This window comes from Pituophis catenifer, unplaced genomic scaffold, assembly GCF_029215685.1.
Source record: "Pituophis catenifer annectens isolate HBS135680 unplaced genomic scaffold, rPitCat1.0.hap2 SCAF_3, whole genome shotgun sequence".
Classification (NCBI taxonomy): domain Eukaryota; kingdom Metazoa; phylum Chordata; class Lepidosauria; order Squamata; family Colubridae; genus Pituophis; species Pituophis catenifer.
Genome location: NW_027256883.1, coordinates 41361683 through 41505861, shown reverse-complemented (window position 1 = coordinate 41505861; position 144179 = coordinate 41361683). Strand labels below are relative to the sequence as shown.

The 144179-nt window shown below is 39.4% G+C and overlaps 5 protein-coding genes across 5 annotated transcripts in view; all 5 read left to right on the top strand.

The window, feature by feature from the left end:
- Window positions 1-39548: 39548 nt before the first annotated feature.
- Window positions 39549-54743, top strand: LOC139315815 (DGAT1/2-independent enzyme synthesizing storage lipids-like). Its single transcript, XM_070942288.1, has 6 exons — window positions 39549-39840; window positions 45685-45849; window positions 48470-48663; window positions 52496-52556; window positions 53415-53554; window positions 54639-54743. The coding sequence occupies exons 1-6, from the start codon at window positions 39549-39551 to the stop codon at window positions 54741-54743; spliced, it is 957 nt and encodes a 318-aa protein (XP_070798389.1).
- Window positions 54744-67227: 12484 nt separating this feature from the next.
- LOC139315812 (DGAT1/2-independent enzyme synthesizing storage lipids-like) lies at window positions 67228-77160 on the top strand. The gene is made up of 6 exons (XM_070942287.1): window positions 67228-67519; window positions 72459-72623; window positions 73379-73572; window positions 75384-75444; window positions 76298-76437; window positions 77056-77160. The coding sequence occupies exons 1-6, from the start codon at window positions 67228-67230 to the stop codon at window positions 77158-77160; spliced, it is 957 nt and encodes a 318-aa protein (XP_070798388.1).
- Window positions 77161-83113: 5953 nt separating this feature from the next.
- LOC139315811 (DGAT1/2-independent enzyme synthesizing storage lipids-like) lies at window positions 83114-98582 on the top strand. The gene is made up of 8 exons (XM_070942286.1): window positions 83114-83125; window positions 84874-85012; window positions 88466-88795; window positions 93742-93906; window positions 94662-94855; window positions 96691-96751; window positions 97605-97744; window positions 98478-98582. Exons 1-8 carry the CDS (start codon window positions 83114-83116, stop codon window positions 98580-98582), a joined length of 1146 nt encoding a protein of 381 aa, XP_070798387.1.
- Window positions 98583-104503: 5921 nt separating this feature from the next.
- On the top strand, window positions 104504-128121 carry LOC139315810 (DGAT1/2-independent enzyme synthesizing storage lipids-like). Its single transcript, XM_070942285.1, has 8 exons — window positions 104504-104515; window positions 106266-106404; window positions 110442-110771; window positions 119117-119281; window positions 119964-120157; window positions 125889-125949; window positions 126794-126933; window positions 128017-128121. Exons 1-8 carry the CDS (start codon window positions 104504-104506, stop codon window positions 128119-128121), a joined length of 1146 nt encoding a protein of 381 aa, XP_070798386.1.
- Window positions 128122-134030: 5909 nt separating this feature from the next.
- LOC139315809 (DGAT1/2-independent enzyme synthesizing storage lipids-like) overlaps window positions 134031-144179 on the top strand; it is a 17812-nt gene continuing 7663 nt past the window's right edge. The window contains exons 1-5 of the mRNA XM_070942284.1: window positions 134031-134042; window positions 135793-135931; window positions 139385-139714; window positions 142930-143094; window positions 143777-143970. Coding sequence (XP_070798385.1) covers window positions 134031-134042; window positions 135793-135931; window positions 139385-139714; window positions 142930-143094; window positions 143777-143970 — 840 coding nt within the window. The remainder of the gene's footprint in view (window positions 134043-135792; window positions 135932-139384; window positions 139715-142929; window positions 143095-143776; window positions 143971-144179) is intronic.

The window sequence follows — 144179 nt, the reverse complement described above, 5'->3', positions numbered from 1 at the left end:
ATGACTTTTGTGCATTTGAAAAGAAGGTATATTGCCTATCTTTTGGGTACAGAGTACGCCAAATATCAACATTATGATCCACATAATTACAGCCGCTAGATTGGCATACGCACAGTACTGGAAAGAGAAAACCCAACCACCAGAAGAGCTTACAACTAAGAAAATACTCGAGTGCGCAGAGATGACTAAATTAACTTATGAATTAAATGATGAGAAGTCAGTTTACTATATGGTGTGGAAAGGTGGTACAAGTGGTTGCATGATAAAATGAAAGAAAGATCTAAAGGTGTGTTAAATATTGGTTGAAAGTGAGCTGAAATGTCATCAAGTATTATTTATGTAAATAGTTAAAACACTGCACATCCGATACAAATTGAAAATGTTTCTTATACTCATATGTTTTATGTTTTTGTTTAAATGTTTGTTTATCCTTTTTCTCTTTTCTTTTTTACTTCTTTTTTGTTTTGTAAAAAATCTCAATAAAGTATATTTAAAAAAAAAATATTCAGTTTCCTGCAAAATGATTCTACAGCACTTCATCTGATGCCCCAAGTCACTTAGAAGTGTTGATGAAAATGGGCAATTCAACTGAATTTCCTTCAGAACGAGGTGCAAGTTATATATTAATAACTCCTCATCAGCGCACATTTCCGCAATAAAAATATTACTCTCAAAATATTACTCTGAATTCAGTATCAAAACATTAATGGAGAAGCCCCAAGCTTATAAACAATCAGAACATTATTGATTAAAAATAGAAAAATAGAAAGCCCCCTACAGCCCCCCAAATTCAAGAAGATGAATTTCACCTGCATACCACAATCATTACCTCTTTCAAACAGCTTGCTTGGAAAATCAGTTTTACTCTGATGTTTTTAAATGAACAAATGTTATGTTCTCCTCCCTCAGAGGGTGGAGTTAGAACAAACAATTCAAATAAACCATGACCTAAAATTAATCATCCTTTTAGCCAATGCCAACGAACATTCATCTTTAACTGAAGAACAAGTATCTTAAGAAATGAGAATTAAGTCTTCTCTAATTGTTTTCATGGTGCCTGTATTTAACCAACCTCAGGTGTCTCCTGGTTTGGTATTCTGCTGAGCTGACATGCTGACATGCCACTTTGTTCAGCAGAGGCAGATTTTTCTGAGTCCTGGCCCATGAGACCCTTTGGGGCCTATCATCTGATCTATCTAATCTGATGCAGGGAGGGCATGTTGTGCATCCTATCCACAAGGGAATATCATCTGATGGAACCCCGGAGAAGAGTATTTTGTGTTGTGGCATCTGCCCTTTGAAATTTCACTCTGCCTGAAGGCTGGAGGAGATTTCACCAGTGCTGGAAAATATGTGTCTGTTGTTCAGTTGTGGTTACATAGGTGTTCTTTGTCAGCAAATTTTAACGTTTTCAACTTGTAGGTGCCCAGCTTTGTCCCACTTCCCAGCAGGAAGTTAGAAGCAATCAGCATGCATGGTGGGCTTCTGTTGTGTCCCAGGCCCACGTAGTTGATATTAAATGCAAAACAGTTCCAAAAAACAAACAGATTTTATTAAAACAGCTGAGAATTAACTCATTCTCAGCGTATTCTAAATTAAATGAAAGCAAAGTCTTCAAAACACCAGACTTTAGTTTATCTCTGACCTTGGGATAATTAGGCAAACTGCCAAAGGCTTTTCTTAGCAACAGTTCAGGAACAGAAGAAATAACTACAGCCAAACAAGAAGCATGTCTAGCTTCCTGCTGCGTGTCTGGAGACGCCGGAAAGGAAAAATGCTGCAAAGGCTTGGTTGCTGTAAGCGGTTTATTCCAAACGGTCGCCAGCACCGTCAGCGACGATCCAGCAAAGCAGAGGAAGGGCGGTCAAACGAAACCCTGGCTCCGACTGCATCGTGACCGACCGCCTATCACTTATACTAATCACCTACCACCACCTGTGCAAACGACAACCCTGCCCAACGCCCCTTCCGCTGATCCAGGTTTGTATAGCGCCGGGAGCCAACTTCATATTTATGGCACCAGGATCCACGGCTGCTGCCATTGCACTGAGTGTCGAGGGGATCTCGACAGGCGGCTCCCCCTACCAGGTGTCCTCCTGGAATACATAACAATATTGACATTAACATCATATTAGGGTTTTATATCAGTAGCCCAGGGCCCGGGTTTATGTGGATATTTTTTATGAAACCGCTCAAGTAGTCGACTAGCCTTCAAATTCGTAGCTGTAACCCATAAGGATTCCTCAAAGGGATACCCCTTCCACTTGATTAAATACTTTAGTGCTCCCCTACTAAGTTTTGAGTCTAATACGTTTTCGACTTCATAGTGGTCCCCTTCCATCGGGCCTGGTCTTATTGTTTGTTCCCGAATGACATCTAGTGGTTTTAGCAGACTACTATGAAACACGGGATGGACCTTCCCCAACAGTGGTGGTAGTTTTAATTCCACTGTAACGGGGTTAATCACTTTTACAACAGGAAAGGGACCTAAGTATTTGGGCTCCAGTTTACGACTGGGTATTCGTAGTTTTAGATTTTTTTTTTTAATTTGATTTATATGCCGCCCTTCTCCGGAGATTCAGGGCGGCTTACAATGCGTTAAGCAATAGCCTTCATACTTTTGTATATTTATATTTATACAAAGTCAGCTTATTGCCCCCACAAACTGGGTCCTCATATTTAGTAGACAAATAGACTAGATCCCCAACTACAAATGGTTTGTGGTCTGCTCTTCTCTTGTTGGCTTGGTATTTATAGGTTTCAGTTGCTTTGTCCAACGCCTCTTTTATTTGGGGCCATAGACCTTTAATACGAGCAGCCCAACTACCCGGTGACACACCATCCTGGTCCTGGAGAGCTAATTCGGGGATCGCAGGAAGGTCCTTACCCGAAACAACCTGGAACGGTGTGACCCCCGTACTCCCGTGAACAGTATTATTATACACCATTTCCGCAAAAGGGAGTAACTCAGACCAATCTGATTGTTGGTACGATACGTAACAGCGTAAATACCTTTCTACCATGGCGTTTGTTCTTTCTGCTGCTCCATTGGTACTAGGATGGAACCCAGAACTTAGACCTTGTGATGAGCCTAACATTTTCACGAAATTGCGCCAGAACATTGAGGTAAACTGTACACCCCTGTCGGAAATAATGCGTCGGGGTGCACCATGTAGCCGGTATATGTGCCATATAAACAGTTTAGCCAATTTCCAAGCTGACGGTAAGCCATGACACGGGATAAAATGAGCCTGCTTGGAAAAGAGATCAACTACAGTCCATATCACCATATTGCCATTGCTCTCCGGGAGGTCTACAATAAAATCCATACCGATCTCTTCCCAGGGACTATTTGGTTCTGCTACAGACTGTAAAAGGCCGAGAGGCTTTCCCGGTCGAGATTAAGTTATTGCACACACTTTACACCCTTTTACATATTGTTCGACTTCTTTCCTTATACGTGGCCACCAAAATTGGCGTCTTACTAGGTGTAATGTTTTCAGAAACCCAAAATGTCCTGCCGTTTTCGCATCGTGACACCTCTGTAATACTGACTGCCTTAATGATTCAGGGATATACAACTTGGTTCCTACCCAAGCAAAACCATTTCGGTGGGTCACTTTAGCTCCATGTTCTTTCAGCCAGGCATCCGTAGTCACTTCTCGACGTAGATCGAAGGTGAGGACCTGGTATGTGCCGTTCGAGCCCACTGTTGATGGTCGGGGATCATTGCTTGTACGACCTCTTCCCTTTTACTGTCAAACTGTGGGAGTCATGATAGAGCATCTGCTAGGAAGTTTTTACCCCTTGGCACATATTTTAACTCAAAATCGAACCTTTGGAAATACTGTGCCCAATGTACTTGTTTAGGTGACAGGCGTCTGGGGTTTTGGAGTGCTTCTAGATTTTTATGATCCGTCCATACTTCGAATCTGGTACCACTGCCCTCCAACAAATGCCTCCAGGTAAGCAGCGCCCATCGCACAGCAAATGCCTCCTTCTCCCAAATAGCCCACCGTCGTTCTGTGTTTGTCAGTTTGCGGGATGTATAAGCGCATGGGTGCAACACCCCATCACTAGTTCTTTGTAACAACACAGCTCCCACGGCAACGTCGCTAGTGTCTGCTTGTACAATAAATGGTAAGGCCAAATCAGGATGTCGTAATATTGGTGCCTGGGAAAACAGGGTCTTTAAGCTGTCAAAGGCTTTTTGACAGGCCGGGGTCCACATTAATATTTGTCCTGGTCTTACTTTCAGACCCAGTTATTTTGTACAGAGTAAGTCGGTCAAAGGAAGAGCTATCTGAGCAAATGCGGGGATGAATTGTCTATAGAAATTTGCAAAGCCAAGGAAGCTTTGCAATTGTTTTCGTGTCGTAGGCGCCTGCCATTCTAGTACTGTATTCACTTTCTTGGGATCCATCTCCAACCCGTTCTCTGAGATACGATAGCCCAAGTAGTCTAGTAGTCACTCACGCCCTTGTCACCTCCCGGTTGGACTATTGTAATGCTCTCTACATGGGGCTCCCCTTGAAGAGCACTCGGAGGCTCCAACTGGTCCAGAATGCGGCCGCGCGGGTGGTTATGGGTGCAACCCGTTGTGCCCATGTGACACCCCTCCTGCGCGAGCTGCACTGGCTCCCAGTGGTCTTCCGGGTGCGATTCAAGGTGTTGGTTACCACCTTTAAAGCGCTCCATGGCATAGGACCCGGGTACCTTCGAGACCGACTTCTGCCACCAATAGCCTCCCACCGACCAGTTCGCTCCCACAGAGAGGGTCTCCTCCGGGTGCCATCAGCCAAGTTATGTCGGCTGGCGACACCCAGGGGGAGGGCCTTCTCTGTGGGAGCTCCAGCCCTGTGGAATGAATTGCCCCCCGAAATACGAAAGATTTCCGACCTCCGGGTGTTTCGCTGCGCTCTGAAGACCCTGTTGTTCCGCCAGGCAGGGCTATTAACATAATGTTTTAAATTGGGGTATTTTAAATTTCTGGGATTTTAATTGGAGCCTAATTATTTAATGATTTTAAATTTTAATTGTTGTCGTGTTTTTTGTGTTTTTAAATAGGCTGTACACCGCCCTGAGTCCTTCGGGAGAAGGGCGGTATAGAAATAAAATTATTATTATTATTATTATTATTATTCGTGCAGTGGAATTCGCATTTGGATAGTTTGACGAAAAGTTTTGCTGTAACAATTTTCTCAATACTTGTCTCACCAACGTCGTATATTCTTCCATCATCCTGGTATAAATTAGAATATCGTCCAGATAGACAAGGGCACCTCGATATAAGTGCTCATGCAATACTTCGTTTATAACTTGCATGAAAACAGCGGGAGCACCTTGCAGACCAAACGGCATCACCTTAAATTTATAGCTACCTAAAGGGCAGTTGAACGTGGTCTTCCACTCATCACCTGGCTTTATACATACTCTGTAATATGCCTCCCGTAGGTCTAACTTTGTGAACACTCGCCCGGTTGATAGGGTAGCCAGTAGATCTTTCAGTAATGGAAGAGGATACAGGTGTTCGACACATACAGCATTCCATCCCCGAAAATCCACACACAAACGTAAACCGCCGTCCTTTTCGTGAAATAAAACAGGACCGGCCATGTGTGACTGACTGGGTTGGATGAAACCCCTGGCTAAGTTTTTATCAATATACCGTCTGAGTTCCTCCAACTCTGGTTTTGTCATAGCATACATTCTTGGCTTTGGTAACCTAACACCCGGCTTTAGTTCTATAGCGCAATCAGTCGCTCTGTGAGGGGGTAGGACCTCACACTCTTCTTCGTTAAACACCTCTGCTAGGTCCTTATATATGGCAGGATATCCTGGTTGTGATGAGTCAGCTGACGTATCCCTCTGCAACCCCGCGCGCACGACCCTGGCCTCCGGTTCCGGTTCAGGGCCGACACTTAATCTTAGGTGTCAGTAACCACCTTCCCACCATATGTTGGGCCTCCATTTGTCTAACCATGCTAGACCTAAGATAATAGGTTCCACTATTGTGTCCACGATGACAAAACGAATATTCTCCCAATGTTCCCCAATTTCCAAGCGCACTAACTCTGTAACCCGGGTTGCAGCCGTGCCACCCAGTAAAGAGCCATCCATCTGCTCAAAACGAATGGGGCTTTGTAGTTTCGCTGACTGCAAACCCAACTCTCTGGCTACACTCTTCCAGATGAGACACCGGGTACACCCCAAATCTATCAGGGCATCTCGTTGAATTGCCCTTGTAGTCTGAAGGTGTCTCAGAGTAACTGGGATGACAAACGGATGTACAGGGTCACTTACCATAGGATCAACTGGCGCCTCATCATCGCTGCTATCCGGGACCAGCGGGACACTGTTCTGGGGGAGAGGGCCATCTGACTCTCCATTCGTCCCTCGGGTACCCCATGACGCCATGGGTGTAACCACTCTGGACCTCTCTGACGACGAACATGCCCGTTCACGGCCTTTCCCAGTTGACTGTGGTGGACCTCGGGTAGTAGTGAGCGGAACAGGGGGTATGGGACAGTCGGCTACACGATGGCCCAACTGGTTACACCTGAAACAGCGAATCGACCCCCTCCCCACAGGGACTAGAGAACGAGGTGGGGAGGTGTTCACCCCTTTGGGGCTCACTGGTCGTTCCATGGGCCGACGAGGGGGAAAAGGAAGGCTACTCACTCCCCGGGTGCGGAATTCTCGTAGGCCGACATCTAAATCCACCGCTGCGCTGAACCACTCTGACAGCTTAGGCGGCAGTCCTCGATAAACACATGCTTGCCGTAATTCTCTATCCAATCCTAGACGGAATTGGTGCACTAGGAGACTTTCACGCCATGTACGGAGTCGACCAGCCACAGTGCAGAATTCTTTAACATACTGTCTCGCCGGTCGGCCCCCCCCGTTTAATGGCTACTAAGTCATTTTCAAGCAACTGTGTTCTGGACTGGTCCTCAAACCGGCAGCGTAATGCCTCTAGGAAAAGTCCCACATTGGCCAGCTCTTTTGCGTGGTCGCTATGCAGATCAGCGACCCAGTCTGCTGCCTCACCTGTCAAGACAGTGGTGATAGCAACCACCATGGCCCACTGGGAGGATAGAGATGGCCGTAAAGATCCATGTAACTTAGTATCTGACTCAAAAATAAAGAGACCCTGTCTGCACTACCATCAAATGTGGCCTGTATGGGGGGAGGGCCCCAGCATTGTTGTTGAGGGGCGCCTACCCCCGGCATCCAAAGCGGGGCTGGGGGCCCTGGCCGGGCATCCTGGAAAACCCCTCTTTGCTGAAGGGTAGGGCCACAGGGTCCCCCTTGGCCCACCTGTTGAGACCCAGACCGTCGCAAGGCGTCTTGGTCCTGATCCACCCCTCGTAAGGACCCCCCCACGGAGGGTGCAGGACCAGAGGCTGGGGGGGGTCTCTCCTGCCAGGTCTGTACACCCCCTTTTCAATGCGGAGCTTCAGACTTGCCAACTGGAAACGGGTTCCAGAACTGCTTCGGGTCTCCCCATGACTCTGCCATGAATCTTGAGTTGGCACCCACGGTTGCCAGGAGGGAGCATCTCTGAAGCTCCTCTCTCCAAACTTTTTGCGTAACACATCCAGGGTGGAGGCTCCCAGTCCCGTGGAATGACTCCAATCACATTCCTCATCGTCCAGCCATCTTCGTTCCCTCCACCCCTGAAAAGATGTTTTCCCCGACTGGGGAGAGAGGGGCTTCGGACCGGTGAGAGCAGAGCTCTGCCACCATTCCCCCATATCAGGTTTCGTTCCACTAGAGCCGAAAGCCTTGTCCTCTACAGAGGCGGCATCCCCCTGCACCAGTCTCTCCTTAGGGCGGACCACCGGCAGCTCCCCCTCCTCAGCTACCTGAACACCCGGAGCAGCCTCCACCATGGTGTCATCCGCCGTTTCTTCCTCTGTCGCCGGTGACCCAACCGTCGTGCCTTCCGCCATCCCAGGCGCAGCGCCGACGGGATAGACCAGCGAAAAAGGATGCCAAACGCCGACTTTCTGTCTAGCTTCCTGCTGTGTGTCTGGAGACACCGGAAAGGAAAAACGCTGCAAAGCTTGGTTGCTGTAAGCGGTTTATTCCAAACGGTCGCCAGCACCATCAGAGACGAAGAAAACAATCAATGCAAAGGCATACAAAGTCGGCGTTGGGAGCGGTCGCCTCCCAACGCCTTTAAATAACGCGCCCAATAATTACAGCAGCTCACATGCCCTTCCGGATAGCGTAGCCCAGCCCCTGCGTGAGTCAGTGAATCCAGCAAAGCAGAGGAAGGGCGGTCAAACGAAACCCTGGCTCCGACCGCATCGTGACCAACCGCCTATCACTTATACTAATCACCTACCACCACCTGTGCAAACGACAACCCTGCCCACCGCCCCTTCTGCTGATCCAGGTTTGTATAGCGCCGGGAGCCAACTTCATGTTTACGGCGCCAGGATCTGCGGCTGCTGCCATTGCGCTGAGTGTCGAGGGGATCTCGACAAAGCAATTCTCTCAAAGGTTGTTTTCCAGCAAAGAGGCCAAGAGCCATTTCTGGTCTTTTAAGCCTTATGGGAGGGGCCAATCATCTCTTGACCCTACTCCCGAGTTGTCCTCTCTGCTTTAGCTCCTCCTGCCTTCTGGCAGCTCTTCTCATACGTGCACTAGGAACAGGCTCTTCCTGTTCCTCTGTCTTTCTACTGTCAGCCTCTGGAGACTCTGAAGTCCGCACATCATTCCCCGATGGCTCTGGCCCCATCTCTGCCTCTGACGCAGAGCCCTCATCCGGGCCTTCCCCAGCCTCCAGGACTGGCCCATGTTCTTTCTCAGCCTCATCGCTGTCCAACTCCTCTGCCAGCTCCACAGGCTGCTGGCTGACCACAACAGCAGCTCCACACAATGTGCAATTGGGATTTGGGAAGTATTTGCAGTAGTCTATCTGCAGCTCTTTGGAACCTCCGCTTATCCATCAGGACCTGTCAGGTCTGTGGCAATGGCTACTGGCAGTTGCGCTAAATCATCCTAGAGTCAGATTGGCTACAATTTTGTGACCTACCGGAATATCCTGAAGTCATGGGTTTTCTACTTGGCCTGGAATGTGTATATGGAAGCTTCAAAATGGCTGCATTGGTAGGGAAATTGAGTGCACCATTGGCTGTTTTCCCAATATAATCAGTGACTGGCTAGGGTAATGTTTAGAATGCTAATTACTAGCCCAGGAGGGATGCAGCTGGAGCCCTCCATCGGAGGCAGGGTTTGGGGGTGGAGTAGTGGGGTGGGGCACGATGGGTTTAAAACGGTGGTGGGAGCATGAAGAGGCTAGAACTGACAATATTTCACTGAAACTGCACTAGGTGATTGTTGGAACATGCCGGATCGCGGAAGGTAAAGCTTTACAACAACCTCCACCCTGTGGTCTGGTGTTTCCTTTCCTGTCCTGATCCAGAACCTGACGGTAGCTATATAAATTGAATGAATGAGTAAATAAATGTTAATATCTAATTAATAATATTGTAGGAATCTCTTCTTTCCTTCCTGCATACAATACTCAAATGAGTAGTTGGCCAGTTTCTGGAGCTTTAGGATCAGAGATAGGCAGTGGTGTGCTCTGATAATAGAACAGAACAGAAGAATGGAATGGAATAGATTGGAATAGACTGGGGTAGAGTAGAGTAGAGTAGAGTAGAGTAGAGTAGAGTAGAGTAGAGTAGAGTAGAGTAGAGTAGAGTAGAGTAGAGTAGAGTAGAGTAGAATCTTTGATTTAATCATTTGACCATATCAAAAATATAATACTAATACAAATATAGGAAAAGATATTTAAAAAATAAACAATAGGACATGTTCATAATAGGTTTTTAGCCCAACAATTAACCCCAATCTGAGCCAAATACTTTGTTCTGTTTCAAATGTCTTTTGAAATAAAGAGTGCGATCTTATTAGCCATATGAGGGTTGCTTCTCTGCAAAAAGTAAGACAGTTTCCCCTGGCTGCCCCAGTATTTTTTTAATTTTTAAGTAAAAATCTAAGGAAGCAGCCCTTTCTGCAGAGTACAGTTTGCAGTAAAAAAGAATGTATCCAATGTCTTCAATGGCTCGTGCCCCACAAATGCACAGTCTTTGTTCAAATGGAACTCCAGTTATATACCTTTATCACTGGTGAGCTGTGTTATAATATTGGCATAAGCTGTAGCCCTTAAATAAATCCTCTTAAAATGTGGGAGCCAAGAACCTGTTTCTGTGAAAACAAGTCCTAAGGCTAGACGTGACTTGACATGATCATAATGATTTCTATCCTAAGGTCCAATTTCCATATTTTTCGGAGTATAAGACGCACCTACCTTTTTTGGTGAGGAAAAGAAGAAAAAGAAATTTCCCTCTGCCTCTGAGCAATTTTGCCTCGTTGCAGCAAACAGCCTGCTTTACTTTCATTTTCATTTTCAGCATAGCTTGATTATTTATTTATTTATTTATTTATTATATTTCTATACCGCCTTTCTCCCGTAGGACTCAAGGCGGTGTACAGTCAAGAAAAATATAGACACACAAACATCATAAAATTGCTAATTAAAATTGTTACTTAGTTTGGTCAATTAAATAAAACCCAGAATTAGATAACATTTAAAAAATCATTTGCATGTTTGTATGTTTAGCCCTGCCTGTTGGAACATCAGGGTCTTGAGGGCACGGCGGAAAGCACGGAGATCAGGGATATTCCGTATCTCCGGGGGCAGTTCATTCCAAAGGGTTGGAGCCCCCACAGAGAAGGCCCTCCCCCTGGGAGTCGCCAGTCGACATAATTTGACTGACGGTACCCTGAGTAGTCCCTCCCTGTGAGAACGAACTGGTCGGTGGGAGGCTATTGGTGGCAAAAGACAGTCTCGTAGGTACCCAGGTCCTAAGCCATGGAGCGCTTTAAAGGTGATAACTAACACCTTGAATCGCACCCGGAAGACCACCGGGAGCCAGTGCAGCTCGCGTAGGAGAGGTGTTACATGGGCGTAATGAGCTGCGCCCATAATCACCCGCGCGGCTACGTTCTGGACCAGTTGGAGCCTCCGGGTGCTTTTCAAGGGGAGCCCCATGTAGAGAGCATTACAGTAGTCCATACGGGAGGTAACTAGGGCATGAGTGACCGTGCGCAAGGCGTCCCGATCCAGAAAGGGACGCAACTGGCGGATCAGGCGAACCTGATAAAAGGCACCCCTGGCCACGGCCGTCAAATGATCTTCTAAAGATAACCGTGAATCCAGGAGGACACCCAAGTTGCGGGCCCTCTCTGTGGGGAGCAAGATCTCATCCCCTATTGTCAGTGATGGTACCAGCTGACTATACCGGGACGCCGGAAGCCACAGCCACTCGGTCTTGGAGGGGTTGAGTCTGAGCTTGTTTCTCCCCATCCAGATCCGCACGGCCTCCAGGCAACGGGACATCACAGCAAGGGCATCATTGGGGTGGTCTGGGGTGGAGATGTATAGCTGTGTGTCATCAGCATACTGATGAACACTCACCCCAAAACCACGGATGATCTCACCTAGCGGTTTTACATAAATGTTGAAGAGAAGGGGTGAGAGGACTGACCCTTGCGGCACCCCACAAATAAGGTGCCTCGAGGTCGACCTCTGCCCCCCTGCCAACACAAACTGCGAACGGTCAGAGAGGAAGGAGGAGAACCACCGAAGAACAGTGCCCCCTATTCCTAACCCCTCCAGCCGGTGCAGTAAGATACCATGGTCGATGGTATCAAAAGCCGCTGAGAGATCTAATAGGACCAGGATAGAGGAGCAACCTCTGTCCCGAGCCCTCCAGAGATCATCCACCAATGCGACCAATGCCGTTTCTGTGCTGTATCGTGACCTGAAGCCCGACTGGAACGGATCCAGATAGACAACTTCATCCAGGTATCGGGGTAGTTGTCGCGCCACCACACTCTCAACAACCTTCGCAACAAAGCGAAGATTGGAGACTGGACGATAATTTGATAATATAGCCGGGTCCAGGGAAGGCTTCTTGAGGAGGGGCTTCACAACCGCCTCTTTCAAGGCGGCGGGAAAGACACCCTCACTCAGGGAAGCATTTATAATCCCCTGGAGCCAGCCTCGTGTAACCTCCCGGGAGGCCAGTACCAACCAGGAGGGACACGGGTCCAATAAACATGTGGAAGCGTTAAGCTTGCCCAGAATCCTGTCCACGTCCTCAGGAGCCACAGAGTCAAACTCTTCCCAGATAACGCTCTCAAGACCTGCCCCCGTCTCCTCCCCTGGATCTACCCAATCGGAGTCCAGGCCTTCCCGAATCTGAGCGACTTTATCATGCAGGAATTGTACAAAATCCTCAGCTCGACCCTTTAAGGGATCTTCCCGTACCCCCACCTGAAGTAGGGAGCGGGTCACCCTAAACAGCGCAGCTGGGCGGTTCTCTGCAGATGCAATAAGAGCGGAGAAGTAGCTAGACTTCGCCGCTCTTATCGCCACTAGGTAGATCTTAATATAAGATCTCACCTGTGTTCGGTCAGATTCAGATCGGCTTGTCCTCCAATCACTCTCCAGGCGTCTTTTCCGACGCTTCATCTCTCTCAGCTCCTCGGAAAACCAAGGAGCTAGACGAGATCGGCATCGGGTCAGAGGCCGCAAAGGCACGACGCGGTCCAAGGCCCCAGTAGCCGCCCTGTCCCAGGCGACCACCAGGTCCTCAGTCGAGTCGTGAGCCAGAGTCTCAGGAAATGGCCCAAGCTCCATCAGGAACCTTTCGGGGTCCATCAGGCGCCTGGGACGGAACCATTTGGTTGGTTCCGTCTCCCTGCGGTGGGTGGAAGTGACTTGAAAGTCCATGTGAAGGAGAGAATGATCAGACCATGACAAGGGCTTGATGTCTATATCCCCTATTCTTAGATCATTCAGCCACTGATCAGAGATAAAAATCAAGTCCAGAGTGTGATTCCCCAAGTGGGTGGGGCCTTGAACTACCTGGGTCAGGCCCATGGCCGTCATGGAAGCCATGAACTCCCGAGCCGTCTCCGACATCTCACCAGCAGATGGCAGGTTAAAATCCCCCATAACAATAAGTCTGGGGGTTTCCACCGCCACCCCGGCTATAATGTCGAGCAGCTCAGGCAGGACCGCTGTTACGTGGCAGGGAGCCAGGTACGCAATCAGTAGGCCCATCTGAATCCCCTGACCCCACTTCACAAGGAGGGACTCACATCCGGCTATCTGAGGAACAGTGGCCTCCCTCGGGCAAAGACTTTCTCTAAAGATTGCTGCCACTCCCCCACCCCTTCCCTGAGCCCTTGGCTGATGGAATGCACGGAAACCTGGCGGGCACATTTCCACAAGGGGAACTCCTCCCTCCTGGCCTAACCAGGTCTCTGTAATCCCTGCCAGGTCAGCAGATTAGTCTGATAATAATAATAATCATTCAGATTAGCAGAAGGGGAGAAAAAAATCTGCTCCAGCAATTTATCTCTTTGCAGCAAGCAGCAGAACCCTGAACAAAACAGCTGAGAGCAAATCAGCTGAGAGTCGGGAGGCGGATTCAATCAACTTGTGCTAATTAGGCTGTGCTGAAGTTGAAAGGAGTTGCTTTTTCTTGCTGTTTGCTTGCAAGGAGGTAACTGCTGTGAGGCAGAGGCCAAAGGGGGGGCTAGTGGGTGGGCGGGGCTACATTCAGTGTGTAAGATGCACCTAAATTTTCAGCCCCTTTTAGGGGAAAAAAGGTGCATCTTATACTCCGAAAAATATAGTATGCTTAGCCTACTGCTTCCTGAAAACAGCTAACTTACTTTTGGACTTATTGAGTCTAGGTAGTTGAATCTACAGTATGAACCAGACCTGGATAGCAGTCTTCTCATTCCTACTTGGGTGTATGACATCAATAACATGTTATCTGCATAAAACAGAATTTTTACAGGTTTATTTTTAACTTTAGGCATAGTCATATCTGTAGAATGAAGGGACTTTGGGATATCACTAATATTCAGATTAAAGAAAACAAGAGCCAGTTTATATCCTTGTCTGATTTCTTTATTGATACTAATTTTCCCTGTCAGGGAACTATGCATTTCTGTGTAACTATGCATTCCTTTTAAGCATGAGTTTGAATGTAATGCCTTGATTAAAAGGCGTGTCTGTGGACTCTACTCAAGTCTATCAATTTTTTCCAAAGCAGGATCCAGTTTATTGAAATAAATGCTGCACTGAGGTCTATAAATGTTGTAAACAGTTGACTCCCTTTAACAAGGGGTGAAATGCTCCTGGTTTGGACCGGATCACCCGATCCGGTAGCAATGGCGGCGGGTGGTTCGGAGAACCGGTAGCAAAAATCCCTGCCCCCCCCCCATGCCCAGCTGAGCCGCACAATCATCAGAGGCTTTTTTTTTTTAACTTTTTAAAGCATTTTTTCTACAACCACTTTGGCCAAAGAAGTTGTAGAAAAAAATGCTTTTAAAAGGTAAAAAAAAAAAAAAGCCTCTGACAATTGCAGCTGAGCAGCGTGATCGTTAGAGGCTCTTTTTTTTACTTTTAAAAGCAATGCTTTTAAAAGTAAAAAAAAAAGATTGCGCGCCACAGCTGATCACCCCCCCGCACGCTGTTTTACTTACCACATGCCTCCTTTTGGCGTGCACTGCGCCCGTGCACCTCACATTTGGTTCAGATTTCACCACTGTCTTTAACTATATATTGTTCTATTGAATGACACAAAATGATGCCCATAGAAATTTCTTTGGTATTCACTTGATTTTATGCACCAACTAAATACATTTTAAAAACTCTGTTAATTATCAAGTAATCAATGGGATGCTCTCATATGGCAAAGCCAGATTCAAATTCCCTGTAATCTTTATTTTTTCTCATGACCAATGTGGTGGCTCATATAGTTAGGATGCTGAGTTGGAGGTTAACATGGTTTCATTCAAGACTGAGTGCTACTGCATGGTGGGGTGAGCTCTCATAATTCACTCCAGCTCCTTGACAGGGACATGAAAGGAGTCTCTATAGGTTCCCCCCACCCCCGGGTGATGATGATCCTTTCAACCCAGAAGTGAGCAGGGCAGGATTTTCTCATGCATATAAAACTGCATTCATTATTATTTTTGGGGGGGAAACAGAATAACAGAGTTGGAAGGGACCTTGGAGGTCTTCTAGTCCAACCCCCTGCTTAGGCAGGAAACTCTAAACAAATGGTTATCCAATATCTTCTTAAAAACTTCCAATGTTGGAGCATTCACAACTTCAGGAGGCAAGTTGTTCCACTGATTAATTGTTCTAACTATTAGGAAATTTCCCCTTAGTTCTAGGTTGCTTCTCTCCTTGATTAGTTTCCACCCATTGCTTCAGGTGTTTTGGAGAATAGCTCGACTACCCTTCTTTGTGGCAGCCCCTGAGATATTGGAACACTGCTATCTTGTCACCCCTAGTCCTCATTAAAGTAGACATACCCAGTTCCTGCAGCCATTCTTCATATGTTGTAGCCTCCAGTCCCATAATCATCTTTGTTGCTCTTCTCTGCACTCTTTCTAGAGTCTCCACATCTTTTTTACATTGTGGCAACCAAAACTGGATGCAGTATTTGTCACAAGTAAATGCCTTATTCTCCAATATGGAAACTGTATATACTCAGGGGTATTAGGGGTTAATTTATTCTTCCTCCCTTAATATATTCATATGTAACCACTCCCATACTTTACTCCGCCTTGTGAATATAAAAAGGAGCTGTATGCACCTCCTCCTTGCTTCTATCTGTGATTACTCAGTGAATATAGAATGCCTACTGTAAATAAACAGTGTTATGTTTGAATACTTTATTCAAGAATCAATTATTGAGTCTGATCCTTAAAATTACGCAACAATCTGGTAGCAGAGGATGGTTGAATTGACTCAATAAAACTTTAGATATGCCTAAGAGAGAAAACTCCAGAAACAAAAGAGAAAGACCCAACACCAGGGCACACAGTAAAGAAATGGAAGCTGATCAAGAAATGATCGATGAATCCACAACTGCAATATCGAGAGAATCTGAAGACTGCACTACAGATAACGAGGAGATAATGGATGAAACTGATGACCAAGAAGAGAACGAAATAGAAAACAATGAACTCAGGTCAGAGATACTGAAACTCTTGAAAAGTAAAAAAGATGATGAAAATCTCATCGCGAACCTCCAAGACATAATAAAAAACAACGGAGCAGCGAGAGAGAAATACATCCCAACAGATAAACTTAAAGAATCAAAAATGGTGAGCGAATTACCTGTAGATAAGAATATAACAAAAAAGAAGACTAACAGTCCCGCACAAAATTTTGAATGGCAACCATCTTGGTTTCAACAGACCACTAAGATGAGCGAAGCAGAGCCAATCAGAAAGCAGAATTCAAAATATCTGGTGCGAAAAGCCTTGCATGATGCAAAAAACAATAAAGAAAAAATTTACTCTCAGAAGAATCAGACACAGACATTGAAGAAACTTCAATAGAAATGCAAATAGAATCAGCAATGAAAATGCTTTTTGCAACATTCGATCCAAAACTAAGAATTACAAAAGAATCAACAAAAGCTAGCAATCGAGAAATAAAGAAAAGACAAGCAAGCAAGCAAACGTCTCAGAATCTACCCGCTTCTATCCAAACGACGAGAGCACCGACGCCTGAACCCAGAGAGCCCTGCAAATACCACCCCATGCCACAGACGATCCCAGGAACCAGCGATCTCAACAAGAATCATCTCAACAGAAAGAAACGAGCGCCTGTCGTCACCTGGACGCCCAAGATCGAACCGGAGACCAATTCATCGGAAGAAGAATGCTACGAGGGAGCTGCAGCAGCGAGAACCTCTCCCGACAGCTCCAGAAGCGAAATGAACAACGCGCATGTGCAGAACTACGCAGACAACTACAGAGGACATGAAGAGCAGAGAGAGACATTCAGACTCGTTGCAAGCATACCCACACCATTCTGCAACTTTCGACACTTGCAAGATCACGGATCCAGTTGTAAGTAATGGGTCTAACAGTATTGGGAATTTGCCCAATGATTTCCCAAAACTGAGAATAGATGGTATTAATTTGCAATAATGGTGTCAACAACTTCAGGTTGTTTTTCTAAAAGAAAACTTATTATTCTTTATTACTAACCCCCCCCAAAAGACCTTGGACTCTAAAATTGGACTGCCTACACCATAGAGCATTTTACTTATTAATATCCAGTATATCTCCTGCTATGTACCATAGTATTAAGCACAATTTGACTGTATCAGAAATTATTCAATGCATGTTTAAATTATTTCATAGTGAAAGTGTAGCGACTACTACAAGGATGTCTAAAGATTTCTTCTCAGCTAGGATAAAGCCAGGGGTTACTATAAGTGAGCATTTAATATCTTTAAACAAAATCAGAGCAGAGCTGCATTTAAGGGGAGAGGTAATTTCAGATCAAACAATGAAGAGTGTTATCATTAACTCATTAGACCCATCATGGGATAACTATATATCACATTTGGACACAATTAATTTAGGATACTTATCCATAGAGAATTTATCAAATAAGCTAATAGCTGAAGATAATTCAAGAAGGAGTCGCTGTAATAACCATATAGAACAGAGACAGTATAAGAGAGTAACTCTTGGCGAGCTCCGGCAGGACTCGACAGTAACATTTCAAGAAAAATATCGTGAATCAATTGAATGCCACAACTGTGGATCTAAAGAACATTGTAGAAGAGATTGCCCTAAATTCCTTAGAGAAAGACAAAAAACTGACTATAGAAGTAGATACCATAACAGACAATCATACATTGATAGACATAGAGATAGAAGATCACCCAACTATAGAGAACATAGAGGGGGCAGGGATAACTCAAAAGATAGAAGATCTGGTTCACTAAATGGATTAGACAAACATAATACATCTAACATACAACAATCAGGGGATAATGATTGGCTCATTGATTCTGGGGCAACTAATCATACTACACATAACAAAAGTATATTATCTTCATTCATAGAAGATAAATTCGTAATCAAAGTAGCTAATCAAGAAAAAGTCCAAGTTATTGGTAGAGGAAATGTAAACTTACCCGGTCTAGGAAAAATAGAGGGGGTATTACTAATACCGGAAATACCTCATAACATACTTAGTGCAATAAAACTAAGTAGAGATTCTGATATAAATATAGTATTCTCAAAAGGAAAAGCAACACTAGAGAAAAACAAAACAAGCTTAGGTAGTGTGATTATCAAAGGAGGTCTACCATATTTAATCATAAAAGAAAGATGGTTACACAACATTGACTCCAACTTGGATGATAACAATGACATAGATAATGGAGACAATAGTAATAGTGATAATGAGGAACATGAAACAATTCATAGTCACAAAGACACATCTATTAATGACACATACAATAACAAAAAACCTACAATTGGAAAACCAATCCACGATGAATGTGCACATATTTTACACAGGAAATTGGGGCATGCTAGTTTTCCTGTAGTACAAAAAAATGATTGAACATGCTGAAGGTGTTAAAATAAAAAATTGTAAAAACTATTTGGAATGTTCGGTATGTAAGTCCACAAAACTCAAAACTAGCCCCAAACCAAAAAAGATCAACTAATCAAATTTTTGATTTGGTACATATGGATTTGGTTGGTCCATTAACACCATCAATCACATATAGGAAACGATATTTTCTGACTATTGTAGATGACTATAGTCGTTACGGATTTGTTTACACTTTAAAACACAAAGATGAAACCTTTCAGAAATTTAAAGAGTTTTACAAACGTGTAGAAACACAACATAATATTAAAATAAAACAAATCATGACAGATAGGGGATCTGAATTCATGTCAAAAGAATTCTCCCAATGGCTAAAAGACAAAGGGATGCTATATTTCACGTCCAGCCCTTTCTCTGCATTTCAAAATGGAGTAGCAGAGAGAAAGAACTCAACATTACAAACCATGATTAGATGCACATTAGAGGATGCTGGCTTAGGAAAACAATTCTGGTCAGAAGCATTACAATACTCCAATTATACACAAAATAGAACTTGGTCCAGCATTATAAACAAGACACCATATGAATTAATGTACAGCAGAAAACCCAAAAAACACACATGCACATATTTGGAGTCACAGCGGATGTACACATACCAAAACAATTGAGACGTAAAGGAGAGAACGTGTCCAGAAGACTTAGATTCATGGGATACGAAACAGGCACAAAAGGGTACAGATTTATTGATAACAATAACAAATTTATAATTTCTAGGACAGCTATATTTCATGAACAGGCCAACTGTTCTAAAATACATCTTAATGAAATATTTCCAATCACAAATTCAAACTCTGAGCATCAAGATAGAGAAGAATGCAATCATAACACACATAGATACAAAAACAAAACATGGACAAACAGTCAACACAGAATAAAGACAGATTCGTTAACAAAAAAGGAGGCAAGATACTTACATGATAACGATAGTAAACCAGAAAAAACAATTAGATGTAATAGAAATCAAGTGCCAAGCAAATACAAAGATTACGTAATGTATATGGATAGTGAAATATCAACACCAAACACATACGAGGAAGTATTAAAGCTTCCCACCGAAGAAAGAAAAAAATGGGAATTAGCCATGACCAAGGAAATGGATAGTTTACGAGAGTTAAATGTATTCACACCTACACCTACACCTAAGGATAAAACTATTATAGGCACCAGGTGGATATAGAAAATTAAAAATCTAGAAGGAGGCAACTCATTATACAAAGCTAGGTTAGTTGCACAAGGTTATGCTCAAAAATATCCTGAGGATTACACAGACACATACTCTCCCACAGTAAGAACTGAGAGTGTCAAAACAGCTTTGGTTATAGCATCAGCACTTAACCTTGATGTATTCCAATATGACATACAAACTGCGTATCTACACGCAAAACTTGATAAAGAGATATATGTAAGAGCACCTCATAGTCAATACACAACAAGAATGAAACGTGGTTATTAAATAAAAGTTTGTACGGATTAAAACAATCTGGCAAACGCTGGTATGAATGTTTAGTCAAAGTGCTCAGAACTGTGAATTTCAATGCTACTACTGCTGATAACTGTTTCTTCGTCAAAAAGGAAGGTGACTCATTAGAATTTGTGTTAATTTATGTGGATGATATTTTGTATATAGGTAAACATAAAGAAAAAAGAGACACATTTGTAACAAAACTAAATGAACATTTTTCTTTAAAATCATTAGGGAAGATAAATAAATATCTTGGAGTTCAAATCAGCAAAACCAAAAAAGGTTTCAAACTTTCTCAGAAAGATAAGATTATAGAACTCCTAAACAAGTGTAATTTAAATAATGCTAAGCCTTGTGATACTCCTATGCAAACTGATTTCTTAAGGAACATAGATGAATCATCCCCTGAATTTAAGGATAATACTCTCTACAGATCAGTTATTGGTTCACTTTTATATATTTCTAATTGGACTAGACCTGATATTGCTTTGCCCCTCAATTTGTTGTCCAGGTATGTCAGCAAAACCTTAATGTATCATTGGGAAGCTGTTAAAAGAATACTAAGGTACTTGAAGCACAGTTTGGACTTCTGTTTATTATTGGAACCCAATAACGTCAAAGAGCCCATCCTCACCTGTTACGCTGATGCGGATTGGGCAGGTGATACCATATGTAGAAAAAGCACATCAGGTTATATATTTTTTCTTAATGATTGTCCAGTTTACTGGTACACTGGAAAACAGGATTTAGTAGCCACTTCAACAACTGAGGCAGAATATGTTTGTTTATCCAAAGCCTCCAACAATCTTGTATGGTTTAATGATTTATTGTCAAGTACTTGGAAGAAACCTTCATTACCATTTATCATACACGAAGACAATAAAGCTGCTATTGAGATATCTAGATCTGATGCTATTGGTCAGAGATCCAGACATATAGATATAAAATTCAAGCACGTGAGGCAATTATCTCAAGATGGATTTATCAAAGCAGTTCACTGCGAAACATCAGAGCAAATAGCTGACATATTAACAAAGCCTTTGCCTTCTAAACAACACAAATATTTAACTTCCAAATTGCAAGTTTTGTATTGTTCTGAATCTGAATGTAATTATTGTTGTATATCGAATCGGCATTTAGAGGGGGATTTGTCACAAGTAAATGCCTTATTCTCCAATATGGAAACTGTATATACTCAGGGGTATTAGGGGTTAATTTATTCTTCCTCCCTTAATATATTCATATGTAACCACTCCCATACTTTACTCCGCCTTGTGAATATAAAAAGGAGCTGTATGCACCTCCTCCTTGCTTCTATCTGTGATTACTCAGTGAATATAGAATGCCTACTGTAAATAAACAGTGTTATGTTTGAATACTTTATTCAAGAATCAATTATTGAGTCTGATCCTTAAAATTACGCAACAGTATTCCAAATGTGGCCTTACCAAGCCATTATAAAGTGGTATTAACACTTCATGTGATCTATTCTATTCCTCTGATCTGATTCTATTCCTCTGTTTAGTAGCTTAGAATTAGAATTTTATACTGGTTTATCTTTCCTTATTTTATTCCTTTCTGCCAGCTTAAAAAATTAGAACATTTCTGAAAGATTGCTGGTGAGCTCTGTTTAAATACCTATTTTTATTTTATTTTTATTTTTATTTTCCTTTTAATTTATTAAACAAAATCTATTCCTGGTGACTATTTGTAGGATATTGGAAATGACATGGAAGTTATTTGCTGCTGCTACTTTTTTTTTTCCAGAAAAACTGACTTTTCATTGTAGACCACAGCAACAGGGTTTCCGTGCACTAGCATTATAAGAAGTTATAAGAAGTTTAATTAAACTATAACCACCTCCATGTGTCTTATTAAGACCAAGCGCAAGGATAAATTTGTATATGTATTTATTTATTTATTTTAATTTTATTTATTTTGTCAAGCATGTATTAGATAACAGATATAAATATAAACATGATTATGAATATATGAAATGGATACAAATAAAAGGGGACATTAGGACAAGGACGGTAGGCACACTGGTGTGTTTTCTACATCCAATGTGGGGGTTGCAATCAAGGCTTCTGGTCTACTCAATTTGATCATCTAGAAACCTTTCTCCTAAATACCTCTTAAAAATGAACCAAGAAAACCAACTTCATAACTTCTTTCTGCAGGCCTACTTAGAAATGTAAGAAACTTACATTCGATGCCCATAATATTGTCTAAGATTACAATCTTACTAGAAAGACTAACACAGCAGCAGATTCATCAAATCTACCTCTCACTTTTTTCCTGTCTTAGACAAAATTATCCATACAAAACTTGTTTTCCTTTAGAAGGATATGACAAATCACTAGACCTTTCTTAGAGAAAAGATATATTTCAGGCAGATGGAGTTATTTTGCATATTGGAGTCCCATCTGTGTATGCTCATATATTAGTCCAAGTGGATTTATTTCCAGGTGAAATATTAGTACAAATGTGACCTTTTTAAAGATAATTAAGCAACAGACAAAATCAAACTTTCATCTAATAGAGGAAAAAAACCGTTCACAAAAAACTCTAAACTTATTGTTACCAATATGGATATCAAATGCTTCAGGTAGTACACAAATGGGATTTTTTTTCCTGCAGGCACACTTCCACCAAGGAACAACTTTTCTTTTTGCATGAATGCCTACAACAACATGCCCTACCTACCAGTATCAGATGCAAATCTCCAATCAGCTGCATAGCTGGTTGGAAACAGCTCAAGAAAGTGGGCAAAAAATGCTCGTGATCACAGATGCAAAGTTCAGTTTAAACAAATATCTCCACATCACAGCAGACCTCAAGGAACAGTCGGAACTGACCATCATATCAGAGCACATGAAGAGACTAGCCACCACCATCATGAGTACTTGCCAGAGATACGCTGTATAAAGAAAAAACACACTGCAAAACAAACTCCTTAAACTCAATTCCCAAACCAAAGAACCACGAGAGCCTGAATGGGTGGTCACATGTCCAACTGCCCACTCTCCACTGCAGAATACAGGATTCTACAGAAAAGACTCAACTATAATACAGGTGATGCAAATCACCTGGAATTCTTTGCAGCCCTAGAAGGAGCATTTAAGACTACTGGACTTCCCAAAGAGATCCAAGAAAACATCAGACAAACCATCATTCCACAGACCAGAAGAATACAAGAACAGAATCAACTCACAATAGAAGACAAAGCAACCCTCAAAAACCTAAAAAAGGACCAGTCCACTTTGTCCACTACCTGCAGACAAAGACCAAACCAGGTCATTATGGATGGAGCACAATATTTACAAAAATCAAAAGAAATACTAGAAGACAAATAAACTTACATCCCAGTGAATACTAACAGAATTACAAAAATTAGGCAACCAGATTAAGACAACACTTAGTGACTTCGCTAAAAAAGGCCAAATTACCAGAGGAATAGTGGTGGATGAGCAGCAGCAGACCCATTCCCCTATGCTTCTAAGAAGATTCCAAAATAAACAAGCCTGATATACCCTGTGTACAATTGTATCATTACCACTATATACAACATCATAAAAGAATTAACAAAAAAGCTTAGGCACCTCACAAGAGGAAGCAAATATTCCATCAGGGATGTCAAACTGGATTTCTTCAAGGGCCGGATCAACATTGTAGTTCTCCACAGGCCGGGGGGGATGGGATGGCCACCTCCTGCAGCATCCTCCAGCCAAAACAGGGCATGGAGGGTGCATGCACCCCCTCCCATGCCCTGTTTTCGGCCTGGACAGCTTCCTACAGCACTTTGCCAGCCAAAATGGGGCAGGGGGGTATGCGCAATCCCCCGTGCCCAATTTTGGCCAGCAGACTGCTGCAGGAGGCCGTCCAGGCTGAAAACAAGGTGCAGGGGAGGCACATACGGCCCCCCTATGCCTCATTTTGCCTGCCAGCGGCACTACGGAGTGGTCCTTTGCTATTTCCAGGCTGGTCCTGTAGGCCAGATTTAAGGCCTTCAGTTTGACACTCCTGTATTCCATCAACTGTCTGCTACAATGCCTTCAAACAATCAGAGATGTCACTATAAGTGAGAATGAAATCATAGTTTCATTTGGTATCACATCCAGTTCACATCCATAGATCCAGAATTAGCCAAAGAATCTGTGACTTAATTGCACATCTAACTTAACCAAATACATAAAGATTGAAACACCCAGGATCATGTATCTCATAAATCTCTGTCTAACCACATACTTCCAATTTGATGGCCAAACTTGCCATCAAAATAAAGATACACCTATGGGAAACCTGCTTTCAGGACCTATAGTGGAGGTTGTCATGCAATATCTAGAAGCCATAGCACTTCCACAAATACAATCCAAAATATGGATCAAATATGGAGATGACACCATAATAAAAAAGGATTAATTAGAGAACACCCACAGAACCATCAATAACATTTTCAAAGAATTCTAGTTTACCAGAGAAGAAGAAAAGAACAACTCACTATCTTTCAAGGACATCCTGATCAAAGATGTCACAATGGCAAACTAGAAACACAAGTGTACAGAAAAACCTCTACCAATCAAGTGCTCCACTACCAAAACAACAACCCACCCTCTCACAAGAGAAGCTGCACCAAGGCTTTATTTAGAGAAGCTCAAAGTCACTATGCTTAACGCATTGTAAGCCGCCCTGAGTCTCCGGAGAAGGGCGGCATATAAATCAAATTAAAAAAAAAAAAAAAACAATCCTGAACAGCAGAAAAAGGAAATAGAGCATCTATACAACATATTCCAGCAAAATGGATATCCACGCAACTTTATCAAAAAGTGCCTGTCCACACAACCCAATATAGTACAACCAATACAAACCCCAAAAAGAATTACACTGCCATACATCAATAATATCTCAGAATCCACCAACAGATTACTACAACCAGTGGTGGGACTCAGCCAGCTCGCACCACTTTGGGAGAACTGGTTGTTAATTTTCTGAGCATTTTGGCAAACTGGTTGTTGGAAGAAATCATTGGGGCAGAGAACCAGTTGTAAAATTACTTGAATCCCACCACTGACTACAACCACATGTAATCAGTATAGCACATAAGCCATCTAAAGCCCTTCAAAACATACTATAGACTATTCAAAGAGACAATCAAATGTTAGCCTAAAAAAAAACAAAAAGACCTAAGCACCTCTCCATCAGCAATCAGCACTCAGCTGAGCATAGATTAACTCCAAGAATAACATCAGACACATAATCAAATAAACAATATCCCAATCAAGGAACTGCCAAAGAAGCCAATAGTAAACAGCTTGACCAAAGAACCTCTAAGACCATCCCCACCGACACTGACAGGGCAAGACACAGAGCAGTGGTGAAATATAAAATTTGTTACTACTAGTTCTGTGGGTGTGGCTTGGTGGGGGGTAATGTCCCTGGGTGGGCATGGCCAACTTTTTTTTTTTTTTTACTTTTAAAAGCATTTTTTCTACAACCTCTTCAGCCAAAGAGGTTTTAGAAAAAATGCTTTTAAAAGTAAAAAAAAAAAAAAAGCCTCTGATGATCGCACGGCTCAGCTGGGCATGTTGGGGGGGGGCAGGGATTTTTGCTACCAGTTCTCCGAACCACCCGCTGCCATCGCTACTGGATCAGGCGATCTGGTTCGAACCTGGAGCATTTCACCCCTGAAACAGAGGTCTTCAAACTTGGCAGCTTTAAGACTTGTGGACTTCAACTTCCAGAATTCTCCAGCCAGCTATGCTTCTGGGAGTTGAAGTCCACAAGTCTTAAAGCTGCCAAGATTTGAAGACCTCTGCACTAGTATATAAACGGAGAGCAAACCGCACTTCTTACCAGTACTGATGATTACCTAGTTATCTAGTTTGTGTAATGAAATGTCTGCAAGAAAACAAGCAAGTACCCCTTACTCTAAACTTCTTTAGCTGTGATGTACAGATTGGCCATCTCCATAGTCCTAAAAATCTCCTGACATAAGTGGTTAAAAAAGCAATCTCAAAAGTTGGGTTATGATAAAAGTTTCAAGGCTTTCCTACCTTTAACCTTCATATTTCTATTATAAAGAGCACAGCTTAGGCCATATTGGCCCAAGTGATATGAAAAGTGGCTCTGCCTACTCATATGACATGGTGATCCCTTTCATTTCCCAGGAGTATCCAGTGCCATTTACTTTTGTTTTCCTGTTGGGGAAAGATGGGAAATGAGAAGAAAAGGAGACTGCTAATGAAACACCTTCAGAAAGTACCATGTGGGTGAGTGGGTGTCACAAACCAATCATACAGCTCCAGAGAAAAATCAACAAAAAGATTCAACTAATACTAGCAGGAATGAAAATTTATCCTGCAGGGTCCAACCCAAAATTCAGAGTTCCAGATGGTGTCAAACTCCTATAGCAACTCATAAGGAATAAGGCAATATCTTCACTAATTCAGAGTTTGCGGCCATATTTCAATGAGTATGGAGTTAGATAACAGAAAGGAAGCAATGTTGGACTCCAGGTTTTAATGACTATGGTCTAGATAGCAAATGTCCTGCCATTTCTGTGACTGCCATATTCAGAAGTTAGAGATGGCTGTGGTTGGCATCTTCAGAGGCAAGTTGATCTGCTCCTATCAATCTAACTTATCTGCCTATGATCAATTGCTCAACACTTACCTATTGCCTACCAAATGCTGAATTTGAAAGCATATGCCAACACAGGTTACACAAAGTTGGAAAAGGATTATGCATAACTTAGTCCTGATTTCTCAGTGAATATATTAAGGTGTGCCCTTCCTATTGCTTTGATCTTCCTTCTGATAGAGTCTTTATTTGTTTTGTCCAATCTTTTCAGAATTATTTTAGTTAATCAGTGCTGAAACTTTGTGAACAAGATTTAATAATTTTATACATTTTAGTTACTCAAACCAGTTTTTGGCATCAAGACCATATAGTTGTAGTACAAATTTTAAATTATCTTAAATTTAAAGAACAAGCCAACTGATGCATATCAAACAACAGAAAATACATCAAAGCCAGTTTAATTGAAAGCAGAAAGAACAAGTGATGAGAACAACAACTCTCATCTCAAGCAATTCCATCTTCCAAGAACACCAACCCTGTTTCACATGCCATTGTGGGTATGTACCTTTCCCACATATTCCAAGGTAGGAATAACAATTGGTTTCCTCCAGGAGTGGGTTCTGCTTATCTTTACTACCGGTTCACAATGGGGCCGCGCGCGTTTCTGCGCAGAAGCTTCCTGATGACGTCGGGGTCGGTGAGCAGAACCTCCTGCCGGTTTTACTACCGGTTCTTGTGAACCGGTCCGAACCAGGGGCAGCCCACTACTGGTCTCCTCCAGTCATCATGCCAACTCACTGGATTTTCTCAAACATAATGGTGAAGAAAGGTTATCAGCTAATGCTTTCACCACTTTAGAATCCAATTTAATCTGGTGTTGGAGATTTAAGCACATTGAACTAAATAGATATTCTTGCCACATCTCAATCTTGCCTCTTCATTTTATTTAACTCATGGAACACCTGTGCTACATATACATATATATTACCTACACATACACATATATTATCTACAGAGATTATGGTTGTTATATCAGTTTATCTTTCTTATGTGTCTCAAAGCATTGCCTAAGAATCTGCAATATCCTTTCTGGAATTTTCTTGTGTTTGTTCCCTAAAGCCTCTATTGCCCTTTGTCTTTTGGAGATGTGGAGGTGGGGTAGGAGGGGAAAAAGAAAGAAAGACAAAATATATAATTTAGATTTATGTTTCAGGAACTATGGAGAGAACATTCTGGAATGAAAGATTATATAGAATCTTCTATAGAACAGATGACATATTTAAACATATATACCGGTACATAAAATTCTAATTTATGATTTTTGTTTTCTTACTAGTGTCATCCCATACATAATCAAAAAAATCACATTTTTCTTTTGGGTTTAACTACATGTTATGTTAAAATACTGTACATGGTGTAGAACCAGTGGTGGTATTTTACCGGTTTGCACCGGTTCGGTAGAACTGGTTGTTAAGTAGTTAAGCAATTCGGAGAACCGGTTGTTAGAAGAAATTTCCTTTTGTTTTTTTTCCACTTTACAGGGTGAATCCTGTAAGGAATTACAACTTTCTGGTGTTGTTTCCTAGGCTAATCTTTATTGCCCTGCTTACAGAAACTGCCTCTCTGTTAACCCTTATTACATTCTTGGCAGTACGCCTAGACTTACTGTCGCTACCGATTCTAGAGCTTCTCAGAGGTTTTTTTCTATTTTGCTTGACTTTCTTAAAGGGGAAGGGTTGTTTTAAGCTTTTTACACTGCTGTTGAGAGGAAACACTCTCCTGTTGGAGTTCTTCCAGCCAGGGTCAATGATCAGCACTTTGAAGAAATAATTGAATAATGAAGCAGAAGCTTTTAATAACACGAACCAAGATGAATGACATTCAGCAAGGCTTCTTGGCTAGCTAGAAAGATTGACATTCAAACGTGAGTTTACATATCCTTTCTGACTTTTGGTCTAAAACTGGTTTTTGGTGAAGTTTAATTCTGTGCTTGGTAATGTTTAATCCTGTGTTTAGTGATGAGATAATTTTCCCTATTCAGCTTTGTTTGGAAGGAAAAATGTTAATCTCTGTTCCTGAAAAGACGCAGCTTCTTTTCTGACTAGTTCCTGTGTCTATTTGTTCTGGTAATTGGTTTAACAAGCAACAGATATTCTGTTTGCTCCTTTGCTTCATTCTGGTGAGCTTAAATGACCTCTCTGATAAAGGGTTTCATTTTATGAGCAAGAGTTGGCTGCTGATAGTTATCATTGCATTTTAACTATTTTAATTCCTCAAGGTGCTCTGCCACCCTGCCTGATTTGTAACTCCAGTTTGCAGGTATTTCTAATCTAATGATTTGTATTTAGGGCAGCTTTTTGCAAGCAAAGAAGCTTTTTGTATTTTTGTACAGGTAATCCTTGATTTACAACAGTTACAATGTCACTGAAAAAAGTGACTTATGACCGTTTTTCACACTTACGACCATTGCAGCAAACTGTCATTAGGGCAAAGAAGTGATGCCACATGACCACCTGGCCATGCCCACCCACCATGATCACATGAAGCACTGCAGTTGTGAAATGAGTGATAAGGTTGTTAAGAATGCTGCAACGGGCAAAAATGATGAGCAGTCCTAAGTGCGAGGACCGGTCAAAAGTGCAAGGACCTGTCAGAAATCACTTTTTTCAGCCGTCTGGGTAGTCCCTATGTGCAATGATTTCTGACAGGTCCTCACACTTTTGACCGGTGCTCGCACTTACAACTGTCCTCACATTTTATGTTTTGTGCCCTATCTTGTCACCGTGGCGAAGAAAAATAATTGTGAAATGAGTAACATGGTTGTTAAGAATGCTGCAACGGGCATAAATGTGAGGATGGTCATAAGTGTGAGGACTGGTCAAAAGTGCAAGGACTGGTCAGAAATGACTTTTTTCAGCCCTCTGAGTAGTCCCTATGTACATAGCCACGGCCACCCAGTCACATGACCACCAAGCCATGTCCACCTGGACACATGACCATCAAGCCACGTCCCCAAATAAGCCACGCCCACAGAACTAGTTATTAAAAAAATTGAATCCCAAAAACTTCCAGTTTGGCATCGCGGCAAGAAATAGCGGGCTCTGATGAGCCCCGCGAAAACCCCGGCTGCCGAACCGCCGCCGATGGGTCTTTGGACCGGAACCATCCTGCAGGGACGGGGGAAAAAGAGGGGTATCTCAGACGACCGAGAGGAACAGGCAAGTTCCTCGGAGGTCAGAGGGAACCCTCTGTGAGTCAATGGCGGGGAGGGCGGCAGCCATGGCGGCTGCCACAAAGCCGGGACAACCGGGCAAGAGATGTGCTGGAGGAAAGTGGATTGAAACGGAGCTTTTTGAAGCCGGGTGAGTGACAACCAACCCAGGCTTGAACAATGCCTAGAGCAAGATTAACATCTATAAGACCCTTAGCCATAAAATAGCAGCTGAACAACAAAGGGGCTGAAAGTTTAAAATGCTACTTTAAAGAAACAAAGACCCGATAAACAACTAAGTTTTGAACAGAACTAAAGGAATTAAATATCGAGATATGATATAAAGACTGGATATTTTAAAATTTGAATTGGATTTTAAAAAAGAAGATTTGATACTTTTTAAACTAAAAGAAGAAGAAATAAATTTGATTGTTACATAATTGCACAAAATGGATATTTGCATGACTAATGGAAAATGTGGATTGTAGAGGGACATCATCTGGTTTAAAAAGGAACCTTGTAACTCTTTTTCGTTATGGAAACTTTGAGGTTTACAGATAAAATCCGTAGGACTTTGCGGAGGACAAGTTCTTTTTCCCTGTCTGCAGGCAGCTTGACTTTTGTGAAAAGAAAAGGAAATTGTAACGGAACTCCTATAGTTGAAACAATAATAATTTAAAAAATTGGCGCAGGAATAAAAGAAGGATTAAGTGCAGGCTCAAGAGAAGATTTGATACATTATATCTGAAATAAAAATAAGAAAAAGATATAATATGATTTATGGAGGACAAAATTTAAAACTTTGAAAATGATAGGAAATATATGTTTGCAAATGAAGAAACGAAGAAATAAGATACACACGACTGGAAAAAGAAAAAGGAAGATCAAAATAATGTGACTGAAAATAAAATAATGTATAGGTGTATTGTAATAATAAAAAGGAGATTTTTATAGAAATTAAGAATGTTAAAAGAAATTTATAAATATATTTAAAGGTATGTTTTAAGCAAGAACCATGTCTCAATGTTAAATTGTTATGAAAAAGAATAAGGATCAATATGATTAACTGAAATTAAGCAATGTATAGATGGATGGAAACAACAAAGAAAGGATTAAGTAGGGATTAATATTAAACCAACTATGATTATGCTGCGTTTAACAGCCAAAAAATAAAAATAGATATGCTGTGTAACAGCCAGAAAATAAAAATGATTATGCTATGTTTAACAACCAAACAAAAATGGTGATGCTGTGTAACAGCCAAAACATAAAAGGATATGCTGTGTAACGGCTAAAAACAAAATGAATATGCTGTGTCTTAACAGCCAAACAAAAATGGTTATGCTGTGTAACAGCCAAAATAAAAATGGATATGCTGTGTAACAGCCAAAAAACAAAAATGAGTATGCTGTGTTTAACAGCCAAAAATAAAATTGTTATGCTGTGTTTAACAGCCAAGAAATAAAAAAGATTGGTTTAACAACAAAGATAAAGATAAAGATGTTGGGTTTTATAGTAAAAATAAAATGAGGTGGGTTAGCCAAATAAGGAGGAGTATGTTTAAAAACAGAAACAAAGACTATAAATGTTGAGTTCAACAGTAAAAATAAAATGATTATGTTGGATTTAATTATTTTATGAATATGTATAATATTGTGATGATTTATATTGTTAAAATATATCCATCTAAGCAAATGAAAGAGAAAAATGGAATTATAATTGGTTAGGATTCAAGATTTAAGTAAAGGGTTTTTAGGGATAATGGCATAGTTAAATAGACAGATTAGAGGGAAATAATTGAGTAAAGTATTAAGTTGTGTTAATTGAAAATTAAGATTTGTTAGTTATTTGTATTAATTTGTGACCAGATCAAAAGCTTTGTTTTGAAAAAATATGTTTTATGTTTATGTTTTAAAAAATAATAAAAAACTTTTTTAAAAAAAAATGGAATCCCACCATTGGTTTAAACTGATGTTTTGTTTTCTAATAAAGTCACACACTTTTACATGAGAACTGTAACAAATTAAAAGAACCATAATAACCTATTAGAGACCATTTGATGTTGTGGTAAAGGTGCTGATCTAGGAAGCAAAAGACTGAGTTCTAATCTCATTTTAGCATGAAAATGACACACACACGCACCATAAATCAAGGACATCATTTTTAAAGGTGTCTTTAGTCCTATAATAAAGAACAAATGAGAATTTTAATATATATTCTGTTTTATATATAAATCATATATGTATCTTGAGGTTTTAAATTTTCCCATCTATGGATTCTGAAGCACCCTCATCTTCCCAGTCTTTCTTTATTCCACCATGCCAATAGGCTAAATTGATAGACGGAAACTTTATGAGACAGGTAGACAAAATACAGCTAAACAGCATAGATCTGGTACAACTATTGAGTTACATCATAAAAATTATATAGCTTGAACAATCACTGTATAGATATTAGTTTTTTTAATCAATTCTTATACTTTGTTTTCAATGTGCAGGAAGAGTTCTAGTTGGTTCTCAATGTATTGTTTCTTTTTTTAAAATACATTTGTTATTTTATTCAGAAAGTTTAAATACAAATTCCCAAAAAAATGTCCAAGCACAAAAAAGCAAAGTAGCCAAAACATTAAAAATATGCATTTAAAACAATATTAGTTACTCCTCCTTCCAAAGCAGGCCCATAGTTTATAGACTTCTACATCTATTTATAACCAATTTGGCCTGTCATTTATCTACCATATGTAAAAACAAAGTAATTAACAGGTAAATCAAAAATGATTTAACAGGCTCCAAACCTTAATCAGATTCTGAGATCTATTAATACAACCATGTCTTTAGAGCAGGGTTTCCCAAACTGTGAGGTGTGGCAGAACAGACAGAATCCGGGGGCGGGTTAAAGAACTCTTTAGTAACATGGTTACAATACATGCATGTTTTTCTAGATTTTGTCCTATTGTTTATATTGTTCATGTGTGTGCATTTGGGTGTTTGAATTTTTAGAGGAGATGTCTACATTAAGATTACACTAAAGGGAGAGGTGATGGGAAAACTTTAAGGAACCTCTGCATTAGAGCCTTTCAAAAGGCAAATAGGGTTGAGCTAATCTAATTTCTAAGGATGTTAGGGAATGATAATCCAATGGGTACAAGTGACAGAAAACCCTCCATAGGATGGCTAGCTGTAACCAGGGAGATATAGCCCCTCAAATAATTCATGTCATAAAGAGGTTTATAGATCAGGGACAGGGGTGAAATTCAGCAGGTTCTGGAGAACCGGTAGCAGAAATTTTGAGTAGTTTGGAGAACCAGCAAACACCACCTCTGGCTGGCCCCAGAGTGGGATGGGAATGGAGATTTTGCAGTATCCTTCCCCTGGAGTGGGGTGGGAATGGAGATTTTGCAGTATCTTTCCCCTGCCATGCCCACTAAGCCACGCCCACCAAGCCATACCACGTCCACCAAGCCACGCCCACAGAACTGGTAGTAAAAACAATTGAATTTCACCACTGATCAGGGCTGTCAAACTCAAGGCCCACAACATGAGGAACTGTATTAAAGGGTCACAGCATTAGGAAGGTTGAGAACCACTGATTTAGAGTATGGGATTAACGGTAATGTTAATCAAATTAACATTTCATGCTAATCGAATTAACATCACAAATTAATGTGATTTTATTGTTTATTAAGGTGACCAGATTTTAACATTGGTAAAGAGGGACATTGTGGGCATGGCTTATTTTGTGGGCGTGGCTAGCTGGTCATGTGACTGGGTGGGCGTGGCTAGCTGGTCATGTGACCGGGTGGCCATGGCTATGTGTATAGGGTAAGGTGAACAGATTTTAACATTGGTAAGAGGGACACCATTGTGGGCGTGGCTTATTGTGTGGGCGTGGCTTGGAGGCCATGTGACTGGGTGGGCGTGGCTAGCTGGTCATGTGACCGGGTGGCCATGGCTATGTGTATAGGGACTACTCAGAGGGCTGGAAAGTCATTTCTGACAGGTCCTCGCACTTTTGACTGGTCCTCACACTTATGACCATCCTCACATTTATGCCGTGCAGCATTCTTAACAACCATGTCACTCATTTCACAACTGCTTCTCTTCACCATGATGACAAGATAGGGCAAAAATGTAAAATGTGAGGACAGTTGTAAGTTCGAGGACTGGTCAAAAGTGTGAGGACCAGTCAAAAATAACTTTTTCAGCCCTCTGAGTAGTCCATATGCATAAAAGGATACAGTAATAGAGAGGGATGAAGGAAGGGAAGGGAAATTAGAGTAGGAGTGACGGTAAGAGAGGGAGGAAGAGAGGAGGAGAAGGAGAAAGGAAGAGGAAATAGGGAGGAGAAGAAGAGGGTGGGGGGAAGAGAAAGTAAGAAGGAAAGAAAAGAGAGGTGGTAGGTTAGAGGAGAAAGATTGCTGTAGAATAAAAAAGATGAAAGGGAAGAAAGCCAACCCCAAACAAATATAAAGATATTAAGATAAAGAATGAATTGTTAAACTTTAAAGAATAAAAGAGAACAAATATGAATAAATAGCAATAATTAGAAACACACATACAAACATACAATGTATTTTCTTTGAACAGAATATTTGGCTGGTTCACAAATTTAAACAGTGTTTAGTCATTTCAATTAAATTTACAATTTCTATATTTCCTTTTTGCCATATTTATTCCTCATCTATTTTTTAAAAAAAACAATATTACCCTTCATCCTCATCTCTAATCTTAATCAAATTCAATTTTTCCCTTCTATTCTATATTATACCCCTTCCCATTGTCATCTATTTTTATATCCATCCTCACATTGGTTAATTATGTAATTATGTAATACAGTTGTTTAATACACATTCAACATTTTAATATAAATCAATTAGTTATATAACTATCTTTTTTGTATATTAATCGATATGAACATGAATATTCCAATTATTTCCATGCAATCCAATTTCTTACAAATCAATTAATTATACTTACTTAATAATAAACCATATAATTTCCCCCATATATTCCTCCAAACCACAACTTAACCATTTCTGCTTTCAACACAGTATACAATTAATAGTATCTCAATTATTACAATTCCCTAGTTAAAAAGAGCTTTTTTTTCTTTTGTGTTTTAAAATCTTGAACTCTCCTCTTTTGCCCTAAATAATTTCCCATTGTTTGCACCTACCTTTTTTGGTGAGGAAAAGGAAAATAAATCTGCTGCCTAATTTTCCAACGTTGCAAGCAAACAGCAAAGCCAACAGCCTGTTTTACTTTCAGTTTCGTTTTGAGCTTGGTTTGCACAAAGAGAAAAAAAAACTGCTGAGCAATTTAGCAAGAGCAGAGCCCTGCGCAAATCAGCTGAGAGGGGGAAGCCGATCTAATCAACGTAGGGCGGCCCTTTGAAGCCCCGCGGCAAGAGTTTAAACAGGTTTTTTCCCTCTAGCCATCAGCGGGGACTCAGGAGGCAGCCGGGACTCAGGAGGCAGAATGAAAAATCAGGACTTTTTTAAAACACCGCGGGACGCGGGACAAATTGCTCAAAAGCGGGACTGTCCCGCCAAAAGCGGGACGTCTGGTCACCTTATTGTTTATACAAGTAGTTTATACAAATTTAGACCAGTCATTTAGCAGCTGTTTGAAGTTACAATGGCTCTGAGCAAATGCAACTTAAGCTAGGTTCCTGAAGTTATAGCCACTGCAACACCTCCACGGTCACAAGCAAATTTTGGTGCTTGGCAACATGTTTTTGTTGTGGTTGTTGTTGTTGTTGTTCTGGTTTTAATACCTAAAGCAGTGATCAGCAAACTATGGCTTCAGGGACAAATCTCAGCTTCTGTTTGTTTCTATTTGACCAGAAGCAGACAGTAGGTGGGCAGCAGTTGCCATTATCACTCCATTCTGCTATGTCTTTCTCTTTCTCCCACATAATTAATTAATCATTAAATATTAAGTAGCTGTTGGAGTTTTAAAGTTTCCTCATTATGCCCTATGATTGGACCTGTGATGAAATCAAATTCTGAATTAGTTTAAAATTTGAGTAACATCTGAATAGAACCTTACATATGAATTTTGAATTAAATCTTGTATGATTTGCACATCTCTATGATATTAAAAATAACAACAACTGAGTACCACTGAATATACTTTTTTAAACAAGAGAAGTTCAAGCAATTCTTTTCTAATTTTAAGTAGCATGACTGTATTAAATGAAGCAAATGCCTCAAAATGATTGGCCATCATTAAAGAGATTTTTTTTAAATATTAAAAAAACATATAACCACAAGCATTACAACAAAATCATTTTAAAACAGAACATTTTTTAAATCCACATAATCTTTGGGATGATGCATTCAATTTCCCTACCAATGCAGCCACTTTGCAGGGGCCATATACACATTCCCAAATCCCAGGCTAAATGAAAAAAGCATGTCTTCAGGACCTTCTGGTAGGCCACAAAATTGGAGCCAATCTGACTCTAGGCTTCTTGAGAGTTGTGCAACTACCAGGAGCCATCTCCACAAACCTATGCCCAAAAGGGGTTAATAGATAAGCCTAAATTGGAAAGAGCTGCAGCCAGACCAATGCAAATAAATACCTCCCAAATCTGAATCGCATGTTGTGCAGAAGAGCACATCCCTATGCTGATTGGTTCTGACTTCCTGCTGAGAGACAGGGGAAGGTAAGGCACATTCAAATGGAGAAAGTTAAAATTTGCAGATGTATAAAAAGAACACTGATGAAGAGTGAGTCAAACTATTCTCCAAAGCACCTGAGAGTAGAACAAGACGCAACAGGTGGAAACTAATCAAGGAGAGAAGCAATTTAGAACTAAGGAGAAATTTCCTGACAGTTAGAACAATTAATCAGTGGAACAATTTGCCTGCAGAAGTTGTAAATGCTCCAACATGGGAAGTTTTTAAGAAGATGTTGGATAACCATATGTCTGAAGTGGTGTAGGGTTTCCTGCCTATGCAGGGGGTTGGACTAGAAGGTCTCCAAGGTCCCTTCCAACTCTGGTATTCTATTCTATCCAACCATTCTTGAATGACAGACACTGCTTATGTTTTCTCATGTGCATTGCTGGAGAAGTCTGCTCCAGCCTTCAAGGAGAGTGAAATTCCAAAGGATGGATGTCACAACAGAAAATAATCACCCCATCCATTGTGGAATATCGAAAACTGATATTCCCAGAAAATGCCTTCCTGCATCAGATTAGATTAGATCAGGGGTCAGCAACCTGCAGCTCTGGAGCCACATATGCCTCTTTCATCCCTCTGCTGCGGCTCCCTGTCACTCAAAATATGTGTCACAACCGCCAATGTGCGACACCTTCCAGCATGCGATTTATTGAGGTTTTCAACCCCCATAGGCCAACCATGGATAAATCCCAAGAAAAGAAAAGTTTCAGAAGGAAGCAGAATGTTTAATTCAACTACATATGCTAGTTTTGTGGCCTTTCAAGAAATAGTCAGGCACGGGAAGGGTTTTGTGGCTCCCGGAGTTTTCTTTTCTGTGGGAAACAGGTCCAAATGGCTCTTTGAGTGTTTAAGGTTGCAGACGCCTGGATTAGATCATAGGGCCCAAATGGTATCATGGCCCAGGACTCAGACTCAGGTGAATCTGTTCATACTGATCCAAGTAGAATGTCAGCCTCAGCAGAATAACAAATCAGGAGTCATCTGAGGTTGATTAAACACAGGCGCCATAAGAACACAGGCAGATTTAGTTCTCATTTCTTAAGCTGCTTGTTCTTTACTTAAAGATGAATGTTAGTTGGCATTGGCTAAAAGAATAGTTAATTCTAGGTATTTGAATTCAGTTTGTTCTCACTCCACCCTCTGAGGGAGGAGAGTGTAACATTTGTTCATTTAAAACCATATTTCATCAGAGTAAAATTGATCTTCCAAGCAAGCTGTTTGAAAGAGGTAATGATTGTGTATGCGGGTGAAATTCATCACCTTTCGTTCAATATCGGGAGGGGTGCATGGGTCCCTTCTATTTTTAATCAATAATGTTCAGATTGTTTATAAATGTACAACTTTTCTTTTAATGTTTTGATACTGACCTCAGTGTAATATTTTCATTGCAGAAAAGTTGGGGTTGTTAATATATAAACTACTGTTTCATTCTGAAGGAAATTCAGCTGAATCGCCTATTTTCATCACCTCTTTTAAGTGACTAAATGGCGTCAGATGAAGAGTCTTAGAATCATTTTTCAGAAAGCTGAATATTATTCCAAGACTTTGTGGTCATTCTGAGGTCGCTTCTCAAACATCTGTAGAATCTGAAATATTACTGCTATATCGTTCCATCAATGAACAAAGCCAAGAAGAGAGGCTAATAGTGATACCAGCTATCAGAGTGTGCATGGAACAGTGTAATGCTATTGCTTCTATCTCTCTTGTTCTGCTAGAAGTCCTTTGAGCAGGTTAGGTTACAGAAAACAAAGACAGGAAATATTTATTATTATTATTATTATTATTATTATTATTATTATTATTATTATTATTATTATTTGGAAAATTTATATTTATTATTCTGAATAATGAATTTATTATTCATTCTGTCAGTCATTCTGTCAGTAAATCAGAGAGTTTCCTTATTAATAGATTGCGAAAGAGTGATAGATTGCGAGACAATATATTTCTTTATCTTGTTCTGCATTACTGTATAGTGGTATAAGGAAATCCTTTAGTGAAGCATGCATGAAGCATTTCTTACTGAACAGTTAAGGGAGTGATGCCTTTTTCCACACTTATACGGCTGTTTTGGCATCTGTGCTGGCTGATTCCAGACACATTACTTTTTTCCCTCGAACTCCAATACTAAGAAGCTATAGAACATTTAGATGTATAACCAGTTTCTTTTTAAAACAGATGTATTAAGTGGGAGTGAAACACTTGCTAAGTTAGAGTAGCACAATGTTTTTATACGCTCTGGGAGACTGGTTTGCTGTGCAACATCCCTGATATTTTAGCTGCAGGAGAACTACAAGAGGAGTATTTTGGAATTTATGATGATGAAAGTCTTGAAGCGCACTTGCCAACTGAAGATTAATGTCCTCAGATACAAACCTGTTTTACTATTTGTTTTCTATTAATTGAAGCTAACTTGCCAAATGAAAATTAGTGTCCTCAAACAAAACTACCATCCCAGCTCTCATCCCATTCTGCCTTGGAGATGCCTATCATAATGAAACAAGTTCTAACAGAAAAGAACAGAAGGCGGGTTTTTTGCAAGCAGTCTACAATTGATCCCTTTCTAATAAAAATAAAGGAGAGGGGTAGAAGCTCAGTGAGAGAATGGACATTAGCCAGGAAGAAAAAGTTTTCATGACAGATTTTTAACAGATTTCCAGATTTGTCTTGTGTGCACAAAAAACCACAAGTTTTTTTTTTCAAAAATCAAGAACTGCCTTCTGAATAGACACCTTTGGCTGGCCATTCAAACCTTTTTTTTCTTCATTGGTTTAAAAAAAACAAAACAAGTTTAGCCTGAGCCTCTAACTATACCAGTAATATTTCATTAAAAGTATCAAGAGTTTGATTGATTGTATGAAGATTTGATTTGTTTTACCATCTCACAGCCCAATCTTCTCCATAAGGCTATTTGAAAGTGTCATTACAAGGTATTCAGTGCCATTCTGATATTCTGCTGTCGAAAGCTCAATATTGCAAATAGTAATTATATTAAAGCATGTTTGTACTTTTTTTTTTCAGGAAGAAAGCATTTTTGGACTTTTATTCATATAGTCTGAGTTTAAACATGACTGCAGAAAATATATTCCATATCCCTGGAAAAGAATATTCCATATGGTCATCTTACATTTTGGAAGAATGTGCAGGCTTTATGGTATATCCCATAACAGTGTTAGTGATATTGATACTATTATATTATCCACTTATTTTTGCATTTTCCTGCTTCTATGCCACTAGTCTAGTACTTCATGTGTGGAAAAAAATTGGTAATTTGCCAGAAGATACCAGTAGCAAACAATGGGATATGCCAAGGAAAATGTACGCACTGGTGTCAGATTTGTTTGGAAAGATACTGCACAGTAAGTAGGATGTTTTTAATTAATTCTTTAAGGCAGAGTTAAGGAATATATTTTCCCTCATAGACATAATTCCTGGGGCAAATCCTTATCTGCAGTCATTTGTATCTTGGAACCTCATCAGAATGTAGTAGAAAATAAAGGGAAAACTGAGGCTGCGTACTGCCAATTTATATCAAATTCACTTTTTAGAAAATGCTTCTGCAATTAGTCAAGAAACTCCCTTAATCTCTGAGGTTGCAGAACTGAATGAAGGAGCTGCCTTAACCTCAATTTAAGAGAATAATTGTACTATTACACACAATATCAAGTTTGCTTATGGTCATTCACACACATACTCACAGCCCAGGTCAATAGCCAAACTCAAATCATTTTTAACTGAACACTGAGTTATAATTTTTCACTTTCTCACATGCACGCAGACATTTGCCACATCCTTCTCAGCTAGCCTGCCAAGTATTAGTCAGAGGGATGGAAGCTACCAATTATAGATAGAAAGTTAACTCAAAGAGTGCATAGGCCTTATGACCCCTTTTATCCCCCAAAGTGTTCAGTTTGTTGCTTCTCAGGACTGGCAGCTATTCTTGCCATGTTCATTTTGAAGTCTAATAGCTGTTGGTGGGTGTAATGTATATAGTTTTGGCGGGAAGTTTAAAAGAACAATAGCATGTTGGTGATCTGTCCCCGTCCACACACACACACAAACACAGCCAGCCGAGGGTTAAGGAAGCACTTGGAACACACCCAGGTCTTTATCTCCAACTTGGCAGCGATATACACACCGTCTGCCAAGTGCTTTTATTTCCACAGAAAACAGAAAGATAATATACTCAGCGTACAAGAGTCCAACAGAATTAATATTCCTCTCAGCAGTTTCGGACGAGGCTTTAGTGACTATCCAAGGTTTATTTTTGTTCGTCACAGGGATCACTGGCCACCACCCTCTATTATATAGTCTCTGGGGTGTGGTCCAGTGACTCAGTTCTAATCCCTAGCACGCCTCCTGAGCTGCTGCAATCGTTTATCACGCCTTCGGAGGCGTGCGTACAGGAATGATGTCTCTCCTTCACTCTCATCCGAGACACCTGTCTCTCTGCTAATCTCCTCTCCCTCGGCCGGCACCTGAGACAGTGCCAAAGGGGAGGGGCCTGGAGAGGGAGGCCTGGCTGACTCCTCTTCCTCATGCTCGGAGCTTTCTTCCTCCGATGGGATAGGCTCAGAGGGCGGGGCCACAACAGTTGGTGATTGGCTAACTCCCTGGCCGGAGTAGTACATAAAGGGAGCTGTTTTATTGTATGCTTTGCTGGATTCACACTGTGAATTAAAGAGCTGTTATTATTGAAGACCTTGCTTCTGCCTCCTCATTCACCCAACTTAACAGTGGGATTTGGAGAAGGGTTTTCCACGTGCTCAGGCCCAACTTCTTTTGACTGGTTCTGGTGACATTTTTGCACTTGTTTCCTTAAAGACTTAGCTCCTTCTTATCTACTTCCTGGAGATTTTCAAAAATAAACAGGTCAACCATTTGACTGAGATGTTATAAGTTTCCTACTTTGGCAAAGGGGTTGGAGTAGAGGACTACCAAGGTCTCTTCTAGCTCTATGATTCTATGGTTCCATAATCTAGAAGACCTGATTCCTGGCTTTTTGTGCACACTGCTTATGTGCCTGTTTCATCTTTAGTCTCATACGTGCATAATTTTAAAATAATAATAAGATAAACTTTGTGTATTATAAAACTAACCATAAATACCAGAAATATTTGGGTATATACATCTTCATATCATTATATTCCTAAAAATTCAGAATTAGAAAAATAAAAAAACAATATATCTTAGGAAAATATTAGGAAAAGTAAAAAAGAAATCAGAGAGGAAATTGCTCAGTACACTGGAGGAACAAGATTTCGTATCTAGCAAAAACACTAGCCAAGGTTTTCCCTGATGGGACAGAGAATAGGCCCTTATCTCCCTTGTGTAGGGGAAGGCATGTGCCTCTCATCACCGGCGTAGCAATCCCAAAAATCCCTGGCCTTCTCCCCAGTGCTCTGTTTAATGACTGCAACTTGGAGAGCAGTCATTGAGTGAATCTGTCATATGGCTGCTCCTATTATAGTCAAAAGAATACGACTACCTGTAATATCTTTTGTTCTAAGGTTTCAGTTACTTAGAAGCATATCGGCTTTACATTTTATGCTAAGACATAATTTGTTCTGGTTTTGGCCTGACACAAAATAGACATCCAACCTAGCAATCTGTAGTTCTAGCCTTATTGACCATTAAAATAATTTGAATTTGGGCAAAGCCCAATAACTAGAAGTCTGGCAGTAAACAAATTAAGATCAGCAATATTTCTGCTAATCCTTATTTATTTATTTATTTATTTATTTATTTATTTATTTATTTATTGCGATTTATATGCCGCCTTTCTCCCTAGGGACTCAAGGCGGCTTACAAAATGACAACTTCAATACAAATCACAATACAATATCAAATTAAAATCAGTAACCCAATTAAAAATGATTTAAAATTATACCAGTGTACCCCCAAACAGATCAGTTTAATTGGCGGAAGAGCCACGTCTTCAGCTCGCGACGGAAGGAAAGAAGGTCGGGGGCTGTCCTGAGCTCAGTGGGCAATCCATTCCAGAGGGTCGGGGCTCCCACAGAGAACGCCCTCCCCCTGGGGGTCGTCAGCCGACATTGTTTGGCCGACAGCACCCTGAGGAGGCTGACTCTGTGAGAGCGCACAGGACGATGGGAGAACAGCTGGAGATGGTCCTGCAAGTACCCCGGGCCTAAGCCATGAAGGGCTTTATAGGTGAGCACCAGCACCTTGAAACGTATCCGGAGTGCCACCGGTAGCCAGTGCAGCTCACTCAGGAGAGGTGTTACACGGGAGTATCTAGACGCCCCCGTAACTACCCGCGCGGCTGCATTTTGGACTAGCTGAAGCCTCCAGACACATCCCAAGGGCAGCCCCATGTAGAGGGTGTTACAGTAGTCCAACCTAGAGGTAACAAGGGCGTGAGTGACCGTGGCGAGGGCATCCCGGTCTAGGAATGGGTGCAACTGGCGCACAAGATGGACCTGTGCGAAGGCCCCCCTGGTTACGGCCGTCAGATGGTCATCTAAAGACAGCCGAGAATCCAGGAGGACACCCAAGTTGCGGACCCTGCGGGGGGAGGAAGGGTTTCACCTCCGATCATTAAGAATGGAACCTCCAGATCCCGGGATGCCGGCATCCACAGCCACTCAGTCTTGGAAGGGTCGAGTCTAAGCCTGTTCCTCCCCATCCAAACCCGCACCGCTTCCAGGCAGTGGGACATCACGGAAAGGGCATCCCTAGGGTGGTCAAGGGTGGAGATGTAAAGCTGGGTATCATCAGCATATTGATGATACCTCACCCCAAAACCACGGATGATCTCACCCAGCGGTTTCATATAGATATTAAAGAGCAGAGGAGAGAGAACCGAGCCCTGAGGCACCCCACAAGTGAGAGGCCTCTGGGAGGATCCCTGACCCCCCGCCCAAACAGACTGCAGATGGCCCGAGAGATAGGAGGAGAACCACTGTAAAACAGTGCCTCCTAACCCTATCCCCCTGAGCCGCTGCAGCAGGATACCATGGTCGATGGTATCGAATGCCGCTGAGAGGTCAAGAAGGACCAGGATGGAGGAGCAACCCCCATCCCTGGCCCTCCAGAGATCATTTACTAGGGCGACCAATGCCGTTTCCGTGCTGTGGCCACGCCTGAAACCAGATTGGTAAGGATCCAGGTAGTCAGTTTCCTCCAGGAATTGAGGGAATTGCTGTGCCACCACGGACTCAACAACCTTCGCTAAAAAGCGAAGGTTGGAGACTGGACGGTAGTTGTTAAGTACATCAGGATCCAGGTTAGGCTTCTTAAGGAGGGGTCGAACCACCACCTCTTTAAGCACAGCGGGAAAGACCCCTTCCTTTAGTGAAGCATTGACAATAGCCTGGATCCAGTCTCCAGTCACCTCCCTGGCTGCCAAAACAAGCCAGGAGGGACAAGGGTCCAGTAAACATGTGGAAGACCCCAGCCTACCCATAATCCTGTCCACGTCATCCAATGAAACAGGCTCAGACTCAACCCAGATGTCTCCACCGAGACTAGGCCCTGTCACCTCAATGGACTCTGTCCAGTCGGAGTCCAACCCGGTCCGAATCTGAGTGATTTTATCTTGCAGAAACTGTGCAAAGTCCTCAGCACGGCCCTGTAAGGGGCCCTCCCTCGCTCCCTGATTAAGGAGGGAGTGGGTCACTCTAAACAGGGCTGCTGGGCGATTTTCTGCAGATGCAATGAGAGTGGCGAAATAGTTACGTTTCGCTACTTCCATCGCCACAAGATAAGACCTAATATGGGTTCTTAGTTGTGTTCGGTCGGACTCGGATCGGGAGGATCTCCAACCACCCTCCAGGCGTCTTTTCCGACGCTTCATTTCCCTGAGCTCTGCGGTAAACCAAGGAGCCGCCCGGGATCTGCGTCGGATCAGAGGCTGCAAAGGCGCGATTCGATCCAGGGCCCCCACCGCAGCCTGTTCCCAGGCCACGACAAGGGTCTCAGATGAATCGTGGGCTAAGGAGGCAGGAAATGACCCAAGCTCCATCAGGAAACTTTCGGGTTCCATCAGGCGCCTGGGGCGGAACCATCTTACTGGTTCCACACCCCTGCGATGGGGGATGGCGGAGGAAAAGTCGAGTCTAAGGAGGGAATGATCGGTCCATGACAGAGGGTCAATAGATAGAGTCCCCTCCCCACGATCATTTATCCACTGTCCAGAGAGAAAAATAAGGTCGAGTGTGTGTCCTCCAATATGAGTTGGGCCCTGTACAATCTGAGTCAGGTCCATGGCCGTCATGGAGGTCATGAACTCCCGCACCAACTCAGATGACTCACCGGCCGATGGCAGATTGAAATCTCCCACAACCAAAAGGTTGGGGAGTTCCACCGTCAATTCGGCTAAGACATCTAGTAGTGCGGGCAGGGCTGAGGTCACGCAGCTGGGGGAGAGGTACGTGATCAACAGCCCAGACTGAACTCCAGGGTCCCATTTCAAAAGGAGGGATTCACACCCGCCAACCTGAGGAACAGTGACCTCCCTAGGCCTAAGACTTTCCTTAATAACTACCACCACTCCTCCGCCCCTCCCCTGGAGTCGTGGCTGGTGTAGTATCCGGAAACCTGGGGGACTCAAATCCACGAGAGGTACACCGCCCTCCGGCCCCAACCAGGTCTCAGTGATACAAGCCAGGTCCGCGTCCTCCTCGTCTTGCCTCTACCATGTGCAATTTTTTCTGTGCCTTAATATTAAACTCCAAATGTGCTGTTTTAATTTAAACTTTTTTTTTCCAGATTGTACTTAGGCTGTTAATCATTACCATTAACTAGACCTTTGGATAAAGCTGGAAGAAGCTATCTGAAGCCCATACATTCTATATGTTTGTAAGAATTTTGGAAAGTGTCAACAAAATGCCAAAACTGTCTTTTTAAAAATGAGATTATAAAATGGACAAAATCTCTGAAGACAGAGATATTTGTGGGAAAGGTTTGATGTCACTAAGTAACATGAATCTAAGTAACTTATAGAAAACTAGACTGAATGTGTGGGATCACAAAAGCAGTAACACTGATTTCTCAGAAGATTCTAATTTTTTTCATTTTTCATTTTTTTATTTTGAGGATCAATATGATAGTTCCAAAAAGCACATTTGATTTAAAATGTTTAGCTTGATAAGAAAAATATGCCATTTTTCTATGTGATCTTCTATAGGAAACTCTTCTGGAAAAAAACTGAAGCCATTTCATTGTTCTCCCATTAACAGGTTATGAGATTTCTGGACTAGAAAATTTACCCAAAGGACCAGCGATTCTTGTATATTATCATGGAGCCTTTCCAATTGACTATCACTGTTTTGTAATAAGGTTGTATAGACTCACTGGGAGATTCTGCTATTCCGTGATAGACCATGTTATCTCGCTTTTACCAGGTAAAAAATTACTATGTTTAGGGTTTTTTTAGGGGAAAGGTTAATAAAATTGATTCATTAACCTGTGAAATCCAATTTTTCTTCTTCAAACTCTTGTTTTGAGTTTTTTATTTTTTATTTATTTATTTGTCAAGCATGTATAAGATAACCGGCCAATACGCTCTCACAGAGAGGGCCTCCTCGGGGTGCCGTCGGTCAGGCAATGTCGGCTGGCGGCCCCCAGGGGGCGAGCCTTCTCTGTGGGGGCACCCGCCCTGTGGAATGAGCTGCCTCCTGGAATACGATTGATCCCGGACCTCCGGACCTTCCGTAAAGCCCTGAAGACGTTTTTATTTCATCAAGCCGGCCTAGCCTAAATGGTTTTTTAATTGGGATTTTAAATTTTATGGATTTGGGGTTTTAAATTTGGGTAGCCAATGATTTAATTCTTTTAATTATCTTAACTTTTGCATTTGTATGTTTTTTAATTTTGGCTGTTCACCGCCCTGAGTCCCTTCTGGGAGAAGGGCGGTATACAAATTAAATTAATAAATAAATAAATAAATAACAGATATAACAGATATACCTGGAGGAAACGTCTTATCTAGATCCGTACCAGTTGGGTTTCACGCCCGGGCACAGCACGGAAACGGCATTGGTCGCATTGGTCGATGATCTCTGGAGGGCTCGGGACAGGGGTCACTCCTCTGTTCTGGCCCTGTTAGACCTCTCAGCAGCTTTTGATACTATCGAGCATGGTATCATGCTGCACCAGTTGGAGGAGTTGGGGATAGAGGGCACTGTGCTACGGTGGTTCTCCTCCTTTCTCTCAGACCGGTTGCAGTTCGTGTTGGCAGGGGGGCAGAGATCGACCTCAAGGCCTCTTATATGTGGAGTGCCTCAGGGGTCGGTCCTCTCGCCCCTTCTGTTCAACATTTATGTGAAGCCACTGGGTGAGATCATCCGTGGCTTTGGGATGAAGTACCATCAGTACGCTGATGACACCCAGCTGTACATCTCCATCCCAGGCCACCCCAACGATGCCCTTGAAGTGATGCCCCGATGCCTGGAGGCTGTGCGGATCTGGATGGGGAGGAACAGGCTCAAGCTCAACCCTTCCAAGACTGAGTGGTTGTGGTTCCCGGCATCCCGATATAGTCAGTTGACTCCATCACTGACTATTGGGGGCGAGTCTTTGGCCCCTTTGGAGAGGGCTTGCAATCTGGGAGTCCTCCTGGATACGCAGCTGTCCTTGGAGGAACATCTGACGGCTGTTGCCAGGGGGACTTTTTGTCAGGTTTGCCTGATCCGCCAGTTGCAGCCCTTTCTTGATTGGGATGCCCTGTGCACAGTCACTCATGCCCTTGTCACCTCTCGCCTTGACTACTGCAACGCTCTCTACATGGGGCTCCCCTTGAAGGGCACCCGGAGGCTCCAACTGGTCCAGAATGCAGCCGCGCGGGTAGTCACGGGTGCTACCTGGCGCTCCCATATAACACCTCTCCTGCGTGAGCTGCACTGGCTCCCAGTGGTCTTCCGGGTGCGCTTCAAGGTGTTGGTTATCACCTTTAAAGCGCTCCATGCCATAGGACCTAGTTATCTTCGAGACCGCCTGCTGCCACCGACGGCCTCCCATCGACCTGTGCGCTCCCATAGAGAGGGCCTCCTTGGGGTGCCATCAGCCAAACAATGCAGGCTGGTGACCCCCAGGGGGAGGGCCTTCTCTTTGGGGGCACCTACCCTCTGGAATTAGCTGCCCACAGAGATAAGGAGAATCCAAGACCTCGGTGCCTTCTGCCGTGCCCTTAAAACTTTCTTTTTCCAGCAAGCCGGGCTGGCCTAACACTTTTTAAATGTTTTAATTGGTTTGTTACTGTTTTTAATTATGGGGCCAAATTTATATATATCTTTTAATGATATTTTAATATTTGTACTCTATGTTTTTATGTGGCTGTACACCACCCTGAGTCCTTAGGGAGAAGGGCGGTATACAAATTCAAAAATAAAATAAATAAATAAAATAAATAAGTATAAACATGATTATGAATACGGGAAATGGATACGAATAAATGGGGACATTAGGACAGGTACCGTAGGCATGTTGGTGCACTTATGCATGCCCTTTACAGACCTCTTAGGAATGGGTTGAGGTCAACAGTAGACAGTCTAAGGTTAAAATTATGGGGGTTTGGGGATGTAACAACAGAGTCAGGTAGTGCATTCCAGGCACTGATCACTCTGTTGCTGAAGTTGTATTTTCTGCAATTGAGTTTGGAGCGCTTTACCTTAAGTTTGTATCTATTGTGTGCTTGTGTATTATTGTGGTTGAAGATGAAGTAGTCATTGACAAGTAGGACATTGCAGCAGATAATTTTGTGTACTACACTTAGGTCAGACCGAAGGCGATGTAGTTCTAAGTTGTCTAAGCCCAAAATTTCAAGCCTGGTGGCATAAGATATTCTGTTGTGAGCAGAAGAGTGGAGGACTCTTCTCATGAAATATCTCTGCTCGCTCAATTGTATTAATGTCTGATATGCAGTGCAGGTTCCAGACAGATGATGTTATGTCATGATGGAAATACATGTATTCTGTTTTCTTTTACAAGCAAGAACAGAATGATTTCTTAGGTCTGCTTTTGCAGGACTAAAACTATTCCTTTCCGTTTATCACTGTGATTGTTCTACAAGAGAAAGGTGTATAAACGTTCTGAAACAAGGGCACTTACTTGGAGTTGCACCAGGAGGCGTACGAGAGCAAAACTATGGAAATCACCAGTATAAAGTAATATGGAGAAAACGTAAAGGATTTGCTCAGATAGCTCTAGATGCCAAAGTGGTGAGCCATTTGTCTTCACATCTTTTTCCTAGTGGTCTTTTAAAGTGGAATACGCATTTATAAATATCATCTATTTATTTTTAAGCTATTTGCTAATGCACAGGAGGATGCATACAACCACAAATCAGATTGGCCAGGCCAAGAAAAGGAAAATCTTGTTTTTTTCAGTTCATATAATTCAAATCACTTTTTTATTTTCATCATTTTATTATGCTAAACTATTTAAGACAATGAAAGTATAAATGCATACATTATACATTATGTAGTCATGCATACAAATAGCATAGCTACAAAAGTAGTGAAAATTAAAATTAAAATAGGAAGGAAGAGTTTTCTTTCCTTTTGTTCTAGTAAAAATTTGTCTATCCAACCCTTAGCAATCCATACAATGGCATCAACTATTAGATATGAAAGGCAGTGCACAGGAAAATAAAGCGTATGACTTACCCATCCGTGCCAAATTTGATTGTAATAAAAAGTATGCTGCTCTTACCACCTCTCCTGAAAAACAAGTGAAGAAAATAAAATGATAAATAATACAAGTGTCATAAAATCAGAACTAAAATCATTACCCTATAAAACTTAAAAATGATGCTGTTCTCCTCCACTCCCCAACATAAAACATAAAATATATCTCTTTCAAGAGCGAAGTCTCGATCCGGTCATAGATACGTACAATCACTTAATTTTTTTTTTAAAAAAAGCTCCATTCACAATTTTCCATTACATCTTTTAAATTTAAAAATCAAAACATAAGAATTTTTTAACATAAATTCTAGTATCTTGTTCAGAACCATTCTATTATATCACCACCAATTTAATTTCCAAGTACAAGCTTAATTCATTGTTATGCCCATTTATAAATTCAATTATTTCTGGTTCTTTTCCAAGCTCCCTTCATTACGCCGTTTAACATCAATATCAAAACATAAACAAAAAATATTCTAACTTCTTGGTCTGATTATTTACCTTACAATTTTCACCACACATCTTAATTTCAGATTAAGTACAGCTCTATTTTTTATTTCAATTTATAAATCAAAGTTCTATCCATATTTCTTAATCTCTAGACTCCTTCATCAAATCTTTAAATCTTAAACTTTATCAGTTTACCTTTAGTTTTACATATTACATATATTACACAAATTTATCTCAAAATCTATATCCTCCTCCATATCTCCTCTTGTTGTTTAGCTGATTTACAGCATATTATTGTTTTGGTTGATTAACAGCATATTCTCCATACCTCCAGCTTTTGTTTGGCTGATTTCCAGCATGCTTTATTTTGGCTGATTTCCAGTATAATCACCTCCATACCTCCACCCGTTGTTGGCTGATTTCCAGCATATTGTGTTTTGGCTGATTTCCAGCATAATCTCCTCCAAACCTCCCACTATTATTTGGCTGATTTCCAGCATGTTTTTTTTTTGGCTGATTTCCAGCATCTTCTCCTCCAAATCTCCTTTTCTTATTTGGCTGGTATTACCAGCATGCTTTCCTCCACGCCTACATCTATTATTTTGGCTGTTTTATTTTAATTAATTCACAACATATTGCGTAAATTGCTTTTTCAACACATTCTCCCACAATTTTTAACTCAATATAAATTTTAACAGATATCTTCTCACATATTTTCTCCTGGATTATAAATTTCCTTTAAAATCATCTCTCTTCATATTTATTTTAAAACCCAAAAATTCATTTAAGCATTCAAACATTTAAAAAATCATATTCTCATTCAATCATTTGTAATCTAATTTCATGACCAAATATGTGTATTTGTAAAGTCAAATTTATGACTTTAATTGCATGAGCTGCACTGGCTCCCGGTGGTCTTCTGGGTGCGCTTCAAGATGTTGGTTCTCACCTTTAAAGCACTCCATGGCTTAGGGCCAGGGTATTTACAAGACCACCTTCTGCTACCAATAACGTCCCATTGGCCAATACGCTTTCACAGAGAGGGCCTTCTCAGGGTGCCGTCGGTCAAGCAATGTCGGCTGGCGGCCCCCAGGGGGAGGGCCTTCTCTGTGGGAGCACCCGCCCGCTGGAACGAGCTACGTCCCGGAATATGACTGATCCCGGATCTCCGCACTTTCTGTAAGGCCCTGAAGACGTTTTTATTTCAGCAAGCCGGCCTGGCCTGAATAGGTTTTATGAGTTAGTTTTTTTTAATTGTATAGCTTGGGGTTTTAAATTGGGAGACCGATTAATTTAATTTATTTTTAGTCATCTTAACTTTTATATTGTATGTTTTTTAATTTTCGGTTGTTCACCACCCTGAGTCCCTTCGGGGAGAAGGGCGGTATATAAATTAAATAAATAATAATAATAATAATAAAATTTAAAGGGAATGGAAGTAAAAAAGGAAGAAAGGAAGAAAGAAAACAAAAGTGAGGAAAGAAAGAAAATAAAAATAAAGAGCAAAGGAAATAGCAAAAGAAAGAAAAGAAAAAAAAACAAAGCGAAAAAAATACCTCATATCAATCCAACTATTAAATCTATGGATAACTCTTGTTGAAATTCAAAATTTCATTTAAGCATTAAAACATTTAAGAAATCAAATTTTCATTCAATCATTTGTAGTCTTATTTCATAACCAAATTAATTTATGTATATTTATATAGTCAAATTTAAAAGGAATGAAAATAAAAAGACTCCTATCAGTATTCAAATTTCAAATAGGCATTAAACATTGCATTTCCATTTTAATCAGAGTGTATTATTTTTATTATCTTGCTACCCATTATATTCCATTTCTTCTTTTTCCAATCTGTCCAAAGAAAAGCTCCTTTTCAATTTTCCTATTATCAGAGTTAAAAATTCTATAAAGTTTATTTCTTTTGTAGTATCATTGTCTCTTCTTTTGTTGCTACGCCCTTGTTTTGTTGCTGCGCCTATTAATACAGTTTTAAATTGTTCCATTTTATTTCTTCTTTCTTTTCATCAATAAAGTCTCCAATATGCAGATTGGATATCTCCAAAATCAAGGCTCCTTGGCTGTTTCCAAAAGAATCCAATTTAAATAGCAAGACACATAGTTTCTCTTTCAGCCGCTTGCAATCCACAATTTGCACTTTCACTTCGTCTCACCTATCCTCCATTTTGTCCATTATAAAGTTCCTCTTGTCTTTTCTCCTTGCTTTAAAAAATTCCTGTTTATCGCCTCTTCCCTCTTTCTCTTTTCAGAAATAATCCATTCCCATTTAGAAAAAAGGGATTTTCAAATTTTTATAACTTTCCAAGAATGATCATTCGTAGTGAGTTAGTAATCACAATGATTCATTAAAGGGTCCTTTCCTCCTGTAAATTATTTTGCTAGGTCTTCTTGCCCCAATAGCCTGTAGCTGCTAATTAATGCTAGGGACTCACTTGTAAGTATCCAAAATTTTAAACGCTGTTCCTGCTTGGGTTGAATCTCACTTACCTGGCTTCTGAACTCTTTGCTCTTTCTCATTTTTTTTTCCACCTTCTTTCTCCAGCACAATGCTTTCCCGGTTGGCCCCAGCTTTGAGGCAGCCGCCATGGCTGCCGCTTCCCCGCCACTGGCTTCATAGGGCTTCCTCCGGCCCCAAGGAACCCGTCCGTTCCTCTCCGCCATCCAAGGGGTCCCTCTCTCTCCCCCTGTCCCTACAGGACAGGGTAGGTCCACAGGCCTGTTGGCTCATCAGAGCCCTGCTATTCCCCCAACTGGATCACGCTGCACCAACCGGAAGTCCCAGTTTATCAATATAACCCTTTAATTGACGTATTTTATGTCCAAACAATACATTTCATTCCTTTCATGTACTGTAACTAAAAGAATTTTATTATTTGTTTCTTTTATTTCTTCTAGCCAATCATTCCTTTGTTTACACAAAATATTAGAGAAGGATATATGACATATGTAAATATAAGTAAGTAAAACTTTATCTATTCTTGGGAATGTTATTTATTTAAGATTATAAATTTATACATCTGCATCTTTGCTTACCATGTTTAATTTGAATGATTCAAGCAAGAATAGCTAAATCTGAGTTCTAAGTAAAGTAAAAATCTAATTGGGGTACGTTAATTTGGGATTATTTTCATTTTATTGCTAGGAAAACTGTTTAAGAGGTGGTACGTATGAGTTTTATCCTAGAATGAGAAAAGACTGTATATGCTCTCTCTTCAGATGACGTCGGGGTAGGTGGGAGGAGCCTCCCACCAGTTTTATTACCGGTTCTATAGAACCAATGTGAACTGGGGGCAACCCACCACTGACACATGTATAGATATTCCAGTATGACAGAGCTTTGGTGGAAAAACTGATTTAATACATTTCCCATAACTGATGTCATGTCATGGGATTACAAGGCACAGGGATGACCCTGAAATTATGGAAATTCAGCAAAGTTATGCATATTCTGTAAATGAATTGGTATTTATCCTGGAAAGTGAGCCTGCCTTGTCTGTTTATCTGTCTACTTATCTATCAGTCTGCGGTCTGTCAGGCTAATTGTATTTGTGTGTCTATTTATGTGTCAGGATTAGCTTGCTTCTCCTAATTCTATTTTTTTCATAAATTTTTAATCTAAATCGTATTTTGCAAACTGTAAGGCTCCAAACATGATGGCTTATTTTCTTGTTTCTTTATACTGCAAACATTTTCCATTAGTTGATTCCAGTCCTGGTATTAATTATTTAAATATAAGCTGCTAACAAAGTCAAATATGAAACTCTTGGCGATCTGCTAATATGCATATCTGAGATTTTCTAAAACTTGTACCCAGGAGCAATGAGATGGTTTTATGAGCGAAACCGATGGTTACCCTTTCCAATGTGTGGAATGTTTCCAGTTAAACTTATAACCCATATTGGAAAACCAATTCCATATGATCCAGATATAACTCCTGAAAAATTAGCTGAAAAGGTAAGTGTATTTCTATTGTAAGGAGAAAATATTCATTCAAATTAAAACTTCATTCTTTATGAAATTATAAGATCTATAATAACTATTTGCAAACAGTTATTGAAATACATTAATTAGATGTGCATAAATATTGTTGAGTGTGTGGTACATAAGTGTCAAAGTAAGATTATCATCCACCCATCCCTTACTGGTTAAATAGCACTTATTCAAGCTACAGAATATGATTAACAGCATGCATAAATGAAAATATCCATCAAATATATATCACACTAAAGCTTCACCATGGAGGGCTCAACCTCTTCTTACCCAATAAGTTTATATTTTCAAGTAAAAGGTGAATTTATCCAATTATGGTTTATTCAACAAACCACAGTTAGGAGCAAATTAAATAAGAGGCATCAATATGCATTCTGCTTTTTAATAATACTACTGTGTGCAGCAGACAGTCTAGCCTAGGTCAGCATAAGACAATGTAGAAGAAGGCTTGAACAACATCTCCAGCCATACTGCAGAATTCCAACTCTTCTACAAGGCCATTTCTAAGAAGGAGGAAGGGATGAAAGTTTGTGTTTTCATGATGCAAAGGAGGGACTTTTTTAAACTAGACATTGCTGGAAATGTTCAACTCCATTTACCATGGTCTTATTCTGACTCATATGAATTTACTCTTGATTACAGTATGCAATAGACTGTAGATCTTTTGCGTACTGTTCTGCAGACAATATGCAAAAGAGACAGATAGTTGTACACCATATATTTACAGATTTATAAGAAAATGTGATTTATCTGATTATGAATGGTATACCATGAGTAGGAAGAGAGAAAAAAAATCTTTGCCATTAGATAAAATCAAAGATAACATTGGTTTTCAAATGTATGTTAATGACTGTAATGAAGAGCAAGTTAGAATTATATATATATGTTTTAATATGTGGTGTGTTCAATTAAAGAGTCCATATACTGTATATTTAGTTCCGGAATGTTCTTGCAATAGTTCCTGAACCATAAATCTAAATTAAATCTTTTTTTTTTCTTTTTTCTCCCCCATTCCATCCCACCTCATGCCACTCCACTGCTCCAACAGACTCAAAGGGCAATAGAAGATTTACGGGACAAACACCAGAAAATCCCAGGAAGCATATTGCATGCTCTTAGGCAACGCTTTGAAGCACATAACAAAGATAAATAGTGATATAACATCAACAATCTCTGTGGATAATATATGTATATATGTAACTAATATATGTGTATGTGTAGTGCATGCATTCCATCAGGCACTTTTTGAAAACAAAATGTTGGGGAAAGATTGAGATGGGGTGAAAACATTTATTTCTTCAATGTGTTTAAATCTCCAACACCAGATTAAATTGCATCCTAAAATACCAAAAGCATTACATGATTTTTTTTTTCCAAACCCTTATGAATTATGTTTGCGAAATCCTGGTGAACTGGCAGATGACTGGATAAGACCAACTGTTATTCTAATCTTCAAAAAGGAGAAAAAGGAAACACAGCAAGATATAGACCAGTTACTCTGATGTCGATACTCTGAAAAAAATTAAGAGTCTATAGTGCTATCATAAAAAGATTTAACCTTAAACACTTTGAAAACAATTACTAAAACCTGTCTTGCCTTATCTAATATTTTTTAGATAGCTTCTTTAGTAGACTGTAGGAATTTTGTGAAGTTAGTATGTCTTGCTTTCCAGTAATGGGATTCAATTCCTGTCTCTACCAGTTCGCTCGTGTGTGTGCGTGCGCTCGTGCATGATGTTTCTGCGCATGCAGAGAAGCTTCTACGCATGTGCAGAGATGTTCGGGCGAGTGGGCAGAGCCTCTCACTGCTACTGCTACCAGTTCCCCCAATCCGGGGCAAATCGGTAGCAATCCACCACTGTTGCTTTCTTTATAAAGCAGTTGACAAGAGTATTTTATTCTGTGCAGCAGGATATTAGTGTATAGGTTGCGTGATGATAAATTGAGTGCATTGCTGACTTGAAAATTATCCTCAAAGAGTGATCATCATTCATCAAATACTGAGCATCAAACAATATTCAGTTGTGAATCCTGTACTCTTCAACAATTTAATTAATAACTTATAGGACGAATGTTTTAACAAATTTACAGATTTCTCAAGACTGGGTAAGATAATTCATACCTAGAAAACATAAACCGAATTCATAAAAATTTAACAGGGTACAGAAATAGCAGAAAATGAAAATTTAGCACATATTAATACAACTGTATGCAGTCAAATTCAGAAGCATAAGAATAGGATTATAAAATACCTAGACCAGTAATAGCACTTTAAAGGGAGGGGTTGACTTGTAGTTAAACAGACCCTGAGACAACAGAAAGCAAATACAATTTTAAGCTGCTTTAACAGAAATATAGTTTATAAATTGCAGGAAGTAATTTCCTCTTTGACCCCTCAATTGTCAAGTAAACCTTGTTGAGCACATATCACAGAAATTATATAAATAATGACTTTTTTGTCAAATATAGTGCTCAAGGTGGATTAGCTAGTGCTAAATAACAACTTGTGACTTCTGGCCTTGCCTTCTTACTGCCCCTCCTGGAAAAGTCTATTGTTACCAGTGGTGGGTTGCCCCCGGTTCACACTGGTTCTATAGAACCGGCAGTAAAATCGGTGAGGGGCTCTGCCCACCCGACATCATCAGACTGCTTCTGTGCATGCGCAGAGGAGCGCGTGCGCAGCCCCATTGCAAACCGGTAGTAAAAGTAAGTAGAACCCACCCCTGATTGTTACCTCAGGAGGAATACCACAATGGGGCCTGAAATTAGGTTGGTGTTCTTGGAAGATGGAATTGCTTGAGATGAGAATCCTCACAGTACTGACTCTGAGTTACCGGACACCCCTCATGCAATATCCTAAATATTTACGTACCAGAGTTATTCACCTCCCCTTTCTTCATTTCTGGAAAGATACGATCTTGATAATTTCAGTATATAATAATGTATAAAATGACCAAATAATGTTCACAAACTTTTGTCAACAATGAACTAGAATGCTTCTGAAAAGGCTGGACAAAACTTATTTGTCTATTTATGCAATGTGCCATAAATGGAATGAAAATAGGATTTGATGGAGGAAGAGTAATTTCAACAACATCCCTGGATATTGCATAGACCTGGAGATTAATGACTAGATACTTGCAACATGCCCTGCCCCACCTGTTTCCTACTAAGAGCCGAGGTCGCACAGTGGTTAGAGTGCAGTACTGCAGCTACTTCAGCTGACTGCTACTTCAGCAGATCAGTGGATCAAATCTCACCGGCTGAAGGTTGACTCAGCCTACCATCCTTCCGAGGTGAGTAAAATGAGGACCCAGATTGTTGGGGGCAATATGCTATTTAGTATACTGTCTTTGGTGTAAGCCACCCAGAGTCCTCGGAGAGTGGGCGGCATAGAAATACGAAAAATAAATAAATAAATAAATAAATAAATAAATAAATAAATAAATAATAAAAAAAATAAATAAAGCACTGAAAAACAGTGACTTTTGACCATTTTTCATACTTATGACTGTTGCTGCATCCCCATGGTCATGTGATTTAGGTCACTTGTAAATTGACTCAAATTTATGACAGTTGCAGTGTCCTGGGGTCATGTGGAATATAAAAATATATTATTATTATTATTATTATTATTATTATTATTATTATTATTATTATTATTATTTATTTATTTAATTTGTATACCGCCCTTCTCCAACAGGACTCAGGGTGGTGAACAGCCATGGTAAAACATAACATATAAAATTTAAAAGCAATTTTAAAAACATTAAATAATTTTGGCTATCCATTTAAAACAACCCGGGTTAAAACCAATTACAAATTAAAATTGAAGGGATGGGATCAAGCCAGCCCAGCTAGGTGAAAAAGATGTGTTTTCAGGGCCCGACGAAAAGTCCGGAGGTCTGGTATCGTGCGTATCTCTGGGGGTAGGTCGTTCCAGAGGGCAGATGCCGCCACAGAGAAGATTCTCCCCCAGGGGGTCGCCAGCCAACATTGTCTGGTCGACGGCACCCTGATGAGCCCCTCTCTGTGGGAGTGTACTGGCCGGTGGGAGGCTATTGGCAGCAGAAGGTGGTCTCGTAAATACCCCGGCCCTAAGCCATGGAGCGTTTTAAAGGTGGTCACCAACATCTTGAAGCGCACCCTGAAGACCACAGGAAGCCAGTGCAGCTCGCACAGGAGAGGTGTCACATGGGAGTGCCCCGTCGCTCCCATAATCCCCCGCACGGCCGCATTCTGGACCAACTGGAGCCTCCGGGTGCACCCCAAGGGGAGCCCCATGTAGACAGCATTGCAGTAGTCCAGACGGGAGGTGATGAGTGCTTGAGTGACCATGCGTAGGGAGTCCCGATCTAGAAAGGGACGCAACTGGCGTATCAGGCGAACCTGATAAAAAGCCCCCCTGGCCACAGTTGTCATATGCTCTTCTAAAGACAGCCGTGTATCTAGGAGGACGCCCAAGTTGCGAGCCCTTTCCCTGGGGGCCAATGATTCGCCCCCAATAACCAGCGATGGCACCAGCTGGCTATATCGGGATGCCGGAAGCCACAGCCACTCGGTCTTGGAAGGGTTGAGTCGGAGCCTGTTTCTCCCCATCCAGGCCCGCACGGCCTCCAGGCACCGGGACATCACTTCAAGGGCATCGTTGGAGTGGCCTGGGGTGGAGATGTACAGCTGAGTGTCAGCATACTGATGGAACTCCACCCCAAAGCCACGGATTATTTCACCCAGCGGCTTCACATAAATGTTGAACAGAAGGGGCGAGAGGACCAACCCTTGGGGCACCCCACAGACAAGGCGCTTTGGGGTCGACCGCTGCTCCCCTGCCAACACAGATTGCAACCGGTCAGAGAGGTAGGAGGAGAACCACCGCAAAACAGTGCCCGCCACTCCCAACCCCTCCAACCAGCGCAACATGATACCATGGTCGATGGTATCAAAAGCTGCTGAGAGATCTAACAGGACCAAGATAGAGGAGCAACCCTATCCCGAGCCCTCCAGAGATCATCCACCAACGCGACCAATGCCATTTCCGTGCTGTGCCCAGGCCTGAAACTGGACTGGAGCGGATCTAGATAGACAGCTTCTGTACTGTGGAAGCTGCCGCGCCACCACACTCTCAACAACCTTCGCAATAAAATGAAGGTTGGAGACTGGATGATAATTAGTCAAAACAATCGGATCCAGAGAGGGCTTCTTCAGGAGGGGCCTCACCACCGCCTCTTTCAAGGCGGCCGGCAGGACATCCTTGCTCAAGGAAGCGTTAATAATCCTCTGGAGCCAGCCTCGTGTAACCTCCCGGGAAGCCAGCACCAACCAGGAGGGACACGGGTCCAATAAACATGTGGTTGCGTTCAGCCGTCCCAGAATCCTGTCCACGTCCTCAGGAGCCACAGGATCGAACTTCTCCCAGATAACACTCTCAAGACCTGCCTCAGTCATCCCGTCTGGACTTACCCAGTCAGAGGCCAGGCCTTCCCAAATCAGAGCGATCTTGTCATGCAGATAGTGCACAAAATCCTCAGCTCGACCCTGCAAGGGATCATCCCGCGCTCCCTGATGGAGGAGGGAGCGGGTCACCCTAAACAGGGTGGCTGGGCGATTATCTGATGACGCAATAAGGGCAGCAAAATAGCTAGTTTTTGCCACTTTTATCGCCACTAGGTAGGTCTTAATGTGAGACCTCACCAGTGTTCAGTAGGATTCGGAACAGCTGGTCCTCCAACCGCTCTCCAGGCATCTTTTCCGGTGCTTGATCTCCCTCAGCTCCTCGGAGAACCAAGGAGCTAGGTGAGTTCAGTGCCAGAGGCCGCAAAGGCACGATGCGGTCCAAAGCCCCGGCGGCCGCACTGTCCCAGGCAGCCACCAGGTCTTCAGCCAAGTCATGAGCCAGAGTCTCAGGAATTGGCCCAAGCTCCATCTGGAACCTATCAGGATCCATCAGGTGCCTGGGGTGGAACCACCTAGTCGGTCCTGCCTCCCTGCGGCGGGGTGAATCAGTTATAACAGTGGTTCTCAACCTTCCTAATGCAGCGACCCTTTAATAGAGTTTCTCATGTTGTGGTGACCCCCAACCAGGGGTGGGTTCTAAAATTTTTTACTACCGGTTCGTGGCTTATTTTGTGGGCATGGCTTGGAGGTCATGTGACTGGGTGGGCGTGGCTAGCTGGTCATGTGACCGGGTGGCCATGGCTATGTGTATAGGGAGTACTCAGAGGGCTGAAAAAAGTCATTTCTGACAGGTCCTCGCACTTTTGACTGGTCCTCACACTTATGACCATCCTCACATTTATGCCCATGCAGCATTCTTTTTTTTTATTGAAAAAGTTTTTCAAATATAAATTTTCCCCCCTTTTTTTCCCCCCTCCTCCCTAACCTCCCTCCCCCTCCCCTCCCCCTGTGGCTTCTTCAAAATAAAACCCAAATTCATAACAGATTTTATAATACTTTACCATCCCCTTACTCCATCCCCATATGCTGACCCTTTCTTTCTAATAATGTTATTATATCCCCCTTATACTATACATTTCATAATAACTCCTAATTTGGCATAATAATATTATTATATCTCCCAGTTTACGATTTCTGCTCATAATCTACCCTTTTTCTGACCCCCCATACATATATCTCTTAAATCAAATCTTTTATGTATATTAATATAACATTTCAAAGCAGCCTTCCACTATAAGACTATATAATAAATCCTAATTTAACATTTATTCAATTCATAGTCTACCCATTTCCTCCACCCCCATCGATATATCTCTTAACTCAAATCTTTTACATATATTCATATCTAAACATAATATCCCTTTTCTTAAACTAAACAATCAATAAGCTAACCTGTCCACCCACTTTCCTACAAAACTACCATACTTAATAATTCTTAATATCGTTATTCTTCTGCCCACACCACTAAAAAATATTCCCTTATGTAAATAAAATCCTCTTAAAAAAGACTTTAAGCTTGTAATCCATATGATATCTTCTGTAATGTCTTTCAGCTGGATTGTTAACTCCATCACCCATGTTAGGGTAACATCACATCCTAATTCCAACAGTATGTTCGGTATCTTCAATTACCATCTGCCCCCATCAATAGCAAATATCTTCTAAAAAAAAAAAAAACCCAACCACCCGAGTGACTTTATATTTGTATTCCATATAGTGTCTATAGTAGTGTCTTTCATCCAAATTATTAATTCCAACCACCGTAATAGGGTAACAGCCAGATCATCTGCGTGCCCCAATTCCATAGCTCTCTCGCCTTGTAGCTCAACATAAACGTAGTACATTTATCAAAGAATCAAAAAAAAAGATAGTTCCAATCCATTCAGTTTAAGGCCCTTTTCACATCCCAAAAGTACAGCACTGCAGAGGTCTGTCACTCTCCTCAGGATAATATAAACCAATACTTTGCCTCAACTATCTTTTCATATATTCAATCATCTCTTAAATAACTGGCATTACGCTGTTGTTTAGTTTAAAAGTTTTTGTTTTTGTGAGACCTGCTTCTTCTTTTCTTGACTTTTTGTGGGTTAGATCTCCATCCTGATTTCCTTTCTATAAATTGTATATCAACTGTTTGGTTTTCATGCTGATCTATAACTTGATCTTGTTGGTTTTGCTTTTGTGGCTTAAATCTCCATTCTGGTTCTATGAGTTGTATATCAACTGATTGATTTCCATGCTGGTCTGTAACTTGATAAGTCATCACATTAGAATCCAGAGCCGCCTCTCTTGTATTTATAAACAGTCCAGCTGAGACCTCTAAAGGAGAATCCGGAAGCGGCTCATCTACAAAGATCTCTGTAACTTGTTTTTCCATTACTTCCACCTCCTTCTGCTTATCTTGAATTTCTATCTCTTGTTGATTTTGCTTTTTGAAAACCTTGTAGTAAAATTCTTGCGCTTTTTTAACAGTATTTAGCTGATATCTTTCTTCTTGATATCTCAATATTATACCAGCTGGAACGTCCCATCTGAATGAGATGTTATGTTTCTTTAGCTCAGTCACCAAAAATCCAAATTTCTTTCTATCTTTTAGCATCTTAGGCGGTAACTCTTTATATATCCAAATCTTTCTTCCATACAATTGTAGAGTAGAATTAAAGGATTTTTGCACAATATCTTATTTCTTATTTCTTTATCTGTAAAGTAAATCACCACATCTCTAGGCAATTGCCTTTGCTTTGCAATCCAAGAATTTACTCTATAGGCCTTGTCAATCTTACCTTGTCAATCAACCTCCTCAGGATGAACCTTTAAAATCCCGGCCAGAACTTGAGCGGATATTTTTCTTAAATCATCTCTATTATTTTCCTGTAACCCTCTCATTCTAACTGCAAATTCCGTGAGCCTGTGTTGCATCATTGTAACTTCTTTTTCAATCCCTTGCTTTATATCTTCTGCAATGTAAGTCTCATGACCAGCTTCCTTTTTAGACTTTACTTCTAAACTGTTGTCTTGAATAATTATCAAATCATTTTCAATTCTTTGTATTTTATTGTCCAAATTATAAATCTTATCATCAATTTCCTCCATTTTAGACTCTAATAACTTGATATTTGTATCCATCTTTATAACAATTTCTGAAAAAGCATTAGTCACTGTTACAATCTTTCGTTGCAGATTATCATACTTTAGTTGTACCATTTCTTTAATTTCCTGCCTAAATTTTTCAAGATTCTGGTTCACAGTCTCGTGATATCTTGCCATTTCCTCCAGGACAAATTCTTTTAAATTAAAGCCATTCTGCTGAGTCTGTAAGCTCAGAACTTGTTCACATAATTGTAAATGGGGGAACACCCCCCCCCTGCTTGTTTGTCAGGCTTTATTAGTTTTAATGCCATCCTGCCACACAAACAAACTCTTTTTAAAGAAAGAAAACTTTTCCCCAAGCAAGATCAAGTACAAATCTCCAAGAAAAAAGAAACTTAAAATAGATACTTTTCTTCTAGATTCTAGCCAGCGCTGTTTATTCCGCTACTTTGTAGCTTATTATGGAAGGACTTTCACTTTCGGCTTTCTTCTTCTTCTCAAGCCTCAGCAGTCGCCATTTTAAACTTTTTTTTCCTTCACTTAAAAACGCTTGTAAAACCATTAAAAATACTTGCGATTCAGGGTCCCAAGTCCAAATCTTGTCCTCTTTAATTAAACCATCTGTTAATTTCATTGATTGGTCCAGTCCCAGCACCTGGCTCTGCAAAAAGGCAGAGTTCTCCCGAAGCCTGGAGCAGCGGCGAGCGGAAATAGGGAGCCACAACCTGCTCGTTCCCAAGAGTAAAAAAAGAACTCTGGGGACTTCGCAGAGGGCTTTACCTGCCCTCGCCTGCTCTGTCTCACATTTCCTTCAGGAAATGGAGTTTTTCGAGCCGCCTTTCAGATGTAAAGGCGGCTCTTTACAGGCAACAGGGCTGGCGGTCTCAGAGGACCGTCTGACGGCGATGGAAGCCAGACCGGAAGCCACCCATGCAGCATTCTTAACAACCATGTCACTCATTTCACAACTGCTTCACTTCACCATGGTGATAAGATAGGGCAAAAAACGTAAAATGTGAGGACAGTCGTAAATTCGAGGACTGGTCAAAAGTGTGAGGACCAGTCAAAAATAACTTTTTCAGCCCTCTGAGTAGTCCATGTGCACAAAAGGACTACCCAGAGGGCTGAAAAAAGTGATTTCTGACAGGTCCTCGCACTTTTGTCCGGTCTTCACACTTATGACTGGTCATCATTTATGCCCATTGTAGCATTCTTAACAATCATGTCACTCATTTCACAACTGCTTCTCTTCACCATGGTGACAAGAAAGGGCAAAAATGTAAAATGTGAGGACAGTCGTAAGTTCGAGGACTGGTCAAAAGTGTGAGGACCAGTAAAAAATAACTTTTTCAGCCCTCTGAGTAGTCCATATGCATAAAAGGATACAGCAATAGAGAGGGATGAAGGAAGGGAAGGGAAATTAGAGTAGGAGTGAGGGTAAGAAAGGGAGGAAGAGTGGAGGAGAAGGAGAAAGGAAGAGGAAGTAGGGAGGAGAAGAAAAGGGGTGGGGAGAGAAAGTAAGAAGGAAAGAAAAGAGAGAGAGGTGAGGAGAAGATTGCTGTACAATAAAAATGATGAAAGGGAAGAAAGCCAACCCCAAACAAATATAAAGATATTAAGATAAAGAATGAATTGTTAAACTTTAAAGAATAAAAGAGAACAAATATGAATAAATAGCAATAATTAGAAACACACATACAAACATACAATGTATTTTCTTTGAACAGAATATTTGGCTGGTTCACAAATTTAAACAGTGTTTAGTCATTTCAATTAAATTTACAATTTCTATATTTCCTTTTTGCCATATTTATTCCTCATCTATTTTTAAAAAAACAATATTACCCTTCATCCTCATCTCTAATCTTAATCAAATTCAATTTTTCCCTTCTATTCTATATTATACCTCTTCGCATTGTCATCTATTTTTATATCCATCCTCACATTGGTTAATTATGTAATACAGTTGTTTAATACAAATTCAACATTTTAATATAAATCAATTAGTTATATAACTATCTTTTTTGTATATTAATCAATATGAACATGAATATTCCAATTATTTCCATGCAATCCAATTTCTTACAAATCAATTAATTATATTTACCAATAATAATAAACCAAATAATCTCCCCCATATATTCCTCCAAACCACAACTTAACCATTTCTGCTTTCAACACAATATACAATTAATAGTATCTCAATTATTACAATTCCCTAGTTAAATAGAGCTTTTTTTCTTTTGTGTTTTAAAATCTTGAACTCTCCTCTTTTGCCCTAAATTTCCCATTGTTTACAGTTTTGCACCTACCTTTTTTGGTGAGGAAAAAGACAAAGAAAAAGAAATCTTTCTCTGCCTCATTTTGTCACATTGCAGCAAAGACTCGGCTTTACTTTCAGTTTTGCTTTTTCAGCATAACTAGGGGAAAATAAATTTGTTCCAGCAATTTATCTCTTTGCAGCTAGCTAGCAACACAGCCCTCTGCAAAACAGCTGAGAGCAAATCAGCTGAGAGTCGGGAGGCTGATCAAATCAATTTATGGTAATTAACCTATGCTGAAGCTGAAAGGGGCTGTTTTTTTCTATTTTTGCAGGCACCTGTCTACTCATTTGTTTTCTTTTAACACTGATCAGCTGTAGGGCGGCCCTTTGAAGCCCCGTGGCAAGAATTTAAACAGTTTTTTTCCCTCTAGCCATCAGCTGGGACTCAGGAGGCAGCAATAGATTGGGAGTGGGCGGGGTAAGCAAACGGCGAACGGTGATCCAACAGAGGAAGAGGGTGAGTGAAGGCGTGGGGGGGTGCGAGAGGGCTTTGGCAACCCCTGTGAAATGGCCGTTTGACCCCCAAAGGGGTCGCTACCCCCAGGTTGAGAACCACTGCTTTAAAAGGTTGAAGATACCACACGGGTTGATGGTGCACCAAATCCTTGCCGGACAAAGTAAGGGTCCCTGTTCAAGCGCCACTTGTTGAGTGACCACACACACAAAGGTTGAGAATATATGTGGTACTTTATTCTTACATAGTGAGATATAGTTTGTTACTTTCAAGTTACAGCACACTTGGCAGAGTATCATTGGCTCACAGAATCTTCCAGGTAACTTAAATCATAGGTTAATCATTACTGCTGGCTTAAGCACTTCTAATATTTGGCTGTAATTAAAATATAACACAGATCCCACTTCCTCTCGTCCTGTTCCTCTTGTTTACAGAATTAGGGTCTTATCTTCTAATGTAATTTCCTGGCGCTTACGTGCAAGTAACCTTCCTTATCTGAGGTTTGCCATCCAAGATAGGAAAATCCCTGCACATATGCAGATTGCAGATTCCTACATAGGTATTTGAATTCAGTTTGTTCTTACTCCACCCTCTGAGGGAGGAGACTGTAACATTTATTCATATAAAACCATATTTCATCAGAGTAAAATTGATCTTCCAAGCAAGCTGTTTGAAACAGGTAATGATTGTGTATGCAGGTGAAATTCATCGTCTTTTTTTCAATACTGGGAGGTGTGTGTGAGTCCCTTCTATTTTTAATCAATAATGTTCGGATTGTTCATAAATGTACAACTTTTCTTTTAATGTTTTGATACTGACCTCAGTGTAATATTTTCATTGCACAAAAGTTGGGGTTGTTAATGTATAAACTATTGTTTCATTCTGAAGGAAATTCAGCTGAATCGCCTATTTTCATCACCTCTTCTAAGTGACTAAATGGCGTGTCAGAATCGTTTTGCAGAAAGCTGAATATTATTCCAAAACTTTGTGGTCATTCTGAGGTTGCTTCTCAAACATCTGTAGAATCTGAAATATTACTGCTATATCGTTCCATCAATGAACAAAGCCAAGAAGAGAGGCTAATAGTGATACCAGCTATCAGAGTGTGCATGGAACAGTGTAATGCTATTGCTTCTATCTCTCTTGTTCTGCTAGAAGTCCTTTGAGCAGGTTAGGTTACAGAAAACAAAGACAGGAAATATTTATTTATTATTATTATTATTTGGAAAATTTACATTTATTATTCTGAATAATGAATTTATTATTCATTCTGTCAGTAAATCAGAGAGTTTTCTTATTAACAGATTGCAAAAGAGCGGTAGATTGCGAGACAATATATCTCTTTATCTTGTTCTGCATTACTGTATAATGGTATAAGGAAATCCTTAAGTGAAGCATGTGTGAAGCATTTCTTGCTGAACAGTTAAGGGAGTGATGCCTTTTTCCACATTTATACGGCTGTTTTGGCATCTGTGCTGGCTGATTCCAGACACATTACTTTTTTCCCTCAAACTCCAATACTCAGAAGCTATAGAACGTTTAGATGTATAACTAGTTTCTTTTTAAAACAGATGTATTAAGTGGGAGTGAAACACTTGCTAAGTTAGAGTCGCACAATGTTTTTATACCCTCTGGGAGACTGGCTTGTTGTGCAACATCCCTGATATTTTAGCTGCAGAAGAACTACAAGAAGAGTATTTTGGAATTTATGGTGATGAAAGTCTTGAAGCTCACTTGCCAACTGAAGATTAATGTCCTCAGATACAACCTGTTTTACTATTTGTTTAGTTGAAGCTAACTTGCCAAATGAAAATTAGTGTCCTCAAACAAAACTACCATCCCGGCTCTCATCCCATTCTGCCTTGGAGATGCCTATCATAATGAAACAAGTTCTAGCAGAAAGGAACAGAAGGCGGGTTTCTTGCAAGCAGTCTACAATTGATCCCTTTCTAATAAAAATAAAGGAGGGGGGTGCACCTTTGGCTGGCCATTCAAACCTTTTCTTTCTTGGTTGGTTAAAAGAAAAAACAAGTTTAGCCTGAGCCTCTAACTATACCAGTAATATTTCATTTAAAGTAGCAATAGTTTGATTGATTGTACGAAGATTTGATTTGTTTTACCATCTCACAGCTCAGTAAGGCCTTCTCCATAAGGCTATTTGAAAGTATCATTACAAGGTATTCAGTGCCATTCTGATATTCTGCTGTCGAAAGCTCAATATTGCAAATAGTAATTATATTAAAGCATGTTTGTACTTTTTTTTTTTTCAGGAAGAAAGCATTTTTGGACTTTTATTCATATAGTCTGAGTTTAAACATGACTGCAGAAAATATATTCCATATCCCTGGAAAAGAATATTCCATATGGTCATCTTACATTTTGGAAGAATGTGCAGGCTTTATGGTATATCCCATAATAGTGTTAGCGATAATGATACTATTATATTATCCACTTATTTTTGCATTTTCTTGCTTCTATGCCTCTAGTCTAGTACTTCATGTGTGGAAAAAAATTGGTAATTTGCCAGAAGATACCAGTAGCAAACAATGGGATATGCCAAGGAAAATATACGCACTGGTGACAGATTTGATTGGAAGGATAATGCACAGTAAGTAGGATGTTTTGTCATTAATTCTTTAAGGCAGAGATAAGGAAACTATTTTCCCTCATAGACATCATTCCTGGGGCCAATCCTTATCTGCAGTCATTTGTATCTTGGAACCTCATCAGAATGTAGTAGAAAATAAAGGGAAAACTGAGGCTGCATACTGCCAATTTATATAGAATTCACTGTTTAAAAAATGCTTCTTCAATTAGTCAAGAAACTCCCTTAATCTCTGAGGTTGCAGAACTGAATGACGGAGCTGCCTTAACCTCAATTTAAGAGAATAATTGCAGTATTACACACAATATCAAGTTTGCTTATGATCACTCACACACACACTCACAGCCAAGCTCAAATCGTTTTTAACTGAACACTGAGTTACAACTGGTTCTTCGGAATTTGCAGAGACCTGAAGAATTTAAAGTAAGACAAAAACTTTATTGGTTTTGCAGTGTAGATTTTCATTTTCTCACATGCACGCAGACATTTGCCACATCCTTCTCAGCTAGGCTGCCAGGTATTAGTCAGAGGGATGGAAGCTACCAATTATAGATAGAAAGTTAACTCAAAGAGTGCACAGGCCTTATGACCCCTTTTATCCCCCAAAGTGTTCGGTTTGTTGCTTCTCAGGACTGGCAGCTATTCTTGCCATGTTCATTTTCAAGTCTGATAGCTGTTGGTGGGTGTAATGTATATAGTTTTGGCGGGAAGTTTAAAAGAACAATAGCACGTTGGTGATTGGCTAACTCCCTGGCCGGAGTAGTATATAAAGGGAGCTGTTTTACTGTATGCTTTGCTGGATTCACACTGTGAATTAAAGAGCTGTTGTTACTGAAGACCTTGCTTCTGCCTCCTCATTCACCCAATTTAACAGTGGGATTTGGAGAAGGGTTTTCCACGTGCTCAGGCCCAACTTCTTTTGACTGGTTCTGATGACGTTTTTGCACTTGTTTCCTTAAAGACTTAGTTCCTTCTTATCTACTTCCTGGAGATTTTCAAAAGTAAACAGGTCAACCATTTGTCTGAGATGTTATAAGTTTCATGCTTTGGCAAGGGGGTTGGAGTAGAGGACTTCCAAGGTCTCTTCTAGTCCTATGATTCTATGGTTCCATAATCTAGAAGACCTGATTCCTGGCTTTTTGTGCACACTGCTTATGTGCCTGTTTCATCTTTAGTCTCATACATGCATAATTTTAAAATAATAATAAGTTAAACCTTATGTGTACTATATAACTAACCATAAATAGCAGAAATATTTGGGTATATACATCTTCATATCCTTATATTCCTAAAAATTCAGAATTAGAAAAATAAAAAACAATATATCTTAGAAAAATATTAAGAAAAGTAAAAAAAATCAGAGAGGAAATTGCTCAGCACTCTGGACGAACAAGACCTCCTATCTAGCAAAAACACTAGCAAATGTTTTCCCTGGGAGAACATTTGGGACAGAGAATAGGCCCTGATCTCCCTTGTGTAGGGGAAGGCATGTGCCTCTCATCATCGGCATAGCAACCCCAAAAATCCCTGGCCTTCTCTCCAGTGCTCTGTTTAATGACTGCAACTTGGAAAGCAGTCATTGAGTGAAGCGGTCATATGGCTTCTCCTATTATAGTCAAAAGAAGACGACTACCTGTAATATCTTTTGTTCTAAGGTTTCAGTTACTTAGAAGCACATCAGCTTTACATTTTATGTTAAAACATAATTTGTCCTGTTTTTGGCCTGGCACAAAATAGACATCCAACCTAGCAATCTGTAGTTCTAGACTTTTTGACAATTAAAATAATTTGAATGTTGTTTCATATGCAGAGCCCAATAACTAGAAGTCTGGCAGTAAACAAATTAAGATCAGCAATATTTCTGCTAATCCTTGCCTCTACCATGTGCAATTTTTCCTGTGCCTTAATATTAAACTCCAAATGTGCTGTTTTAATTTAAACTTTTTTTTTCCAAATTGTACTTAGGCTGTTAATCATTACCATTAACTAGACCTTTGGATAAAGCTGGAAGAAGCTATCTGAAGCCCATACATTCTATATGTTTGTAAGAATTTTGGAAAGTGTCAACAAAATTCATGGCCCTACCCACACGGGGGGAAACACGCTGGATCTGGTTTTTGTCTCTGGACAGTGGTTGAGTGATCTCGAGATAGGGGATATAGTCACCGAGCCCTTGTCATGGTCTGATCACTCTCTCCTTTGTCTCGACCTTCGAACCGCTACACCCTGCTGCAGGGAGGCGGAGCTGGTAAGACGGTTCCGCCCCAGGCGCCTGATGGAACCTGACAGGTTCCAGATGGAGCTTGGGCCATTCCCTGAGGCTCTGGCACATGCCTCGACTGGAGACCTTGTTGCCGCCTGGGATAGGGTGGCCGCTGGAGCTCTGGACCGGGTCGTGCCTTTGCGGCCTCTGACCCGGCGCCGATCTCATCTAGCTCCTTGGTTCACTGAGGAGCTGAGGGAGTTGAAGCGCTGGAAAAGACGCCTAGAGGGCAGTTGGAGGGCCAGTCTTTCTGAATCTGACCGGACACTGGTAAGATCTCATATTAGGAATTACCTAGTGGCGATAAAAGCAGCGAAATGTAGCTATTTTGCTGCTCTTATTGTGTCATCAGATAATCGCCCGGCCGCCCTGTTTAGGGTGACCCGCTCCCTGCTCCACCAGGAAGCGCGGGAGGACCCCTTGGAGGGTAGAGCCAAAGATTTTGTTCAGTATCTGTATGACAAAATCACTCAGATTCTGGAAGATCTGGACTCCGACTGGGTAGTCTCAGGGGGAGGGACTGGGGCAGGTCTTGAGAATGTTATCTGGGATGAATTTGATCCTGTGACCCCTGAGGATGTGGACAGGATTCTGGGTAGACTGAACGCGACCACTTGTTTATTGGACCCGTGTCCTTCCTGGTTAGTGCTGGCTTCTCGGGAGGTGACACGAGGCTGGTTCCAGGGGATTATAAATGCTTCATTGGGTAAGGGTGTCTTTCCTGCCGCCTTGAAAGAGGCGGTGGTGAGGCCTCTCCTCAAGAAGCCTTCCCTGGACCCAGCAATGTTGGTAAATTATCGTCCGGTCTCCAACCTTCGTTTTGTGGCGAAGGTTGTTGAGAGTGTGGTTGTGCAACAGTTCCCCCAGCACCTGGATGAAACGACGTATCTGGATCCGTTCCAGTCGGGCTTCAGGCCCGGGTACAGCACGGAAACGGCATTGGTCGCGTTGGTTGATGATCTCTGGAGGGCTCGGGACAGGGGGTGCTCCTCTGTCCTGGTCCTGTTAGATCTCTCAGCGGCTTTTGATACCATCGACCATGGTATCATGCTGCACCGGTTGGAAGAGTTAGGGGTGGGAGGCACTGTGTTGCGGTGGTTCTCCTCCTTTCTCTCTGACCGGTCGCAGTCTGTGTTGACAGGGGGACAGAGGTCGACCCCGATGCCCCTCATATGTGGGGTGCCGCAAGGGTCGGTCCTCTCACCTCTCCTGTTCAACATTTATGTGAAGCCACTGGGCGAGATCATCCGTGGTTTCAGGGTGGAGTACCATCAGTACGCTGACGACACCCAGCTGTACATCTCCACCCCGGATCACCCCAACGATGCCCTTGAAGTGATGTCCCGGTGCCTGGAGGCCGTACAGATCTGGATGGGGAGGAACAGGCTCAGGCTCAACCCATCCAAGACCGAGTGGCTGTGGTTTCCGACGTCCCAATATAGTCAGTTGATGCCATCACTGACTATTGGGGGCGAATCATTGGCCCCCACGGAGAGGGCTCGCAACTTGGGCGTCCTCCTGGATTCACGGCTGTCTTTAGAAGAGCACTTGACGGCCGTGACCGGGAGGATTTTTCATCAGGTTCGCCTGATTCGCCAGTTGCGTCCCTTTCTGGATCGGGACTCGTTACGCACGGTAATGTCCCGCCTGGACTATTGCAATGCTGTCTACATGGGGCTCCCCTTGAGGAGCACTCGGAGGCTCCAACTGGCGCAGAGTGCGGCCGCGCGGGTGGTAATGGGAGCGACATGGCGCTCCCATGTAACACCTCTCCTGCGCGAGCTGCACTGGCTCCCAGTGGTCTTCCGGGTGCGCTTCAAGGTTTTGGTTACCACCTTTAAAGCGCTCCATGGCTTAGGACCTGATTATCTATGGGACCGCCTACTACCACCAATAGCCTCCCACCGGCCAGTACGCTCTCATAGAGAAGGACTCCTCCGGGTGCCGTCAGCCAAACAGTGTTGGTTGGCGACCCCATGGGGGAGAGCCTTCTCTGTGGGGGCACCTACCGTCTGGAATGAGCTCCCCCCAGAGATACGGAGGATCCCGGATCTGCGCACCTTCCGCCGCGCCGTGAAGACCTTTTTATTCCATCAGGCGGGCTTGGCCTAATCTCTTCCCTGTTTAAAATATGTAAATTTTAATCTGTTTTTAAATTATTGGGGTGTTTTAATCTGTCTGGGCCAAAATGATTTAATTTGATTTTATCTGGTTTTTAAATTTTTTGTATCTATGTATTTTATTGTTTGGCTGTTCACCGCCCTGAGTCCTTCAGGAGTAGGGCGGTATACCAATCAAATAAACTAAATAAACTAAACTAAACTAAAATGCCAAAACTGTCTTTTTAAAAATGAGGTTATAAAATGGACAAAATCTCTGAAGACAGAGATATTTGTGGGAAAGGTTTGATGTCACTAAGTAACATGAATCTAAGTAACTTATAGGAAACTAGACTGAATGTGTGGGATCACAAAAGCAGTAACACTGATTTCTCAGAAGATTCTAATTTTTTTCATTTTTCATTTTTTTATTTTGAGGATCAATGTGATCGTTCCAAAAAGCACATTTGATTTAAAATGTTTAGCTTGATAAGAAAAATATGCCATTTTTCTATGTGATCTTCTATAGGAAACTCTTCTGGAAAAAACTGAAGCCATTTCATTGTTCTCCCATTAACAGGTTATGAGATTTCTGGACTAGAAAATTTACCCGAAGGACCAGCGATTCTTGTATTTTATCATGGAGCCTTTCCAATTGACTATCACTGTTTTGTAAAAAGGTTGTATAGACTCACTGGGAGAGTCTGCTATTCCGTGGTAGACCATGTTTTCTCTCTTTTACCAGGTAAAAAATTACTATGTTTAGGGTTTTTTTAGGGGGAAGGTTAATAAAATTGATTCACTAACCTGTGAAGTCCAATTTTTCTTCTTCAAAGTCTTGTTTTGAGTTTTTTATTTTTTATTTATTTATTTGTCAAGCATGTATAAGATAACAGATATAAGTATAAACATGATTATGAATACGGAAAATGGATACGAATAAATGGGGACATTAGGACAGGTACGGTAGGCATGTTGGTGCACTTATGCACGCCCTTTACAGACCTCTTAGGAATAGGTCGAGGTCAACAGTAGACAGTCTAAGGTTAAAGTTATGGGGGTTTGGCGATGTAACAACAGAGTCAGGTAGTGCATTCCAGGCATTGATCACTCTGTTGCTGAAGTTGTATTTTCTGCAATTGAGTTTGGAGCGTTTTACCTTAAGTTTGTATCTATTGTGTGCTCGTGTATCACTGTGGTTGAAGCTGAAGTAGTCATTGACAGGTAGGACATTGCAGCAGTAATTTTGTGTACTACACTTAGGTCAGACTGAAGGCAACGTAGTTCTAAGTTGTCTAAGCCTGGTGGCATAAAGTATTCTGTTGTGAGCAGAAGAGTGGAGGACTCTTCTCATGAAATATCTCTGCTCGCTCAATTGTATTAATGTCTGATATGCAGTGCAGGTTCCAGACCGATGATGTTATGTCATGATGGAAATACATGTATTCTGTTTTCTTTTACAAGCAAGAACAGAATGATTTCTTAGGTCTGCTTTTGCAGGACTAAAACTATTCCTTTCCATTAATCACTGTGATTGTTATACAAGAGAAAGGTGTATAAACGTTCTGAAACAAGGACACTTACTTGGAGTTGCACCAGGAGGCAAACGAGAGCAAAACTATGGAAATCACCAGTATAAAGTAATATGGAGAAAACGTAAAGGATTTGCTCAGATAGCTCTAGATGCCAAAGTGGTGAGCCATTTGTCTTCATATTTTTTTCCTAGTGGTCTTTTAAAGTGGAATATGCATTTATAAATATCATCTATTTATTTTTAAGCTATTTGCTAATGCACAGGAGGATGCATACAACCTCAGTTTTTTTCAGTTCATATAATTCAAATCACTTTTTTATTTTCATCATTTTATTATGCTAAACTATTTAAGACAATGAAAGTATAAATGCATACATTATACATTATGTAGTCATGCATACAAATAGCATAGCTACAAAAGTAGTGAAAATTAAAATTAAAATTAAAATAGGAAGGAAGAGTTTTCTTTCCTTTTGTTCTAGTAAAAATTTGTCTATCCAACCCTTAGCAATCCATACAATGGCATCAACTATTAGATATGAAAGGCAGTGCACAGGAAAATAAAGCGTATGACTTACCCATCCGTGCCAAATTTGATTGTAATAAAAAGTATGCTGCTCTTACCACCTCTCCTGAAAAACAAGTGAAGAAAATAAAATGATAAATAATACAAGTGTCATAAAATTAGAAATAAAATCATTGCCCTATAAAACTTAAAAATGATGCTGTTCTCCTCCACTCCCCAGAAAAAAAAAAGAAAAAAGAAAATCATTGGTATATAAAATTTGGTGCAATGGAATCAGGCAGTTAACTTGTTTTCTATGTTAATTCCTTTGACCAGGTGATTTTGTGTGGGGGGTGGCATATCCATATCTGCCTGGTTCACATTCAAAAAAGTTCCATCATTACCTTCCCTTACAAAAGTGACATTGGTGGCAGCTATTGAGAAAATGGCTAGGAGAGTGAATATGAAAACTGTGGAACTTAGCTTTTCAATTGATTGAAAATCAACCCATTCAGCAAATCTTAAACTTGAGATAACAGAGGTTTTTCAATCCACAGATCATACATCTCATTTAAAGTACACATCTCTGCTCCAGTAATCAATCTTCAAAGTTTTGTTTTAAGAGTGAAATGTAAACATGACACTTGTAGCAGATAATTTTGTGTACTACATTTAGGTCAGACCGAAGGCGGCGTAGTTCTACCTTGATTTTTGAAGATATATAAAAATGAGAGCACTTGCACATATATATTCTTCATGGCTGAAGCCATGACTAAGGCAAACAATCAGCCAAACACTCAAATTACCACTGTGAGAAGGAATAATCTATTTCCCACCAAAATCTTAAATAACAGGTGGTCACACTATTCCCTTGCCTAGAATGAAGTATGAAAGACCAAGTGACAGTTGGAAATTTGCAGAATGGAGCTCACAGGATGATCCCTGTCTTATGAAGAACACTGAAATTCAGCATTTGCCCAAGGATGCTAGATGCCAATAACAGATCAGAAGGAGTCAATTTATCTGTAACAAATATGGGCAAAGTTATAGGACAGGGTAGTAAACACTCAATAAAAAAAGAATTGCAATGTTTTCATTCAACTCTTGCCTTTGTCTTTCTTTGGCATATTAATTATGTGAAAAATAAAACTGAAGTTTAATATTAGTTTATAAATCAGGATCTTTTGGATGCATGAGCATGAAATTTCAGCACTAAGGAAAGAAGTTCAGCTGAACTACATTTAGTACAATAACACATCAAACCACATTTAATACAATAATGCCGCTGCTAAAAATAACAGATAGGACGTCATAAAAGTACAATGACATTATACAATATATTATTAATATTAGTTTATCAATACAACCTTTTAATTGACGTATTTTATGTCCAAACAATACATTTCATTCCTTTCATATACTGTAACTAAAAGAATTTCATTATTTGTTTCTTTTATTTCTTCTAGCCAATCATTCCTTTCTTTACACAAAATATTAGAGAAGGATATATGACATATGTAAATATAAGTAAGTAAAATTTTATCTATTCTTGGGAATGTTATTTATTTAAGACTATAAATTTGTACATCTCCATCTTTGCTTACCATGTTTAATTTGAATGATTCAAGCAAGAATAGTTAAATCTGAGTTCTAAGTAAAGTAAAAATATAATTGGGCTACGTTAATTTGGGATTATTTTCATTTTATTGCTAGGAAAACTGTTTAAGAGGTGGTACGTGTGAGTTTTATCCTAGAATGAGAAAAGACTGTATATGCTCTCTCTTCAGATGACATCGGGGTCGGTGGGCAGAGCCTCCCACCAGTTTTACTACCAGTTCTATAGAACCAATGCGAACCGGGGGAACCCATCACTTATACATGCATACATATTCCAGTACTCCGGAGCTTTAGTGGAAAAACTGATTTAATACATTCCCCATAACTGATGTCATGTTATGGGATTATAAGGCACATGACCCAAAAATTATGGAAATTCAGCAAAGTTATCCATATTCTGTAAATGAATTGGTATTCATCCTGGAAAGTCTGCCTGTCTTGTCTGATTATCTGTCTACTTATCTATCAGTCTGCTGTCTGTCAAGCTAATTGTATTTGTGTATCTATTTATGTGTCAGGATTAGCTTGCTTTTCCTAATTCTATTTTTTTCACAAATTTTTAATCTAAATTGTATTTTGCAAACTGTAAGGCTCCAAACATGATAGCTTATTTTCTTGTTTCTGTATACTGCAAACATTTTCCATTAGTTGATTCCAGTGCTGGTAATAATTATTTAAATATAAGCTGCTAACAAAGTCAAATATGAAACTCTTGGCAATCTGCTAATATGCATATCTGAGATTTTCTAAAACTTGTTCCCAGGAGCAATGAGATGGTTTTATGAGCGAAACCGATTGTTATCCTTTCCAATGTGTGGAATGTTTCCAGTTAAACTTATAACCCATATTGGAAAACCAATTCCATATGATCCAGATATAACTCCTGAAAAATTAGCTGAAAAGGTAAGTGTATTTCTATTGTAAGGAGAAAATATTCATTCAAATTAAAACTTCATTCTTTATGAAATTATAAGATCTATAATAACTATTTGCAAACAGTTATTGAAATACATTAATTAGATGTGCATAAATATTGTTGAGTGTTTGGTACATAAGTGTCAATGTAAGATTATCATCCACCCATCCCTTACTGGTTAAACAGCACTTATTCAAGCTATAGAATATGATTAACAGCATGCATAAATGAAAATTCATATGAATTTTCTCTTGGTTACAGTATGCAATAAACTGTAGATCTTTTGCGTACTGTTCTGCAGACAGTATGCAAAAGAGACAGATAGTTGTACACCATATATTTACAGATTTATAGGAAAATGTGATTTATCTGATTATGAATGGTATACCATGAGTAGGAAGAGAGAAAAAAAATCTTTGCCATTAGATAAAATATATATATATGTTTAAATATGTGGTGTGTTCAATTAAAGAGTCCATATACTTTATATTTATTTCCAGAATGTTCTTGTAATAGTTCCTGAACCATAAATCTAAATTAAATCTTTTTTTTTCTTTTTTCTCCCCCATTCCATCCCACCTCATGCCACTCCACTGTTCCAACAGACTCAAAGGGCAATAGAAGATTTACGGGACAAACACCAGAAAATCCCAGGAAGCATACTGCATGCTCTTAAGCAACGCTTTGAAGCACATAACAAAGATAAATAGTGATATAACATCAACAATCTCTGTCGATAATATATGTATATATGTAACTAATATATATGTATGTGTAGTGCATGCATTCCATCAGGCACTTTTTGAAAACAAAATGTTGGGGAAAGATTGAGATGGGGTGAAAACATTTATTTCTTCAATGTGTTTAAATCTCCAACACCAGATTAAATTGCATCCTAAAATACCAAAAGCATTACATGATTTTTTTTTCCAAACCCTTATGAATTATGTTTGCGAAATCCTGGTGAACTGGCAGATGACTGGATAAGACCAACTGTTATTCTAATCTTCAAAAAGGAGAAAAAGGAAACACAGCAAGATATAGACCAGTTACTCTGATGTCGATACTCTGAAAAAATTAAGAATGTATAGTGCTATCATAAAAAGATTTATCCTTAAACACTTTGAAAACAATTACTAGAAACCTGTCTTGCCTTATCTAATATTTTTTAGATAGCTTCTTTAGTAGACTGTAGGAATTTTGTGAAGTTAGTATGTCTTGCTTTCCAGTAATGGGATTCAATTCCTGTCTCTACCAGTTCGCTCGTGTGTGTGCGTGCGCTCGTGCATGATGTTTCTGCGCATGCAGAGAAGCTTCTACGCATGTGCAGAGATGTTCGGGCGAGTGGGCAGAGCCTCTCACTGCTACTGCTACCAGTTCCCCCAATCCGGGGCAAATCGGTAGCAATCCACCACTGTTGCTTTCTTTATAAAGCAGTTGACAAGAGTATTTTATTCTGTGCAGCAGGATATTAGTGTATAGGTTGCGTGATGATAAATTGAGTGCATTGCTGACTTGAAAATTATCCTCAAAGAGTGATCATCATTCATCAAATACTGAGCATCAAACAATATTCAGTTGTGAATCCTGTACTCTTCAACAATTTAATTAATAACTTATAGGACGAATGTTTTAACAAATTTACAGATTTCTCAAGACTGGGTAAGATAATTCATACCTAGAAAACATAAACCGAATTCATAAAAATTTAACAGGGTACAGAAATAGCAGAAAATGAAAATTTAGCACATATTAATACAACTGTATGCAGTCAAATTCAGAAGCATAAGAATAGAATTATAAAATACCTAGACCAGTAATAGCATTTTAAATGGAGGGGTTGACTTGTAGTTAAACAGACCCTGAGACAACAGAAAGCAAATACAATTTTAAGCTGCTTTAACAGAAATATAGTTTATAAATTGCAGGAAGTAATTTCCTCTTTGACCCCTCAATTGTCAAGTAAACCTTGTTCAGCACATATCACAGAAATTATATAAATAATGACTTTTTTGTCAAATATAGTGCTCAAGGTGGATTAGCTAGTGCTAAATAACAACTTGTGACTTCTGGCCTTGTCTTCTTACTGTCCCTCCTGGAAAAGTATATTGTTACCAGTGATGGGTTGCCCCCGGTTCACACTGGTTCTATAGAACCGGCAGTAAAATCGGTGAGGGGCTCTGCCCACCCGACATCATCAGACCGCTTCTGCGCATGCGCAGAAGAGCGCGTGCGCAGCCCAGTTGCAAACCGGTAGTAAAGGTAAGTAGAACCCACCCCTGATTGTTACCTCAGGAGGAATACCACAATGGGGCCTGAAATTGGGTTGTTGTTCTTGGAAGATGGAATTGCTTGAGATGAGAGCCCTCACAGTACTGACTCTGAGTTACCGGACACCCCTCAGGCAATATCCTAAATATTTACGTACCAGAGTTATTCACCTCTTCTTTCTTCATTTCTGGAAAGATACGATCTTGATAATTTCAGTATATAAGAATGTCTAAAATGACCAAATAATGTTCACAAAGTTTTGTCAACAATGAACTAGAATGCTTCTGAAAAGGCTGGACAAAACTTATTTGTCTATTTATGCAATGTGCCATAAATGGAATAAAAATAGGATTTGATGGAGGAAGAGTAATTTCAACAACATCCCTGGATATTGCATAGACCTGGAGATTAATGACTAGATACTTGCAACATGCCCTGCCCCACCTGTTTCCTACTAAGACCCGAGGTGGCACAGTGGTTAGAGTGCAGTACTGCAGCTACTTCAGCTGACTGCTAGCTCAGCAGATCAACGGATCAAATCTCACCGGCTCAAGGTTGACTCAGCCTTCCATCCTTCCGAGGTGGGTAAAATGAGGACCCAGATTGTTGGGGGCAATATGCTATTTAGTATACTGTCTTTGGTGTAAGCCACCCAGAGTCCTCAGAGAGTGGGTGGCATAGAAATACAATCAGTCAATCAATCAATCACTGAAAAACAGTGACTTTTGATCATTTTTCATACTTATGACTGTTGCCTCATCCCCATGGTCATGTGATTTACATCACATGTAAATTGACTCAAATTTATGACAGTTGCAGTGTCCTGGGATCATCTGGAATATAAAAATATATGTTGCTGCAGGTGTCACAGTTTACAAAGCTATGCGTGGCAAGATATGTGTGGATAAACTTATCTGTACCTTTGAATGTGAAAACTTTATCTATGGATGTGTCAGATTGGTTTAAGGAAGAGTTACTGGAAAGTCTGAAGACATAAGAAATTAAGGTTTTCCCAGCCTGAGGATAATTATTCTCCGATTAGTTATTTTTTTTACATATTAACCTCACCTGGTTCCCTTTCATGGAGCTTCCAAAATCTGTAAGCAATAGTTACGCTTAGGGCAGGGGTTGGCAACATTAAACACTCAAAGAGTCATTTGGACCGATTTCCCACAGAAAAGAAAACATCGGGACCCACAAACCCCTTTTGACATTTAAAATTAAAGATAATACAGCATATATCCAATTTCTCACCACATATTAAGCATACTGGTAAACCAGTCTTATCAGCAGTGAAAGCAAATGAATTTGCCCATGTACCATTAAACATTCTGCTTTCTGAAACTTTTCTTTTCTTGGATTTATCCAAAGGGTCTAAAAGCTCAATAAATCACGTGCCAGCAGTTGTGACACATATTTTGAGTGACAGGGAGCCACAGCAGGGGGGTGAAAGAGCCACATGCGGCTCCAGAGCCACGGATTACTGACCCCTGGTTAGAGTTTGGAAGAAACATGTCCATTATTCAGACTTATCGTTAGTATTGCACAATGAATATTTCTCTGATGAAATTCTTTGCCTGGGAATAAAAGTGACCATTTCTAAATGTGGAACTAAAACACATGAATATTTCATCCTATCAAATAAACAATCTTCCCATTAAAGATTTCCTAATAGATCAAAGAACAAAGCAATAGTAAGGCCACATCTTAATATATTTACTGAGAAATCAGTGCCGAAATACAGATATTCCTTTTCCAACATTATGTAACCTATGCTGGTATAGGCTTTCATATTCAGCATCTGTTGGGCAATGTTGGGCAACAAACCACAGGCAACTGAGCAGGGACTGAATTAGATGACAGAACAGACCAACTTGGCTCTAAAGATGCCAGTCACAGTTACCAGAATATAGGTAGTCCTCCACTTACAATAGTTAAATGACCGTTCAAAGTTACAACGGCACTGAAAAAAGTGACTTATGACCATTTTTCACACTTATGACCATAGGTGGTTATGGGATCAAAATTCAATTGACTCATCAAAATGGCAATTGAATCATTTTTATGATGGTTGGAATGTCCCAGAGTCACTTGATCACCTTTTGAGAACTTCTGACAAGCAAAGTCAATGGGGAAGCCAGATGCATTTAACAACCGTGTTATAACTTAATCACTGCAGTGATTCACTTAACAACTGTGGCAAGAAATGTCATAAAATGGGGCAAAACTCACTTTAAAAATGTGAGTTTTTACTCACATAGCAACATAAATTTGGGGCTCAATTGTGATCGTAAATTGAGGGCTACCTGTAATGTCAGAAAATTTGTCGTTCAGGCCACAATCACTAAAGTCGGAAGCCCAACACTGCCTTAAGTTCTGTAACCTCATTCCTAACCCATTGCCATAAGGCTGTGAACTCTGAATTGGTGAATATATTACCATATTCTATGTGCTTCATTAGTAGTGTCCTTTTCATCTCTTTTTCCTTTCTGACCAAGAAGGGGAACAAAGACAAATGGCACTGGATAAGCATGGGAAGTGAGAGGAATCTTCAGCTGAGCTCTTTAAAATGAAGATGGAAAGATTTCAAACTAGTAATGCCTTGAAATTTTTATCATAATTCAGATTTTGATATTGCTTTTTCAATCACTTATGTCAGGAGGTTATTGGTATCACCAAGGTGTACATCCCAGATAAGGAAATTTAGACTTTTCTGTGAAATGTTTTTTCGCTATTAGCTGAAGAGTTTTGTTTGCTTCTGTTATTTAATTCTCTTTAGAAAGCTCTCTCTCGTAGTGATAAACACATACTGGACTCCAATATGCAAAATAACTGCATCTGCTGAAACACACTTTTTCTCTATAAAATGTTTAGTGATTTATCATATCCTTCAAAAGGAAAATGAGTTTTGTATCAATAATTTTGTGTAGGATAGGAAAAAGAAGTGGCAGGTGGATTTGAAGAATCTGCTGCTATGTGATTTTGTATATTTTGTATTGAATTTATTACATAATTCTAATAAAACTGGAATATTATGGGTACTAAATCTAGTAGAATCATTTCTAAGTAGGCCTGCAGAGATAAGGTTATGAAATTGATTTTGTTGTTTCATTTTTAAGACAAATTTAGGAAAAAGGTTCCTAGATGATCAGGTTCAATGGAACAGAAAGTATGATTTGCAACCCACGTAGTGGATTTGGAAATTTTATCCTTGCTTCTGGTCTTAGTAAGACTATAGGAGTTGTGATAGCTGCAATTGCACTTATGATAACTATGTATTCACCAGCAATCAAGCTGAGCTCAATGGCTGACAGCCAACCTTAGGAGGAAAGGAAGCAAATCAACATGCCTAACAAGAAAAACTGGTTGCAACTGTAGAAGATCATTTGCCCTGAATTCTCTGAAGTTCTTCTTAGGCTAATGGATTTTTGCTATGAGTTCCTGTCCTAGTCTCAAAGTTAACATATTCTTGTTCATAGGATTGAGGGCATTTTCTCCATCCATGTGGAAGGATGGAGTTGTAGAATATTTGAAATGTTAGAAAGTAGAATGTAATAGACTTTGTAAGAGATTGGACTTTTAAGCTGGATTCCTTTTCTTTCCAGAAATTTTCTCTTAAACCCTTGCACTAACATATGTACATTATGAGCCCTGAGTTTATTCTTGTAAGCATGTGTGATTTAGATAGGGTAAGTATGAGGGTCCTTGATGCTCTATGAGCTTGATTGATTTCTGCGGATGTTTCATTCCCAACTAAGTAATTTCATCAGTGCTAGATGGTAGTGGTGTTTGCTCTCATTTTATGTACTAGTGTCATGCCCTGTCAGCACTGACGACAGATATAACACATGGATACACTTTACAATAGTTTCAACTGTGAATATCCTAGACCAAGACATGTCCAGAAATACTACAGAATGCCTAGAACCGTGATGGCGAATCTATGGCACACGTGCCACAGGTGGCACACGAACCATATCAGTGGGCACAACAGCTCAGCTCTGGCACACATGCACATGCCAGCCACCTGATTTTCGGGCCTTCTGAGCCCACCAGAAGTAGGGAAACAGGCTGTTTCCTGCCTCCAGAGGGCCTAGGGGAGGGGAGGGAAGGCCCACTTTTCTTTCTCACCTGGCTCCAGATCCTGGGAGAAGGAGGAGGAGGAGGAGGAGGAGGAGGAGGAGGAGGAGGAGGAGGAGGAGGAGGAGGAGGAGGAGGAGGAGGAGGAGAAGAAGAAGAAGAAGAAGAAGAAGAAGAAGAAGAAGAAGAAGAAGAAGAAGAAGAAGAAGAAGAAGAAGAAGAAGAAGAAGAAGAAGAAGAAGAAGAAGAAGAAGAAGAAGAAGAAGAAGAAGAAGAAGAAGAAGAAGAGCCTTAACTGGATGTTGTTATCCCATGGTTAGCAGCGCATGGAGGGCCATATCAAAAAAATCTTGTGTCAAACATTAACGCTCAGGCCTGGACTAGGATTCTAATTTCAGGACTTAAAATCATGACTGATTTTACAGGCCTGATGCCTCTGCTATTGCTGTAGAATTACCAATTTCATTGGGACTGCTGTTTCTGCAGCTAACTTTGCAGTCTTGGCCTATTTCATGAATATTTAGGCCAATTGACCGTGGAGAAGGCCAAATCAATAGTAAAAGAGAGAATCAGAAACATTGATCATCAAATGAAATCCGCAGTGCCCCTGAACACTATCACCAAATCAGGGGTGGGTTCTAAAATTTTTTACTACCGGTTCTGTGGGCGTGGTTTATTTTGTGGGTGTGACTTGGTGACGGGGTAATGTGACTGGGTGGGCATGGTCAACTTTTTTTTTTTTTACTTTTAAAAGCATTTTTTCTACAACCTTAAGAAGTTGCAGAAAAAAATGCTTTTAGAAGCCTCTGACGATCACAGCTGAACTGCATGATCATCAGAGGCTTTTTTTTTTACTTTTAAAAGCATTTTTTCTACAACCTCTTCTGCCAAAAAAATGCTTTTAAAAGTAAAAAAAAAAGCCTGTGATGAGGTGGGCAGGGTAAGCGGACCAGTTTGGGGGCGTGGCCAACCAATGTTATTACCGGTTCTTCGAACTACTAACATTTTTTACTACCGGTTCTTGTGAACCAGTGTGAACCGGGAGCAACCCACCACTGTCTGCCACCCTGCCTGATTTGTAATTCCAATTTGCAATAAAAATTGAGAAATTTCTTGACGGTGAGAACAATTAATCAGTGGAACAATTTGCCTGCAGAAGTTGTAAATGCTCCAACATGGGAAGTTTTTAAGAAGATGTTGGATAACCATATGTCTGAAGTGGTGTAGGGTTTCCTGCCTAAGCAGGGGGTTGGACTAGAAGGTCTCCAAGGTCCCTTCCAACTCTGGTATCCTATTCTATCCAACCATTCTTGAATTACAGACACTGCATATGTTTTCTCATGTGCAGTGCTGGAGAAGCCTGCTCCAGCCTTCAGGGAGAGTGAAATTCCAAAGGATAGATGTCACAACAGAAAATAATCACCCCATCCATTGTGGAATATCAAAAACTGAGATTCCCAGAAAATGCCTTTCTGCATCAGATTAGATTAGATCAGGGGTCAGCAACCTGCAACTCTGGAGCCACATATGGCTCTTTCATCCCTCTGCTGCGGCTCCCTGTCACTCAAAATATGTGTCACAACCGCCAATGTGCGACACCTTCCAGCATGCGATTTATTGAGGTTTTCAACCCCCGTAGGCCAACCATGGATAAATCCAAGAAAAGAAAAGTTTCAGAAAGAAACAGAATGTTTAATTCAACTACATATGCTAGTTTGTGGCCTCTCAAGAAATAGTCAGGCACGGGAAGGGTTTTGTGGCTCCCGGAGTTTTCTTTTCTGTGGGAAACAGGTCCAAATGGCTCTTTGAGTGTTTAAGGTTGCAGACGCCTGGATTAGATCATAGGGCCCAAATGGTATCATGGCCCAGGACTCAGACTCAGGTGAATCTGTTCATGCTGATCCAAGTAGAATGTCAGCCTCAGCAGAATAACAAATCAGGAGTCATCTGAGGTTGATTAAACACAGGCGCCATAAGAACACAGGCAGATTTAGTTCTCATTTCTTAAGCTGCTTGTTCTTTACTTAAAGATGAATGTTAGTTGGCATTGGCTAAAAGAAAGTTAATTCTAGGTATTTGAATTCAGTTTGTTCTTACTCCACCCTCTGAGGGAGGAGAGTGTAATATTTGTTCATTTAAAACCATATTTCATCAGAGTAAAATTAATCCTCCAAGCAAGCTGTTTGAAACAGGTAATGATTGTGTATGCAGGTGAAATTCATCGTCTTTTTTTCAATACTGGGAGGGGTGTGTGAGTCCCTTCTATTTTTAATCAATAATGTTCGGATTGTTTATAAATGTACAACTTTTCTTTTAATGTTTTGATACTGACCTCAGTGTAATATTTTCATTGCAGAAACGTTGGGGTTGTTAATGTATAAACTATTGTTTCATTCTGAAGGAAATTCAGCTGAATCGCCTATTTTCATCACCTCCTCTAAGTGACTAAATGGCATGTCAGAATCGTTTTGCAGAAAGCTGAATATTATTCCAAAACTTTGTGGTCATTCTGAGGTTGCTTCTCAAACATCTGTAGAATCTGAAATATTACTGCAATATCGTTCCATCAATGAACAAAGCCAAGAAGAGAGGCTAATAGTGATACCAGCTATCAGTGTGTGCATGGAACAGTGTAATGCTATTGCTTCTATCTCTCTTGTTCTGCTAGAAGTTTTTTGAGCAGGTTAGGTTACAGAAAACAAAGACAGGAAATATTTATTTATTATTATTATTATTTGGAAAATTTATATTTATTATTCTGAATAATGAATTTATTATTCATTCTATCAGTAAATCAGAGAGTTTCCTTATTAATAGATTGCGAAAGAGTGATAGATTGCGAGACAATATATTTCTTTATCTTGTTCTGCATTACTGTATAATGGTATAAGGAAATCCTTTAGTGAAGCATGCATGAAGCATTTCTTACTGAACAGTTAAGGGAGTGATGCCTTTTTCCACACTTATATGACTGTTTTGGCATCTGTGCTGGCTGATTCCAGACACATTACTTTTTTCCCTCAAACTCCAATACTCAGAAGCTATAGAACGTTTAGATGTATAACCAATTTCTTTTTTAAAAAGCTGTATTAAGTGGGAGTGCTCCATGCCATAGGACCTAGTTATCTTTGAGACCGCCTGCTGCCACCGACGGCCTCCCATCGACCTGTGCGCTCCCATAGAGAGGGCCTCCTTGGGGTGCCATCAGCCAAACAATGCAGGCTGGTGACCCCCAGGGGGAGGGCCTTCTCTGTGGGGGCACCTACCCTCTGGAATCAATTGCCTCCAGAGATAAGGAGAATCCAAGACCTCGGTGCCTTCCGCCGTGCCCTTAAAACCTTCCTTTTCCAGCAAGCCGGGCTGGCCTAATTTTTTAAGTGTTTTTAAGTGTTTTGTTTATTGTTTTTAATTAATGGGGCCAAATTTATATATGTATATTTTAACTGTATTTTAATATTTGTACTTGATGTTTTTACTTGGCTGTTCACCGCCCTGAGTCCTCAGGGAGAAGGGCGGTATACAAATTCAAAATAAAATAAAAAATAAAATAAAATAAATTGATTTATATTAAAATGTTGAATTTATATTAAACAACTGTAATATTACATAATTAACCAATGTGAGGATGGATATAAAAATAGATGACAATGAGAAGGGGTATAATATAGAATAGAAGGGAAAAATTGAATTTGATTAAGATTAGAGATGAGGATGAAGGGTAATATTGTTTTTTTTTTAAAAAAAAAAAAGATAAGGAATAAATATGGCAAAAAGGAAATATAGAAATTGTAAATTTAATTGAAATGACTAAACACTGTTTAAATTTGTGAACTGGCCAAATACTCTGTTCAAAGAAAATACATTGTATGTTTGTATGTGTGTTTCTAATTACTGCTATTTATTTATTTATTTTTATTTATTTATTTACTTCAAATTTATATACCACCCTTCTCCCTAGGGACTCAGGACGGTGTACAGCCAAGTAAAAACACATAAATACATATTTATATTTATTCTCTTTTATTCTTTAAAGTTTAACAATTCATTCTTTATCTTAATATATTTATATTTGTTTGGGGTTGTCTTTCTTCCATTTCATCTTTTTTACTGTACAGCAATCTTTCTCCTCAAACCTACCACCTCTCTCTTTTCTTTCCTTCTTATTTTGTCTTCCCCCCCTCTTCTTCTCCTCCTCTCTTCCTCCCTCTCTTCCCCTCACTCTTACTCTAATTTCCCTTCCCTTCCTCCCTTCTCTTCCTTCCCTGTCTCTCCTTCTTTCTTCCATCTCTCTTCTCCTTCCTTCATCCCTCTCTATTGCTGTATCCTTTTGTGCATATGGATTACTCAGAGGGCTGAAAAAGTTATTTTTGACCGGTCCTCGCACTTTTGACCAGTCCTCGCACTTACGACTGTCCTCACCTTTTATGTTTTGCGCCCTATCTTGTCACTGTGGTGAAGACAAGTAGTGGTGAAATGACTGACACAGTTGTTAAGAATGGCGCAACGGGCATAAATGTGAGGAAGGTCATAAGTGCGAGGACTGGTCAAAAATTGTGACGACCAGTCAGAAATGACTTTTTTCAGCCCTCTGAATAGTCCCTATGTCATATGGACTAGTCAGAAAGCTGAAAAAGTTATTTTTGACCGGTCCTCGCACTTTTGACCAGTCCTTGAACTTACGACTGTCCTCACATTTTACGTTTTACGCCCTATCTTGTCACCATGGTGAAGAGAAGTAATGGTGAAATGACTGACACAGTTGTTAAGAATGCCGCAATGGGCATAAATGTGAGGATGGTCATAAGTGCGAGGACTAGTCAGAAATGACTTTTTTCAGCCCTCTGAGTAGTCCCTTTGCACATAGCCACGCCCACACGGTCACATGACCAGCTAGCCACACTCACCCAGTCACATGACCACCAAGCCACACCCTCCAACTAAGCCACGCCCACAGAACCGGTTGTTAAAAATACTGAATCCCACCACTGAGTAGCACAATGTTTTTATACGCTCTGGGAGACTGATTTGTTGTGCAACATTCCTGATATTTTAGCTGCAGAAGAACTACAAGAAGAGTATTTTGGAATTTATGGTGATGAAAGTCTTGAAGCTCACTTGCCAACTGAAGATTAATGTCCTCAGATACAAACCTGTTTTACTATTTGTTTTCTATTAATTGAAGCTAACTTGCCAAATGAAAATTAGTGTCCTCAAACAAAACTACCATCCCAGTTCTCATCCCATTCTGCCTTGGAGATGCCTATCATAATGAAACAAGTTCTAGCAGAAAGGAACAGAAGGCGGGTTTCTTGCAAGCAGTCTACAATTGATCCCTTTCTAATAAAAATAAAGGACGGGGGTGCACCTTTGGCTGGCCATTCAAACCTTTTCTTTCTTGGTTGGTTAAAAGAAAAAACAAGTTTAGTCTGAGCCTCTAACTATACCAGTAATATTTCATTTAAAGTAGCAATAGTTTGATTGATTGTACGAAGATTTGATTTGTTTTACCATCTCACAGCTCAGTAAGGCCTTCTTCATAAGGCTATTTGAAAGTATCATTACAAGGTATTCAGTGCCATTCTGATATTCTGCTGTCGAAAGCTCAATATTGCAAATAGTAATTATATTAAAGCTTGTTTGTACTTTTTTTTTCCAGGAAGAAAGCACTTTTGGACTTTTATTCATGTAGACTGAGTTTAAACATGACCGCAGAAAATATATTCTATACCCCTAGAAAAGAATATTCCATATGGTCAACTTACATTTTGGAAGAATGTGCAGGCTTTATGGTATATCCCATAACAGTGTTAGCAATACTGATACTATTATACTATCCATTTATTTTTGCATTTTCTTGCTTCTATGCCACTAGTCTAGTAGTTCATGTGTGGAAAAAAATTGGTAATTTGCCAGAAGATACCAGTAGCAAACAATGGGATATGCCAAGGAAAATATACGCACTGGTGACAGATTTGTTTGGAAAGATACTGCACAGTAAGTAGGATGTTTTTCATTAATTCTTTAAGGCAGAGATAAGGAATATATTTTCCCTCATAGACATCATTCCTGGGGCCAACCCTTATCTGCAGTCATTTGTATCTTGGAACCTCATCAGAATGTAGTAGAAAATAAAGGGAAAACTGTGGCTGCATACTGCCAATTTATATAGAATTCGCTTTTTAAAAAATGCTTCTGCAATTAGTCAAGAAACTCCCTTAATCTCTGAGGTTGCAGAACTGAATGAAGGAGCTGCCTTACCCTCAATTTAAGAGAATAATTGCAGTACAATATCAAGTTTGCTTATGGTCACTCACACACACACTCATACCAAGGTGAATAGCCAAGTTCAAATCATTTTTAACTGAACACTGAGTTATAACTGGTTCTTCGGAATTTGCAGAGACCTGAAGAATTTAAAGTAAGACAAAAATTTTATTGGTTTTGCAATGTAGATTTTCATTTTCTCACATGCACGCAGACATTTGCCACATCCTTCTCAGCTAGCCTGCCAGGTATTAGTCAGAGGGATGGAAGCTACCAATTATAGATAGAAAGTTAACTCAAAGAGTGCACAGGCCTTACTTATGACCCCTTTTATCCTCCAAAGTGTTCGGTTTGTTGCTTCTCAGGACTGGCAGCTATTCTTGCCATGTTCATTTTAAAGTCTAATAGCTGTTGGTGGGTGTAATGTATATAGTTTTGGCGGGAAGTTTAAAAGAACAATAGCACGTTGGTGATTGGCTAACTCCCTGGTCAGAGAAGTATATAAAGGGAGCTGTTTTACTGTATGCTTTGCTGGATTCACACTGTGAATTAAAGAGCTGTTGTTACTGAAGACCTTGCTTCTGCCTCCTCATTCACCCAATTTAACAGTGGGATTTGGAGAAGGGTTTTCCACGTGCTCAGGCCCAACTTCTTTTGACTGGTTCTGATGACGTTTTTGCACTTGTTTCCTTAAAGACTTAGTTTCTTCTTATCTACTTCCTGGAGATTTTCAAAAGTAAACAGGTCAACCATTTGTCTGAGATGTTATAAGTTTCATGCTTTGGCAAGGGGGTTGGAGTAGAGGACCTCCAAGGTCTCTTCTAGCTCTATGATTCTATGGTTCCATAATCTAGAAGACCTGATTCCTGGCTTTTTGTGCACACTGCTTATGTGCCTGTTTCATCTTTACTCTCATACATGCATAATTTTAAAATAATAATAAGTTAAACCTTATGTGTACTATATAACTAACCATAAATAGCAGAAATATTTGGGTATATACATCTTCATATCCTTATATTCCTAAAAATTCAGAATTAGAAAAATAAAAAACAATATATCTTAGGAAAATATTAGGAAAAGTAAAAAAAAACAGAGAGGAAATTGCTCAGCACTCTGGACGAACAAGACCTCCTATCTAGCAAAAACACTAGCAAATGTTTTCCCTGGGAGAACATTTGGGACAGAGAATAGGCCCTTATCTCCCTTGTATAGGGGAAGGCATGTGCCTCTCATCATCGGCATAGCAACCCCAAAAATCCCTGGCCTTCTCTCCAGTGCTCTGTTTAATGACTGCAACTTGGAAAGCAGTCATTGAGTGAAGCGGTCATATGGCTTCTCTTATTATAGTCAAAAGAAGACGACTACCTATAATATCTTTTGTTCTAAGGTTTCAGTTACTTAGAAGCACATCAGCTTTACATTTTATGTTAAGACATAATTTGTCCTGTTTTTGGCCTGGCACAAAATAGACATCCAACCTAGCAATCTGTAGTTCTAGCCTTTTTGACAATTAAAATAATTTGAATGTTGTTTCATATGCAAAGCCCAATAACTAGAAGTCTGGCAGTAAACAAATTAAGATCAGCAATATTTCTGCTAATCCTTGCCTCTACCATGTGCAATTTTTCCTGTGCCTTAATATTAAACTCCAAATGTGCTGTTTTAATTTAAACTTTTTTTTTCCAAATTGTACTTAGGCTGTTAATCATTACCATTAACTAGACCTTTGGATAAAGCTGGAAGAAGCTATCTGAAGCCCATACATTCTATATGTTTGTAAGAATTTTGGAAAGTGTCAACAAAATTGATGGCCCTACCCACACGGGGGGAAACACGCTGGATCTGGTTTTTGTCTCTGGACAGTGGTTGAGTGATCTCGAGATAGGGGATATAGTCACCGAGCCCTTGTCATGGTCTGATCACTCTCTCCTTTGTCTCGACCTTCGAACCGCTACACCCCGCCGCAGGGAGGCGGAGCTGGTAAGATGGTTCCGCCCCAGGCGCCTGACGGAACCTGACAGGTTCCAGATGGAGCTTGGGCCATTCCCTGAGGCTCTGGCACACGCCTCGACTGGAGACCTAGTGGCCGCCTGGGATAGGGCGGCCACTGGAGCTCTGGACCGGGTCGTGCCTTTGCGGCCTCTGACCTGGCGCCGATCTCATTTAGCTCCTTGGTTCACTGAGGAGCTGAGGGAGTTGAAGCGCCAGAAAAGACGCCTAGAGAGCAGTTGGAGGGCCAGTCTTTCTGAATCTGACCGGACACTGGTAAGATCTCATATTAGGAATTACCTAGTGGCGATAAAAGCAGCGAAATGTAGCTATTTTGCTGCTCTTATTGCGTCATCAGATAATCGCCCGGCCCGCCCTGTTTAGGGTGACCCGCTCCCTGCTCCACCAGGAAGCGTGGGAGGACCCCTTGGAGGGTAGAGCCGAGGATTTTGTTCAGTATCTGTATGACAAAATCACTCAGATTCGGGAAGATCTGGACTCCGACTGGGTAGTCTCAGGGGGAGGGACTGGGGCAGGTCTTGAGAATGTTATCTGGGATGAGTTTGATCCTGTGACCCCTGAGGATGTGGACAGGATTCTGGGTAGACTGAACGCGACCACTTGTTTATTGGACCCGTGTCCTTCCTGGTTAGTGCTGGCTTCTCGGGAGGTGACACAAGGCTGGTTCCAGGGGATTATAAATGCTTCATTGGGTGAGGGTGTCTTTCCTGCCGCCTTGAAAGAGGCGGTGGTGAGGCCTCTCCTCAAGAAGCCTTCCCTGGACCCGGCAATGTTGGTAAATTAACGTCCGGTCTCCAACCTTCGTTTTGTGGTGAAGGTTATTGAGAGTGTGGTTGCGCAACAGCTCCCCCAGCACCTGGATGAAACGACGTATCTGGATCCATTCCAGTCGGGCTTCAGGCCCAAGTACAGCACGGAAACGGCATTGGTCGCGTTGGTTGATGATCTCTGGAGGGCTCGGGACAGGGGGTGCTCCTCTGTCCTGGTCCTGTTAGATCTCTCAGCGGCTTTTGATACTATCGACCATGGTATCATGCTGCACCGGTTGGAAGAGTTAGGGGTGGGAGGCACTGTGTTGCGGTGGTTCTCCTCCTTTCTCTCTGACCGGTCGCAGTCTGTGTTGACAGGGGGACAGAGGTAGACCCCGAGCCCCTCATATGTGGGGGTGCCGCAAGGGTCGGTCCTCTCGCCTCTCCTGTTCAACATTTATGTGAAGCCGCTGGGCGAGATCATCCGTGGTTTCGGGGTGGAGTACCATCAGTACGCTGACGACACCCAGCTGTACATCTCCACCCCGGATCACCCCACCGATGCTCTTGAAGTGATGTCCCGGGGCCTGGAGGCCGTACAGATCTGGATGGGGAGGAACAGGCTCAGGCTCAACCCATCAAAGACCGAGTGACTGTGGTTTCCGACGTCCCAATATAGTCAGGTGACGCCATCACTGACTATTGGGGGCGAATCATTGGCCCCCACGGAGAGGGCTCACAACTTGGGCGTCCTCCTGGATTCACGGCTGTCTTTAGAAGAGCACTTGACGGCCGTGACCGGGAGGATTTTTCATCAGGTTTGCCTGATTCGCCAGTTGCGTCCCTTTCTGGATCGGGACTCATTACGCACGGTCACTCATGCCCTCGTCACCTCCCGCCTGGACTATTGCAATGCTCTCTACATGGGGCTCCCCTTGAGGAGCACCCGGAGGCTCCAACTGGCGCAGAGTGCGGCCGCGCGGGTGGTAATGGGAGCGACATGGCGCTCCCATGTAACACCTCTCCTGCGTGAGCTGCACTGGCTCCCGGTGGTCTTCCGGGTGCGCTTCAAGGTTTTGGTTACCACCTTTAAAGCGCTCCATGGCTTAGGACCTGGTTATCTACGGGACCGCCTACTACCACCAATAGCCTCCCACCGGCCAGGACTCCTCCGGGTGCCGTCAGCCAAGCAGTGTCGGCTGGCGACCCCTAGGGGGAGAGCCTTCTCTGTGGGGGCACCTACCATCTGGAATGAGCTCCCCCCAGAGATACGGAGGATCCCGGATCTGGGCACCTTCCGCCGCGCCGTGAAGACCTTTTTATTCCATCAAGCGGGCTTGGCCTAATCTCTTCCCTTTTTTAAATATGTAAATTTTAATCTGTTTTTAAATTATTGGGGTGTTTTAATCTGTCTGGGCCAAAATGATTTAATTTGATTTTATCTGGTTTTTAAATTTTTTGTATCTATGTATTTTATTGTTTGGCTGTTCACCGCCCTGAGTCCTTCGGGAGTAGGGCGATATACAAATCAAATAAACTAAATAAACTAAACTAAACTAAAATGCCAAAACTGTCTTTTTAAAAATGAGGTTATAAAATGGACAAAATCTCTGAAGACAGAGATATTTGTGGGAAAGGTTTGATGTCACTAAGTAACATGAATCTAAGTAACTTATAGGAAACTAGACTGAATGTGTGGGATCACAAAAGCAGTAACACTGATTTCTCAGAAGATTCTAATTTTTTTCATTTTTCATTTTTTTATTTTGAGGATCAATGTGATCGTTCCAAAAAGCACATTTGATTTAAAATGTTTAGCTTGATAAGAAAAATATGCCATTTTTCTATGTGATCTTCTATAGGAAACTCTTCTGGAAAAAAACTGAAGCCATTTCATTGTTCTCCCATTAACAGGTTATGAGATTTCTGGACTAGAAAATTTACCCGAAGGACCAGCGATTCTTGTATTTTATCATGGAGCCTTTCCAATTGACTATCACTGTTTTGTAAAAAGGTTGTATAGACTCACTGGGAGAGTCTGCTATTCCGTGGTAGACCATGTTTTCTCTCTTTTACCAGGTAAAAAATTACTATGTTTAGGGTTTTTTTAGGGGGAAGGTTAATAAAATTGATTCACTAACCTGTGAAGTCCAATTTTTCTTCTTCAAAGTCTTGTTTTGAGTTTTTTATTTTTTATTTATTTATTTGTCAAGCATGTATAAGATAACAGATATAAGTATAAACATGATTATGAATACGGGAAATGGATACGAATAAATGGGGACATTAGGACAGGTACGGTAGGCATGTTGGTGCACTTATGCACGCCCTTTACAGACCTCTTAGGAATGGGTCGAGGTCAACAGTAGACAGTCTAAGGTTAAAGTTATGGGGGTTTGGCGATGTAACAACAGAGTCAGGTAGTGCATTCCAGGCATTGATCACTCTGTTGCTGAAGTTGTATTTTCTGCAATTGAGTTTGGAGCGCTTTACCTTAAGTTTGTATCTATTGTGTACTCGTGTATCACTGTGGTTGAAGCTGAAGTAGTCATTGACAGGTAGGACATTGCAGCAGTAATTTTGTGTACTACACTTAGGTCAGACTGAAGGCAACGTAGTTCTAAGTTGTCTAAGCCTGGTGGCATAAAGTATTCTGTTGTGAGCAGAGGAGTGGAAGACTCTTCTCATGAAATATCTCTGCTCGCTCAATTGTATTAATGTCTGATATGCAGTGCAGGTTCCAAACCGATGATGTTATGTCATGATGGAAATACATGTATTCTGTTTTCTTTTACAAGCAAGAACAGAATGATTTCTTAGGTCTGCTTTTGCAGGACTAAAACTATTCCTTTCCATTAATTACTGTGATTGTTATACAAGAGAAAGGTGTATAAACGTTCTGAAACAAGGACACTTACTTGGAGTTGCACCAGGAGGCAAACGAGAGCAAAACTATGGAAATCACCAGTATAAAGTAATATGGAGAAAACGTAAAGGATTTGCTCAGATAGCTATAGATGCCAAAGTGGTGAGCCATTTGTCTTCATATCTTTTTCCTAGTAGTCTTTTAAAGTGGAATGTGCAGTTATAAATATCATCTATTTATTTTTAAGCTATTTGCTAATGCACAGGAGGATGCATACAACCACAAATCAGATTGGCCAGGCCAGGAAAAGGAAAATCTTGTTTTTTTCAGTTCATATAATTCAAATCACTTTTTTATTTTCATCATTTTATTATGCTAAACTATTTAAAACAATGAAAGTATAAATGCATACATTATGTAGTCATGCATACAAATAGCATAGCTACAAAAGAAGTGAAAATTAAAATTAAAATTAAAATTAAAATAGGAAGGAAGAGTTTTCTTTCCTTTTGTTCTAGTAAAAATTTGTCTATTCAATCCTTAGCAATCCATACAATGGCATCAACTATTAGATATGAAAGGCAGTGCACAGGAAAATAAAGTGTATGACTTACCCATCCGTGCCAAATTTGATTGTAATAAAAAGTATGCTGCTCTCCTGAAAAACAAGTGAAGAAAATAAAATGATAAATAATACAAGTGTCATAAAATTAGAAATAAAATCATTACCCTATAAAACTTAAAAATGATGCTGTTCTCCTACACCCCCCAGAAAAGAAAGAAAAAAGAAAATCATTGGTATATAAAATTTGGTACAACGGAATCAGGCAGTTAACTTTTGTTTTCTATGTTAATTCCTTTGACCAGGTGATTTTGTGTGGGGGGTGGCATATCCATATCTGCCTGGTTCACATTCAAAAAAGTTCCATTATTACCTTCCCTTACAAAAGTGACATTGGTGGCAGCTATTGAGAAAATGGCTAGGAGAGTGAATATGAAAACTGTGGAACCTAGCTTTTCAATTGATTGAAAATCAACCCATTCAGCAAATCTTAAACTTGAGATAACAGAGGTTTTTCAATCCACAGATCATACATCTCATTTAAAGTACACATCTCTGCTCCAGTAATCAATCTTCAAAGTTTTGTTTTAAGAGTGAAATGTAAACATGACACTTGTAGCAGATAATTTTGTGTACTACACTTAGGTCAGACCGAAGGCGGCATAGTTCTACCTTGATTTATGAAGATATATAAAAATGAGAGCACTTGCACATATATATTCTTCATGGCTGAAGCCATGACTAAGGCAAACAATCAGCCAAACACTCAAATTACCACTGTGAGAAGGAATAATCTATTTCCCACCAAAATCTTAAATAACAGGTGGTCACACTATTCCCTTGCCTAGAATGAAGTATGAAAGACCAAGTGACAGTTGGAAAATTGCAGAATGGAGCTCACAGGATGATCCCTGTCTTATGAAGAACACTGAAATTCAGCATTTGCCCAAGGATGCTAGATGCCAATAACAGATCAGAAGGAGTCAATTTATCTGTAACAAATATGGGCAAAGTTATAGGACAGGGTAGTAAACACTCAATAAAAAAAGAATTGCAATGTTTTCATTCAACTCTTGCCTTTGTCTTTCTTTGGCATATTAATTATGTGAAAAATAAAACTGAAGTTTAATATTAGTTTATAAATCAGGATCTTTTGGATGCATGAGCATGAAATTTCAGCACTAAGGAAAGAAGTTCAGCTGAACTACATTTAGTACAATAACACATCAAACCACATTTAATACAATAATGTCGCTGCTAAAAATAACAAATAGGACGTCATAAAAGTACAATGACATTATACAATATATTATTAATATTAGTTTATCAATACAACCTTTTAATTGACGTATTTGATGTCCAAATAATACATTTCATTCCTTTCATATACTGTAACTAAAAGAATTTCATTATTTGTTTCTTTTATTTCTTCTAGCCAATCATTCCTTTCTTTACACAAAATATTAGAGAAGGATATATGACATATGTAAATATAAGTAAGTAAAACTTTATCTATTCTTGGGAATGTTATTTATTTAAGACTATAAATTTGTACATCTCCATCTTTGCTTACCATGTTTAATTTGAATGATTCAAGCAAGAATAGCTAAATCTGGGTTCTAAGTAAAGTAAAAATCTAATTGGGGTACGTTAATTTGGGATTATTTTCATTTTATTGCTAGGAAAACTGTTTAAGAGGTGGTACATGTGAGTTTTATCCTAGAATGAGAAAAGACTGTATATGCTCTCTCTTCAGATGACGTCGGGGTCGGTGGGCAGAGCCTCCCACCAGTTTTACTACCAGTTCTATAGAACCAATGCGAACCGGGGGAACCCACCACTTATACATGCATACATATTCCAGTACTCCAGAGCTTTAGTGGAAAAACTGATTTAATACATTCCCCATAACTGATGTCATGTTATGGAATTATAAGGCACATGACCCAAAAATTATGGAAATTCAGCAAAGTTATCCATATTCTGTAAATGAATTGGTATTTATCCTGGAAAGTCTGCCTGTCTTGTCTGATTATCTGTCTACTTATCTATCAGTCTGCTGTCTGTCAGGCTAATTGTATTTGTGTGTCTATTTATGTGTCAGGATTAGCTTGCTTCTCCTAATTCTATTTTTTTCACAAATTTTTAATCTAAATTGTATTTTGCAAACTGTAAGGCTCCAAACATGGTGGCTTATTTTCTTGTTTCTGTATACTGCAAACATTTTCTATTAGTTGATTCCAGTGCTGGTAATAATTATTTAAATATAAACTGCTAACAAAGTCAAATATGAAACTCTTGGCAATCTGCTAATATGCATATCTGAGATTTTCTAAAACTTGTACCCAGGAGCAATGAGATGGTTTTATGAGCGAAACCGATTGATATCCTTTCCAATGTGTGGAATGTTTCCAGTTAAACTTATAACCCATATTGGAAAACCAATTCCATATGATCCAGATATAACTCCTGAAAAATTAACTGAAAAGGTAAGTGTATTTCTATTGTAAAGAGAAAATATTCATTCAAATTAAAACTTCATTCTTTATGAAATTATAAGATCTATAATAACTATTTGCAAACAGTTATTGAAATACATTAATTAGATGTGCATAAATATTGTTGAGTGTTTGGTACATAAGTGTCAATGTAAGATTATCATCCACCCATCCCTTACTGGTTAAACAGCACTTATTCAAGCTACAGAATATGATTAACAGCATGCATAAATGAAAATTCATATGAATTTTCTCTTGATTACAGTATGCAATAAACTGTAGATCTTTTGCGTACTGTTCTGCAGACAGTATGCAAAAGAGACAGATAGTTGTACACCATATATTTACAGATTTATAGGAAAATGTGATTTATCTGATTATGAATGGTATAGCATGAGTAGGAAGAGACAAAAAAAATCTTTTCCATTAGATAAAAGATAACATTGGTTTTCAAATGTATGTTAATGACCGTAATGAAGAGCAAGTTAGAATTATATATATATATATATATATATATATATATATATATATATATATATATATATATATATATATATATATGTTTAAATATGTGGTGTGTTCAATTAAAGAGTCCATATACTTTATATTTATTTCCAGAATGTTCTTGTAATAGTTCCTGAACCATAAATCTAAATTAAATCTTTTTTTTTTCTTTTTTCTCTCCCATTCCATCCCACCTCATGCCACTCCACTGTTCCAACAGACTCAAAGGGCAATAGAAGATTTACGGGACAAACACCAGAAAATCCCAGGAAGCATATTGCATGCTCTTAGGCAACGCTTTGAAGCACATAACAAAGATAAATAGTGATATAACATCAACAATCTCTGTGGATAATATATGTATATATGTAACTAATATATATGTATGTGTAGTGCATGCATTCCATCAGGCACTTTTTGAAAACAAAATGTTGGGGAAAGATTGAGATGGGGTGAAAACATTTATTTCTTCAATGTGTTTAAATCTCCAACACCAGATTAAATTGCATCCTAAAATACCAAAAGCATTACATGATTTTTTTTTTCCAAACCCTTATGAATTATGTTTGCGAAATCCTGGTGAACTGGCAGATGACTGGATAAGACCAACTGTTATTCTAATCTTCAAAAAGGAGAAAAAGGAAACACAGCAAGATATAGACCAGTTACTCTGATGTCGATACTCTGAAAAAATTAAGAGTGTCTAGTGCTATCATAAAAAGATTTATCCTTAAACACTTTGAAAACAATTACTAAAACCTGTCTTGCCTTATCTAATATTTTTTAGATAGCTTCTTTAGAAGACTGTAGGAATTTTGTGCAGTTAGTATGTCTTGCTTTCCAGTAATGGGATTCAAATCCTGTCGCTACCGGTTTGCTCATGGCTGTGTGCGCGCTCGTGCATCATGTTTCTGCTACTGTGCATGTGCAGAGATGTCCGGGCAAGTGGGCAGAGCCTCTCACCGCCACTGCTACCAGTTCCCCCAATCCGGGGCAAATCGGTAGCAATCCACCACTGTTGCTTTCTTTACAAAGCAGTTGACAAGAGTATTTTATTCTGTGCAGCAGGATATTAGTGTATAGGTTGCGTGATGATAAATTGAGTGCATTGCTGACTTGAAAATTATCCTCAAAGAGTGATCATCATTCATCAAATACTGAGCATCAAACAATATTCAGTTGTGAATCCTGTACTCTTCAACAATTTAATTAATAACTTATAGGACAAATGTTTTAACAAATTTACAGATTTCTCAAGACTGGGTAAGATAATTCATACCTAGAAAACATAAACCGAATTCATAAAAATTTAACAGGGTACAGAAATAGCAGAAAATGAAAATTTAGCACATATTAATACAACTGTATGCAGTCAAATTCAGAAGCATAAGAATAGGATTATAAAATACCTAGACCAGTAATAGCATTTTAAATGGAGGGGTTGACTTGTAGTTAAACAGATCCTGAGACAACAGAAAGCAAATACAATTTTAAGCTGCTTTAACAGAAATATCGTTTATAAATTGCAGGAAGTAATTTCCTCTTTGACCCCTCAATTGTCAAGTAAACCTTGTTCAGCACATATCACAGAAATTATATAAATAATGACTTTTTTGTCAAATATAGTGCTCAAGGTGGATTAGCTAGTGTTAAATGACAACTTGTGACTTCTGGCCTTGTCTTCTTACTGTCCCTCCTGGAAAAGTCTATTGTTACCAGTGATGGGTTGCCCCCGGTTCACACTGGTTCTATAGAACCGGCAGTAAAATCGGTGAGGGGCTCTGCCCACCCGACATCATCAGACCGCTTCTGCGCATGCGCAGAAGAGCGCGTGCGCAGCCCAGTTGCAAACCGGTAGTAAAGGTAAGTAGAACCCACTCCTGATTGTTACCTCAAGAGGAATACCACAATGGGGCCTGAAATTGGGTTGTTGTTCTTGGAAGATGGAATTGCTTGAGATGAGAGCCCTCACAGTACTGACTCTGAGTTACCGGACACCCCTCATGCAATATCCTAAATATTTACGTACCAGAGTTATTCACCTCTTCTTTCTTCATTTCTGGAAAGATACGATCTTGATAATTTCAGTATATAAGAATGTCTAAAATGACCAAATAATGTTCACAAACTTTTGTCAACAATGAACTAGAATGCTTCTGAAAAGGCTGGACAAAACTTATTTGTCTATTTATGCAATGTGCCATAAATGGAATGAAAATAGGATTTGATGGAGGAAGAGTAATTTCAACAACATCCCTGGATATTGCATAGACCTAGAGATTAATGACTAGATACTTGCAACATGCCCTGCCCCACCTGTTTCCTACTAAGAGCTGAGGTGGCACAGTGGTTAGAGTGCAGTACTGCAGCTACTTCAGCTGACTGCTAGCTCAGCAGATCAGCGGATCAAATCTCACCGGCTCAAGGTTGACTCAGCCTTCCATCCTTCTGAGGTGGGTAAAATGAGGACCCAGATTGTTGGGGGCAATATGCTATTTAGTATACTGTCTTTGGTGTAAGCCACCCAGAGTCCTCGGAGAGTGGGTGGCATAGAAATACAATCAATCAATCAATCAATCAATCAATCAATCAATCACTGAAAAACAGTGACTTTTGACCATTTTTCATACTTATGACTGTTGCCTCATCCCCATGGTCATGTGATTTACATCACGTGTAAATTGACTCAAATTTATGACAGTTGCAGTGTCCTGGGATCATCTGGAATATAAAAATATATGTTGCTGCAGGTGTCACAGTTTACAAAGCTATGCGTGGCAAGATATGTGTGGATAAACTTATCTGTACCTTTGAATGTGAAAACTTTATCAATGGATGTGTCAGATTGGTTTAAGGAAGAGTTACTGGAAAGTCTGAAGACATAAGAAATTAAGGTTTTCCCAGCCTGAGGATAATTATTCTCCGATTAGTTATTTTTTTTACATATTAACCTCACCTGGTTCCCTTTCATGGAGCTTCCAAAATCTGTAAGCAATAGTTATGCTTAGGGCAGGGGTTGGCAACATTAAACACTCAAAGAGTCATTTGGACCGATTTCCCACAGAAAAGAAAACATCGGGACCCACAAACCCCTTTTGACATTTAAAATTAAAGATAATACAGCATATATCCAATTTCTCACCACATATTAAGCATACTGGTAAACCAGTCTTATCAGCAGTGAAAGCAAATGAATTTGCCCATGTACCATTAATCATTCTGCTGTCTGAAACTTTTCTTTTCTTGGATTTATCCAAAGGGTCTAAAAGCTCAATAAATCACGTGCCAGCAGTTGTGACACATATTTTGAGTGACAGGGAGCCACAGCAGGGGGGTGAAAGAGCCACATGCGGCTCCAGAGCCACGGATTACTGACCCCTGGTTAGAGTTTGGAAGAAACATGTCCATTATTCAGACTTATCATTAGTATTGCACAATGAATATTTCTCTGATGAAATTCTTTGCCTGGGAATAAAAGTGACCATTTCTAAATGTGGAACTAAAACACATGAATATTTCATCCTATCAAATAAACAATCTTCCCATTAAAGATTTCCTAATAGATCAAAGAACAAAGCAATAGTAAGGCCACATCTTAATATATTTACTGAGAAATCAGTGCCGAAATACACATATTCCTTTTCCAACATTATGTAACCTATGCTGGTATAGGCTTTCATATTCAGCATCTGTTGGGCAACAAACCACAGGCAACTGAGCAGGGACTGAATTAGATGACAGAACAGACCAACTTGGCTCTGAAGATGCCAGTCACAGTTACCAGAATATAGGTAGTCCTCCACTTACAATAGTTAAATGACCGTTCAAAGTTACAACGGCACTGAAAAAAGTGACTTATGACCATTTTTCACACTTATGACCATGGGTGGTTATGGGATCAAAATTCAATTGACTCATCAAAATGGCAATTGAATCATTTTTATGATGGTTGGAATGTCTCAGAGTCACTTGATCACCTTTTGAGAACTTCTGACAAGCAAAGTCAATGGGGAAGCCAGATGCATTTAACAACCGTGTTATAACTTAATCACTGCAGTGATTCACTTAACAACTGTGGCAAGAAATGTCATAAAATGGGGCAAAACTCACTTTAAAAATGTGAGTTTTTACTCACTTAGCAACATAAATTTGGGGCTCAATTGTGATCGTAAATTGAGGGCTACCTGTAATGTCAGAAAATTTGTCGTTCAGGCCACAATCACTAAAGTCGGAAGCCCAACACTGCCTTAAGTTCTGTAACCTCATTCCTAACCCATTGCCATAAGGCTGTGAACTCTGAATTGGTGAATATATTACCATATTCTATGTGCTTCATTAGTAGTGTCCTTTTCATCTCTTTTTCCTTTCTGACCAAGAAGGGGAACAAAGACAAATGGCACTGGATAAGCATGGGAAGTGAGAGGAATCTTCAGCTGAGCTCTTTAAAATAAAGATGGAAAGATTTCAAACTAGTAATGCCTTGAAACTTTTATCATAATTCAGATTTTGATATTGCTTTTTCAATCACTTATGTCAGGAGGTTATTGGTATCACCAAGGTGTACATCCCAGATAAGGAAATTTAGACTTTTCTGTGAAATGTTTTTTTGCTATTAGCTGAAGAGTTTTGTTTGCTTCTGTTATTTAATTCTCTTTAGAAAGCTCTCTCTCGTAGTGATAAACACATACTGGACTCCAATATGCAAAATAACTGCATCTGCTGAAACACACTTTTTCTCTATAAAATGTTTAGTGATTTACCATATCCTTCAAAAGGAAAATGAGTTTTGTATCAATAATTTTGTGTAGGATAGGAAAAAGAAGTGGCAGGTGGATTTGAAGAATCTGCTGCTATGTGATTTTGTATATTTTGTATTGAATTTATTACATAATTCTAATAAAACTGGAATATTATGGGTACTAAATCTAGTAGAATCATTTCTAAGTAGGCCTGCAGAGATAAGGTTATGAAATTGATTTTGTTGTTTCATTTTGAAGACAAATTTAGGAAAAAGGTTCCTAGATGATCAGGTTCAATGGAACAGAAAGTATGATTTGCAACCCACGTAGTGGATTTGGAAATTTTATCCTTGCTTCTGGTCTTAGTAAGACTATAGGAGTTGTGATAGCTGCAATTGCACTTATGATAACTATGTATTCACCAGCAATCAAGCTGAGCTCAATGGCTGACAGCCAACCTTAGGAGGAAAGGAAGCAAATCAACATGCCTAACAAGAAAAACTGGTTGCAACTGTAGAAGATCATTTGCCCTGAATTCTCTGAAGTTCTTCTTAGGCTAATGGATTTTTGCTATGAGTTCCTGTCCTAGTCTCAAAGTTAACATATTCTTGTTCATAGGATTGAGGGCATTTTCTCCATCCATGTGGAAGGATGGAGTTGTAGAATATTTGAAATGTTAGAAAGTAGAATGTAATAGACTTTGTAAGAGATTGGACTTTTAAGCTGGATTCCTTTTCTTTCCAGAAATTTTCTCTTAAACCCTTGCACTAACATATGTACATTATGAGCCCTGAGTTTATTCTTGTAAGCATGTGTGATTTAGATAGGGTAAGTATGAGGGTCCTTGATGCTCTATGAGCTTGATTGATTTCTGCGGATGTTTCATTCCCAACTAAGTAATTTCATCAGTGCTAGATGGTAGTGGTGTTTGCTCTCATTTTATGTACTAGTGTCATGCCCTGTCAGCACTGATGACAGATATAACACATGGATACACTTTACAATAGTTTCAACTGTGAATATCCTAGACCAAGACATGTCCAGAAATACTACAGAATGCCTAGAACCGTGATGGCGAATCTATGGCACACATGCCACAGGTGGCACACGAACCATATCAGTGGGCACAACAGCTCAGCTCTGGCACACATGCACATGCCAGCCACCTGATTTTCGGGCCTTCTGGGCCCACCAGAAGTAGGGAAACAGGCTGTTTCCTGCCTCCAGAGGGCCTAGGGGAGGGGAGGGAAGGCCCACTTTTCTTTCTCACCTGGCTCCAGATCCTGGGAGAAGGAGGAGGAGGAGGAGGAGGAGGAGGAGGAGGAGGAGGAGGAGGAGGAGGAGGAGGAGGAGAAGAAGAAGAAGAAGAAGAAGAAGAAGAAGAAGAAGAAGAAGAAGAAGAAGAAGAAGAAGAAGAAGAAGAAGAAGAAGAAGAAGAAGAAGAAGAAGAAGAAGAAGGAGAAGAAGGAGAAGGAGAAGAAGAGCCTTAACTGGATGTTGTTATCCCATGGTTAGCAGCGCATGGAGGGCCATATCAAAAAAAATCTTGTGTCAAACATTAACGCTCAGGCCTGGACTAGGATTCTAATTTCAGGACTTAAAATCATGACTGATTTTACAGGCCTGATGCCTCTGCTATTGCTGTAGAATTACCAATTTCATTGGGACTGCTGTTTCTGCAGCTAACTTTGCAGTCTTGGCCTATTTCATGAATATTTAGGCCAATTGACCGTGGAGAAGGCCAAATCAATAGTAAAAGAGAGAATCAGAAACATTGATCATCAAAATGAAATCCGCAGTGCCCCTGAACACTATCACCAAATCAGGGGTGGGTTCTAAATTTTTTTACTACCGGTTCTGTGGGCGTGGTTTATTTTGTGGGTGTGACTTGGTGACGGGGTAATGTGACTGGGTGGGCATGGTCAACTTTTTTTTTTTTACTTTTAAAAGCATTTTTTCTACAACCTTAAGAAGTTGCAGAAAAAAATGCTTTTAGAAGCCTCTGACAATCACAGCTGAACCGCATGATCATCAGAGGCTTTTTTTTTTACTTTTAAAAGCATTTTTTCTACAACGTCTTCTGCCAAAAAAATGCTTTTAAAAGTAAAAAAAAAAAGCCTGTGATGAGGTGGGCAGGGTAAGCGGACCAGTTTGGGGGCGTGGCCAACCAATGTTATTACCGGTTCTTCGAACTACTAACATTTTTTACTACCGGTTCTTGTGAACCAGTGTGAACCGGGAGCAACCCACCACTGTCTGCCACCCTGCCTGATTTGTAATTCCAATTTGCAATAAAAATTGAGAAATTTCTTGACGGTGAGAACAATTAATCAGTGGAACAATTTGCCTGCAGAAGTTGTAAATGCTCCAACATGGGAAGTTTTTAAGAAGATGTTGGGTAACCATATGTCTGAAGTGGTGTAGGGTTTCCTGCCTAAGCAGGGGGTTGGACTAGAAGGTCTCCAAGGTCCCTTCCAACTCTGGTATCCTATTCTATCCAACCATTCTTGAATTACAGACACTGCATATGTTTTCTCATGTGCAGTGCTGGAGAAGTCTGCTCCAGCCTTCAGGGAGAGTGAAATTCCAAAGGATAGATGTCACAACAGAAAATAATCACCCCATCCATTGTGGAATATCAAAAACTGAGATTCCCAGAAAATGCCTTTCTGCATCAGATTAGATTAGATCAGGGGTCAGCAACCTGCAACTCTGGAGCCACATATGGCTCTTTCATCCCTCTGCTGCGGCTCCCTGTCACTCAAAATATGTGTCACAACCGCCAATGTGCGACACCTTCCAGCATGCGATTTATTGAGGTTTTCAACCCCCGTAGGCCAACCATGGATAAATCCAAGAAAAGAAAAGTTTCAGAAGGAAACAGAATGTTTAATTCAACTACATATGCTAGTTTGTGGCCTCTCAAGAAATAGTCAGGCACGGGAAGGGTTTTGTGGCTCCCGGAGTTTTCTTTTCTGTGGGAAACAGGTCCAAATGGCTCTTTGAGTGTTTAAGGTTGCAGACGCCTGGATTAGATCATAGGGCCCAAATGGTATCATGGCCCAGGACTCAGACTCAGGTGAATCTGTTCATGCTGATCCAAGTAGAATGTCAGCCTCAGCAGAATAACAAATCAGGAGTCATCTGAGGTTGATTAAACACAGGCGCCATAAGAACGCAGGCAGATTTAGTTCTCATTTCTTAAGCTGCTTGTTCTTTACTTAAAGATGAATGTTAGTTGGCATTGGCTAAAAGAAAGTTAATTCTAGGTATTTGAATTCAGTTTGTTCTTACTCCACCCTCTGAGGGAGGAGAGTGTAACATTTGTTCATTTAAAACCATATTTCATCAGAGTAAAATTAATCCTCCAAGCAAGCTGTTTGAAACAGGTAATGATTGTGTATGCAGGTGAAATTCATTGCCTTTTTTTCAATACTGGGAGGGGTGTGTGAGTCCCTTCTATTTTTAATCAATAATGTTCGGATTGTTTATAAATGTACAACTTTTCTTTTAATGTTTTGATACTGACCTCAGGGTAATATTTTCATTGCAGAAACGTTGGGGTTGTTAATGTATAAACTACTGTTTTATTCTGAAGGAAATTCAGCTGAATCGCCTATTTTCATCACCTCTTCTAAGTGACTAAATGGCGTGTCAGAATCGTTTTGCAGAAAGCTGAATATTATTCCAAAACTTTGTGGTCATTCTGAGGTTGCTTCTCAAACATCTGTAGAATCTGAAATATTACTTCTATATTGTTCCATCAATGAACAAAGCCAAGAAGAGAGGCTAATAGTGATACCAGCTATCAGAGTGTGCATGGAACAGTGTAATGCTATTGCTTCTATCTCTCTTGTTCTGCTAGAAGTTCTTTGAGCAGGTTAGGTTACAGAAAACAAAGACAGGAAATATTTATTTATTGTTATTATTATTTGGAAAATTTATATTTATTATTCTGAATAATGAATTTATTATTCATTCTATCAGTAAATCAGAGAGTTTCCTTATTAATAGATTGCGAAAGAGTGATAGATTGCGAGACAATATATTTCTTTATCTTGTTCTGCATTACTGTATAATGGTATAAGGAAATCCTTTAGTGAAGCATGCATGAAGCATTTCTTACTGAACAGTGAGTGATGCCTTTTCCACACTTATACGGCTGTTTTGGCATCTGTGCTGGCTGATTCCAGACACATTACTTTTTTCCCTCAAACTCCAATACTCAGAAGCTATAGAACGTTTAGATGTATAACCAATTTCTTTTTTAAAAAGCTGTATTAAGTGGGAGTGAAACACTTATTAAGTTAGAGTAGCACCAGTGGTGGGATTCTGCCGGTCCTAGGGGGTTCGGCCGAAACCTTTATTAAATTGCTGGCTCACCCCGCCCCTTGCCCCGCCCCTCCGCATCACTATTTATTGCCAATAAATAGTGGTGGGCGAGGGGCGGGCGAACCAGCAATTTAACAAACGGTCAGGTGTTTTTTTGTAATTTTATTGGCCCGCGGAGCTTCAGCATAGGCTAATTAGCCCCTTGATTCTATCGGCCTCCCGACTCTCAGCTGATTTGCTCTCAGTTGTTGTGCTCAGGGCTCTGCTGCTTGCTTGCAAAGAGTGCAGATTTTTTTTTGCCTATCTATGCTGAAAAACGAAACTGAAAGTAAAAGCCTGCTTTACTGTTGCTGCAACATTGGAAAATTAGGCAGGCAGATTTCTTTTTCCTCACCAAAAAAGGTAGGTGCAAACTACCTTTAGTGGAAAGGTAGTTTTCCCTAAAGAGGTAGTTCCTCTTTAGAGAATAAGAGGAGAGTTCAAGATTTTAAAACACAAAAGAAAAAAAGCTCTATTTAAATAGGAAATTGTAATAATTGAGATACTATTAATTGTATATTGTGTTGAAAGCAGAAATGGTTAAGTTGTGGTTTGGAGGAATATATGGGGGAAATTATTTGGTTTATTATTATTGGTAAATATAATTAATTGATTTGTAAGAAATTGGATTGCATGGAAATAATTGGAATATTCATGTTCATATTGATTAATATACAAAAAAGATATTATATAACTAATTGATTTATATTAAAATGTTGAATTTATATTAAACAACTGTAATATTACATAATTAACCAATGTGAGGATGGATATAAAAATAGATGACAATGAGAAGGGGTATAATATAGAATAGAAGGGAAAAATTGAATTTGATTAAGATTAGAGATGAGGATGAAGGGTAATATTGTTTTTTTTTAAAAAAAAAAAAGATAAGGAATAAATATGGCAAAAAGGAAATATAGAAATTGTAAATTTAATTGAAATGACTAAACACTGTTTAAATTTGTGAACTGGCCAAATACTCTGTTGAAAGAAAATACATTGTATGTTTGTATGTGTGTTTCTAATTACTGCTATTTATTTATTTATTTTTATTTATTTATTTACTTCAAATTTATATACCGCCCTTCTCCCTAGGGACTCAGGGCGGTGTACAGCCAAGTAAAAACACATAAATACATATTCATATTTATTCTCTTTTATTCTTTAAAGTTTAACAATTCATTCTTTATCTTAATATATTTATATTTGTTTGGGGTTGTCTTTCTTCCATTTCATCTTTTTTACTGTACAGCAATCTTTCTCCTCAAACCTACCACCTCTCTCTTTTCTTTCCTTCTTATTTTGTCTTCCCCCCCCTTCTTCTCCTCCTCTCTTCCTCCCTCTCTTCCCCTCACTCTTACTCTAATTTCCCTTCCCTTCCTCCCTTCTCTTCCTTCCCTGTCTCTCCTTCTTTCTTCCATCCCTCTTCTCCTTCCTTCATCCCTCTCTATTGCTGTATCCTTTTGTGCATATGGATTACTCAGAGGGCTGAAAAAGTTATTTTTGACCGGTCCTCGCACTTTTGACCAGTCCTCGCACTTACGACTGTCCTCACCTTTTATGTTTTGCGCCCTATCTTGTCACTGTGGTGAAGACAAGTAGTGGTGAAATGACTGACACAGTTGTTAAGAATGGCGCAACGGTCATAAATGTGAGGAAGGTCATAAGTGCGAGGACCGGTCAAAAATTGTGAGGACCAGTCAGAAATGACTTTTTTCAGCCCTCTGAATAGTCCCTATGTCATATGGACTAGTCAGAAAGCTGAAAAAGTTATTTTTGACCGGTCCTCGCACTTTTGACCAGTCCTTGAACTTACGACTGTCCTCACATTTTACGTTTTACGCCCTATCTTGTCACCATGGTGAAGAGAAGTAATGGTGAAATGACTGACACAGTTGTTAAGAATGCCGCAATGGGCATAAATGTGAGGATGGTCATAAGTGCGAGGACTAGTCAGAAATGACTTTTTTCAGCCCTCTGAGTAGTCCCTTTGCACATAGCCACGCCCACACGGTCACATGACCAGCTAGCCACACCCACCCGGTCACATGACCACCAAGCCACACCCTCCAACTAAGCCACGCCCACAGAACCAGTTGTTAAAAATATTGAATCCCACCACTGAGTAGCACAATGTTTTTATACGCTCTGGGAGACTGATTTGTTGTGCAACATTCCTGATATTTTAGCTGCAGAAGAACTACAAGAAGAGTATTTTGGAATTTATGGTGATGAAAGTCTTGAAGCTCACTTGCCAACTGAAGATTAATGTCCTCAGATACAAACCTGTTTTACTATTTGTTTTCTATTAATTGAAGCTAACTTGTCAAATGAAAAAGAGCCTTGATAGTACAAGGGTTTAGTGCACCCTGTTATTAACACAGCTGCCTGCAATTTCTGCTGGTTCGAATCTCTCCAAGGCTCAAGGTTGACTCAGCCTTCCATCCTTTCTAAGGTAGGTGAAATGAGGACCCAGTTTGTGGGGGCAATAAGCTGACTTTGTATAAAAAATATACAAAAGAATGAAGGCTATTGCTTAAAGCATTGTAAGCCGCCCTGAGTCTCCGGAGAAGGGCGGCATATAAATCAAATTAAAAAAAAAAAAAAATTAGTGTCCTCAAACAAAACTACCATCCCAGTTCTCATCCCATTCTGCCTTGGAGATGCCTATCATAATGAAACAAGTTCTAGCAGAAAGGAACAGAAGGCGGGTTTCTTGCAAGCAGTCTACAATTGATCCCTTTCTAATAAAAATAAAGGAGGGGGGTGCACCTTTGGCTGGCCATTCAAACCTTTTCTTTCTTGGTTGGTTAAAAGAAAAAACAAGTTTAGCCTGAGCCTCTAACTATACCAGTAATATTTCATTTAAAGTAGCAATAGTTTGATTGATTGTACGAAGATTTGATTTGTTTTACCATCTCACAGCTCAGTAAGGCCTTCTCCATAAGGCTATTTGAAAGTATCATTACAAGGTATTCAGTGCCATTCTGATATTCTGCTGTCGAAAGCTCAATATTGCAAATAGTAATTATATTAAAGCTTGTTTGTACTTTTTTTTTCCAGGAAGAAAGCACTTTTGGACTTTTATTCATGTAGACTGAGTTTAAACATGACCGCAGAAAATATATTCTATACCCCTAGAAAAGAATATTCCATATGGTCAACTTACATTTTGGAAGAATGTGCAGGCTTTATGGTATATCCCATAACAGTGTTAGCAATACTGATACTATTATACTATCCATTTATTTTTGCATTTTCTTGCTTCTATGCCACTAGTCTAGTATTTCATGTGTGGAAAAAAATTGGTAATTTGCCAGAAGATACCAGTAGCAAACAATGGGATATGCCAAGGAAAATATACGCACTGGTGACAGATTTGTTTGGAAAGATACTGCACAGTAAGTAGGATGTTTTTAATTCATTCTTTAAGGCAGAGATAAGGAATATATTTTCCCTCATAGACATCATTCCTGGGGCCAACCCTTATCTGCAGTCATTTGTATCTTGGAACCTCATCAGAATGTAGTAGAAAATAAAGGGAAAACTGTGGCTGCATACTGCCAATTTATATAGAATTCGCTTTTTAAAAAATGCTTCTGCAATTAGTCAAGAAACTCCCTTAATCTCTGAGGTTGCAGAACTGAATGAAGGAGCTGCCTTACCCTCAATTTAAGAGAATAATTGCAGTACAATATCAAGTTTGCTTATGGTCACTCACACACACACTCATACCAAGGTGAATAGCCAAGTTCAAATCATTTTTAACTGAACACTGAGTTATAACTGGTTCTTCGGAATTTGCAGAGACCTGAAGAATTTAAAGTAAGACAAAAATTTTATTGGTTTTGCAATGTAGATTTTCATTTTCTCACATGCACGCAGACATTTGCCACATCCTTCTCAGCTAGCCTGCCAGGTATTAGTCAGAGGGATGGAAGCTACCAATTATAGATAGAAAGTTAACTCAAAGAGTGCACAGGCCTTACTTATGACCCCTTTTATCCTCCAAAGTGTTCGGTTTGTTGCTTCTCAGGACTGGCAGCTATTCTTGCCATGTTCATTTTAAAGTCTAATAGCTGTTGGTGGGTGTAATGTATATAGTTTTGGCGGGAAGTTTAAAAGAACAATAGCACGTTGGTGATTGGCTAACTCCCTGGCCAGAGAAGTATATAAAGGGAGCTGTTTTACTGTATGCTTTGCTGGATTCACACTGTGAATTAAAGAGCTGTTGTTACTGAAGACCTTGCTTCTGCCTCCTCATTCGCCCAACTTAACATTGGCGATGAGGATGGGATTGAGGTGAACAAGAATGTTGCAATATTTTCAGGATCAGACTCAATAAAGATAATAGAAGTTAGAGATTTAAATATATTTCTCTTTAATCATAATAGGCATTCTATATTCGCTGAATATTCAAGATAGAAGCGAGGAAAATGGGGAGGATGGCTCCTTATATATACAAGGGGTGGAGCCAGGAATGGGAGTGGTAAATTATGAATACATTAAAGTCCAAAGAATAAGTTAACCCCTGATGTTCCATATATACATTATTTACACATTAGAGAATAAGGCATTTACATCTGACAAATCCCCCTCTAAATGCCGGTTCGTTATACAACACCAGTTACATTCAGATTCAGGACAATATAATACATATAATTTAGAAGTTAAATATTTGTGTTGTTTAGAAGGTAAGGGTTTTGTTAATATGTCAGCTAATTGTTCAGAAGTATCACAATGTATTGCTTTGATGAATCCGTCTTGAGATAGTTGTCTCACGTGCTTAAATTTTATATCAATATGCCTGGACCTTTGTCCAATTGCATCGGATCTAGATATTTCAATGGCCGCTTTATTGTCTTCATGCATAATAAATGGTAAAGTAGGTTTCTTCCAAATATCTGTGATCAAATCATTGAACCATACAAGGTTATTTGCAGCTTTAGACAAGCAAACATATTCCGCTTCTGTGGTAGAAGTGGCTACCAGTTCTTGTTTACCAGTATACCAGTAAACTGGACAATCGTTCAATAGAAAAACATAACCAGAGGTACTCTTTCTGCATGATGTATCACCAGCCCAATCTGCATCAGCATAACAAGTAATTTTTGGTTCTTTGTCATTATTGGGTTCCAATATTAAACAAAAATCCAATGTACTTTTCAGATATCTTAAAATTCTTTTGACAGCTTCCCAATGATACAAGGTTGGTCTGCTAACATATCTTGACAATAAATTGAGAGGTAATGCAATATCTGGCCTAGTCCAATTAGATATATAAAGGAGTGAACCTATAACTGATCTGTAAAATGTGTTGTCTTTAAACTCAGGGGAAGATTCATCAATGTTTCTGAGAAAATCAGTTTGCATAGGTGTGTCACATGTTTTGGCATTATTTAAGTTACATTTGTTTAGGAGTTCAATGATTTTATCTTTCTGAGTAAGTTTGAATCCCCTTTTTGTTTTGTTAATTTGTACACCAAGGTATTTGTTCACTCTACCTAGTGATTTCAATGAGAAGTGTTCGTTTAACTTATTTACAAAGATTTCCCTGCTCTCTTTATGCTTTCCAATATATAAAATATCATCCACATAAATTAATACAAATTCAATATGATCATTACTCTTTTTTACAAAGAAACAGTTATCAGCAGTGGTGGCGTTGAAATCCATGGTTTTAAGTACTTTTACCAAACAATCGTACCATCTTTTGCCAGATTGCTTCAATCCGTACAGACTCTTATTTAATAACCAAATTTCGTTCTTATTAGTGTATTGACTGTGTGGTGCTCTTACATATATTTCCTTATCTAATTTTGCGTGTAAGTATGCAGTCTGTATGTCATATTGAAACACGTCCAGATTGAGTGCAGATGCTACTACAAGAGCTGTTTTGACACTCTCTGTTCTCACTGTTGGTGAATATGTGTCAGTATAGTCTTCTGGATATTTTTGTGCATAACCTTGTGCAACTAGTCTGGCCTTGTATAAGGTATGTGTACGTCTGCAGTAACTCCAAATATGTGCATGTGTGCTAATTTGGGTTTTCTATTGTACATCACCTCATATGGTGTCTTATTCACAATACTGGACCATGTCCTATTTTGAGTGTAATTTGAATAATGTAAGGCTTCTGACCAAAATTGTTTGCCTAAACCAGCATCCTCTAATGTGCATCTAATCATGGTTTGTAGTGTGGAATTCTTTCTCTCTGCAATCCCATTTTGAAATGCAGAAAATGGATTGGACGTGAAATGTAGCATCCCTCTATCCTTTAACCATTGGGAGAATTCTTTAGACATGAATTCACATCCCCTATCTGTCATAATTTGTTTTATTCTAATATTATGTTGTGTTTCTATGCGTTTGTAGAATTCCTTAAATTTCTGAAAGGTTTCATCCTTGTGCTTTAATGTGTAAACAAAACCATAGCGACTGTAATCATCCACTATTGTTAGGAAGTAACGTTTTCTATAGGTAATTGATGGAGTTAATGGACCAACTAAGTCCATATGTACCAAATCAAAAATATTGTTGGTTGATCTGTTAGATTTTTTTGGTCTGGGACTGGTTTTTAGTTTGGTGGATTTACATACTGAGCATTCCAAATAATTTTCACAATTTTTTATTTTGACACCTTCTGCGTGTTCAGTCATTTTTTGTACTACAGGAAAGCTTGCATGTCCTAACTTCCTATGTAAGATGTGAGCACACTCATCATGAATTGGTTTACCTATTTTTGGTTTCTTCTCATTGTGTGTATTTTTGTTATCATGAGTTATTTTACATTCATCATTGTCACTGTTACTGACATTTTCATCATCTGCTTCAATACAATCTTCCATATTTGAATCAATGTTATGTAACCATCTTTCTTTGGTTATCAGATAGGGTAGACCCCCTTTTATCATCACAGTGCCTACATTTGTTTTGTTCTTTTCTATAGTTGCTTTCCCCTTTGAGAAAACTATATTGATGTCAGATTCTCTGCTTAGTTTTATAGCACTCAGTATGTTGTGAGGTATTTCTGGGATTAATAATACCCCCTCTATTTTCCCTAAACCAGGCAAGGTCACATTTCCTCTGCCTAATACTTGAACCTTTTCTTGATTAGCTACCTTTATCACAAACTTATCTTCTGTAAATGAAGATAATATACTTTTGTTGTTAGTGGTGTGATTTGTTGCACCAGAATCAATAAGCCAATTATTGTTCTCATCTTGTTGTGTTCTGGTGCTGTCTTGTTTATTTAGCCCATTTAGTGACCCAGATTTTCTCTCTTTTGAATTTTCTCTACCCCCTCTACTTTCTCTGTAATTTGGTGGACTTCTATATTTGTGTCTATCTGTGGAAGATTGTCTGTAATTGTATTTGCTCCTATATTCTGGTCTATGTCTCTCCCTTGGGACTTTGTGACAATCTCTTCTACTGTGTTCCCTGGATCCACAATTGTGGCATCTAAAGGCCTCATTATATTTATCTTGAAAGACTACTTTCCTAAAAGATTTGTGTTCTGTTTGGTTACTGAAACGATTTTTTCTTGAATTGTCTTCTGCTATCAATTTGTTAGATAGACTTTCTATTGATAAATATCCCAAATTAATGGTATCTAAGTGTGACATAAAGCTATCCCATGATGGATCAAGTGAATTGATAATAACACTTTTCATTGTTTGATCTGAAATCACTTCCCCCCTCAATTGCAGCTCAGCTCTTATTTTGTTTAGATTTATCAAATGCTCACTTATAGAAACCCCTGGTTTCACTCTAGAAGAAAAGAAATCCTTAGACATTCTTGTGGTTGTGGCTACGCTATCGCTGTGAAATAGATTAAACATGCATTGAATTATTTCTGATACAGTTAGGTTTGGTTTGATGCTATGGTACATTGCAGGAGACACGCTAGAAATTATTATGAAAAATGCTCTATGATGTAAACAATCTATTTTTAAAGTCCAAGGTCTTCTTGGAGGACTAGTTATAAAGAATAGTAAATTTTCTTTCATAAAAATAACCTGAAGCTGTTGGTACCACTCTTGTAAATTAATGCCATCAACTCTAAGTTTTGGGAAGTCACTGGGTAAATTCCCTACATTATTTTGTCCATTACTTACAACCTGAGGCAGTCCGTGGTCTCTCAAGTGCAGGAAATTACAGAACGGCATTGGGATGCTTGTAACGAGTCTGCGCGGTTCTCTGGCCAGTTCAAGTCTTTCGGGGCCGTCTACGTAGTTTTGCACATGCGCGTTGCTCATTTCTTCTTTGGCGCCGTTGTGGAAGGTTCTCTCCATTTCAGCTCTCTCGATCCGCTCCTCTTCAGATGAGTCGGTCTCTGGCTCGGTTTTTGGGGCTTTGGTGATGGCGACGGTTCTTCTCTTTCTCTTGTGTGCGCTGGCACTCGATTCTGTCTGCGGTGTAGGACGGAATCGGCATGGCTCTCTGGGCTCGGGTGTCGTCGTTTTCGAAGTCAGGATGGGAGCGTGCAGGTCTTGAGTTGTCGGTTTGATTTCTTGCTTCTTTGTTGATGTCTTGGAAATTTTCAATCTTGGCCCAAAAGCAGCAAAAAGCGTTTTCATTGCTGACTTTACTTGAGACTTTGTTAAATCGTCTTCACTTTCTACGTCTGATAGCGTTTTTCGCGCCAGAAATTTTGAACTGAGCGTTTTGATTGGCTCTGCTTCACTCTCTTTTGAAGTTCGTTGAAACCAAGATGGCTGCCATTCAAAATTTCGCGCGATGTCACATCTTTTCTTTTTTACAACTATTTTCTCAGTAGTCATTTCACTCACAGTTTTTTGATCTTTGGGTTTTTCTTTAATGACGTTTTTCTCTCTCGCTGCTCCGCTGTTTCTCAGCATCTCCTGGAGGTCCGCGATGAGGCTTTCATCATTCTTTTGGCTTTTTAGTATCTTTAATATCTCTGACCTGAGTTCGTTATTTTCTATCTCGATTTCTTCCTGGTCGTTATTTTCACTCATCAGTTCTTCTTCTTCAGTGGTGTATTCTTCGGATTCTCTCGAAATCGCATTAGTGGATTCGTTGATTGTCTCTTGATCAGTTTCTATTTCTTTGCTGTAGGCCCTGGTGTTGGGCCTATCTTTCTTGGACATTTTTAATTACTTATTGAGTCAATTAACCATCCTCTGCTACCAGCTTGTTGCAATATTTTCAGGATCAGACTCAATAAAGATAATAGAAGTTAGAGATTTAAATATATTTCTCTTTAATCATAATAGGCATTCTATATTCGCTGAATATTCAAGATAGAAGCGAGGAAAATGGGGAGGATGGCTCCTTATATATACAAGGGGTGGAGCCAGGAATGGGAGTGGTAAATTATGAATACATTAAAGTCCAAAGAATAAGTTAACCCCTGATGTTCCATATATACATTATTTACACATTAGAGAATAAGGCATTTACATCTGACAAAGAAGCAAGCTGAAGACCTGACAATGACGAATCCAGCCAGGCGGACGAGCTCAGTGCCAAGCAAGATGACCAGGATGTCTGCCTTTGCACCGCCATAGAGAAATAGGGGTCATACATGGCTCGGTTCGAGTGTTTTCTGGAGGCCAGCGACCTACAGAACCTCTCCAACAACAGAAAAAGACCTCTCTTCCTGAGCCACTGTGGCCCCGAAGTCTTCGACATGGCTGAGTCACTATCTGAGCCGACCCCGGTTCAGTCGGTACGGTAGCAGGCCTTATAAGCCTTGCTTTAAGGCACACTACGTTCCGGTACCCTCCAAATTCGTCCAGAGATACGAGTTCCAGCAACGGCTGCAACAAGAAGGAGAGCCAATCAGCGGTTACATGGCCACCCTGCACAAGGCTGCCACGCACTGCAAGTACCGAGACCTCGATGACATGTTCCTAGAGTAACTAATCTGCGGCGTTAGAGATCTTCACCTACAGAGAAGACTCCTGGCCAGGTCAAACATGACCCTAAACATCGCTTTTGACGGAGCAAGAGCACACTAATCCTCCATTAAGGCTGCGGAGACCCTGCAACGACCAGCACCATCACAGACGGCGCACAAGTCAGCTCCAGTGCACAGTGAAGCAACCCAGACTGACAGCGGAGAAGAGTCTGATGAAGACGTCTTCCAAACAAAAAAGCATAGACGTGAGCAGAGAGAGTGTCGAGAGGACTGTGCGAGCTGCGGAGGGTCATACCAACAGTAGATATGCAAGTTCAGAGATGCCTTCTGCAGACATTGCGACAAAAAAGTATATTTGGCAAGGGTGTGCAGAGCAAGTCTATCATCTAGCCACAAGCTGAAGAGGGGACCTAAACAACCTGAGCCAGCGAAGCATAAATGGGCCAACAAGGGTTTTCCATGTGCTCAGGCCCAACTTCTTTTGTCGGTTCTGGTGACATTTTTGCACTTGTTTCCTTAAAGACTTAGTTCCTTCTTATCTACTTCCTGGAGATTTTCAAAAATAAACAGGTCAACCATTTGACTGAGATGTTATAAGTTTCATGCTTTGGCAAGGGGGTTGGAGTAGAGGACCTCCAAGGTCTCTTCTAGCTTTATGATTCTATGGTTCCATAATCTAGAAGACCTGATTCCTGGCTTTTTGTGCACACTGCTTATGTGCCTGTTTCATCTTTAATCTCATACGTGCATAATTTTAAAATAATAATAAGATAAACCTTATGTGTACTATAAAACTAACCATAAATACCAGAAATATTTGGGTATATACATCTTCATATCCTTATATTCCTAAAAATTCAGAATTAGAAAAATAAAAAACAATATATCTTAGGAAAATATTAGGAAAAGTAAAAAAAAATCAGAGAGGAAATTGCTCAGCACACTGGAGGAACAAGACCTCCTATCTAGCAAAAACACTAACAAATGTTCTCCTTGGGAGAACATTTGGGACAGAGAATAGGCCCTTATCTCCCTTGTGTAGGGGAAGGCATGTGCCTCTCATCATCGGCGTAGCAACCCCAAAAATCCCTGGCCTTCTCTCCAGTGCTCTGTTTAATGACTGCAACTTGGAAAGCAGTCATTGAGTGAAGCGGTCATATGGCTTCTCCTATTATAGTCAAAAGAAGACGACTACCTGTAATATCTTTTGTTCTAAGGTTTCAGTTACTTAGAAGCATATCGGCTTTACATTTTATGCTAAGACATAATTTGTCCTCGTTTTGGCCTGACACAAAATAGACATCCAACCTAGCAATCTGTAGTTCTAGACTTTTTGACAATTAAAATAATTTGAATTTTCTTTCATATGCAAAGCCCAATAACTAGAAGTCTGGCAGTAAACAAATTAAGATCAGCAATATTTCTGCTAATCCTTGCCTCTACCATGTGCAATTTTTCCTGTGCCTTAATATTAAACTCCAAATGTGCTGTTTTAATTTAAACTTGTTTTTTCCAAATTGTACTTAGGCTGTTAATCATTACCATTAACTAGACCTTTGGATAAAGCTGGAAGAAGCTATCTGAAGCCCATACATTCTATATGTTTGTAAGAATTTTGGAAAGTGTCAACAAAATGCCAAAACTGTCTTTTTAAAAATGAGATTATAAAATGGACAAAATCTCTGAAGACATGGATATTTGTGGGAAAGATTTGATGTCACTAAGTAACATGAATCTAAGTAATTTATAGGAAACTAGACTGAATGTGTGGGATCACAATATGCCATTTTTCTATGTGATCTTCTATAGGAAACTCTTCTGGAAAAAACTGAAGCCATTTCATTGTTCTCCCATTAACAGGTTATGAGATTTCTGGACTAGAAAATTTACCCGAAGGACCAGCGATTCTTGTATATTATCATGGAGCCTTTCCAATTGACTATCACTGTTTTGTAATAAGGTTGTATAGACTCACTGGGAGAATCTCCTATTCCGTGGTAGACCATGTTCTCTCGTTTTTTCCAGGTAAAAAATTACTATGTTTAGGGTTTTTTTAGGGGGAAGGTTAATAAAATTGATTCACTAACCTGTGAAGTCCAATTTTTCTTCTTCAAAGTCTTGTTTTGAGTTTTTTATTTTTTATTTATTTATTTGTCAAGCATGTATAAGATAACAGATATAAGTATAAACATGATTATGAATACGGGAAATGGATACGAATAAATGGGGACATTAGGATAGGTACGGTAGGCATGTTGGTGCACTTATGCACGCCCTTTACAGACCTCTTAGGAATGGGTCGAGGTCAACAGTAGACAGTTGCTGAAGTTGTATTTTCTGCAATTGAGTTTGGAGCGCTTTACCTTAAGTTTGTATCTATTGTGTGCTCGTGTATCACTGTGGTTGAAGCTGAAGTAGTCATTGACAGGTAAGACATTGCAGCAGATAATTTTGTGTACTACACTTAGGTCATACCGAAGGCAACGTAGTTCTAAGTTGTCTAAGCCTGGTGGCATAAGGTATTCTGTTGTGAGCAGAGGAGTGGAAGACTCTTCTCATGAAATATCTCTGGACTCACTCAATTGTATTAATGTCTGATATGCAGTGCAAGTTCCAGACAGATGATGTTATGTCATGATGGAAATATATGTATTCTGTTTTCTTTTACAAGCAAGAACAGAATGATTTCTTAGGTCTGCTTTTGCAGGACTAAAACTATTCCTTTCCGTTTATCACTGTGATTGTTATACAAGAGAAAGGTGTATAAACGTTCTGAAACAAGGACACTTACTTGGAGTTGCACCAGGAGGCAAACGAGAGCAAAACTATGGAAATCACCAGTATAAAGTAATATGGAGAAAACGTAAAGGATTTGCTCAGATAGCTATAGATGCCAAAGTGGTGAGCCATTTGTCTTCATATCTTTTTCCTAGTAGTCTTTTAAAGTGGAATGTGCAGTTATAAATATCATCTATTTATTTTTAAGCTATTTGCTAATGCACAGGAGGATGCATACAACCACAAATCAGATTGGCCAGGCCAGGAAAAGGAAAATCTTGTTTTTTTCAGTTCATATAATTCAAATTACTTTTTTATTTTCATCATTTTATTATGCTAAACTATTTAAAACAATGAAAGTATAAATGCATACATTATGTAGTCATGCATACAAATAGCATAGCTACAAAAGAAGTGAAAATTAAAATTAAAATTAAAATTAAAATAGGAAGGAAGAGTTTTCTTTCCTTTTGTTCTAGTAAAAATTTGTCTATTCAATCCTTAGCAATCCATACAATGGCATCAACTATTAGATATGAAAGGCAGTGCACAGGAAAATAAAGCGTATGACTTACCCATCCGTGCCAAATTTGATTGTAATAAAAAGTATGCTGCTCTTACCACCTCTCCTGAAAAACAAGTGAAGAAAATAAAATGATAAATAATACAAGTGTCATAAAATTAGAAATAAAATCATTGCCCTATAAAACTTAAAAATGATGCTGTTCTCCTCTACTCCCCAGAAAAAAAAAAGAAAAAAGAAAATCATTGGTATATAAAATTTGGTGCAATGGAATCAGGCAGTTAACTTTTGTTTTCTATGTTAATTCCTTTGACCAGGTGATTTTGTGTGGGGGGTGGCATATCCATATCTGCCTGGTTCACATTCAAAAAAGTTCCATCATTACCTTCCCTTACAAAAGTGACATTGGTGGCAGCTATTGAGAAAATGACTAGGAGAGTGAATATGAAAACTGTGAAACCTAGCTTTTTAATTGATTGAAAATAAACCCATTTAGCAAATCTTAAACTTGAGATTACAAAGGTTTTTCAATTGACAGATCATACATCTCATTTAAAGTACACATCTGTGCTCCAGTAATCAATCTTCAAAGTTTTGTTTTAAGAGTGAAATGTAAACATGACACTTGTAGCAGATAATTTTGTGTACTACGCTTAAGTCAGACTGAAGGCGGTGTAGTTCTATCTTGATTTATGAAGGTATATAAAAATGAGAGCATGTGCACATATATATTCTTCATGGCTGAAGCCATGACTAAGGCAAACAATCAGCCAAACACTCAAATTACCACTGTGTGAAGGAATAACCTATTTCCCACCAAAATCTTTTTTAAACATTTTTTAAACTTTTATTAATTTAAGAAACCACATAATACATTTATAAATGCAAGTAAAACAATTTACAACAAGCATTATCTTAATGACATCTACCTATAATATCTGAATTGTTACAATATCAATATCCTATGTTCTTCAGTATACATTATTTCTCTCACCTTATATAATGATATTATTTTATTGATATCTGGTGTCTCTTAAATTTCATTTGATGTAAAAATTTATTTTACTCTATTGATATCTTTTCTTTTATTTAATTTTTCTTTCTTTCTTCTCTTTTTTTTCACTTCCCTCTAACCATTTATACCACTTTTGCCAGACAAGATAATATTCAGATTCTTCCTTTCCTTGGATCTCTTGGTGAGTCTATCCATCTCAGCACATTCCATAATTTTGGATATTAATTTCTCTTGAGTCGGGACCTCTTCTTGTTTCCAATTTTGTGCATATATGATTCTTGCTGCAGTCAAAATGTGTGTTATTAAATATATTATTTCTTTTTCATATTTGCTTGTAAGTATTCCTAATAAGTAAGTTTCTGGTTTTAATGGTACCTTTTGAGTTATTATTTGTTCCAGTTGCATTTTTATATTGTTCCAGAATTTTTTAGCTTTGGGACATGACGTCCATATATGATAGTATGTCTCTTTATGCGCTTTACATTTACAACAGAGTGGAGATGTACTGGGAAACATTTTAGAAATTCGCGCCGGTAGTAGATGCCACCTATAGAACAATTTATAAGCATTTTCTTTGTATGGTACAGATAATGTTAATTTATTAATACTTTTCCACAATTTTTCCCATTTATTTAATTCTATTGCATACCCAAAATTCGTCGCCCATGTGATCATATTCTCTTTAACTACTTCCTCTGCTAGTTTATATTCCAATAGAAAATTATAAATTTTGGTTATTAATTTCTCATTTGGGCCTAATAAAATTTTATCCAACTGATTTGGTTCCATTTGAATTCCAGTTTTTTCCATATCAGATTTATATCTGGATTTTAATTGCAAATATGACCACCACTCTATTTCCACATTTTGCATTCTCAATTCTTCTCTTGTTTTTAGTTTTCCTTCTTCATTTAAGATGTCCTGTTATGTTTTTAATTTATTTGTATCTATTGTATTTGGATAAATATGTGCTTCCATTATGGAAGTCCACCTAGGAATCCTATCATAGTGATATTTTCTGATTTCATTCCATATTTTAAGCAAATTGTCTCTTACAATATGTCTGCGAAATTGTTCTTGTTTTGTAATTTTCTCTCCCCAAAGATATGCATGCCATCCCCTTGTCAAGTCAAAACCTTCCAATACTCACCAAAATCTTAAATAACAGGTGGTCACACTATTCCCTTGCCTAGAATGAAGTATAAAAGACCAAGTGACAGTTGGAAAATTGCAGAATGGAGCTCACATGATGATCCCTGTTTTATGGAGAACACTGAAATTCAGCATTTGCCCAAGGGTGCTAGATGCCAATAACTGATCTGAAGAAGTCAATTTATCTGTAGAAATATGGGCAAAGTTATAGGGCAATGTAGTAAACACTCAATAAAAAAATAAGTGTAATACTTTCATTCAACTCTTGCCTTTTTTCTTTCTTTGGCATATTAGTTATGTGAAAAATAAAACTGAAGTTTAATATTAGTTTATAAATCAGGATCTTTTGGATGCACGAGCATGAAATTTCAGCACTAAGGAAAGAAGTTCAGCATGTCAGTAGCTGAACTACATTTAGTACAATAACGCATCAAACTACATTTAGTACAATAATGCTGCTGCTGAAAATAACAGATAGGACATCATAAAAATACATTGACATTATACAATATATTATTCATACTAGTTTATCAATATAAACTATATTTTCCAAAATATTTTTCCAAAATATTTTTTATTTTTTTCCAACATAAAACATAAAATATATCTCTTTCAAGAGCGAAGTCTCGATCCAGTCATAGATAGGTACAATCGCTTAAAAAATTTTTTTAAAAAAAAGCTCTGTTCACAATTTTCCATTACATCTTTTAAATTTAAAAATCAAAACATAAGAATTTTTTAACATAAATTCTAGTATCTTGATCAGAACCATTCTATTATATCACCACTAATTTAATTTCCAAGTACAAGCTTAATTCATTGTTATGCCCATTTATAAATTCAATTATTTTTGGTTCTTTTCCAAGCTTGAGTCATTATGCCTTTTAACATCAATATCAAAACATAAACAAAAAATATTCTAACCTCTTGGTCTGATTATTTACCTTACAATTTTCACCACACATCTTAATTTCAGATTAAGTACAGCTCTATTTTTTATTTCAATTTATAAATCAAAGTTCTATCCATATTTCTTAATCTTTAGACCCCCTCATCAAATCTTTAAATCTTAAACTTTATCAGTTTATCTTTAGTTTTACATATTTTTACATATTTACATATTACATATATTACACAAATTTATCTCAAAATCTATATCTTCCTCCATACCTCCAGCTTTTGTTTGGCTGACTTCCAGCGTGCTTTATTTTGGCTGATTTCCAGTATAATCACCTCCATACCTCCACCCGTTGTTGGCTGATTTCCAGCATAATCTCCTCCAAACCTCCCACTATTATTTGGCTGATTTCCAGGATGGGTTTTTTTTGGCTGATTTCCAGCATCTTCTCCTCCAAATCTCCTTCTCTTATTTGGCTGGTATTACCAGCATGCCTATATCTATTATTTTGGCTGTTTATTTTAACTAATTCACAACATATTATGTAAATTGCTTTTTCAACACATTCTCCCACAATTTTTAACTCAATATAAATTTTAACAGATATCTTCTCACATATTTTCTTCTGGATTATAAATTTCCTTTAAAATCATCTCTGTTCATATTTATTTTAAAACCCCAAAATTAATTTAAGCATTCAAACATTTAAAAAATTATATTCTCATTCAATCATTTGTAATCTTATTTCATAATCAAATATGTGTATTTGTAAAGTCAAATTTAAAGGGAATGGTAGTAAAAAAGTGAGAAAGGAAGAAAGGAAACAAAAAGGGAGAAAAGAGAGAAAATAAAAATAAAGAGCAAAGAAAATAGCAAAAGAAAGAAAAGAAAAAAACAAAGCAAAAAAATACCTCATATCAATCCAACTATTAAATCTATGGATAACTCTTGTTGAAATTCAAAATTTCATTTAAACATTAAAACATTTAAGAAATCAAATTTTCATTCAATCATTTGTAGCCTTATTTCATAACCAAATTAATTTATGTATTCAAATTTCAAATAGGCATTAAACATTGCATTTCCATTTTAATCAGAGTGTATTATTTTTATTATCTTGCTACCCATTATATTTCCATTTCTTCTTTTTCCAATCTTTCCAAAGAAAAACTCCTTTTCAATTTCCCTATTATCAGAGTTAAAAATTCTATAAAGTTTATTTCTTTTGTAGTATCAGTTCCTTGTATAATATCATTGTCTCTTCTTTTGTTGCTACGCCCTTGTTTTGTTGCTGCGCCTATTAATTCAGTTTTAAATTGTTCCATTTAATTTCTTCTTTCTTTTCATCAATAAAGTCTCCAATAGACAGATTGGATATCTCCAAAATCAAGGCTCCTTGGTTGTTTCCAAAAGAAATCAATTTAAATAGCAAGACATATAGTTTCTCTTTCAGCCGCTTGCAATCCACAATTTGCACTTTCACTTCGTCTCAGCTATCCTCCATTTTGTCCATTATAAAGTTCCGCTTGTCTTTTTCCCTTGCTTTAAAAAATTCCTGTTTATTGCTTCTTCCCTCTTTCTCTTTTCAGAAATAATCCATTCCCATTTAGAAAAAAGGATTTTCAAATTTTTATAACTTTCCAAGAATGATCATTCGTAGTGAGTTAGTAATCACAATGATTCATTAAAGGGTCCTTTCCTCCTGTAAATTATTTTGCTAGGTCTTCTTGCCCCAATAGCCTGTAGCTGCTAATTAAGGCTAGGGACTCACTTGTAAGTATCCAAAATTTTAAACGCTGTTCCCGCCTGGGTTGAATCTCACTTACCCAGCTTCCAAACTCTTCGCTCTTTCACACTTTTTTCCTCTTCCTTCTTCCTCCAGCACAATGCTTTCCCGGTTGGCCCCAGTTTTAAGGCAGCCGCCATGGCTACCGCTCCCCTGCCGCTGGCTTCAGATGGCTTCCTCCAACCCTGAGGAACCTGTCCGTTCCTCTCAGCCATCCAAGGGGTGCCTCTCTCTCCCCCTGTCCCTACAGGACATGGTAGGTCCGCAGACCTGTTGGCGGTGGCTCGACAGTTGGGATTTTCGCAGGGCTCATCAGAGCCCCGCTATTCCCCCGACTGGATCGCGCTGCACCAACCAGAAGTCCCAGTTTATCAATATAACCTTTTAATTGACGTATTTTATGTCCAAACAATACATTTCATTCCTTTCATGTACTGTAACTAAAAGAATTTCATTATTTGTTTCTTTTATTTCTTCTAGCCAATCATTCCTTTGTTTACACAAAATATTAGAGAAGGATATATGACATATGTAAATACAAGTAAGTAAAACTTTATCTATTCTTGGGAATGTTATTTATTTAAGATTATAAATTTATACATCTGCATCTTTGCTTACCATGTTTAATTTGAATGATTCAAGCAAGAATAGCTAAATCTGAGTTCTAAGTAAAGTAAAAATCTAATTGGGGTACGTTAATTTGGGATTATTTTCATTTTATTGCTAGGAAAACTGTTTAAGAGGTGATACGTATGAGTTTTATCCTAGAATGAGAAAAGACTGTATATGCTCTCTCTTCAGATGACGTCAGGGTCAGTGGGCGGAGCCTCCCACCGGTTTTACTACCGGTTCTATAGAACCAATGTGAACCGGGGGCAACTCACCACTGATACATGCATAGATATTCTAGTACACCAGAGCATGGGTGGAAAAAACTGATTTACTACATTTCCCATAACTGATGTCATGTCATGGTATTACAAGGCACAGGGATGACCCTGAAATTATGGAAATTCAGCAAAGTTATCCATATTCTGTAAATGAATTGGTATTTATCCTGGAAAGTGTTTATCTGTCTACTTATCTATCAGCCTGCTGTCTGTCAGGCTAATTGTATTTGTGTGTCTATTTATGTGTCAGGATTAGCTTGCTTCTCCTAATTCTATTTTTTTCACAAATTTTTAATCTAAATTGTATTTTGCAAACTGTAAGGCTCCAAACATGATGGCTTATTTTCTTGTTTCTTTATACTGCAAACATTTTCCATTAGTTGATTCCAGTGCTGGTATTAATTATTTAAATATAAACTGCTAACAAAGTCAAATATGAAACTCTTGGCGATCTGCTAATATGCATATCTGAGATTTTCTAAAACTTGTACCCAGGAGCAATGAGATGGTTTTATGAGCGAAACCGATGGTTACCCTTTCCAATGTGTGGAATGTTTCCAGTTAAACTTATAACCCATATTGGAAAACCAATTCCATATGATCCAGATATAACTCCTGAAAAATTAGCTGAAAAGGTAAGTGTATTTCTATTGTAAAGAGAAAATATTCATTCAAATTAAAACTTCATTCTTTATGAAATTATAAGATCTATAATAACTATTTGCAAACAGTTATTGAAATACATTAATTAGATGTGCATAAATATTGTTGAGTGTTTGGTACATAAGTGTCAAAGTAAGATTATCATCCACCCATCCCTTACTGGTTAAATAGCACTTATTCAAGCTACAGAATATGATTAACAGCATGCATAAATGAAAATATCCATCAAATATATATCACACTAAAGCTTCACCATGGAGGGCTCAACCTCTTCTTACCCAATAAGTTTATATTTTCAAGTAAAAGGTGAATTTATCCAATTATGGTTTATTCAACAAACCACAGTTAGGAGCAAATTAAATAAGAGGCATCAAGATGCATTCTGCTTTTTAATAATACTACTGTGTGCAGCAGACAGTCTAGCCTAGGTCAGCATAAGACAATGTAGAAGAAGGCTTGAACAACATCTCCAGCCATACTGCAGAATTCCAACTCTTCTACAAGGCCATTTCTAAGAAGGAGGAAGGGATGAAAGTTTGTGTTTTCATGATGCAAAGGAGGGACTTTTTTAAACTAGACATTGCTGGAAATGTTCAACTCCATTTACCATGGTCTTATTCTGACTCATATGAATTTACTCTTGGTTACAGTATGCAATAGACTGTAGATCTTTTGCGTACTGTTCTGCAGACAATATGCAAAAGAGACAGATAGTTGTACACCATATATTTACAGATTTATAGGAAAATGTGATTTATCTGATTATGAATGGTATACCATGAGTAGGAAGAGAGAAAAAAAATCTTTGCCATTAGATAAAATCAAAGATAACATTGGTTTTCAAATGTATGTTAATGACTGTAATGAAGAGCAAGTTAGAATTATATATATATGTTTTAATATGTGGTGTGTTCAATTAAAGAGTCCATATACTGTATATTTAGTTCCGGAATGTTCTTGCAATAGTTCCTGAACCATAAATCTAAATTAAATCTTTTTTTTTCTTTTTTCTCCCCCATTCCATCCCACCTCATGCCACTCCACTGCTCCAACAGACTCAAAGGGCAATAGAAGATTTACGGGACAAACACCAGAAAATCCCAGGAAGCATATTGCATGCTCTTAGGCAACGCTTTGAAGCACATAACAAAGATAAATAGTGATATAACATCAACAATCTCTGTGGATAATATATGTATATATGTAACTAATATATGTGTATGTGTAGTGCATGCATTCCATCAGGCACTTTTTGAAAACAAAATGTTGGGGAAAGATTGAGATGGGGTGAAAACATTTATTTCTTCAATGTGTTTAAATCTCCAACACCAGATTAAATTGCATCCTAAAATACCAAAAGCATTACATGATTTTTTTTTTCCAAACCCTTATGAATTATGTTTGCGAAATCCTGGTGAACTGGCAGATGACTGGATAAGACCAACTGTTATTCTAATCTTCAAAAAGGAGAAAAAGGAAACACAGCAAGATATAGACCAGTTACTCTGATGTCGATACTCTGAAAAAAATTAAGAGTCTATAGTGCTATCATAAAAAGATTTAACCTTAAACACTTTGAAAACAATTACTAAAACCTGTCTTGCCTTATCTAATATTTTTTAGATAGCTTCTTTAGTAGACTGTAGGAATTTTGTGAAGTTAGTATGTCTTGCTTTCCAGTAATGGGATTCAATTCCTGTCTCTACCAGTTCGCTCGTGGGTGTGCGTGCGCTCGTGCATGATGTTTCTGCGCATGCAGAGAAGCTTCTACGCATGTGCAGAGATGTTCGGGCGAGTGGGCAGAGCCTCTCACTGCTACTGCTACCAGTTCCCCCAATCCGGGGCAAATCGGTAGCAATCCACCACTGTTGCTTTCTTTACAAAGCAGTTGACAAGAGTATTTTATTCTGTGCAGCAGGATATTAGTGTATAGGTTGCGTGATGATAAATTGAGTGCACTGCTGACTTGAAAATTATCCTCAAAGAGTGATCATCATTCATCAAATACTGAGCATCAAACAATATTCAGTTGTGAATCCTGTACTCTTCAACAATTTAATTAATAACTTATAGGACAAATGTTTTAACAAATTTACAGATTTCTCAAGACTGGGTAAGATAATTCATACCTAGAAAACATAAACCAAATTCATAAAAATTTAACAGGGTACAGAAATAGCAGAAAATGAAAATTTAGCACATATTAATACAACTGTATGCAGTCAAATTCAGAAGCATAAGAATAGAATTATAAAATACCTAGACCAGTAATAGCATTTTAAATGGAGGGGTTGACTTGTAGTTAAACAGACCCTGAGACAACAGAAAGCAAATACAATTTTAAGCTGCTTTAACAGAAATATAGTTTATAAATTGCAGGAAGTAATTTCCTCTTTGACCCCTCAATTGTCAAGTAAACCTTGTTCAGCACATATCACAGAAATTATATAAATAATGACTTTTTTGTCAAATATAGTGCTCAAGGTGGATTAGCTAGTGCTAAATAACAACTTGTGACTTCTGGCCTTGTCTTCTTACTGTCCCTCCTGGAAAAGTATATTGTTACCAGTGATGGGTTGCCCCCGGTTCACACTGGTTCTATAGAACCGGCAGTAAAATCGGTGAGGGGCTCTGCCCACCCGACATCATCAGACCGCTTCTGCGCATGCGCAGAAGAGCGCGTGCGCAGCCCAGTTGCAAACCGGTAGTAAAGGTAAGTAGAACCCACCCCTGATTGTTACCTCAGGAGGAATACCATAATGGGGCCTGAAATTGGGTTGTTGTTCTTGGAAGATGGAATTGCTTGAGATGAGAGCCCTCACAGTACTGACTCTGAGTTACCGGACACCCCTCAGGCAATATCCTAAATATTTACGTACCAGAGTTATTCACCTCTTCTTTCTTCATTTCTGGAAAGATACGATCTTGATAATTTCAGTATATAAGAATGTCTAAAATGACCAAATAATGTTCACAAAGTTTTGTCAACAATGAACTAGAATGCTTCTGAAAAGGCTGGACAAAACTTATTTGTCTATTTATGCAATGTGCCATAAATGGAATAAAAATAGGATTTGATGGAGGAAGAGTAATTTCAACAACATCCCTGGATATTGCATAGACCTGGAGATTAATGACTAGATACTTGCAACATGCCCTGCCCCACCTGTTTCCTACTAAGACCCGAGGTGGCACAGTGGTTAGAGTGCAGTACTGCAGCTACTTCAGCTGACTGCTAGCTCAGCAGATCAACGGATCAAATCTCACTGGCTCAAGGTTGACTCAGCCTTCCATCCTTCCGAGGTGGGTAAAATGAGGACCCAGATTGTTGGGGGCAATATGCTATTTAGTATACTGTCTTTGGTGTAAGCCACCCAGAGTCCTCAGAGAGTGGGTGGCATAGAAATACAATCAGTCAATCAATCAATCACTGAAAAACAGTGACTTTTGATCATTTTTCATACTTATGACTGTTGCCTCATCCCCATGGTCATGTGATTTACATCACATGTAAATTGACTCAAATTTATGACAGTTGCAGTGTCCTGGGATCATCTGGAATATAAAAATATATGTTGCTGCAGGTGTCACAGTTTACAAAGCTATGCGTGGCAAGATATGTGTGGATAAACTTATCTGTACCTTTGAATGTGAAAACTTTATCTATGGATGTGTCAGATTGGTTTAAGGAAGAGTTACTGGAAAGTCTGAAGACATAAGAAATTAAGGTTTTCCCAGCCTGAGGATAATTATTCTCCGATTAGTTATTTTTTTTACATATTAACCTCACCTGGTTCCCTTTCATGGAGCTTCCAAAATCTGTAAGCAATAGTTACGCTTAGGGCAGGGGTTGGCAACATTAAACACTCAAAGAGTCATTTGGACCGATTTCCCACAGAAAAGAAAACATCGGGACCCACAAACCCCTTTTGACATTTAAAATTAAAGATAATACAGCATATATCCAATTTCTCACCACATATTAAGCATACTGGTAAACCAGTCTTATCAGCAGTGAAAGCAAATGAATTTGCCCATGTACCATTAAACATTCTGCTTTCTGAAACTTTTCTTTTCTTGGATTTATCCAAAGGGTCTAAAAGCTCAATAAATCACGTGCCAGCAGTTGTGACACATATTTTGAGTGACAGGGAGCCACAGCAGGGGGTTGAAAGAGCCACATGCGGCTCCAGAGCCACGGATTACTGACCCCTGGTTAGAGTTTGGAAGAAACATGTCCATTATTCAGACTTATCGTTAGTATTGCACAATGAATATTTCTCTGATGAAATTCTTTGCCTGGGAATAAAAGTGACCATTTCTAAATGTGGAACTAAAACACATGAATATTTCATCCTATCAAATAAACAATCTTCCCATTAAAGATTTCCTAATAGATCAAAGAACAAAGCAATAGTAAGGCCACATCTTAATATATTTACTGAGAAATCAGTGCCGAAATACAGATATTCCTTTTCCAACATTATGTAACCTATGCTGGTATAGGCTTTCATATTCAGCATCTGTTGGGCAATGTTGGGCAACAAACCACAGGCAACTGAGCAGGGACTGAATTAGATGACAGAACAGACCAACTTGGCTCTAAAGATGCCAGTCACAGTTACCAGAATATAGGTAGTCCTCCACTTACAATAGTTAAATGACCGTTCAAAGTTACAACGGCACTGAAAAAAGTGACTTATGACCATTTTTCACACTTATGACCATAGGTGGTTATGGGATCAAAATTCAATTGACTCATCAAAATGGCAATTGAATCATTTTTATGATGGTTGGAATGTCCCAGAGTCACTTGATCACCTTTTGAGAACTTCTGACAAGCAAAGTCAATGGGGAAGCCAGATGCATTTAACAACCGTGTTATAACTTAATCACTGCAGTGATTCACTTAACAACTGTGGCAAGAAATGTCATAAAATGGGGCAAAACTCACTTTAAAAATGTGAGTTTTTACTCACTTAGCAACATAAATTTGGGGCTCAATTGTGATCGTAAATTGAGGGCTACCTGTAATGTCAGAAAATTTGTCGTTCAGGCCACAATCACTAAAGTCGGAAGCCCAACACTGCCTTAAGTTCTGTAACCTCATTCCTAACCCATTGCCATAAGGCTGTGAACTCTGAATTGGTGAATATATTACCATATTCTATGTGCTTCATTAGTAGTGTCCTTTTCATCTCTTTTTCCTTTCTGACCAAGAAGGGGAACAAAGACAAATGGCACTGGATAAGCATGGGAAGTGAGAGGAATCTTCAGCTGAGCTCTTTAAAATGAAGATGGAAAGATTTCAAACTAGTAATGCCTTGAAATTTTTATCATAATTCAGATTTTGATATTGCTTTTTCAATCACTTATGTCAGGAGGTTATTGGTATCACCAAGGTGTACATCCCAGATAAGAAAATTTAGACTTTTCTGTGAAATGTTTTTTCGCTATTAGCTGAAGAGTTTTGTTTGCTTCTGTTATTTAATTCTCTTTAGAAAGCTCTCTCTCGTAGTGATAAACACATACTGGACTCCAATATGCAAAATAACTGCATCTGCTGAAACACACTTTTTCTCTATAAAATGTTTAGTGATTTATCATATCCTTCAAAAGGAAAATGAGTTTTGTATCAATAATTTTGTGTAGGATAGGAAAAAGAAGTGGCAGGTGGATTTGAAGAATCTGCTGCTATGTGATTTTGTATATTTTGTATTGAATTTATTACATAATTCTAATAAAACTGGAATATTATGGGTACTAAATCTAGTAGAATCATTTCTAAGTAGGCCTGCAGAGATAAGGTTATGAAATTGATTTTGTTGTTTCATTTTGAAGACAAATTTAGGAAAAAGGTTCCTAGATGATCAGGTTCAATGGAACAGAAAGTATGATTTGCAACCCACGTAGTGGATTTGGAAATTTTATCCTTGCTTCTGGTCTTAGTAAGACTATAGGAGTTGTGATAGCTGCAATTGCACTTATGATAACTATGTATTCACCAGCAATCAAGCTGAGCTCAATGGCTGACAGCCAACCTTAGGAGGAAAGGAAGCAAATCAACATGCCTAACAAGAAAAACTGGTTGCAACTGTAGAAGATCATTTGCCCTGAATTCTCTGAAGTTCTTCTTAGGCTAATGGATTTTTGCTATGAGTTCCTGTCCTAGTCTCAAAGTTAACATATTCTTGTTCATAGGATTGAGGGCATTTTCTCCATCCATGTGGAAGGATGGAGTTGTAGAATATTTGAAATGTTAGAAAGTAGAATGTAATAGACTTTGTAAGAGATTGGACTTTTAAGCTGGATTCCTTTTCTTTCCAGAAATTTTCTCTTAAACCCTTGCACTAACATATGTACATTATGAGCCCTGAGTTTATTCTTGTAAGCATGTGTGATTTAGATAGGGTAAGTATGAGGGTCCTTGATGCTCTATGAGCTTGATTGATTTCTGCGGATGTTTCATTCCCAACTAAGTAATTTCATCAGTGCTAGATGGTAGTGGTGTTTGCTCTCATTTTATGTACTAGTGTCATGCCCTGTCAGCACTGACGACAGATATAACACATGGATACACTTTACAATAGTTTCAACTGTGAATATCCTAGACCAAGACATGTCCAGAAATACTACAGAATGCCTAGAACCGTGATGGCGAATCTATGGCACACGTGCCACAGGTGGCACACGAACCATATCAGTGGGCACAACAGCTCAGCTCTGGCACACATGCACATGCCAGCCACCTGATTTTCGGGCCTTCTGAGCCCACCAGAAGTAGGGAAACAGGCTGTTTCCTGCCTCCAGAGGGCCTAGGGGAGGGGAGGGAAGGCCCACTTTTCTTTCTCACCTGGCTCCAGATCCTGGGAGAAGGAGGAGGAGGAGGAGGAGGAGGAGGAGGAGGAGGAGGAGGAGGAGGAGAAGAAGAAGAAGAAGAAGAAGAAGAAGAAGAAGAAGAAGAAGAAGAAGAAGAAGAAGAAGAAGAAGAAGAAGAAGAAGAAGAAGAAGAAGAAGAAGAAGAAGAAGAAGAAGAAGAAGAAGAGCCTTAACTGGATGTTGTTATCCCATGGTTAGCAGCGCATGGAGGGCCATATCAAAAAAATCTTGTGTCAAACATTAACGCTCAGGCCTGGACTAGGATTCTAATTTCAGGACTTAAAATCATGACTGATTTTACAGGCCTGATGCCTCTGCTATTGCTGTAGAATTACCAATTTCATTGGGACTGCTGTTTCTGCAGCTAACTTTGCAGTCTTGGCCTATTTCATGAATATTTAGGCCAATTGACCGTGGAGAAGGCCAAATCAATAGTAAAAGAGAGAATCAGAAACATTGATCATCAAATGAAATCCGCAGTGCCCCTGAACACTATCACCAAATCAGGGGTGGGTTCTAAAATTTTTTACTACCGGTTCTGTGGGCGTGGTTTATTTTGTGGGTGTGACTTGGTGACGGGGTAATGTGACTGGGTGGGCATGGTCAACTTTTTTTTTTTTTTACTTTTAAAAGCATTTTTTCTACAACCTTAAGAAGTTGCAGAAAAAAATGCTTTTAGAAGCCTCTGACGATCACAGCTGAACTGCATGATCATCAGAGGCTTTTTTTTTTACTTTTAAAAGCATTTTTTCTACAACCTCTTCTGCAAAAAAAATGCTTTTAAAAGTAAAAAAAAAAAGCCTGTGATGAGGTGGGCAGGGTAAGCGGACCAGTTTGGGGGCGTGGCCAACCAATGTTATTACCGGTTCTTCGAACTACTAACATTTTTTACTACCGGTTCTTGTGAACCAGTGTGAACCGGGAGCAACCCACCACTGTCTGCCACCCTGCCTGATTTGTAATTCCAATTTGCAATAAAAATTGAGAAATTTCTTGACAGTGAGAACAATTAATCAGTGGAACAATTTGCCTGCAGAAGTTGTAAATGCTCCAACATGGGAAGTTTTTAAGAAGATGTTGGATAACCATATGTCTGAAGTGGTGTAGGGTTTCCTGCCTAAGCAGGGGGTTGGACTAGAAGGTCTCCAAGGTCCCTTCCAACTCTGGTATCCTATTCTATCCAACCATTCTTGAATTACAGACACTGCATATGTTTTCTCATGTGCAGTGCTGGAGAAGCCTGCTCCAGCCTTCAGGGAGAGTGAAATTCCAAAGGATAGATGTCACAACAGAAAATAATCACCCCATCCATTGTGGAATATCAAAAACTGAGATTCCCAGAAAATGCCTTTCTGCATCAGATTAGATTAGATCAGGGGTCAGCAACCTGCAACTCTGGAGCCACATATGGCTCTTTCATCCCTCTGCTGCGGCTCCCTGTCACTCAAAATATGTGTCACAACCGCCAATGTGCGACACCTTCCAGCATGCGATTTATTGAGGTTTTCAACCCCCGTAGGCCAACCATGGATAAATCTAAGAAAAGAAAAGTTTCAGAAAGAAACAGAATGTTTAATTCAACTACATATGCTAGTTTGTGGCCTCTCAAGAAATAGTCAGGCACGGGAAGGGTTTTGTGGCTCCCGGAGTTTTCTTTTCTGTGGGAAACAGGTCCAAATGGCTCTTTGAGTGTTTAAGGTTGCAGACGCCTGGATTAGATCATAGGGCCCAAATGGTATCATGGCCCAGGACTCAGACTCAGGTGAATCTGTTCATGCTGATCCAAGTAGAATGTCAGCCTCAGCAGAATAACAAATCAGGAGTCATCTGAGGTTGATTAAACACAGGCGCCATAAGAACACAGGCAGATTTAGTTCTCATTTCTTAAGCTGCTTGTTCTTTACTTAAAGATGAATGTTAGTTGGCATTGGCTAAAAGAAAGTTAATTCTAGGTATTTGAATTCAGTTTGTTCTTACTCCACCCTCTGAGGGAGGAGAGTGTAATATTTGTTCATTTAAAACCATATTTCATCAGAGTAAAATTAATCCTCCAAGCAAGCTGTTTGAAACAGGTAATGATTGTGTATGCAGGTGAAATTCGTCGTCTTTTTTTCAATACTGGGAGGGGTGTGTGAGTCCCTTCTATTTTTAATCAATAATGTTCGGATTGTTTATAAATGTACAACTTTTCTTTTAATGTTTTGATACTGACCTCAGTGTAATATTTTCATTGCAGAAACGTTGGGGTTGTTAATGTATAAACTATTGTTTCATTCTGAAGGAAATTCAGCTGAATCGCCTATTTTCATCACCTCCTCTAAGTGACTAAATGGCATGTCAGAATCGTTTTGCAGAAAGCTGAATATTATTCCAAAACTTTGTGGTCATTCTGAGGTTGCTTCTCAAACATCTGTAGAATCTGAAATATTACTGCTATATCGTTCCATCAATGAACAAAGCCAAGAAGAGAGGCTAATAGTGATACCAGCTATCAGAGTGTGCATGGAACAGTGTAATGCTATTGCTTCTATCTCTCTTGTTCTGCTAGAAGTTTTTTGAGCAGGTTAGGTTACAGAAAACAAAGACAGGAAATATTTATTTATTATTATTATTATTTGGAAAATTTATATTTATTATTCTGAATAATGAATTTATTATTCATTCTATCAGTAAATCAGAGAGTTTCCTTATTAATAGATTGCGAAAGAGTGATAGATTGCGAGACAATATATTTCTTTATCTTGTTCTGCATTACTGTATAATGGTATAAGGAAATCCTTTAGTGAAGCATGCATGAAGCATTTCTTACTGAACAGTTAAGGGAGTGATGCCTTTTTCCACACTTATATGACTGTTTTGGCATCTGTGCTGGCTGATTCCAGACACATTACTTTTTTCCCTCAAACTCCAATACTCAGAAGCTATAGAACGTTTAGATGTATAACCAATTTCTTTTTTAAAAAGCTGTATTAAGTGGGAGTGCTCCATGCCATAGGACCTAGTTATCTTCGAGACCGCCTGCTGCCACCGACGGCCTCCCATCGACCTGTGCGCTCCCATAGAGAGGGCCTCCTTGGGGTGCCATCAGCCAAACAATGCAGGCTGGTGACCCCCAGGGGGAGGGCCTTCTCTGTGGGGGCACCTACCCTCTGGAATCAATTGCCTCCAGAGATAAGGAGAATCCAAGACCTCGGTGCCTTCCGCCGTGCCCTTAAAACCTTCCTTTTCCAGCAAGCCGGGCTGGCCTAATTTTTTAAGTGTTTTTAAGTGTTTTGTTTATTGTTTTTAATTAATGGGGCCAAATTTATATATGTATATTTTAACTGTATTTTAATATTTGTACTTGATGTTTTTACTTGGCTGTTCACCGCCCTGAGTCCTCAGGGAGAAGGGCGGTATACAAATTCAAAATAAAATAAAAAATAAAATAAAATAAATTGATTTATATTAAAATGTTGAATTTATATTAAACAACTGTAATATTACATAATTAACCAATGTGAGGATGGATATAAAAATAGATGACAATGAGAAGGGGTATAATATAGAATAGAAGGGAAAAATTGAATTTGATTAAGATTAGAGATGAGGATGAAGGGTAATATTGTTTTTTTAAAAAAAAAAAAAAAGATAAGGAATAAATATGGCAAAAAGGAAATATAGAAATTGTAAATTTAATTGAAATGACTAAACACTGTTTAAATTTGTGAACTGGCCAAATACTCTGTTCAAAGAAAATACATTGTATGTTTGTATGTGTGTTTCTAATTACTGCTATTTATTTATTTATTTTTATTTATTTATTTACTTCAAATTTATATACCACCCTTCTCCCTAGGGACTCAGGACGGTGTACAGCCAAGTAAAAACACATAAATACATATTTATATTTATTCTCTTTTATTCTTTAAAGTTTAACAATTCATTCTTTATCTTAATATATTTATATTTGTTTGGGGTTGTCTTTCTTCCATTTCATCTTTTTTACTGTACAGCAATCTTTCTCCTCAAACCTACCACCTCTCTCTTTTCTTTCCTTCTTATTTTGTCTTCCCCCCCTCTTCTTCTCCTCCTCTCTTCCTCCCTCTCTTCCCCTCACTCTTACTCTAATTTCCCTTCCCTTCCTCCCTTCTCTTCCTTCCCTGTCTCTCCTTCTTTCTTCCATCTCTCTTCTCCTTCCTTCATCCCTCTCTATTGCTGTATCCTTTTGTGCATATGGATTACTCAGAGGGCTGAAAAAGTTATTTTTGACCGGTCCTCGCACTTTTGACCAGTCCTCGCACTTACGACTGTCCTCACCTTTTATGTTTTGCGCCCTATCTTGTCACTGTGGTGAAGACAAGTAGTGGTGAAATGACTGACACAGTTGTTAAGAATGGCGCAACGGGCATAAATGTGAGGAAGGTCATAAGTGCGAGGACTGGTCAAAAATTGTGAGGACCAGTCAGAAATGACTTTTTTCAGCCCTCTGAATAGTCCCTATGTCATATGGACTAGTCAGAAAGCTGAAAAAGTTATTTTTGACCGGTCCTCGCACTTTTGACCAGTCCTTGAACTTACGACTGTCCTCACATTTTACGTTTTACGCCCTATCTTGTCACCATGGTGAAGAGAAGTAATGGTGAAATGGCTGACACAGTTGTTAAGAATGCCGCAATGGGCATAAATGTGAGGATGGTCATAAGTGCGAGGACTAGTCAGAAATGACTTTTTTCAGCCCTCTGAGTAGTCCCTTTGCACATAGCCACGCCCACACGGTCACATGACCAGCTAGCCACACTCACCCAGTCACATGACCACCAAGCCACACCCTCCAACTAAGCCACGCCCACAGAACCGGTTGTTAAAAATACTGAATCCCACCACTGAGTAGCACAATGTTTTTATACGCTCTGGGAGACTGATTTGTTGTGCAACATTCCTGATATTTTAGCTGCAGAAGAACTACAAGAAGAGTATTTTGGAATTTATGGTGATGAAAGTCTTGAAGCTCACTTGCCAACTGAAGATTAATGTCCTCAGATACAAACCTGTTTTACTATTTGTTTTCTATTAATTGAAGCTAACTTGCCAAATGAAAATTAGTGTCCTCAAACAAAACTACCATCCCAGTTCTCATCCCATTCTGCCTTGGAGATGCCTATCATAATGAAACAAGTTCTAGCAGAAAGGAACAGAAGGCGGGTTTCTTGCAAGCAGTCTACAATTGATCCCTTTCTAATAAAAATAAAGGACGGGGGTGCACCTTTGGCTGGCCATTCAAACCTTTTCTTTCTTGGTTGGTTAAAAGAAAAAACAAGTTTAGTCTGAGCCTCTAACTATACCAGTAATATTTCATTTAAAGTAGCAATAGTTTGATTGATTGTACGAAGATTTGATTTGTTTTACCATCTCACAGCTCAGTAAGGCCTTCTTCATAAGGCTATTTGAAAGTATCATTACAAGGTATTCAGTGCCATTCTGATATTCTGCTGTCGAAAGCTCAATATTGCAAATAGTAATTATATTAAAGCTTGTTTGTACTTTTTTTTTCCAGGAAGAAAGCACTTTTGGACTTTTATTCATGTAGACTGAGTTTAAACATGACCGCAGAAAATATATTCTATACCCCTAGAAAAGAATATTCCATATGGTCAACTTACATTTTGGAAGAATGTGCAGGCTTTATGGTATATCCCATAACAGTGTTAGCAATACTGATACTATTATACTATCCATTTATTTTTGCATTTTCTTGCTTCTATGCCACTAGTCTAGTAGTTCATGTGTGGAAAAAAATTGGTAATTTGCCAGAAGATACCAGTAGCAAACAATGGGATATGCCAAGGAAAATATACGCACTGGTGACAGATTTGTTTGGAAAGATACTGCACAGTAAGTAGGATGTTTTTCATTAATTCTTTAAGGCAGAGATAAGGAATATATTTTCCCTCATAGACATCATTCCTGGGGCCAACCCTTATCTGCAGTCATTTGTATCTTGGAACCTCATCAGAATGTAGTAGAAAATAAAGGGAAAACTGTGGCTGCATACTGCCAATTTATATAGAATTCGCTTTTTAAAAAATGCTTCTGCAATTAGTCAAGAAACTCCCTTAATCTCTGAGGTTGCAGAACTGAATGAAGGAGCTGCCTTACCCTCAATTTAAGAGAATAATTGCAGTACAATATCAAGTTTGCTTATGGTCACTCACACACACACTCATACCAAGGTGAATAGCCAAGTTCAAATCATTTTTAACTGAACACTGAGTTATAACTGGTTCTTCGGAATTTGCAGAGACCTGAAGAATTTAAAGTAAGACAAAAATTTTATTGGTTTTGCAATGTAGATTTTCATTTTCTCACATGCACGCAGACATTTGCCACATCCTTCTCAGCTAGGCTGCTAGGCTGTCAGAGGGATGGAAGCTACCAATTATAGATAGAAAGTTAACTCAAAGAGTGCACAGGCCTTACTTATGACCCCTTTTATCCTCCAAAGTGTTCGGTTTGTTGCTTCTCAGGACTGGCAGCTATTCTTGCCATGTTCATTTTAAAGTCTAATAGCTGTTGGTGGGTGTAATGTATATAGTTTTGGCGGGAAGTTTAAAAGAACAATAGCACGTTGGTGATTGGCTAACTCCCTGGCCAGAGAAGTATATAAAGGGAGCTGTTTTACTGTATGCTTTGCTGGATTCACACTGTGAATTAAAGAGCTGTTGTTACTGAAGACCTTGCTTCTGCCTCCTCATTCGCCCAACTTAACATTGGCGATGAGGATGGGATTGAGATGAACAAGAAGCAAGCTGAAGACCTGACAATGACGAATCCAGCCAGGCGGACAAGCTCAGTGCCAAGCAAGATGACCAGGATGTCTGCCTTTGCACCGCCATAGAGAAATAGGGGTCGTACATGGCTCGGTTCGAGTGTTTTCTGGAGGCCAGTGACCTACAGAACCTCTCCAACAACAGAAAAAGACCTCTCTTCCTGAGCCACTGTGGCCCCGAAGTCTTCGACATGGCTGAGTCACTATCTGAGCCGACCCCGGTTCAGTCGGTACGGTAGCAGGCCTTATAAGCCTTGCTTTAAGGCACACTACATTCCGGTACCCTCCAAATTCGTCCAGAGATACGAGTTCTAGCAACGGCTGCAACAAGAAGGAGAGCCAATCAGCGGTTACATGGCCACCCTGCACAAGGCTGCCACGCACTGCAAGTACCGAGACCTCGATGACATGTTCCTAGAGTAACTAATCTGCGGCGTTAGAGATCTTCACCTACAGAGAAGACTCCTGGCCAGGTCAAACATGACCCTAAACATCGCTTTTGACGGAGCAAGAGCACACTAATCCTCCATTAAGGCTGCGGAGACCCTGCAACGACCAGCACCATCACAGACGGCGCACAAGTCAGCTCCAGTGCACAGTGAAGCAACCCAGACTGACAGCGGAGAAGAGTCTGATGAAGATGTCTTCCAAACAAAAAAGCATAGACGTGAGCAGAGAGAGTGTCGAGAGGACTGTGCGAGCTGCGGAGGGTCATACCAACAGTAGACATGCAAGTTCAGAGATGCCTTCTGCAGACATTGTGACAAAAAAGGATATTTGGCAAGGGTGTGCAGAGCAAGTCTATCATTTAGCCACAAGCTGAAGAGGGGACCTAACCAACCCGAGCCAGCGAAGCATAAATGGGCCAACAAGGGTTTTCCATGTGCTCAGGCCCAACTTCTTTTGTCGGTTCTGGTGACATTTTTGCACTTGTTTCCTTAAAGACTTAGTTCCTTCTTATCTACTTCCTGGAGATTTTCAAAAATAAACAGGTCAACCATTTGACTGAGATGTTATAAGTTTCATGCTTTGGCAAGGGGGTTGGAGTAGAGGACCTCCAAGGTCTCTTCTAGCTCTATGATTCTATGGTTCCATAATCTAGAAGACCTGATTCCTGGCTTTTTGTGCACACTGCTTATGTGCCTGTTTCATCTTTAATCTCATACGTGCATAATTTTAAAATAATAATAAGATAAACCTTATGTGTACTATAAAACTAACCATAAATACCAGAAATATTTGGGTATATACATCTTCATATCCTTATATTCCTAAAAATTCAGAATTAGAAAAATAAAAAACAATATATCTTAGGAAAATATTAGGAAAAGTAAAAAAAAATCAGAGAGGAAATTGCTCAGCACACTGGAGGAACAAGACCTCCTATCTAGCAAAAACACTAACAAATGTTCTCCTTGGGAGAACATTTGGGACAGAGAATAGGCCCTTATCTCCCTTGTGTAGGGGAAGGCATGTGCCTCTCATCATCGGCGTAGCAACCCCAAAAATCCCTGGCCTTCTCTCCAGTGCTCTGTTTAATGACTGCAACTTGGAAAGCAGTCATTGAGTGAAGTGGTCATATGGCTTCTCCTATTATAGTCAAAAGAAGACGACTACCTGTAATATCTTTTGTTCTAAGGTTTCAGTTACTTAGAAGCATATCGGCTTTACATTTTATGTTAAGACATAATTTGTCCTCGTTTTGGCCTGACACAAAATAGACATCCAACCTAGCAATCTGTAGTTCTAGACTTTTTGACAATTAAAATAATTTGAATTTTCTTTCATATGCAAAGCCCAATAACTAGAAGTCTGGCAGTAAACAAATTAAGATCAGCAATATTTCTGCTAATCCTTGCCTCTACCATGTGCAATTTTTCCTGTGCCTTAATATTAAACTCCAAATGTGCTGTTTTAATTTAAACTTGTTTTTTCCAAATTGTACTTAGGCTGTTAATCATTACCATTAACTAGACCTTTGGATAAAGCTGGAAGAAGCTATCTGAAGCCCATACATTCTATATGTTTGTAAGAATTTTGGAAAGTGTCAACAAAATGCCAAAACTGTTTTTTAAAAATGAGATTATAAAATGGACAAAATCTCTGAAGACATGGATATTTGTGGGAAAGATTTGATGTCACTAAGTAACATGAATCTAAGTAATTTATAGGAAACTAGACTGAATGTGTGGGATCACAATATGCCATTTTTCTATGTGATCTTCTATAGGAAACTCTTCTGGAAAAAACTGAAGCCATTTCATTGTTCTCCCATTAACAGGTTATGAGATTTCTGGACTAGAAAATTTACCCGAAGGACCAGCGATTCTTGTATATTATCATGGAGCCTTTCCAATTGACTATCACTGTTTTGTAATAAGGTTGTATAGACTCACTGGGAGAATCTCCTATTCCGTGGTAGACCATGTTCTCTCGTTTTTTCCAGGTAAAAAATTACTATGTTTAGGGTTTTTTTAGGGGGAAGGTTAATAAAATTGATTCACTAACCTGTGAAGTCCAATTTTTCTTCTTCAAAGTCTTGTTTTGAGTTTTTTATTTTTTATTTATTTATTTGTCAAGCATGTATAAGATAACAGATATAAGTATAAACATGATTATGAATATGGGAAATGGATACGAATAAATGGGGACATTAGGATAGGTACGGTAGGCATGTTGGTGCACTTATGCACGCCCTTTACAGACCTCTTAGGAATGGGTCGAGGTCAACAGTAGACAGTTGCTGAAGTTGTATTTTCTGCAATTGAGTTTGGAGCGCTTTACCTTAAGTTTGTATCTATTGTGTGCTCGTGTATCACTGTGGTTGAAGCTGAAGTAGTCATTGACAGGTAAGACATTGCAGCAGATAATTTTGTGTACTACACTTAGGTCATACTGAAGGCAACGTAGTTCTAAGTTGTCTAAGCCTGGTGGCATAAGGTATTCTGTTGTGAGCAGAGGAGTGGAAGACTCTTCTCATGAAATATCTCTGGACTCACTCAATTGTATTAATGTCTGATATGCAGTGCAAGTTCCAGACAGATGATGTTATGTCATGATGGAAATACATGTATTCTGTTTTCTTTTACAAGCAAGAACAGAATGATTTCTTAGGTCTGCTTTTGCAGGACTAAAACTATTCCTTTCCGTTTATCACTGTGATTGTTATACAAGAGAAAGGTGTATAAACGTTCTGAAACAAGGACACTTACTTGGAGTTGCACCAGGAGGCAAACGAGAGCAAAACTATGGAAATCACCAGTATAAAGTAATATGGAGAAAACGTAAAGGATTTGCTCAGATAGCTATAGATGCCAAAGTGGTGAGCCATTTGTCTTCATATCTTTTTCCTAGTGGTCTTTTAAAGTGGAATGTGCATTTATAAATATCATCTATTTATTTTTAAGCTATTTGCTAATGCACAGGAGGATGCATACAACCACAAATCAGATTGGCCAGGCCAGGAAAAGGAAAATCTTGTTTTTTTCAGTTCATATAATTCAAATCACTTTTTTATTTTCATCATTTTAT

Bases quoted from the DNA above. Each gene is read 5' to 3' on its own strand.
- LOC139315815 (XM_070942288.1), top strand. From the start codon at position 39,549: ATGACTGCAGAAAATATATTCCATATCCCTGGAAAAGAATATTCCATA. The intron at 45,850-48,469 runs GTAAAAAATTAC...CTGCTTTTGCAG, and splicing joins TGTTATCTCGCTTTTACCAG to GACTAAAACTATTCCTTTCC. The intron at 52,557-53,414 runs GTAAGTAAAACT...ACTTGTACCCAG, and splicing joins TATGACATATGTAAATATAA to GAGCAATGAGATGGTTTTAT.
- LOC139315812 (XM_070942287.1), top strand. From the start codon at position 67,228: ATGACTGCAGAAAATATATTCCATATCCCTGGAAAAGAATATTCCATA. The intron at 73,573-75,383 runs GTGAGCCATTTG...TATTTCTTCTAG, and splicing joins TAGCTCTAGATGCCAAAGTG to CCAATCATTCCTTTCTTTAC. The intron at 76,438-77,055 runs GTAAGTGTATTT...CTGTTCCAACAG, and splicing joins CTGAAAAATTAGCTGAAAAG to ACTCAAAGGGCAATAGAAGA.
- LOC139315811 (XM_070942286.1), top strand. The intron at 85,013-88,465 runs GTGAAATTCATC...CCAGGAAGAAAG, and splicing joins GGTAATGATTGTGTATGCAG to CACTTTTGGACTTTTATTCA. The intron at 93,907-94,661 runs GTAAAAAATTAC...CTGCTTTTGCAG, and splicing joins TGTTTTCTCTCTTTTACCAG to GACTAAAACTATTCCTTTCC.
- LOC139315810 (XM_070942285.1), top strand. The intron at 106,405-110,441 runs GTGAAATTCATT...CCAGGAAGAAAG, and splicing joins GGTAATGATTGTGTATGCAG to CACTTTTGGACTTTTATTCA. The intron at 126,934-128,016 runs GTAAGTGTATTT...CTGCTCCAACAG, and splicing joins CTGAAAAATTAGCTGAAAAG to ACTCAAAGGGCAATAGAAGA.